General features: G+C 37.6%; 4 protein-coding genes across 7 annotated transcripts in view; 3 read left to right on the top strand and 1 right to left on the bottom strand.

Moving 5' to 3' along the window:
• The window catches only part of ccdc9 (coiled-coil domain containing 9), a 20458-nt gene extending 10832 nt beyond the window's left edge, over nucleotides 1–9626 (top strand). For both annotated transcript variants that reach the window (XM_023351539.1, XM_023351540.1), the window contains exons 13-14: nucleotides 498–659; nucleotides 7518–9626. In XM_023351539.1, the coding sequence (XP_023207307.1) occupies nucleotides 498–659; nucleotides 7518–7522 (167 nt within the window). In that variant the 3' untranslated portion in view covers nucleotides 7523–9626. The remainder of the gene's footprint in view (nucleotides 1–497; nucleotides 660–7517) is intronic.
• Nucleotides 9627–37813: 28187 nt separating this feature from the next.
• Nucleotides 37814–81136, top strand: LOC102225392 (serine/threonine-protein kinase PAK 4). 3 transcript variants are annotated; one of them, XR_002754356.1, is made up of 12 exons: nucleotides 37814–37961; nucleotides 61243–61473; nucleotides 62480–62673; nucleotides 63498–63696; nucleotides 63906–64139; nucleotides 65269–65721; nucleotides 67439–67572; nucleotides 68364–68490; nucleotides 73924–74049; nucleotides 74189–74323; nucleotides 76009–76268; nucleotides 76405–81136. XR_002754356.1 is itself a non-coding variant. In XM_023351494.1 (11 exons), the coding sequence occupies exons 2-11, from the start codon at nucleotides 61273–61275 to the stop codon at nucleotides 76162–76164; spliced, it is 1959 nt and encodes a 652-aa protein (XP_023207262.1). In that variant the 5' UTR covers nucleotides 37814–37961; nucleotides 61243–61272; the 3' UTR covers nucleotides 76165–81136. The 3 variants fall into 3 exon arrangements, 2 of the variants coding, with proteins under 2 accessions (XP_023207262.1, XP_023207263.1); XM_023351494.1 differs by having other exon boundaries at nucleotides 76009–81136; XM_023351495.1 differs by lacking the exon at nucleotides 37814–37961 and adding an exon at nucleotides 49785–50082 and having other exon boundaries at nucleotides 76009–81136.
• A 1986-nt stretch (nucleotides 81137–83122) lies between these two features.
• Nucleotides 83123–96863, top strand: LOC102225131 (sushi domain-containing protein 6-like). The gene is made up of 5 exons (XM_005811983.3): nucleotides 83123–84431; nucleotides 89857–89955; nucleotides 90737–90937; nucleotides 94510–94642; nucleotides 95722–96863. Exons 2-5 carry the CDS (start codon nucleotides 89865–89867, stop codon nucleotides 96047–96049), a joined length of 753 nt encoding a protein of 250 aa, XP_005812040.1. The 5' UTR covers nucleotides 83123–84431; nucleotides 89857–89864; the 3' UTR covers nucleotides 96050–96863.
• Nucleotides 96864–102181: 5318 nt separating this feature from the next.
• LOC102223582 (hypoxia-inducible factor 3-alpha-like) lies at nucleotides 102182–121082 on the bottom strand. Its single transcript, XM_005811977.2, has 15 exons — nucleotides 120971–121082; nucleotides 112218–112408; nucleotides 110851–110999; nucleotides 110687–110771; nucleotides 110342–110457; nucleotides 108600–108778; nucleotides 108419–108525; nucleotides 107517–107661; nucleotides 107173–107414; nucleotides 106318–106475; nucleotides 106148–106243; nucleotides 105298–105461; nucleotides 104516–104627; nucleotides 104118–104223; nucleotides 102182–103482 (listed from the first exon to the last, which is right to left on the bottom strand). Exons 1-15 carry the CDS (start codon nucleotides 121003–121005, stop codon nucleotides 103415–103417), a joined length of 1953 nt encoding a protein of 650 aa, XP_005812034.2. The 5' UTR covers nucleotides 121006–121082; the 3' UTR covers nucleotides 102182–103414.
• Between the last annotated feature and the right edge of the window lie 814 nt (nucleotides 121083–121896).

Raw genomic sequence — 121896 nt, forward strand, 5'->3', positions numbered from 1 at the left:
CCAATCAGAGGCAAGAGGAAGGTCTTAATGCTGTCAATAAACATCACAGCCTCCCCTTGTTCTCTTCTTTCTAATATCAGAGCCTGTCATGAATGCTAATGCTAGTTAGCCGTTAGCACATTTAGCAGGGTACACAAGGATGATTGACAGCCCTAAACAGCTCTGATTGGTTGTTTCTTCAGACAGCAGTAACAGCTCAGGGAGGAGGTAGATTGGATCGATTTTCATAATATTACAACTGTTCTCTCCTATCATTACGACTTTGTTTTGGTAATATTATGACTTTATTCTTGTATTATTACAACTTCTGATGTTGTTCTCATTATTTAGATTTTTTCTTGTAATATTACGACTATCGCCGTATCAATGCAACTTTACTCTCTTAAAATTATGACTTTATTCTTGTAATTAAACACTAATTTCCTATCCTGACACTGTTTTAGATAAGATTGTGTGATATATGCGACTGTTTTTCACTTTCTGTGTCTCTCTGTCAGAGGGTCAGTCGGACCCTCCCCGTCCCGCTGAGTCCATTAACGGCGAACAGATTTCCTCCGACGCGCCGGTAGAGAAAGACGACAACATGGCGCCCGCTGGGAGCGACGACGCCCCGGCAGCCGAAGCCGAAGCCGAACTTTCCTCGGATCAGACGTCATCAGGTTGGGAAGCTTTTCTCTGACTTCTGGTTCATTAGAGTCCAAATCAGCAAATAATGTTACAGAAAGAAAGGCATAAAAACTAAGAGACGTACAATTGAAACCTGAGAAATGAGAGAGAATACAGTCTGCAAAAGCCACATAAACAGCAAGTTCATAGAAGATACGGAGAGTAAAAACTGTCAACAATAACTACTGACATCAGTAACATGGAGTCAGTAAAAACAAAAATCACCCCAACAATCAGGTGCAACTCAATTCAAAAATACTTTATTAATCCTAAAGGGAATTAAATAAACTCCTCAGCTTTTCCTGCATTGAAAACGAATTGTACAAATGTGTACAATTTATTGTACTTATTTGTACAATAAAAAAGTACAAATACTTATTTGTACTTATTTTTTAAATTACGTTTTAAAATGACATTTAAAAATCCCCAGCAATTTTTTACTCAAACGGTAAAACATCCAATAATTAAATACAGTTTGTAGTTTTCGAAGACAGCTCTCATTTTTATTGCTGGAGGAAAAAATAAAATGAAATTGAAAGCAAACTGTGCAAGTTTGAGACATTTTTTAGAACTTTTTAAAAAAAATATTATTAAAATGCAATTATTATTTTACATTTTTAATTTAATACAAATACATTGTGGCCCCTGAGTGATTTCAACATGCTGATTTTGATTTAAAAAGTCTGGACTCCCCTGAACTAAGGAGTTGTTGTATCTGTTATTTTCAGAAACCAAAATAAGGCTGGGCAACTTAAATCTAATTTTCTCTGCTTGTTATTTGATTAATTTATTTATAATCTGTCATGTTTAAATTACTTACATCACTCTTAGATACATACATATTTTATACATTTTATTGCTTATGTTTATATTTGTATTATTAATATTTAACATGTTGAATGGAGAGCTTGTCAACTAATAAGCAATTTTCCCTTGGGGATCAATAAAACATATTATATTCTATTTTATAAGGATACTCAGGTTTAAACGATGGTTTGAATCAATAACACCAACTCTAACTTTTAAGCCTGTATGTTTTGAATCAAATCTATTGGGTGCTTTTTGTATTTTTCTTTTCGCTTAAATGTTTATTTAAGCCACTGCCCTACATTTACTTCTCATTTGGAATCATTCAGAAATGAACGTCTTTATTGATAATTTCCCCGTTATTGTCTCGTGTTTGTGTGAGAGCCACTTGAATCCCGATTCCTCCCATAAATCGTTAGCTTGTCCATTTGCAGAGCGGCTCCAGTGGGAAGGGGAATCACTCATCCTGTTGGAATCAATAATGCGCTCACATTTCCTCAGCAGCTCTCCGTCGTCTCAGTGCTGCGGTTTGAAAGTGGAGCTAAGTGAATAAACCACAGGCTGCAGTCATTATTCCTCTGTTTACAGCCATTTAGCTCCTGTCCTCTGTGTCATCGCTTAAGCTAATGGAAAAGTTCGGTTTTACATATTTACAGCATAAAAAGGAAAACTGTAAAAGGACGTGAATCGGAAACCAAATGAGCCTTTTGTACTGTTTTTTGATAAATATAAGGAAAAATTCAAGTAACTAGAAAGTAAAGTTAAAAATGGATTTTCTCTACATTTACATGTATTTAAAAATGAGTAGAATTATACACATTACATCCTTTCCAAGTTCCACCCTGAGAGCAAATGCTAAAGATGGTAAAATAAGAATTAAAAATCTGAGCCGATATCAATGTCTGATATTAATATAACAAGATGGAAATAAATATTGTTGTTAGTACCGCCCCAGTTTTATTCATCAGGCCAATACCAATACGTTAAAAAATCTATAATATTGTTTGATACCGATGTTGGTGCCGATACACTGAGTCTCGCAATATATCGGTTTTTAGCCAAAAACAAAGACGAAATCCTAAAATATTATGCTACTCCATTTTTATTTACATTTTCTGGCGCAGGAAGTTGCGCTCAGTGTCTTCAGAGGATTTTGTGTTGTTTCCATCAGTGATTCTTGGTGCAGCTCCCCCACAGGCGGGGAGGGGAACAGGTTGCTCTAAGGGTTGGGTTGGTTTGACTCGGTATACAGAGAAATAGAACCACAACAACTGAAAATGGAACAAATGTTGCAACTTTGTTCCCAAATAAAACCGAGTCTACCAGAATATCAGGTGTGAAAACAGCCTGAAAGTAAAGTGGACGTTTCCCTCGTTAATTTGTAATCACTGTTTTAGGTTAGCTTTCATCAACTAAATCAAACATTTCTGTGAATTTACTCAACTGCAAGAATAATTCTGGGGGATTTTTTTGACCATTTACATGTTCAGGAAAAAGTATAATTTCTTTACGCTGAGTTGAAATACAGAATAGATATAGTTATATTTTACAAACAGACAGATTTACTTTATATGAAACAGCTTTAGATTAAGTGTCGTTGTCTTTAGCTGCTGTTTCTGTTTTCTCTGTCGGGTCTAAAATAGCTCCTGTCAGCTCAGGCGGCAGGTTGTCCAAAAAAGGAGTTGATTGCTGTGGAGGAATCTCCAGACCAAAGCAGTCATCTAGACTAGATCAGTGTCAGTCCCACTTTCCGACCCTGAAGTACCGGCTGGTCCCATCATGACGCAACGCAGTGCAAAACTTTATAAATGAGGAAATGAAATGATTAAAGGTGACCCTTTTAACAGACTAAGATAGGTTTATGGTCTATACCAGGGGTGGGCAACCCGTGGCTTTTTAGCGCTGCCCTAGTGGCTCCCTGGAGCTTTTTCAAAAATGTTTGAAAATGGAAAAAGATGGGGGTGGGAAATATATTTTTTGTTTTAATATGGTTTCTGTGGAGGACAAAAATGACATAATCATTGTTAACACTTTCCAATGCTTTAAAAATGTGTAGAATAAATATTAAATTTCAACATTTCTATCAACAAAGATTTGCGTCATAGCCTGTGACACACGCTTCTTTCAGCTGGGCGGCAGGTTGTAAACAAACCGACGGTGTGTGGTGGGCCGTGGATAGCAAAGGAGAAAAGAGGAAAACAGCCGAGGAGAGATTCTACAATTCTTGAACCGAATTATTTGCATTCATTGCCGATGCGGAAGGATTATCTGAATGTTTGCTCTGTAGCGAGAAGTTGTCAAATAACAAAAATAGTACCGTACTTCCCAGACTATAGAGCGCATCTTACTGTAAGCCGCACCTACAAATGTTTTGAAAAAACTGGAAATGTACATATATAAGCCGGTCTATACAAAACATATTTGTTACATTTTCTCCCACAAAATCATTCTTAGATGATCAGATTTTAGTCTGCTCATTGAGATTGAGCTGTTTTAGGGCCTCTGTCACTTTAAATCCAAATCAGCTGCTGCTGGCACCGCCTCCAACTCAACGTTTACACTCACATGAAAATAACTGCAAACAGATTTACATCTTTGAAAAGCAAAGGTGGAGCCCCCTTCACAACAAACTAGAATGGAGCAAGTGCTTTCTACGATGTCTTTTCCAGCAGCCATTGTACAGCGCATACGCTGCAAAAACACAAAATCTTACCAAGTATTTTAATCTACTTTATAGTGCAAGTGTCTTGGTACACTTTAAATAAGACACAACTCACAAGAAACTTTTCAGCAAGAAATAGGAGCTTGTTTTAAGTCAATAATTTCTTAATACTGATATATATATATATGTTATTATTATTATTTCACTTATTAAATAGGAAAAATGTCTTGCTATAAGTGAAAAACTTTTTCATCAATATTAAGTAATTATTGACTCTAAACAAGCTCCTGTTTGCTGAAGTTACTTCTAAGTTAGTTTTGTTTTATTTCAGGTGTCCTAAGATATTTGCATTAAAAACTAGACCAAAAGTTCTTGGTAAGATTTTTTTGTTTTTGCAGTGTACAGCAGTAAAACAAGCTCACCAAACATACTGGAACTTGGGTTGGGTTGCTCGATAACAGGCGGAGTTCCCCAGGGTCGCTAGGTAACGGCACAGTGCCTGCTCATTTGTGACGTTTCGTTCCAGAGGTTTTTGAAATGGCTCCTTTTCCAGACACCAAAGAACATGAACTTATTGCCAAAAAACAGCTGAGTGTTTGTTTTTTTTTAATGCCCAGGCTGTTTTTAGAAGCATAAAAATGTCCAAAATGTGAATTTTGCATAATAAGTCCCTTTTAAAGATATTCTAGAGAATTGAATTGATATTTCTTTTGATTATTTCAAATTTAGAACCAATGACACATTATGTTAGGTATTTAAACATTATGGCAAATTTAAATTTATCAATAAATTACTATGAAATGTGAAAGTTACACATTTAAATTAGTTTTGTTTTATTTTCAACTTGATTTATTTTTTTGAAATAACCAAAACTATATTATTGAATCCTCGGGTCCGAATAATTTTGTAAGATTTAAATAACTTAAACACTTGTTGATTTCAGGAGCCATTTTATTTATTTATTTTTCCAAACGGCAACTGTGAAACTTTAATATGGTTGAAATGGCCATTGTTTTATTTTCTGTGGAAGGAGGAGGAACACTGATTGCATTTACGCTTCTGGTAACTGGTGTGTGATTACCAGCAGAAGTCAGATGAGCTCATGTGTGTGTTATGTTGGCGCGCGGCGGCAGCTGTGTGTGTTGCGATCGGGGCGGGGATCAGGAAACCAGGGAAATCAGAGGCACAATTAAAGCTTTTAAACGGCTCCTTTGGAGGAAATGAGCTGCAGCCTGCAGAAGCGATGATGGTGCAGATATCAGGGAGGCGTTTCAAGCGTGATTGAATTAAATCTCATGTTTCCACGGCTTCTTGCTGAACAATACGGCGACAGGAAAAACAAGGAAACACAAGGAAAAACTTTCAGGAATAAAAATAAAAAGCAAAAGCTTCAATGTATCCCTAAATCCAATGTCAGCAGTGGAGATATTGGTTGCTATGGTGATTCCCACCTTTAGGTGGGAATCACCTTTAGGTGATAAACGATAAACATTTATCAGAAATAATGAAAAGCGGACTAAAAAGTCTTAAAGATATAGTGATTCATAGGTTTTATCAAGGCTGGGCGTAAATCAATTGTTTTATTAACTGGTATTTTTGGTTTCTGAAGATTAAATAAAAAGAATAATAAAATGTTTTCCACCAATTCACTGTTTGGGTTTCCATAATGTTGGAGTGCATGACGGCCATCTTGTTTGAGAAGAGATTTTTAAGCTTCTGTCTATTTGGACTTTAAATTCAGGTCAACTCTACAATAAAGTATTAGGACCAGGATAAGTTTTATTATTGCTTATTACATCATAATATTACGAGAATAAAGTAATAAATTACACCAGCATTAAGGTGTAATACTAGGAGCACAAAGTATTAATTTTATGAGAACTCCAAAATGAAAAGTAAAGCAGAACTTTGAAGTTAAAAGTTATACTTTTATATAAATTTTACAGAAAATATTTAATCCTTAATTGAAATACTTGAGTTTTTAACATATCAGCATCAAATCATTATGAACAGCAGGACTTTAAAACAATCATGCAAACGACCGATCACACAGACTCAGTTTCTCACATCAGATCCTGATAACTGTAAGATTTTTTCTAAAAATTATCAAATAATTCCTGTCCCACTATTTAATTCAATTATTGCAACTAGTTTATTGTTCACTGGGTAAGAGAAAGTCAGTATTTTGTTTCTTGTTTTTTCCTTATTTTTTCGGCTCCTGACTCATTTTGATTTGACATTTTTGGCTCTTGTGACAGAAAGTTTGGACACCCCTGATTTAGCTGAAGATTCAGTAACGTGGTATTTGAAGCAGTAAAGAAAATGATTGAAACTGTATTCCTTTAAGGCCGCCTTGCTGTCGTTCATTCATTCATCTCGGCAGATTGAGTTGGCTTTATTTATGAGACGTTCTCTCTGATTTGCATCTGAAAAGTTGTTTTAAAAAACGTCTGACACTCTGAAGCTAAAATCAGACCGGTGTTTGTGACGACAGGATCAGGATGTGTTGTTGTTTTACAGCTGGATGACGATCTCTGTGTGTGCTCTGGTCTCTTTATATCCAGGACAGTTAAAAAACAATCATTCTAACGACTAATTGATTGACAATTAATCGATTCTTCTGACCATTAATCGATTATTTTGACAAATAAACTCGGCACATTGTGCTGATTTTTCATTAAACCCTTAAGCTTTTTCTATACAATATTAGAAATACATTTAAAGATGAAAGTGAACCAATAATGCAATTAATTTTTAAGTAACACAAATGTTGCTTAAAAACATGATTCCTTTAGTGAACACTTGGTCATTAATAGCAAAAGCTCAGTTCTCTCTGCTTGACGTATCAATACAATGTAAGGCTTATCTGTTTGTTTTGATTATCTGATTATTAATTTGACAGCAGAAGCTGCTTAATACATTTTTTATTCAGAATTTGAACCAAGAGAAGCTAAAACTGCCTCTGAGGAGTTCTGGGTACAACATTATTTTTATCTTAATTGCAAAATGTATGTATTTTTTGTACAGTTTTGGCTTAATTACTGCCCTAAATTTGTTGTTCTTTCAACAAATTACCAATCCAATTAATCATCAATGAATTACCATTTATTAATAGTATTAATCATGATTAACCCAATTGTAACAATTAATCACAATGAATCCATTAACTAATCACAATCTGATTAATCACAATCCAGTTAATCACAATTAATCTGATTTCTTAATCAATGAATTTGATTAACTGATTGTTTAATATGATGATTAATCATGATTAATCGTTTCTGCCTTACTGCTCTGATTAACTGGAGTCTCGCTGCTTTAGTCGACGTCAGTTTGAGTTTTTCTCCCCATCTAATCCTTTTCTTCATGTTTCTACCAACAGGTTGAGACGGACAGGAGAGGGAGCGAAACATTGGCGGCACCGAGGTTTACATCTAAATATGACTTTAATCATCATCATCACGAGGAAGAGGAGTGACGGAGCTTTACAAGCATGGACCAACCGGTCGCTCTCAGCTGGTTTTACGACTTTGGATCATTCTGATCCACCGAAGCATCGTTGGTGACATCTCCATCTGTTTCTTCAGTTTTCTGAATGTTTTAATCTCACTGGAAACGAAGGATTTCTTCCTCCAATGAGAGATAAACCAGATGTCAACCTAAAGTCTGGATGTGGCTTGTTGAAACAGATCTACAAAAAAATCTGTTTTTTCACATTTATTACATGAAATCATGGCTTGAAATCTACAATTTTTAATTACTCTTGTTTTTTTCTCACTTCAAAGTTATTTGATGAACTGAAATCTGTAAAAAGGGGCATTTAGCATCTTTTAGCACCTTTTCTGTTCATATAATATAATCTAGTTGGGGTCAAAACTCATTTTCAGCGAAGTAAGTTAAATTCAGATTTTTAGATTAGAAATTACCAGATTATGCTACATAATTCACAATTTTGCAGAATAGACTGGCTTGGTGACAACATGAAGTCACCTGCAGCCGCTAGCGATGCTAAGCTAGTTGATTCAAAGCTTCGCTCTCAGGTTAAAGCGTAATTGCTGGTTTTAAATCCACCTGGAGGATGTGAGTAAAGGGGATCTGACTCTTTAATCCCATGTTGTAAATAAGATGAGAGCAGATACAGTGATTGGAAGGATTTGAATGTAAACGATGCAGTAAACTGATAGAAACACTTCATGGAGACAACATGGCGTCTGAGGCCCTGTTTACACAACAATGATCCAACGAAAATTGAATTTTTGTTCCGTTTCTGTAAACACATTTACATGAAGACGTTCTAATTACAATCTTTGTTTACACAGCAACGGTACCCATCGTAAAGGTGTAATGCTCTCGCCACGCCACTAGTTGGTGCTAAGTTCTTTGAAACTACTGCATGTGTTTAAAAAAGAAAGTTATACTTCAAAGCACGTCGATTCGCGTTTCCCCATCAGGTACCGCTCCCCCAGATATTGGGGGGAAAACACGCACTGTGTGTGTCTGATCAGGACGCAGTTGGAAACAAGTGGGATAACTTTGCTGAAACATGATGTTTGAGCTTTCACGGTGTCCGTTGTTCTCTAGATTAGAGCGCTGAACAAGTGAGTGCTTGTTATGATCGCTGAACAAGCACACGTGTATTTTGCCCCCTTGGCGGTGCGGAGAGACGCTGGAAGAACCGTATCTGATGGGGAAACACGAATTGTAGTAACACCAGCATTGTCAGTAGTTTCTTCTTCTGTGGATTGTAGGAAGCAGCTATGTTTTGCGTCAGACTATGCATGAGCTAGGGATTCCCTGAAAGAAAAGATCCATTTATTCTGTTTACAAGACAACGGACACCGGAACATTTTAGAACCATTGCACTCTGGAACCCGTTCTCAATCTGTGCCGTTGTCAGAGGAAACATTCGGTGGTTTTGTGTAAATGTGCAGCACAAACACATCAAAACTTCCATTTTCACCAGAAACTGTTGTTGTGTAAACAGGGCCCGAGTCTGAAATGCTGATTTTTATGTTGCTTGGATTTAAATCATAAAGTCTGTTTTTACTACATCATGTAACAAACACAAGTTTGTTTGTTTTTTTAATTAAATGTTGCATCATATCAAATCATGTTTTTAATTTTTGAACAATCGTGTGTTTTGCTTTAAACCAGCTCCTCTTTTCTCTTCATCCATGAATTATGTCTGAGTTTGTTGCCACAGCGACGCAAAGAACAACACTGCCTCTGATGCTAAAAGTTTGTTTTTATACTTTTAAGTTACCTTAAAATGATGTATTGTTCGGATGCAGTATGTGTGTTTTGTCTCTCCCCTCATACCTCAGCAGACCAAGAGGGTTTTTATTTGGTTTGTTTGAGTTTTTCCTTGTCTGTAAATGGCGTTTTATCCAAGCGGCTGTGTGGCGTTTGAGGACAAAACGACAAACTGATTGCTTTAAAGTCTTTGTGTCCGGGATCTGATGAATAAAAATCATGAATTTGGGTTCAAAGACACTGCAGTTTTTCTTTTTTTTTTAATGTCCTGCATCTGTTTCTGTTAAATCCAGCATGTAGAGTCGATTGCTTTAGTTTTATGATAAAACATGTTTTTCTTTGTAGTACGTTCACGACAAACTACGATTCTTCTGGTGGTGGAAGAAAAAATCTGGACGCTCCATCATCCACACAGCGGGTAGGTTGCTACAACTTCTCCATAGGACTGAGATGAGTACCTTGTGACAGCCAGAACATTCTTTTTCTGCCCTGGAGAAATTTTAGAGCCATTCTTCATTTGCTTGTTTTTTGGTGTCTGGAAAACAAGCCTTGTCAAAAACCTCCAGGAAGCTTTAACTTTCTCCTGATCTCTATAGATGTCAGTATTTCCACATAATGTTATTTCCACATAATGCCATCTACTTTCTGAAGTCCACCAATTCCTCCTGCAGCAAAAATGGTCCCACAGCATGATGCTGCTGCCACCATACTTCAAAGTTATGATGGTTCGAACTTCCCTGTTTTTCCTCCAAATGTAAGGATGGTTATTATGACTTAAGGTTGTGAACAGTGAATTAGTAACTGGTTTATTAGATTCAAATTAGTTTTGGATCTTTAATGAACTTATATATTTAATTAAAATTTTGATAGACAGTTTCTGTTTTGTTTTTGTTTTTCATTTTTAAATGAATTTTGTGGCCCATCAGTAGTTTTTGTTTGCCAGCTTCGGCCCTCAGGGTGGAAAGTTTGGATACTGAGGTTTACCTTATCTTAGTGTTGCAGTTTGGCCGCCATCCAGCAGAGGGCGCCGCTCGTCATCTTGAAGCGATCCGTTGATACAAGATTAAAGATGGCGGCTGGCCCACAACAGAACTGGAAAGAAAAACAGTTGAAACAGAATCCGGGTTGGGATGGAAGTTTTACTTTATGCGTCTCGTTTTGAAATATAAAGACTCGACAAGCTGATTAAGTTTCATTTTAACAGCGGCGTCGACTTCTCATTCAGAAATTACCAATGTGCTGCGAAGGTAAAGAGATATGACGGCAGAAAAGCGGAGGGAATAAATCAGAAAATAAACAAGGCTGATATTTTTTAGAGCTTTTTTGAGCTAATGCACTTCTGGAAGCCCAGTTTCTCCCTTCAAGAGAAATTAAAGACTGTAATTCTGTGTGAATATGTCGGTGTTTATGAGGAATTAAAAGTTTAACTTATTTTTATATTCATCAACTTAAAAGTTCCTTATAAATATGTCTAAGTCTAATAATGTCACAAAACCATAATTGTTTGTTTATTCAGCCAGTATTTTAAAATAATGTTAAATGTAATTATTATTTGTTTTAATTCAACATGTTATGAAAAGTTTAGCCCTTTATGTTATGGAGAGAATCTGAAATCTTGATGCAAGAGAACACTCAAATTTCTGAGAAAATTGCTGCTTGTTGATTAATCGTAAGTCGATCGATATGATCAATCAACTTTAGATTAACTCATCAATCGACCATTTGCATCCCTATGACCAAACAGTTTAGTTTCACCAGACTACAGGATGTCTCTAAAAAGTTACAATTCTGTAAAAAAGAAAATTAATTTAAAAAACATCTTATTTGCACATTTTGCTAGCCGATTAATATTGGTTAATATAAAAACTTAATCACCAGATCAGTTTTTTCATATGTTGATGTTAGAAACATTTAAGCTGCGCATTTCAAATTAAATAAGGAATTCTGTTAAAATGTTTGATTTATTTAAAATGAATTAAGTCATCTTATTAGCATTTTTAATGTGTTTCTAATATTGTACTGAAAAGCTGAAGTGGTTAAATTATTAATCTGATTAATCATCCAATTAATCATCAGAATAATCAACTTTGGCGTTGAATTTGCTGGAAAAGCTGTTTTTCTTCTAAATGTTTTCAACTTGTGACTCAATTTTTGTCTTCCGTAGAATTAAAAATTTGTTTAGAAACCGTTTTATGATTAATGAGGTACAACAGTTGCTTCTCTTATTAGGATCATTGCTGCTCCAAAATAGCAAATCTCTGATTTACTGACTTAAATAAATCGGTGCTTATACGTTAAAATCAAAGATTTTTTGTTTGTTTGTTTTTTAACATTTCTGTTTATTTATTTAATAAATTTCGGAGCTCAGGGGGATGATTTGTCTGTTTTATGATTGAAAAACGCAGCTGCAGTTTTCCATACTGCAGAGTTTTTCCTCCCGGACCAGAACCAGAACCAGAACCTCTCTGATTCTGAAGGGGCTCGTCTCTGCTGCGGGACGTTTCTCTCAAACTGGAACCCAATCGCTGGATGTTGCGTCCTTTCAGCTCCTCCTCGACCCAAACGGCGTCAAGTCGAACAGAAACGCAAAAAACGAGGCAGGAAATGATGCCGGCTGCTTTTCAAAATAAAATCTTAATCAAACATTATCAGGAATTCTTATCAAAAACGAGAATTAAAGTGTCAAACAATCTCTGTTTAAAGATACTTAAAGTTCAACTTTTCAATTTCAAAATAAAAGCCATAAAGTCTTTAAATGGCCCAATTTATTCACCAATGAAATATATGTCACTTATTTAGTCTTAGGTGGTTCATACATGGAGATGTACTGTATGTATTTGTATTATTAATGAATTTATTTACTTAATTTTTTTGCATTTTAAATTTAGTTCAATTTATTCTTGTGGCACCAATGTACAGCAAAAACCTAAGTTTCTTTGCTGTTGAATTTTTCACGTTTTGTCATATTTTTATGCTTTTTGTACAGTCATGTTCTATACTTTGTGTCAAATATGGTTGTTTTAAAGTACTTTAGAAAGTTTACACCGAAATTGACTTTTATGAGCTTTATATTATTGTATATTTCTGTTCTAATTAATTTTTTTATCTTAAAAATCTTGTAATTATATTCCCTTATTAAAAATATAAAAGCTTGATAGGAACGTTGTTGACTTCCTGAAGGTTGAATGTCAGAGCAGGAGCTTCTTAAAGAGACAGAGGCCCAATTTCAAGGAATTAAATTACAAAGTCAAATTTTTTCCAAGTCACAGCAGTTTCATAGCAACTGACAGTAACATAGCCAGTTGTTACCATCAGTTGTCACTACATGATGGTGCTATGATATGGTACCTGAAATACATCGTGCTGCCCTTTTAAAAACAATAATAGTAAATAAAATTATTTGCAGCTTATACAAAATAAAAAATAAACACAATATGCAACTAAATGAAAATTCTAGAAAACCACATTTTGCATGTTAAAAAGTCCAATAAGAATACAAAAATAGAGAAAGACCCAGTTTGTTTCTTATGCTTCTTTATGTCACATTTTTCATTTTCTTTCCAAAATTGCACATTAAATTTCTGCAATCCCCATGGTTCTAAATTGGGCCATGAAGTTTATTAAAAAGAAAAAAACCTGAAGCTGAAAAAAAAGATCTGAAATGGAAAAAAACATTTACTTTTTTAAACTACTCTTCAAAAAGTAGCTTTGAACCTTTTTCTGAAAATGAAAAATAATTTTTCAGTATCAAAACTTTTTTTTAGTATAATTTTTTTTCTTTAAACAAACTAATTCGCCCCAATTTAGCTCCATATAATCGTATTTGGTTTAAACGACACGTTTCAGTTGCGCGCATGTATTTTGAAAGCGCGCACCGGAAGCCCTTTGTGCGGCTCTCCGCAGCTTCACAGCGGTCCCATGCAGCTCATGCCTGGAAAGCATCAGTGAGTTCAGTTTGCCCGGTGCGCACAGAGGACTCTGCGGGGTCACGGAGCTGCAGCGTCCCGCGGACGGAACCCGAACCTGCTTGCCCTGCGACCGGCACCAGAGCCTGAGGAAGACCCGTCCCGACTCAAATGAACAGACCACATCCATCTGAGGAGCAGATTCCAGCGCTGGTTCCGAGATGAAAGCGGTCGGCAGGCAGGTCGGGGTGTCCTCCGAGACGCCGAACGGAGACACGAAGCGGAGGCCGAGTTACCCCGGAGAGCTGCGGGCCAAGCACGCCAACATGTCGGCCAAGATCTGGGTGAAAGTGGCCATGGCCATCGCTTACTTCTTCAGCGTGTCCGTGGCCGCCTTCATCCTGGCCATCTACTACGCGTTCTTCTGGAAATCCAACTCTCCGCCCGGGAACAGCACCGAGGCGCCGAACCGCATCGAGTGCGTGCCGAGTTTCGGATGACTGCGCGGGACGCGGTAGACAGGTGAACGCACACACCTGACAGGCGGCTGCGGGGTGATGGAGAGGATTCTGCATGGATGGAGGAGCTTTTCTGTTTTTATCCCCGAACCCTCTGGGTCTCACTCTGCCGGTCAAACAGACACAGAAATGTCGTTTTTGGATTTTTAGGAGTCCAGATGCTGCCCTTCTGTCAACCTTTAAGCCAGGGCCGGATTCAGTTTGTCCGAGCCTCTGGGCACCGAGGTGTCCAAAAGACCCCAGAAGTCCCTCCGGATGCAGGACGTGATTCCCAAAAGAGATCCTTCAGAAAACGCCTGATTCGGTTTGATTAGGGAACAAAAATACGACATTTTCCGCTGCTGAGGTCACTGTGTCAAACAATCCAAACTAATTAAAAACAGTTCCTCTCCTCGCCTGTGGGGGCGTTGGAGGAAATGACATGAAGAAGACATTGAGCCTACCTTCCTTCTTCACAAAAATATAGACAAAAACGGAGTAGCGTCAGATTTTTGAATTTCTCTTTTGTTTTTGGTTTTAAAAAAACACAAGCTCTTTCTCCCACTGGCACGAGATCAATACGTTTGGTTTGATTGTATTTACCCAGAATGCCCTGCGTTGCAGTCCGCTTCCTGCTTTTTGGAGCGGTTTCCATCTCATATGTGTTTTCCCACCTGATAGGTAACCAAAGTTGAAACACTGAGTCAAACCTCCAAACTAATCGAGAGACCTGTTCCCTTCCTCGCCTGTGGGGGCGCTGTACCAAGATCCACTGAAGGAAACGACACAAAAACCTCTGAAGAAGACACTGAGTGCAACTTCCGTTTCCGCAAAAATGTAAACAAAAACAGAGTAGCATGAAATTTTAGACTTGGTTGGATTTACCCAGAATGCCCTGCGTTGTAGTCCGCTTCCTGCTTTTTGGAGCGGTCTGCATCTTAGATGTGTTTTTCCCACCCGATAGGGAACCAAATTTGCAACATTTGTTATATTTTTAGCTGGTGCGGTTCTCTTTCACACTACACTGTTACCCCTCCTCGCCTCTGGGGGCGCTGCACCAATAACCGACACGAAAACATCTGAAGACGACACTGAAACCAACTTCCTTCTCCGCAAAAAATGTAAACAAAACCGTCAGATTTTAGCAGTTGTAGGATTTCTCTTTTGTAAAAACAAAAAAAAAAAACTACAAGCCATTTTTCCTGCTAGCGCTACTTAGCAGGTTTGTTTTGGTTGTATTTACCCAGAATGCCCTGCGCAGAAGTCCACATCCTGCTTTTGGAGCGGTCTACAGTCCGCTTGGCGTTCATATATGCATTCAAACCACAGCAGAGTTCACTTCAGCTTAACCGAGACCGAGGTTTGTACATGGACCAGTGTTCGATTATTTTGGTTCAGTTATGCATTCACAACTGCGTAACTGTTTCTGGAACCGGAGTTTGTAGAAAAGCGGACCGGAGTTGGATCAAAGCGGATTGAACAGGGCTGGTGAGAATTCACCCTTTATCCCAAAAAGATTGGCGCTTAGCTGTCAAGCCAACAATGCAAACCGACGTAGGCTTTAATTAGTCAAGCTAAGTGGGTCCCATTGTGAAGTTAAAACTCAAATCCATATGGGTCCCATAAAACACGTGATGGCTGGGATTAACTAGAGTGAAAAAAAAGACTGGAGCTCCAACTTAAAAAAAAGAGTTAATTTGTTACATGTAATCAAATTAAGTTTGTCAGACTTACTTCATTTACGTTTGTTTAACATGACACCTTGATAAACTTTATATATTTACTTGGATAAACTTAATTTTTTAAGTTGGATCACTTGTTTTCTTTTTTTTTCAATGTTTTAAAAACTTGCTGCTTTTTTAATCTTTGTTGGACAGAAATTGACTCTAATGCCACATCATTTCCACTCCTTATACTTACATATAGGTAGCATCTAAATTGTCTGGAGTGAAAAAACCCTTAAAAAATAAAAACAATCACGTTTTTCAGCTTTTTTTCTTCTGAAATATCTAAATATTCACATTCTCTGCAGCAGAATTGATTCCCTGCATGAACCACAGAGCGTCTTGACTGCTGCTCTTGTAATCCTTACAGAGGTTTTTTAAAAACATGCATTGTTGCTGCTCAGTAATCCACCTATGCTTTAACTCAGGTGTGTCCAAAATGTGGCCCGGGGGCCATTTGTGTCCTTTAGAACAATTCTGTGTGGCCCCTGACTGTTCAAGAATGCTACCCATTTGCCGCTTTAGTGGTAATATAAAACAAAAAAAATCTTTTTTAGGAGAATTTAATTCCGTTATAATGGAAAGTGTTCAATTTAATTTCATAGTTCAATTTTTACTTGGGAGAGGGGGAGACTAGTGCACATTTATTTTATTAATAAACTTGTTTTATTGAAGAAAGTTCTCATTTATGTTGCTGGAAATAGACTAAAAAGATTTTCTAGACCAAAATAAACCAAAATAAAAAATTCATCAAAGTTACACTGCAAAAACAAAATCTAGTAATTTTTGGTCTTGCTTCTAGTGCAAATTACTTAGTACAATTAAAATAAGACAAAACTATTTTTTTTTCTTCCAAAATGTAACTATTCATTACATGTCAATAATTCATTAATCTTGATGGAAAAACTACCAGTTCCAATGGCAAATTATCAATTAATCTGTCAATGGAACTAGAATTCGGTTGCTAGGTTACGGGCTGGGCTTGGTTGGGGTTGCTAGGTAACGGTGCAGCATCCATTGTTAGCAAAATAAGAGGAATAACTTGCCATTGGAACTAGAACTTTTCCATCAATATTAAGGAATTGTTGAATTAAAGCAAGTTAATATTTTTTGCTGAACAGTTACTTGTATGTTAGTTTTGTCGTATTTCAAGTGTCCTAAGATATGTGCATTAGAAACTGCTGGACCAAAATTATTTGGTAAGATTTTGTGTTTTTGCAGTGTAGGAAAATGTCCACATTACATTAAGACAAAAAACGCTGCTACTTTGCTTCATTAAAATGTTTCAAAAGAACAAAATAATCACAAAGTAATTATTTGGCGTTTCAAGTCGGAGAAACAATATGGCCCCCTGGGTATTTTCAACGTCGGGATTCTGGCCCATGTTGCAAAAAGTTTGGACACCCCTGCTTTAAGACCTGTTTAAGAGCGGAAAGCTGAAACTGAGACACTTTAAATCTGCCCAGGAGGAGAATCGCTCTGCATCTGTTGAACTCTACCCAGGAAGACAACAAACTCCTGCAACTTTTTACTAATATAAGAAAGAAACAACCTGATGGACTTCCCCTCCTGCAGCAGAACGGTTGCCTTCTTCCTTTTTCTTTGCACGTCAGGAAGCTGTTTTCATTCAGGTACCAGGAGGAGATGTAGCCTAAACCAAGTGGATGATTAACCTTTTTTTATTATTATTTTTTAGCGCTGCTTTTGTTTAGCATCGCCTCTCAGAAATTAGCATAAATATTACAACGCAGTGTCGCACTGATTCTGAGGGCACCGTTTGTTCGCCTCACTTTATAATTTAGACTGCAGTCCTTAAATGTAACCAGACTGTTTTATTTACTGTTATGATATGATAAACTATGCATTTATTCCAGACTGCGTGTGTGTGTTGTTCTCACTGCGGTGGACAGATGAGGGGAAACAGACGAACTGCTGGCTGAAATATGGCAGAAGGGAAGCGGAGATGCAGACGTCAGTTTGATTCTACTTTCAATCTGAGACGTTTCTAGTTTCAAAAGTATAACTTGATACGCATGTTTGAAGGTTTTACGTAAAGAAAGGATCTTTACTGGGTTCTAAAATTACCCAAATGTAACACTAAGTGTAAGATAAACACAGATTTTAAGGAAAAACACAAAGGAAACATGGAAAATGCACCTTTATTATGCAAATTTCACATTTTGCACACTGCAAAAGCAAAATCTTAACAAGCAATTGTGTCTATTTTGTAGTGCAAATATCTTAGTATACTGGCAATGAGACAAAACTCACTAACAAGTAGCCAACTCCCTGTGGCAAAGCAGCTAGCATAGCATGTTGTGAATGCTAAAGCTAGTTAGCATAGCAGCAGATTAATGGTATAACAGCAAGATATGGGAGCTTGTATAAAGCAAATAACTCTTTAATATTTTTTAAAAGTTGTATTTCCACTGGCAGATGATAACATGATAAAAATGTCTTGTTACACATAAAATAATCTCCCAGTGGAACAAGGATTTTCTATCAATATTAAGGAATGATTAACACAAAACAAGCTCCTATATCTTGCTGAAAAGTTCCTTTTAAGTTTTTTTATTTTTTACTTCAACTGTACTAAGATATTTGCATTAAAAACCAAAATTACTCAGTAAGATTGATTGTGTGTTTTGCAGTGTAAGTGAAGTAATCTGCCAGTGGAACTAGTAATTTGAGAATTTCTAATAATTAACATAAAATGTAGAGTAAATGTTGATTTCCCTGCATGCAGTGCTGCATTAGACCCCATTTGATTCTGTTTTGCCATTTCCTTCAGTTGGAATCACAGAGGGGATAACAGGCCCAATAAAACCAGAGCGATGTGTTTCAGCCAGTCTCCTGTCACCGCTTGTCACGCCCGCTCTAAATCTCGTCATGTTTTGCTCCGGAGATTTTAACTTCATGCATTATTTGCTCCGGCTCAGCCGTAGCTGTGTGCAGCTGCCGGAAGGCGGCTGCGCCTCCTCCGATCAATAATTAAATCAGCAGCAGCTGAAGTTTTCAGCAGCGGTTCTGCAGCTGTGACCTGAAGACTGAGCCCTGGCATGACTCAGCAGATCTCTGAGCTTCAGACTGCAGCAGCAGCAACAAAAAAAAAAAAAAAGAAAACCCTCTGCTGCAGACTGCATCGCCCCAACCGCTCCAAGGGTTCACTGTTTGCTCCTTTTCTCTCCTGCAAACATCTGCAGCGCAAATGGAGCGACTTAGATAAAGTGCAGGCTCTGCATCATTCATTGATGCTGATTTTAATCTGCTGTTTAAATTAAGAGCTGCAAATGTTTGGGGGATTTGGTGCAAGGTTTGCTGGAGAAAGAAGGATTTTCTCTCTTTAAATCCTGCATATTGTTCGGCTGCAGTGCTAATAATTCACCAAAAATAAGCAACAATGAGCCTAAAAAACATATAAAAAGCAAAAGGCTTGTTTTGTTCTCCACAGGAAAGAAATGCACTACTGATAAACACAATTAATGCAGTAAAAACAACAGAAAAATTGATGTTTAAAACAATTTAACTAGAGCTGCAACTAACCAATATTTAAGTTATCAATTATTCTGACAATTAATCGATGAATCATAAATATTGGCACTTTCTGAAGATTTTGATGTAACCATTTAAACGTATTTTAAATATTAGAAAATGATTAAGAAAATGCAAATAAACAATTATTTCAGTATGTAAATACTTGATTATTTGCAGCAAGTAATCAATTTGCGTCTGCAGCTCATAAATACTAACAGCATGTGAAAAGCTTGACTTAACATCAGTACAGTGCAGGGCTGATCTACTGATTACTTACTGGATTAACTGATCAATAATTGGACAGTAAGTAGTGTTTATAGAAGCACGATTTGGACCATGTGACATTAAAACTGGGTAGAATATATCTAAAGACCAAGAAGTTTTTTAATATTAAATGTAAAATGTTTATATTTCTGCACAGCTTTGGGTTAATTGCAACTCTGATTGTGTTGTTCTTTCAGCAAAATAGACTTTTTTGAGTTTGTGTATTCCAGTTAACGACTAATCGATTACTAAATTAGTTGTGTTATTTCAATACTCAATTAATCATTAAGTCAGATAAATAGTTTCAGCCCTAAATTAAACTCAAAAGAAATAAACAACAAGGCTAAAAAAAATAATAAAGTTTTGACCCGATTTAAATGAACAGTTTCTCCACAACTGCAAGAATTATTTTTTTCTGGGATATTTTGTTACTGATCTGATACTAAGTCTGAACCGGAAGTGATCCGCGCCATCTTAGTAGGCAAGCATAGCAGAACTATGGCTTCCAGAGCAACAAAAACAAAATATGCGAGCACTCTTGACCAACGTGCAGGAGAAAGATATATGAAGAAAATGGCTGCTGTCGGGATCGACCCGTGTGACACGGAGAATGAAAACCGATACATTAATATTATACTATTATTATTTGTGTGCAATTTTTTTTCTGCATAAACAAAGTGCCAAAAAAAAAATCATAATTTGAGAGCAAATAAAAACAAAATCTGTTTTGAAGCAGAGTTGAGAAAGTCTTCTTCAAAAAAAGAAATAAACAAGAAAGTTACAGAAAATAATGTTTTTATCTGTTTTCAAAGAACCAATAGTTTCTCTACAACACAAAAACAAAATAAAGTTTAAAGATGCAATCTTAAACTGGTATGCCAACATCCACCTGATACTGATGCCAAATACAAGAGAGACTCTATAGGCACCCTTCTGTCAAAATTTAATCGGAGTTTGATGGATGAGTAATTAAAGACCCTAATTAATTGATTGCTATTAATCCCCCCCCCCCCCCCCCCCCCCCCCCCCCCCCCCCCCTTCCCACCCATCCCCCACTCCATCTGTTACGCCATCTGTTATTCCCGCTATGTGTTTTAAAAATAGTACAAGTATGAAAAAACATTGAGTTTTAAGAATAATACAATTAAAGTATGAAAAAACAATAAGTGTTAGATAATCTAGAATAATATAACATTATAGTATATTTAAATAGATTTGGGGTGTTGTAGTTACCTTTGGTTTTAAACAGAATATCTTCCTGATATGTGAAGCGGGAGATACGGTCCTACCATCTGTGTGAGGTGGGTTAAAAGCCCCTCAAGATGGTTCCCATGACCTCTGGTCACCACACGTGGCAAGCGTGATACTCTGTCTCCGGACAACTAATATCCAGTCAGGATATAGATCCGGTAGGTACAATTTAAAACATCACAGATTCGTTCTCTAGTTACCATGCTTATTGATTATCAGCTATCAGCGCCCAGATTCTACGCCCGAGAGGGGATCTTACCATCTGTGTGAGACGTTGTTGTAGTTACCTCTGGTTTTAAACAGAAGTGTGAGGTGGGTTAAAAGCCCCTCAGGATGATGACCTCTGATCACCATACTGGTTGACTATCAGCTATCAGCTCTCAGGATCTGCAGCACTCCATCTGTGTGCCAGTGGCACATGTGACCACTTGTGAGCAAATTAAAAAACACAGTACAATTAGAGCACAAAAAACAATACGTGATCATCAGTATCAAGATTAATACATAGATTTTCACCTTTCCTAGATAAGTTTAGATTTATCCATGCCATCTATGTATGTGTGTATGCGTGCGAGGTGTGTGTCGGCGTGTGGGGGTGTGTGCGTCCAGGCGCAATAATAAACACATACCTCTAAAGAAAACCTACAGTTTAACTGTTTTACTATATTATTTAGGGTAGCACGACTAGTCGGTGCTGACTATGAGTTTGTGATTTCCTTCATCGCTTAAATTTTAAACTCTTATAGATTTTCTTTTCCTGTAACACTTGCTAGTGTGAAACGTTTCAGTAAATGTTCCTCATTTGTACACGTACTTCTGAAGAATATGTGACAGACAGTAAACAGGCCTACTCAAATTTAACTTATATCTTTCCGCAGTTAAAGAATTTGTCCAGACTTTTCCAGAATTTGGTCCGGCATCATTGTGAATGATTTTGTTCAATCTTTTTCTTACTGTTGAATCAGCGCTGATCTTCCTACTGCTTCATGTTTTCTCCAAAATAGTAAATCTTGGTTTAAATACAACCGAAACTCTTTTTTTTCTGTAACAGTTGCTAGTGTAATACATGTCAGGAAATGTTCCTCATCTGTACTCGTACTTCTGAACAATATCTGACAGGGACTAAACAGGCCACGGTGAGGTTCCCTTGGATTTCGATTGATTTATTGAATGTGTAAATATTTATCATATAGTTTTTTTCTTTTGGGGTTTGTTGCACAAATTCAAATATATGCCGGCTATCAGCCAAAAATTCAATCAGTGAATTTGTGTTTTTTCTTAAATACTCCCTCTCACCGAGACTTACTTACATCTTCTGACAACTAGCCCCACTTATAATAACATTGACTAAGTTTGCTATTGGTACACTTTACCTAAAATTAAAAATTAAACATACTCACTACACAACCACGCTCCAAGAGTTGCTCACAAAATGGTGAATTGTTTTGTTACCTTAAAAATGATCTGCAGCTTTTGTTCCTTGATGCTGTCTGTTCACTAACAGACAGTAAACCTCTTGTGATCGATAAGCTTATAAATGATCAATGTGAAGCATCAGTATGCGCTAAAGAAGATCATATCAGTCAGATTAAGTAAAATATCATTATACTCAAAGCAATCAAAATTATATTTCTCTGAAAGGTCTTTTTTTTCGGGGAGTTTAGACTGTATGAAAGGAATCAGTGAAATATACTATGAAATATTTAATCTGCTGCATCCCGATAATAAAACTTCAATTGTGAATTGAATGATTACGTTGCATCTAGATACAAAAGAATCAACCGTTAATTAGTAATCATACTGACTAACAAGATCTGAACAAACAAGAAACTTGACAACCTCAAGGGATTTCTCACATTGGAGAATAAACCGTCTGACTTTCTTTAGCCACTAAATTTAACCTTACCAAAGTTTTGCCTTGGAGCAAACAGGTACTGAGTTTGAAGCGGATCAGACACCTTCAGCCATCTGCTAAAGCTGGACTCCGGCCTTCCTCACTGTAAAATAAAACATTAGACTTAAAAAAAAGTTCAAGCGAACATCACTTAATTATCGTCGACTTGTTGTTTGTACTCATCTTAAACAAGTGGCAGGAACATTTGGATATAAGAAAAAAAGCTTTATAAGTTAATCTATTTAAGTTTAGTCCATGTAACAACTAAAATCAAATAAAAAGTGAGCTATTTGAAAGTAATGAGGATTTTGGGTGGTAAAAGTTGAACATTTTAACATGTCCAGACGCCATTTCTGCTCAAGCAAACCAAAAGGTTTTGAACAGAACAACCATGTCAAATGATGAGACCGTGAATCTTTAATCTATGTAGCAAATATATTGCTGCTGCTGCTGTAAGCAGAAAATAAAAGAAGTTTTACGGAGAATAATATTCTGGATGAGTTTAAGAATATTGTTTGCCAAAATCACACGGTGTAGCTACACTTGTCTTTTATATGTACCAGTAATTGAATCTTTTTCAGGCAATTGGTTGCATAAATTAAAGTAAATACGGTCTATTTTCCTGCTCCACATACTTAGTTAGCAATGTGCCAGTTAGCTTCCCAGTCTGAACTTCTGGGCAATGTCTTGATTCAGTCAAATTGTCTATCCTGTATCTCCTGAACTCTGATATTTTGCTCGCTGGTCTTCAGCGTGCTTTGAATGCAGTATCTGGTTTCTCTTACTTTAACCCGCCCAACTTGCACCTGATTGGCATGTTAGCCTTTTGATTCCCTCCCAGCGAGGCGGTGCTTCACAAAGCAAACTGTTTGTCAAACTGTTGATCTGCCTCATGGCTGTTTTAGAAGATATGGTGACTGAGTTTTAGACAGTACTAGCCAGCTCATGCAGCTTGTTTTTACTAGATGGCTGTCCTAAAAGTACATATCTTTAAAATATGAATAAATAAGTACAATTCCATAATTATTCGATCCAACGATTATAGAAGTTTTGTAATAATGCAATTCAGGTATTTTATATTTTCTGGACTAAAGGAGGATTTCAGTTCAACACCTGTGGTTTCTTAATGTAAGTGTTTCTGCTACTGGACAAGAAACAGGGTTAAAAGAGGATTTAGAAAGCAAAATACAAAGATGATAGTTGTTTTTACCGAGAGCAAGGCTGTGACTAGTTATCAGGATGGAATGAGACCTGTAATGAGACCTGTAAAATATTTTTGGACACAGCCATCCGCAGGAGCAAGATGAAGCAAGAACATCGCAACATCAGATGTATTTTTTCATCCTTCTATCCGTGATTTAAAACAATTTTTAATTTTGTGTCATCTTAAAGATGGAAAGAGTCAATTATTTTTTCACCCATGGAAAAGTGTAAAGTGTTTATTATGAGTAGGATTAACCAAGCTGAAGGAAAACGAAGAAAAAGGATAAATAAATATTCATCGATACAGAACCGAATCAGCAAATATGAACTTATGAAACTATTGAAACCTTGAAGAATTTTACATTGTGTAAGATATTTAAGAAAATAATATTGAATCTGCGTTCATGAATTTCTTTATTCGGTCGTTATCTGTAAAATACGTTTACCTTTTGTTTTGTTGAACACCAGACATCTCATCTCTTTTCCACAGTTTTTTCCCACTTAGTTCCACTACTGCTGTGGATTTTATAGTCAATGTTTAAAGCCAACAGAGTCTGAAGCGATGGAGGAAATTTACGTCAATATGGAACCTGTTGGAAAAACTGCATCTAATCACACAGGTAAGAACAAAGTTACAGAGAAATCTAGCATGTATTGAATTCAATTTTGCTAAGGTTGAGGTTTTTGTTAAGGTTGGAGCAGCTCCAAAGAGATGCTCTGCCTCCGTGCGGCTGTCTGTTTGGGAATCCTGAATGTTTTACTTTTGGCTGAACTCATCGCCCTCAGTGTACACAGTGAGTCTTGTTTTAGTCATCTTACAGATGTAAAAAGACTAGATTTTGTGTTTCTGTTATATAAAAAAAAAAAAGTCATTGTTCCCCTTCTAAAATCAAACTGACCAAATAGCAAAGGTTTAAAAAGAATAAAGCTTAGTGACTCAAAGTGCTGCAGAGAGGTGAAACATTACACATGAGTTTGATTCATTTCCAGCAATGGTTGCATTTGCAGCCATTTAGGTTAGCGTGTCTTTAATATCTTCTCTTTTTCAAACTATTTACCCAACGATTCATTGTTCAGTGTTACCTCAGTTTAAATTCTACAGGCATAACCAAAATCATGAAACAATTTTGTAAGTCTTAAGTGAAAACACGGTCTTGCCACTTCTTTTTGCAAACATGTTTGTTAATTTTTTTCTGCAGCTCATGACATGACAGCAGATTTTTCTGACATCAGCAACATTCTGACCGAGCAGAACAGCAGCAGCAAGTTTCCCTCCATGATCGCTAACTTCACTGAAACGACTCCACGAGCTGAAGACACTTTAAGGTTGGTCAAAAACTTTAAAAAATTTGGATCTCGTTAAAAATTGAATTCTACTCTGAATTGTAGAGTATAACTAATAACTTTCCTTTTTGGTCTAAATGAATATAATGTAAATGAACAACTTTTATTTTAATTTATTAAGCGCTCTATCATTTGCGTGTGCTGAAAAACAACGATGTAAAACAAACTAAACTTTGATTTTTTTCTCCTTAAAGGGAAATTGTGTCCTACAGAACGAACAAACATCAGTTGTTCCTGTTCATCCAAGGGCTGCGGAAGAAGAGAAGAGCAGATCCACTAGTGATGGACGATTAGGATCTGTGTTCACTGTGATATTATTCACCAACAATAATGTAGCTTACGGTGTTACATAAAACCCTAAAGATAAAATGTACACTTTCAACTGCTGTGACCTGCATCTAATAACACAACAATTTTACCGGTTGTACTCTGTGTTTTTCTTTCTTGTTAAAATTCTGACGTGATAAACAAACGTTTTTTTTGTTTGTTTGTTTTTTTTTTTTGTATTTTTGCGGAGAATCGGTTGTTGTGTTCTGATTGTGTATTAATGTGACTTTTACTACGAAACTTTATGGAGTTCCAGTTGTGTCCGGTAATATCGGATTAAGTTATATCTTGGTAAAATTATATTTCCAATTATTTACTATCATTTGTAATAAAGTGATGCCAACACCATGGATTCAACAGTGAGGAGTTTGTTCTAGTCATCTTAAAGATGGAAAGAGTCAATGTTGTGCTGATTCTGAGAAGCTGAATGAGTAACTGAATGACTTTTTATTCATGTCAGAGTTCAATCAGCGAGATTATTCATTTTGTGGTGATCCTAGTCTAAGAAAGAAAGAAACAAAGAAAGAAAGCAGCAAATGTACATGTTGGTTCCCCTGAAAATATGGATAAATTCAGTCATTGTAGGGTTAAAGTAATTTGAAGAGGGAGAAGCGTATAAACAAGTCAATGACGAGTCAGTGACATGATGCATTCTGCATTTTTTAACTCGGTTAACTTAACGTTTTGTTTTTTTTTTACTGACTTTAATACATTTAAATCGCTACGTTGTTTGATAAGTAGAATGGAAATGACTTTTTTTGTAAACGGTCTTGTAAATTAGCGTTTTATAAATCAACTGAATTGAATTAAGAAATTTGACCATCGGATTGGACTGAAGAGAAATGATGAGCAATGTTTTATGGGTGGATGAAAGCAAAGATTGGTATTTTTGTAACATCAAAAGTTCATTTTTCAGGCAAAACTAAGAAATTTATAAAAATTTCAAATGGCATTTTCCTACATACCGTTGCCTGGTGTTTTAACAGGTAAAGGTAGTCAAAAACCATGATCTTAAATTTTATTTACAAAGCAATTTTCAAAGATATAAGTCTTAATATTCTGTACAACATCATTCACAGGTTACAAATACTAAAAAAGTCAAGCATCAGAATCACTAAAAACTCATGACAAAAAAAAAAACTTGTGACAGCAATCTTGCTCCTGAATTTGGGTCAGGAAAATAAAGCTAGAGAAGCAAACTCTTTCACAATTTAGATTTACAGATTCACAGGAAAAGCTACGTTTTCAACAACTATATAGATTTAGAAAAACAAAAAAACAAATTTTAGGCATAACTATTGTATTTTACCTGCCTCAGGGGCTTTGTTGGATCACTTTATGTAGCATGATTTAGTAGTAGCATCATGTAGTACGATAGTGACAGTGCAACATCAGTGTTTGGAATAAGTTTCGTATCTTTAATGGCAGGAAACATCATTTTTTACATCAGTGGGATGTTAAAAGTCTTGTATCTAAACATCTTATGGGTAGGTTTTTATTGTTTCCTTATTTATTGTTTCCTTAAAACTGTTTAAGGAGTGTTGATTTCAGTTCAAAATGAACTTTTGATGTATTTTTGTAACATCAAAATGTTACAAAAATACAATTGTAACATCAAAATGTTACAAAAATACATCAAAAGTTCATTTTGAACTGAAATCAACACTCCTTAAACAGTTTTAAGGAAACAATAAATAAGGAAACAATAAAAACCTACCCATAAGATGTTTAGATACAAGACTTTTAACATCCCACTGATGTAAAAAATGATGTTTCCTGCCATTAAAGATACGAAACTTATTCCAAACACTGATGTTGCACTGTCACTATCGTACTACATGATGCTACTACTAAATCATGCTACATAAAGTGATCCAACAAAGCCCCTGAGGCAGGTAAAATACAATAGTTATGCCTAAAATTTGTTTTTTTGTTTTTCTAAATCTATATAGTTGTTGAAAACGTAGCTTTTCCTGTGAATCTGTAAATCTAAATTGTGAAAGAGTTTGCTTCTCTAGCTTTATTTTCCTGACCCAAATTCAGGAGCAAGATTGCTGTCACAAGTTTTTTTTTTTGTCATGAGTTTTTAGTGATTCTGATGCTTGACTTTTTTAGTATTTGTAACCTGTGAATGATGTTGTACAGAATATTAAGACTTATATCTTTGAAAATTGCTTTGTAAATAAAATTTAAGATCATGGTTTTTGACTACCTTTACCTGTTAAAACACCAGGCAACGGTATGTAGGAAAATGCCATTTGAAATTTTTATAAATTTCTTAGTTTTGCCTGAAAAATGAACTTTTGATGTTACAAAAATACCAATCTTTGCTTTCATCCACCCATAAAACATTGCTCATCATTTCTCTTCAGTCCAATCCGATGGTCAAATTTCTTAATTCAATTCAGTTGATTTATAAAACGCTAATTTACAAGACCGTTTACAAAAAAAGTCATTTCCATTCTACTTATCAAACAACGTAGCGATTTAAATGTATTAAAGTCAGTAAAAAAAAACCAAAACGTTAAGTTAACCGAGTTAAAAATGCAGAATGCATCATGTCACTGACTCGTCATTGACTTGTTTATACGCTTCTCCCTCTTCAAATTACTTTAACCCTACAATGACTGAATTTATCCATATTTTCAGGGGAACCAACATGTACATTTGCTGCTTTCTTTCTTTGTTTCTTTCTTTCTTAGACTAGGATCACCACAAAATGAATAATCTCGCTGATTGAACTCTGACATGAATAAAAAGTCATTCAGTTACTCATTCAGCTTCTCAGAATCAGCACAACATTGACTCTTTCCATCTTTAAGATGACTAGAACAAACTCCTCACTGTTGAATCCATGGTGTTGGCATCACTTTATTACAAATGATAGTAAATAATTGGAAATATAATTTTACCAAGATATAACTTAATCCGATATTACCGGACACAACTGGAACTCCATAAAGTTTCGTAGTAAAAGTCACATTAATACACAATCAGAACACAACAACCGATTCTCCGCAAAAATACAAAAAAAAAAAACAAACAAACAAAAAAAACGTTTGTTTATCACGTCAGAATTTTAACAAGAAAGAAAAACACAGAGTACAACCGGTAAAATTGTTGTGTTATTAGATGCAGGTCACAGCAGTTGAAAGTGTACATTTTATCTTTAGGGTTTTATGTAACACCGTAAGCTACATTATTGTTGGTGAATAATATCACAGTGAACACAGATCCTAATCGTCCATCACTAGTGGATCTGCTCTTCTCTTCTTCAGCAGCCCCTGGTTGAACAGGAACAACTGATGTTTGTTCGTTCTGTAGGACACAATTTCCCTTTAAGGAGAAAAAAATCAAAGTTTAGTTTGTTTTACATCGTTGTTTTTCAGCACACGCAAATGATAGAGCGCTTAATAAATTAAAATAAAAGTTGTTCATTTACATTATATTCATTTAGACCAAAAAGGAAAGTTATTAGTTATACTCTACAATTCAGAGTAGAATTCAATTTTTAACGAGATCCAAATTTTTTAAAGTTTTTGACCAACCTTAAAGTGTCTTCAGCTCGTGGAGTCGTTTCAGTGAAGTTAGCGATCATGGAGGGAAACTTGCTGCTGCTGTTCTGCTCGGTCAGAATGTTGCTGATGTCAGAAAAATCTGCTGTCATGTCATGAGCTGCAGAAAAAAATTAACAAACATGTTTGCAAAAAGAAGTGGCAAGACCGTGTTTTCACTTAAGACTTACAAAATTGTTTCATGATTTTGGTTATGCCTGTAGAATTTAAACTGAGGTAACACTGAACAATGAATCGTTGGGTAAATAGTTTGAAAAAGAGAAGATATTAAAGACACGCTAACCTAAATGGCTGCAAATGCAACCATTGCTGGAAATGAATCAAACTCATGTGTAATGTTTCACCTCTCTGCAGCACTTTGAGTCACTAAGCTTTATTCTTTTTAAACCTTTGCTATTTGGTCAGTTTGATTTTAGAAGGGGAACAATGACTTTTTTTTTTTATATAACAGAAACACAAAATCTAGTCTTTTTACATCTGTAAGATGACTAAAACAAGACTCACTGTGTACACTGAGGGCGATGAGTTCAGCCAAAAGTAAAACATTCAGGATTCCCAAACAGACAGCCGCACGGAGGCAGAGCATCTCTTTGGAGCTGCTCCAACCTTAACAAAAACCTCAACCTTAGCAAAATTGAATTCAATACATGCTAGATTTCTCTGTAACTTTGTTCTTACCTGTGTGATTAGATGCAGTTTTTCCAACAGGTTCCATATTGACGTAAATTTCCTCCATCGCTTCAGACTCTGTTGGCTTTAAACATTGACTATAAAATCCACAGCAGTAGTGGAACTAAGTGGGAAAAAACTGTGGAAAAGAGATGAGATGTCTGGTGTTCAACAAAACAAAAGGTAAACGTATTTTACAGATAACGACCGAATAAAGAAATTCATGAACGCAGATTCAATATTATTTTCTTAAATATCTTACACAATGTAAAATTCTTCAAGGTTTCAATAGTTTCATAAGTTCATATTTGCTGATTCGGTTCTGTATCGATGAATATTTATTTATCCTTTTTCTTCGTTTTCCTTCAGCTTGGTTAATCCTACTCATAATAAACACTTTACACTTTTCCATGGGTGAAAAAATAATTGACTCTTTCCATCTTTAAGATGACACAAAATTAAAAATTGTTTTAAATCACGGATAGAAGGATGAAAAAATACATCTGATGTTGCGATGTTCTTGCTTCATCTTGCTCCTGCGGATGGCTGTGTCCAAAAATATTTTACAGGTCTCATTACAGGTCTCATTCCATCCTGATAACTAGTCACAGCCTTGCTCTCGGTAAAAACAACTATCATCTTTGTATTTTGCTTTCTAAATCCTCTTTTAACCCTGTTTCTTGTCCAGTAGCAGAAACACTTACATTAAGAAACCACAGGTGTTGAACTGAAATCCTCCTTTAGTCCAGAAAATATAAAATACCTGAATTGCATTATTACAAAACTTCTATAATCGTTGGATCGAATAATTATGGAATTGTACTTATTTATTCATATTTTAAAGATATGTACTTTTAGGACAGCCATCTAGTAAAAACAAGCTGCATGAGCTGGCTAGTACTGTCTAAAACTCAGTCACCATATCTTCTAAAACAGCCATGAGGCAGATCAACAGTTTGACAAACAGTTTGCTTTGTGAAGCACCGCCTCGCTGGGAGGGAATCAAAAGGCTAACATGCCAATCAGGTGCAAGTTGGGCGGGTTAAAGTAAGAGAAACCAGATACTGCATTCAAAGCACGCTGAAGACCAGCGAGCAAAATATCAGAGTTCAGGAGATACAGGATAGACAATTTGACTGAATCAAGACATTGCCCAGAAGTTCAGACTGGGAAGCTAACTGGCACATTGCTAACTAAGTATGTGGAGCAGGAAAATAGACCGTATTTACTTTAATTTATGCAACCAATTGCCTGAAAAAGATTCAATTACTGGTACATATAAAAGACAAGTGTAGCTACACCGTGTGATTTTGGCAAACAATATTCTTAAACTCATCCAGAATATTATTCTCCGTAAAACTTCTTTTATTTTCTGCTTACAGCAGCAGCAGCAATATATTTGCTACATAGATTAAAGATTCACGGTCTCATCATTTGACATGGTTGTTCTGTTCAAAACCTTTTGGTTTGCTTGAGCAGAAATGGCGTCTGGACATGTTAAAATGTTCAACTTTTACCACCCAAAATCCTCATTACTTTCAAATAGCTCACTTTTTATTTGATTTTAGTTGTTACATGGACTAAACTTAAATAGATTAACTTATAAAGCTTTTTTTCTTATATCCAAATGTTCCTGCCACTTGTTTAAGATGAGTACAAACAACAAGTCGACGATAATTAAGTGATGTTCGCTTGAACTTTTTTTTAAGTCTAATGTTTTATTTTACAGTGAGGAAGGCCGGAGTCCAGCTTTAGCAGATGGCTGAAGGTGTCTGATCCGCTTCAAACTCAGTACCTGTTTGCTCCAAGGCAAAACTTTGGTAAGGTTAAATTTAGTGGCTAAAGAAAGTCAGACGGTTTATTCTCCAATGTGAGAAATCCCTTGAGGTTGTCAAGTTTCTTGTTTGTTCAGATCTTGTTAGTCAGTATGATTACTAATTAACGGTTGATTCTTTTGTATCTAGATGCAACGTAATCATTCAATTCACAATTGAAGTTTTATTATCGGGATGCAGCAGATTAAATATTTCATAGTATATTTCACTGATTCCTTTCATACAGTCTAAACTCCCCGAAAAAAAAGACCTTTCAGAGAAATATAATTTTGATTGCTTTGAGTATAATGATATTTTACTTAATCTGACTGATATGATCTTCTTTAGCGCATACTGATGCTTCACATTGATCATTTATAAGCTTATCGATCACAAGAGGTTTACTGTCTGTTAGTGAACAGACAGCATCAAGGAACAAAAGCTGCAGATCATTTTTAAGGTAACAAAACAATTCACCATTTTGTGAGCAACTCTTGGAGCGTGGTTGTGTAGTGAGTATGTTTAATTTTTAATTTTAGGTAAAGTGTACCAATAGCAAACTTAGTCAATGTTATTATAAGTGGGGCTAGTTGTCAGAAGATGTAAGTAAGTCTCGGTGAGAGGGAGTATTTAAGAAAAAACACAAATTCACTGATTGAATTTTTGGCTGATAGCCGGCATATATTTGAATTTGTGCAACAAACCCCAAAAGAAAAAAACTATATGATAAATATTTACACATTCAATAAATCAATCGAAATCCAAGGGAACCTCACCGTGGCCTGTTTAGTCCCTGTCAGATATTGTTCAGAAGTACGAGTACAGATGAGGAACATTTCCTGACATGTATTACACTAGCAACTGTTACAGAAAAAAAAAGAGTTTCGGTTGTATTTAAACCAAGATTTACTATTTTGGAGAAAACATGAAGCAGTAGGAAGATCAGCGCTGATTCAACAGTAAGAAAAAGATTGAACAAAATCATTCACAATGATGCCGGACCAAATTCTGGAAAAGTCTGGACAAATTCTTTAACTGCGGAAAGATATAAGTTAAATTTGAGTAGGCCTGTTTACTGTCTGTCACATATTCTTCAGAAGTACGTGTACAAATGAGGAACATTTACTGAAACGTTTCACACTAGCAAGTGTTACAGGAAAAGAAAATCTATAAGAGTTTAAAATTTAAGCGATGAAGGAAATCACAAACTCATAGTCAGCACCGACTAGTCGTGCTACCCTAAATAATATAGTAAAACAGTTAAACTGTAGGTTTTCTTTAGAGGTATGTGTTTATTATTGCGCCTGGACGCACACACCCCCACACGCCGACACACACCTCGCACGCATACACACATACATAGATGGCATGGATAAATCTAAACTTATCTAGGAAAGGTGAAAATCTATGTATTAATCTTGATACTGATGATCACGTATTGTTTTTTGTGCTCTAATTGTACTGTGTTTTTTAATTTGCTCACAAGTGGTCACATGTGCCACTGGCACACAGATGGAGTGCTGCAGATCCTGAGAGCTGATAGCTGATAGTCAACCAGTATGGTGATCAGAGGTCATCATCCTGAGGGGCTTTTAACCCACCTCACACTTCTGTTTAAAACCAGAGGTAACTACAACAACGTCTCACACAGATGGTAAGATCCCCTCTCGGGCGTAGAATCTGGGCGCTGATAGCTGATAATCAATAAGCATGGTAACTAGAGAACGAATCTGTGATGTTTTAAATTGTACCTACCGGATCTATATCCTGACTGGATATTAGTTGTCCGGAGACAGAGTATCACGCTTGCCACGTGTGGTGACCAGAGGTCATGGGAACCATCTTGAGGGGCTTTTAACCCACCTCACACAGATGGTAGGACCGTATCTCCCGCTTCACATATCAGGAAGATATTCTGTTTAAAACCAAAGGTAACTACAACACCCCAAATCTATTTAAATATACTATAATGTTATATTATTCTAGATTATCTAACACTTATTGTTTTTTCATACTTTAATTGTATTATTCTTAAAACTCAATGTTTTTTCATACTTGTACTATTTTTAAAACACATAGCGGGAATAACAGATGGCGTAACAGATGGAGTGGGGGATGGGTGGGAAGGGGGGGGGGGGGGTGGGGGGGGGGTGGGGGGGGGGATTAATAGCAATCAATTAATTAGGGTCTTTAATTACTCATCCATCAAACTCCGATTAAATTTTGACAGAAGGGTGCCTATAGAGTCTCTCTAATACATATTGATGATATCGATATTTTGGATAGATTCACCTTTTCAGCCTCCAGAACCACCTTATTTTAGTTCTCTGCTGCTGGTACCTTTTCTTATAATAGCACTTTAAAAAATCCTGAACTAATGAGGAATTTTTTTTTTCCCCACAATATTATTTATTCTAGATGCTAAAACTATTATTTATTTTCAATTTTGCAATAGGAAAAATTTATTAAGAATGATTCTTTAATTTATTTCGGTGCAAAAAGTGACAGCTAGCATACCCTGTAGCGAATGCTAAGCTAGCTAGCATAGCCACCCATGTCAGCAGGATAAACGGTTTTTTGTTTCTCCGCCATTAAGGTTCTTCTGGCCGTTTTGTCCTGTTGAAATTCTCTCTCCCTGTTCTGTGACTGTACCTTGTGACCCGTTCGCTAACCGCCGTTTTGTTTTGCTTTTACACTAAACTTCACAGCCCGGCACTGATCGGTTCTCTGACTCAGAGATGAAAAGGTTGAGAGCAGATTCGCCTCACCTGAGGGACGCGACCAGGACGAACCTTTCCGTTTCAGGTGCAGAACATTTGAGCCTCAGCCTGCAGAATAAACAGCCGACGCGTGAATGAACAGCAGCTGGAGTGAAGACAACATGGACATATTAATAGGATTCAAAATAAAAAGCCTTAAAATGTGAGTTTTTTTCTAACTTTTTACACTCTCTTTGGTTTTATATTAAATAAAAACACATCCATTTAATGACTACTCGGAATCACCAATTTATTTTTTTTAATTAATTAGTTTAACTGAAATTTGACCTATAAAGTGACAAAAATCCCTTCCTCCCCCATAAACGTGCCTGTCTTTTAACACCGTAAATGTTCATCATGCTTTTTTTGTTTTGGCAGATGCAATAATTTATGAACACATTCTTACAAAATCTCTAACTGCTTTGTTTATTTCCATTATATGCTTAATCTATTGTTGAACAGGTAAAATTAGATTTTAAATTGATTTAGAAAATATATATTTTTTTGGCTGCAAGTAATTTTGGTTAACCTCTTCACCAAAGTTTCTACCCAAGTGGGTAAAAGGTTTAAATCACGTTAATATCTTTACTTTTTTTCTGTAAATTCTTTAAATTTACATACAGTAAGCAGGATGCAGTCTAAAAACGAGTTTAAATGGCACACGTAAACTTTATGTAAAATCAGGGAGCAAACTCAGCAAAAAAAAACATTTTCCACAAGGCAAATGTTGCAAATGAGCTTTAAAGGTACACAACTAATTAGCACGTTCAGCTCTTTTGTGGTTTATTGATCTCAGTTTGCAAAGCGATGAGGAAAAAGTCAATGTTTCCGTGAGAAACTGGATGAGTTTCTGCTGCAGGACAAAGCGGCTCTTTAACCTGCTGTGTTACAGCAGAGGAGATTTAAAGAAGTTTTAAGAGAAAAATTTACATTAGTGAAGTTATTTCACTTTGTTAAAGGTAAATTAGTGTCTTTAATGTGTTTTTATTGGGATTAAAACAAACACAAACACAAGTGCAGCTTGAATTTGAGGTGATTGTGCAATACTGCCTTCAAAAATAACTAGTAAATTGTAAAGCTTGAAACAGGATTTCCCAGACAGAAAACTTTTCTTGATGATTTTTAATGATTAAGCATTTATCTGACTGTATTATGCTGAGTTTTATTCAAGTAAATTAAATTTAAAAATGCCACTTTCAGTTGAATTTAACATAATTTATGTATACATATAAATTGCTTCTTTATTATGTGTAAAAATGATTATATTTAAGGAAATTGAACTGAACTGAATTGAGAATAAATTGTTATATTTGTTCTCTGAAATATATTATTTTAGAACATTAATCTATATGGAAACTTTCATTAATATAATTTTTAGAAAATATTCTAAGATCATAAAAGGTCAGTTTGCTGACACTCTAAAAGTCAGAACATTTTATTGTTTTTTATTTATTAATTAATGCGGCTGGGTTAAAATAACGGGACAGACAGTTGGTGCAATGCGAGGATTCGACCACTAGAGGTCAGTGTTGGATATCTGACGCTGCCGCTATTTGTTTTCATTTGTTTGCTTCTTTCTTTTCTTTTTTCCTCTCTGTCCCTCCGTTTTTTCATTTTTTCTTTCTTCCTTTCTTATTTTCTTCTTAATTTCTATTTGTTTGTTTCTTTTCTTCTCCCTTTCTTTTATTTCTTTATTTAATGATGTATACAGAAATCGCGGTAGATGAGATCTAAAGTGATTTTTAAAATTTAGATTTTTATTTTAAGAGACAATAACACAAATTAGAAACATTTCTGTTTGATCTCATTAATAAGCACACTGTGTTTCTGGCTGCATTGTTTTGCTTTAGTCAGCGGACAGAGAGACAGACAGACAGACAGACACAGTGTCTCTGCCGTCATCATCATCCTCATCATCATCATCATCTTCCTCCTCCAGCAGATTGAGCCAGAGCAAACTTCCAGCCTAATCTCTGAAATTGAAACATGAACACGTTGTTCTGCTCTGCTCTGTTTTTAAAATGAATCATTCTGAGATTGTTCTTCCCTCGGTTACAAACTTTAAATAAATATTCAGTTTAGTTTTTCTTCTTCATCTCCATGTTTCACCTCGGCTGGTTTCCTATCAGCTCTGGATTCGTTAAAATGTTTTTTTTTGTTTCCAATCGGCTCCTGCAGCAGGAGAGCGGGCCAAAAGGAGGAGGCTGCTACTTTATCAGCAACATCTGTTTCTCTGTTGGTTCTGAATCAGTTTCCACACAATCATGACTCTTATTCAGCTGCTATAATAATAAAAAAAAAAAAACAGCTGTGAAGCCACGCAAAGTGTTGGACCAAATAAAGGAGGGGTAAATTTCCCCCCAAAACAATTCAGAAATTTTAAGATTAATCTGAAAATGTTTCTAGAAACAACTTGGAAATTTCTGCATTTCAAAAGTTTAAATTTGTGAGAAAAATCTCAGATAATCTCAGAAATTTTCTAGAAAAAATGGGAGATTTTTGAGCTACAAAAGTCAAAAAATTTCCAAGAAAAAAAATCAGGAATTTTGGACTTGATCTCAAATACTTTATAGAAAAAACAAGGAAATATATGAGTTTCAGAAATCAAAAATGTGGTTTGAAAAAACAAATTTTATATTTTGAGTTTAGTGTCAGAAATTTTATAGTAAACACAGAAAAATCTGAGCTTGAAAAGAAGAACATTTGTAAGGGAAAAAAAATGAATGAATGAATTCAATAATTAATTCATCTCAGAAATTTTCTCACAAAACGTCGAAATTTCTGAGTTTCAAAAGTCAAAAGTTTTCTAGAATAAACTCAAAAATGTTGAGGTTAATCTTAGACATTTAGAAAACAGGGTAAATTATGGGTTTGAAAAGTCTAAAATTTGAGACAAAAACTCAGAAATTTTTAGATTAATAGATTTGCTGGAAAAAAAATCTGAGTTTCAAAAGTTGAACATTTGTGAGAAAAATCTCTGGAATTTTTAGATTAATCTCAGAAATTTTCTAGAAAAAAAGGAAGTTTTTGAGCTCAAAAAGTAAAAAAAAACAAACAAACACCTTGGGTTTTATTTTTTTAGAAAAAACCTTTTTTTTAGATTAATTTCAGAAATTTATCAGAAAAATATCAAAGTCTAACCGTTTCGAGCCACAGATTCTAAAGTTGGGGACAGTGAAACTGTCATAGGAAAAACTAAATAGACAAACAACAAAAAATATATGGATATTAGCAGCTTAGTTGTGTGTAACAAGTAAGTAAACATTATATTACATTAAGTAAACAGGAAACTCAAGATGTAGCCTGTCTGCTTCGGCTTTGTTTGTTGTAATTATGTCAAACAAATGAACACACACACACACACACACACACACACACACACACACACACACACACACACACACACACACACACACGCACACACACACACACACACACACACATTTGTTGGTGGTTTGACCTTTATGATCAAAACAAATGATGATTTCATATAAATCACAACAATATAACTCATCAAAATAAACCTTCACAAGCTAATAATCAATACGTTAGAGATGAAAAGGTTAAGACGACACCAATTGCATGAATATTCAGGCAGGACTGACCGACGCTCCTCCGTTTCCATGGTGACGCTCGGCCCCAGTTTCCCGGATGTACTCTTTTCCCTGTTCAACATGGCGCTGGGAAAGTAAGAGACTTCAGCTAATGTCAGACAGTTTTCCCAAACTTATCCCGCTCATGCTCCACTAGGCCCGGGAAAGTTTACAGAGTCCCCTCCGAGGCAGCGGAAAGAGTTTCTCCGTGTCTTTCTGGGTGAGTAAGCGGCTTCGGGTTTAATAAAAGTATTTAAAGGTTATTTTGCTGCTCCGCTCCGCGTTCAGGAGCTAACAGGAGCTAACGTTAGCCGCTCTCAGAGCTCTCCAGGCTGCCTCCGAGGAGAGCAGAGCAGCCTCTTCTCTCTGATTTAATGAAAACTCGCTCACAGCTTGATGGAAAGTTTACAGTTTGATATTAATGACCTTCGCTAAACGTCTTAAATTGCTTATGAATGTAACTCCAGCAGATATGACCGCTTATTCTGGTTTTAGGATCCGTTTCTACATTACTGTAACGTCGCTGCGCTGCTCGTCCAGAGTTACGATGGATTTGGTAAAATGTAAATGATTTTTGCCCGTATTAGATTTCTGACAGTCTCATCAGTCATTTAAAAGTTTAACGATTTGCTAAACTTTTGTTTCCTCTTACACGATGTTCACGGTGTATTTTTATGCAAGGATTACGAGATTTAAAGCGATTGCCCAAAGGCGTGTTTTTTTTGTACTAACAAAAATACAATGACGAGAAAAACAGCTGAGTACTGAAGTACTGTTCAACTAAAGGATTAAAAATAATACGATTTTAAAAAACATGTTGAAAAAACACCAAACTACTTCTGCTCTGTCAGTATTTAGGTCAATGACATCACAATAGGTACAACAATTGAGCTGTGATTCCTGGATCTCAATTTGTTTTTGTTTTTGTTTTAGCAAGTTTTAACTTGAATTTTAAAGTTGTTTTAAAGAAAATAATTTACAAACACCAGAGCATTGTTTGTTTTTATGTTACAATTTCATCCATTTTATAGGAAACATAACCTATATTTATAGAGAATAAATTTAATAAATTAGAGATTATAAATCTTTTTTTTTTCTTTTTTACAAAACTAAAGGCATTAGAGGTGCTTCATTATGCAGAAAGAAAGGATTTTTTTTCACACTTGCTGCTGTGATGGCAGTTTTGTTAAATATTGCAGTGATAACAGCAGTTCCAATAAGTCTTTCTTTAGCATTTTAACTTGTGAAACTATTTAACTTCAATAAAAAGTGAATTGATTGTTTTGGTTTTCTTATTTTTACAACAAGGCTGACATTTTCATTCCATTTAAGATGGTTGAGCAATGGTTGAAAATTTAATAATGTTCAATCATTGTTTACATCCAGATTTACTACATTTGGCTTCGTCTTGTTCAGAATTATGATCCATGTCTCATGTCAATGACGTAAAAGTCGGATAAAACGTAACATAACTGTTTCAGGCTGCGGACACTTTGAAAACAATCGGATACTGATTGTAATTGGACCATTCAGGTTGCTGTGAAAAAGCCAGATATTGGTCAGATTTTGGAAAAACTGTCGGGTTTGGGTTGCATTTGTCTGCTGTGTGAACGTAGCCGTTGATTGTTGGGGAAAATCCTTAGCTACTACACGGAATTTACAACTTCAACAATATTGCATGTGTTGCTGTGAAATCAAAGTTACACTGATTTGTGTCAATGCTTCACTAGTCTGCTGCACAGCTGACTAACATTTTCTTGTGTTAATCTGAACCGGAGTAGAATGGAGAGTTGTGGGGGTTAGAACAGAGCATTCCGGGTTTAAAACAGAGAATCGTGTTCTTTCGACATACCAAATCTTGTTACTGGACTGTTGGTGTACGTGAAGCTAATATTTAAATGTAAATTGTTAGCTTATGTCGACTGAGAGGTTAACTCCTTTACTGACCTTTTAAGTTGCTCTCAAACATCAGTAGCTGCATTTCAGTTGACTATATAATTGGAAAATCTTATATTTCGAAAATAAATTTGCTTAATGGAGTAATGGCAATTTTGAAAAAATTTCTTGTCAAAAAAATATTTTGGTGCGCTGATGGAGTGTTTTTTCCTTTTTTTTGTATTGAATCAAAATTGGTTTATTTTGCAAAACTGCAATGGAAACATTTTTTTCGCATCACACGAGTCACATGATCAACAACAGGATGTTACTACTGCCAGAAACCACAAAGAAGACAACAGGAAGTAGTAGGAGGCGCAGCCTGTTTTTAATAACTTATTGCTTATTCACGATTAAAATCACGTGATTTTAATCGAGTTTCTTTTGTGCACACTTGCAATGAAAAAGAGCATTAACTTGTAGCGTTCCTCTGTTGTTTTAGTGTTTTTTTGTTCTGGATCAACTACAGAATCTTTTCTGCTCTGTGTTCATGTTGAGCCTGTGATCGTTTTATGTCTGCGGTGAGTGGAGGGAGTTCAGTAAAGTTGTCCGTTTGGTGCTGGGTTCATACAGCACATTCCTTGGATGCCAGAGGTGCATGCAGGGGTCACTGTTCTCTCACATTATACATCACACCTCAACAGCAGCGCCGTCTTCATGCCCTGCAGAGCACCTGGTGCAGAGTTAAGCTGATAAACATTCAGTCAGCGAAAAGAACGAACATCTTACATTTAAAAAACACTTGATTGACTCTAAATTAATGTAATTATTAGCCATAATCAGCAATAGCTAAAATATGAGTTGGTCATCTGATCTTTATTTATTTATAACAAAACATTGGAGTTGTGATGATAAAATACAAGCTGACACTTTTAAACTAAAAGTGTACTTCACAAAGCTAACCTTTGTGTGGAAGAACAGGAAGTAGCATTAAGCCTGTCACAATAAGCAATAAATCAATTAATCACATGACAAATTAAAACAAGCTCAATTTCCATGGTTTGTTTCTGTCTTTCTACCAAAAACTGGATGATAAAAGTCTTCAGTCTGGTGCTTTAGTCTCAACAAACCCGTATTTTGGCAGTTTTGGTTAAAAAGACTTCATAATTCATTTTATTTGTTGTTTCTGTTGTTTTATTTGTTTTGGATACTTAAAATGTCTTCCAGTTCCAGTGTTGAAGTTTATTTCTTTTTATTTGGTTGTTTGATTTCTATAGCTGTTATTCTCTCTATTATTTGGTTAATTTTTTTGTAGATCAATACCCGTTTTGTGCTTTTTTCTCACTCTGTTTGTTGTATAAACACCTGCTGGTGAATAATAAACATGTTTATAAAAAAAAAAAGATTTTTTTTTTGTATTTTTAGCTGCAAGGATCCAGTTGGACCAGTATGGATTCCGTTCTGACTCGGTTTAATTCTCCGTCTGCAGTCTCTGCTGCTGGTGGACTGACTGTCAGTTTTTTAGAAACGATAAAGTTGATAAGAGCAAAGTGACGGAGTATGTGGTGGGTGTTAATGTAAATTTGATTTCAACCATTAATTCAGCCACAAAGAGGAAACATGATCAGTATTTTCAGATGTGCAGCAGAGAAAAGTCTCTCAGTTCAGCAGCTGATAGACGGACAGGAGATGTTGGTTCTGGTTCTGGTCGTTGTGCTTCAGCTTTATCTCTATCACACAGATAGGGATAATGTTGTTGTAACAGTCTTTCATCATTTCCCTCATGCTCCAGTGTTACTTGGTTTTACCACAGAGATGAAAATACTCAGCAGGGTTGGAACGAAGCAGCTTTTTCAGAGTTCACATCGATCTTCCAGGTTAGATGTGGACAGTAACTGCTCTCTGATCATCAAAGACATTGATCCTGATTATGCTGGATTGTAAACCTGATTCAGGAACCTCCTAAGATGGCCAGGTGTATCTGAATGTTTTGCTCATTGATCTGCCTCAACAACATGTATTTTCAACAAAGGATGATTTGACATTACTCTGCTCTCTGGTGAGATACGGTGGGTTGGTTGGGTCCTTGTCCAGAGAACAGTTTCCGCTGGTTGGATGAGACGGGAACTGAACTGACTGAAGGGAATTAGAAACGAGGAAAAACAAGAGGCTGTCTGTGTTTCCTCTCTAACTGAAGCGTCAGAGCGACACCAACAGAAAATTCACCTGCCAGTTTGTTGAAGGAAACAGAATGAAGGTTGAAGCTCACGACCCACATTGGTTTGATGCAGTTAACAGAAGAAAACCAGTCCATATCTACCACAGAGATGGAGATGTTGCCGTTTTACCCTGTAACTGACCTTCATCATCTGACTCATGCTCGTCTGTTAACTGGATTTATGAGAAAAATGAAAACATGAATAATCAGCAGAAAGTTCAGAGAGGAATCGTTCAGAGTTCACCTCGTGCTGCCAGGCTGGGTTTGGACAGAAACTGTTCTTTGATCATCAACAACACCATGGCTGAGGATGCTGGACGTTAACGCTGCCAGCCTCAAGATGAAAGCAGGTCTGACACAGATGTGTATCTAAATCTGCTGATCATCTCTTCATCGCCACCAGCTGTTGATCCAACAAAGAATGGAGAAATCACATTATTCTGTTCTCTGGTGAAACACAGCTGGTCGGATTCCTGTCCAGGTAAAAGTCTCCTCTGGTTGGATGAGACAGAAACTGAACCGACTGGTGAAGATGATAATATGAGTCTGGAGGACAGACTGGTTGTGTTTCCTATCTGACTGTGAATCTTCAGAGCAGCAGAAGATTCACCTGCCAGTTTGTTGAAGGAAACACAGTGAAGACAGAAGCTCAGTACCAAGCTGAAGTCCCGCCCGCCTCGTCTCCTCTGAGCTTCATCATGTTGACTCTGAAGATCACAGGACTGATCCTGATGGTTGGAATCATTGTTGGTATCATCAGAACCAGAGGAAGAAAAAAGCCCCAGAAAGACATCAATGTTTGTTTTGCTGCTGATGGCGACACAGTGAATTATGAAAATGATGGAGAACGTTCTGCTGCCGTCACACTCCACTGAGATTCATTAAAAAAGATTCATTTTCATTGTAAGCCAGTCCCTAAGGATATTTTGCATTGAGTTAACTTCATATGAGTTAGACATTTTGTAAGAATGGCTCTGTAAATCAATGTATCCCCCAAAATAAAAAATTATTATGCACACACATTTGCTGGACAATAAATTGTCCCAGAAGTTGTTGCGATAACCAATAATATTGTTGTTTTCGGGCCATTTTCTAGTGTTATGATTGAAACAGCATAATAATAATGCAAGAACACATTCTCAAAGATCAATAAACTTTTTTTTGCATTAAAACTTTTATTTGCACTAAAAAGGAAGCAAACAACATATTTACAGACTTAAAGCTTCTTTTCTCAAGCAACTTTTTAACTTTTTATAATTCTAACACATTAAACACACTTAATTCACCTAACCCTAACTACTTTGATTACTTTATTTATTGTATGGGTTAGGGTTTTGTGAAACTAGATTTTTAGTTGTTTAAGATATATTTTTTGGGCAATATATCTTCTGACTTGACAATTTTTAACTTGTGTTACGAAAAGTTTGGACACTGAGTCTACAGGATCGAAGTGGGCCTGTTTGCACAAGTCCTGGTTGGGAAATGGGAAGAAATTGAGAAAATGAAGAAATAATACTATTTTTTTTTTTAACGTTGCTAAAGAACTGGATTTGGAGAACAGAGGAAAATCCTCTGAGGAATGACTGAACCGGCCAACTCCAACATGGGCCTGGAGGCGCTCAGAATCAGAAACAACAGCGACTGAACTAAAAAAAAGATTCCCTGTTACTGGAGCCGCAGATCCATTTCTGACACCATCAGTCAGCTGCATTTGTTTGGTTCAAACCCACAATTATGGCATCTTGTAAATGTTTGCTGCAGGGCTTCATCTATGAAACAAGGCCTGAAGAATCTATTCGATTTAAAATAAAACCATGCAAAGAATGCTGGAGATTCCTGCAGCAGACTTAGACTAAATCTAATGCTTTCAGGTAAAGTGGACACAGAATTGCTGCAGGACGGGTCGCCTGTCGTCTTCTCCTTCCTGACTGACACGAGCATCAGACTGTTTGCTTTTATTATCTCTTCCGCTTCTGCAAGCACAAGCAAACTTAACGAGGAGTTTTAGAGCGAGAGAAAAACGCAACAAGGTTGTTATTGTTGGTATGGAGTGAAACTTCAGGCCTGATAAGGTGAAGGACAAGTTTCCCTTTGTTGCTGCTGCAGCAGATAAGATGTGAAGGAGCTGTTTACTCACTGCTAAATGATGCAGAGCGAAGCAAATAAGAAAATTATGCAACAGTTATTTTAGTAATCAATTATTCTATCAATTATTCGGCCGATTAATCGGATAGAAAATTGGCACGTTAGCAGATTTTTTATTTAACCACTTATGCCTTTTTGATGATACATTAGAAATGCATTAAAAGATTCAAATAATTCAGTTTCTTTTTTCATAAATAATAATAAAAAATACCTGAAGTGCAATAACATATCATTCCTTTTGTGAACACTTGATAATTTGTAGATTGACAAATTTTTTCATAGTTTTTTTTTTATACCTTTAATGCAAAATGAACATATTTTTGTACAGTTTTGGTTTAATTACTGCTCTGACTATGTTTTTTTTCCAACACATTGCCTTTTTTGAGTCTGTACTCCAGTTAACAATGAATTGATTACTAAATAAGTTGAAGACTACTTCAGTAATCGATTCGTCACGATTAATCGTTTCAGCCCAGAAATTATGCTTACATTTCTGCATCTTCGTCGGTGTGAGATGTTGGTTCATGTTGTGACACTGCTGCCTGTATGCAAGAACAGATTTATTCTTTTCAAATAAGATAAATGTTTGAATTAGATCAGACAAAATCAGATTAGTGGCGTATTTCCCTTGTAAATATGGATATCGGCAGTAGAGGAGGAAGCAAAATGTGAGCTTTATTGTAAATGAACAATAACCTGACCTACTTTCCCCCAGTAGTTTGTGTTTTATTTTAAGTCGTTTTTCTCTTTTTGAAAGGCCGATGCTTTCTTTGTCCCTATTTTGGCTTCAGTAAATGTTTGTTCTGCAGTCGTTTCCCGTTCTGGCTGTGAAATCATGCTGAGGCTTGTGTGCTCCCAGTGTTACGGAGGATTAACAGAAACAATACAGAGAGACTTCTGGATGGTGGTGGCGTGTCACCTCTGTTCCGGTCGGGTTTCAGAGGAGGAAACGAAAGCTTTTGCTAGTCTGGATGAGATGGACAGGACTCAACCCGTTCCTAGATTATTTCTCAGGATCCTGCCTTTTGTAGGACTCTTGAAAGAACCTTTTTGTTCATCTTCACATAATATTTTCAAATTGTGAGTAATCTTCACACAGCTTTACTTGATCCCTTCCACCACAGCGGCAGCTTCCCAGCAGGTTCACGGGTCACATGATGTCTGCCGCGTCTGATTAAAGAGCAGCACTTTTCAGGACTGTCTTTAAATCTGAGATCACATGACGTCTGTGTTTTCCTAGTGAGAGAAGTGATGATCGCACCCTCATTGCTTCTGTTTACGACATGACATCATTATGTAATGACAACGCCACCATGACTCACATATTTACTGGACACCACTTGAGATTATGGCTAGTTTGGTCACAAATTCAGCCTGATTTCTCAATAGATTAGTTTCGTAATTGAGTCATTTGGCGAGTAATCAAAAAATTGTCCTGTTCTGTAGTAGCTGCTTAAGATAGTAAAAGAAACGTATGAAGAAGATGCTACTAAATAATAATTCAGTTCATTTTTTAAAAGAGAAAAGATTTTATTTCTTAAAATGTTGCATGATTTAAACAAAAAAAAGAAGTTTAAGCCTGAAATGGGGATGTACGATATGGCATGAAATTCATATCACAATATATATTGTAATGGGTGGTGGTAATAATATATACCACAATATGATTTGTGTAAAACTTACAGTAGAAATGAAAAAAATCAGACACTAATTGATTGTAATGTAAATATTTGTATGTGTTTAACACTTGTCGCTGTCTGACCGTGACATCTGCCGCGCTCCTCCTGAGCGTCGCCGGAGGTTAAACCTGAACCCGGCCCAGATAACTGATGTTTTTTGCACATACTTTTTTAACGAGTTCTTCCTTTGCACTCTCCTCCACGCTGCTCTGTTTTGATGCCTGCCGGTTACGTCATCAACAAGCTTTACCACAGTTATCTTATTTCTCGTATTTACAAACAATAAATCTAATCTATTTTTAAGCATGAGTTAGCAAGTATCGGGCCTTGGCAGATTCTTGTCCGTCTTGTTTCTTCCTTCCCTCTCAGAGTCGGTATTTGTTTCCTGCTGAAACAGAAATCGTTTCTGGATCTGTTATTGCTGCTAAGTGGATATTCCTGTTGTCTGGAAATTCATAAGACATTTTCAGTCGCTCATGACTCACCGAAGTTTGCTTTCACTGAAGGACACGTAGTATTTTCATCTATGATCCGAAGCATTTTTCTGTTAATCTTTTGACTAATTCACATATTCTTCTGTTGACAATGAGAGGTGTGTTTCATGCAACATTTATTACTTATACATTGTATATCCTTCACTTTACGCATATTTCAATTAGTTTCTGCAGTGTAGTTTGGTCTAAATGGGTTTCAACAGGACATCACGAGACATGAAGGTGAAACTTTTATTAAATTGGTAGAATTGTTTTTGTGCTAGATTAAGGATAAAGTGTTTGGTTGCTATTAGTTGGTTCTTTTTTTCCTGTTATTTTAAAATAATTTGGAAGTGGACTGAACTGTAATTGTTAATTTCTCATGCTTGTTTTGTTGCATTTATTGTCATAATGTCCTCCAATTAGGCTTCAGTTAAGTTAAGTTAAGTCTCGAGGCCCAAAATCGGACAAAACTGGGGTTTTTTTTATGATCAATGTCTACATCAGATTAAAGGTTATTTCTATTTATTTGGTTTTGAAAATATAGTCTATTTTTGGTCATTCTCCTTCAAAAATGTTAGGATTTATGAGCAAAACAGGCATAAAAATGTAGAAAATGCTTAATAAATACATGAAAATGTCATATTTCTGGATAGGTCTGAAGTCATGGAAAATATTTAATGCAGTAGATGTAAATTTTTAGCATCATTTTATAAGCTGTCACTATAAAAACTTTTGCTGGACACTGAATAGTCCCAGAAATGATCAATATAAACAATAATATAATCATTTTGAGACTATTTGCAACAAATATGATAAAGACATAATAATGCAAGTACATCAGTAAACGTTACTTTCCAAAGAACATTTAACATGAAAACTTTTAAAAATCCAAAATAAAACAGAAAAAAAAATTATGAAGTCTCAACAAAACAAAATTTCCCTTCAAAACATAACAATCAGCAGTTACTCCTGTCACAGTGACAAATTTTACTGGATGATAAATTTCCCCAGAAGTTATTGCGATAAACATTTTCCGGTAATGCAATGACATAATAATGCAAGAACACATTCTCAAAGAACAATAAACTTTAAGAACATTTGACACTGGAACTGGAAGACATTTTAAATATCCAAAATAAATAAACAAAACAAGAGAAACAAATAAAATGAATTATGAAGTATCTGTTAACAAAATTATCCTTCAAAAAATGGCTAGTTGAGACTAAAACACCAGACTGAAGACTTTTATCATCCAGTTTTTGGTAGAAAGAGAAAACGATAAATCACGCAAATGGAAATTATTGCACTTGTTTCAATTTATCATGCAATTAATTGATTTATTGCTTATTGTGACCGGTTTAAATGTACCATTTTGCAACCTAAGGGTAAGTTTATAACCAATTTAAAGGTGCCTCAGAGTTTATTAAAAGTATTTCTTTGTTGTTGAGCATGTAGAAATCTGGAAATGGTTCCTTCAGGCGCATTCAGAAAGTCTGTGTGGAAATGTGTGGAATCAGCTTGTGTACTCATTTATCCTACTTTCTCTGCTTGTCTTTATCATTGACCTTTCCACATTCCACAACCTGCGCCTGAAAGTCGGCTCTCATTGGCTGCAACACTGCCAGCTTTGTTTGAACTTGGCCTCTGGATTGGCAGCTTTGTGCGTCTCTGCCGTTGATACGTCGGCTGAACCAGTTTCTGCTGTATTTTTACTCAGGAATGTCAACAGGCTTCCTCCTCGCTCAGGTATTGGATACATTCCTGATCGGCACCTCAAAATAAATTCACCAGTTTTCTTTACTAAACAACCAAACCTTTCATTCAGTGAATTTTGTTCTTTGTAAACTATTTTGTTTTTTGCTTATCTGACTGCATCCACACTCAAGCAAATCAAATAATCCTTGGAGGACTGGATTTCTGACATCATGTTCTGTAATTTGGCCTTGGCTGTGTCTGTGTTTGTGCACTGTTGGGTGATGAATGTGCTTATATTAACAGGCAGACTTGGTATTTCACAGCAGCATGCTTTGATTAGATAAACAGGCTAATTTGAGGCAGACTGTCACCACTTGTTGTGTGAGAGGGAGTCATTATCTAATGGCAAAATACACATTTGCGAGGCTGGAAGTTGAATATATTCTTGGTCTTAAGGTGTCCTGGTACGTCTTCTTACTGAAAACATCCAGAACAGCCTCGTTGGTCTGGCATACCGAACGATTACCCCGTTTGTTTTGTACCTGAACATGTGCAGAATGAACGCAACGATAAGAAGTGAAACCAAAACAAAACAAAGAGGGTTCCCAGATATCACTAAGCATTTTTTGAGAAAGCATTTTAAGGTGCAACACCTGATCTACACTTAACTTACTCACCTGAAGCACTAGCTGCGTTTCCATTGACCTTATAATTGACATTTCAAAAATAAATTTGCTTAATGGAAATAAATTTGTAAACACGCCGAGGTGTTTTTTTTGGCCGTATCAAAATTGGTTTATTTCACAAAACTGCAATGGAAACATTTTTTTTTTGCATCACGAGTCACATGACTAACAACCGGATGTTACCACCAGAGGAAACTACAAAGAAGACGACAACAGGAAGTAGTTGTAAGGTGATGGCGCAGTTCCACTATTGATTATTACAAACTTGATCCATGTAAAACTATAGGAATAGGTTGTTTTCTAATTTTCCCACTGTCAGTTTTGGTCCTTGAACACATCACAGTTTGTTTTATTTGTGAATTACTCATGTAAGCTTAAAAGAGTACTCCATAAAATATGCTTAAGTACTGAGATACTGAGCAGATTGTCTGATTTATATTTAAAAGTGACATCAGACGTGCTAATTCTGGTAGTTTAAAGACTAAAATAAAAAAAGCAAATAAATAAAGGACAAACACTTCTCAATCTATTTTTTCAATAAAATTAATACAGTAAGTCATCCGTCTATCTATCCTCAAAACATAATAAATTTTAGTCAAAAGTAGCAAAATGTACAGCGTAGTAAAAGTACTCAAGTAGATGTAACTCGTTACTACCCACTTCTAGTTCCACCACTGTTGACTATTAGAAACTTGATCTATGTAAAACTACATGAACAGGTTGTTTTCTCATTTTCCCACCGTCAGTTTTGGTCCTTGAACGCATCAAGGTTTGTTTTGAATGTGCTTTCTGTAAGAAGTTACTCATGTGAGATTAACTGAGTATTCCATGAAAGCTAATCAAGTACTGAGTTACTGATCAGATTATCTGATTTATAGTTAATGACATCAGACAGACAAAAATAAACTTTTATATGCAAATTCTGGTAGTTTAAAGACTAAAATGAATAAATGCAAATAAAGGAGAGACACTTTGCCTCTAGTTCCACCACTGTTAACTAATTCAACCTTGATCCATGTAAAAAAAAAATTAAAAAGTACAGCAATAGGTTGTTTTCTAATTTTCCCACCGTCAGTTTTGGTCCTTGAACACATCACTGTTTGTTTTACACGTTTTGTAAATGTCCGCTGCCCACCGGTTTATTATTTACTGTGGGGAAAAAACCGAAACAAAACCAAACCTGGAAATGAACCTCCCAACAGGAAGTGTAAAAAGTCAAATGTGCGTCACGTGACCGTGCAGGTAAAACACCTGCAGGTCCGTTTGTGAGGCGAGGGACGCAGAGCAGGAAGGAGGCGTTGCTGTCTGTGATTTCTAACCCGTGTTTGGCTGCTGACAGAGCCGCGCTAATCTCCCTCCCTCCTCCCCCCGTTGACCGGCTGTCTCACCCGGTAACGTCACGACACTGAAACCAAAGGAATGCGACACGCTTCGTGTTTCCGAGCCCACGGCCGCTCCACTCGGTTCCGCCGCTTCCACGGCTAATGTCGCGGCTTCCCAGCTGGATTCCTCCGCGGAAACGGATCCGGTGCTGGTTCGCTGGACTCGGTTCTGGTTCGGGTTCATAGTGAGTATTGCTGACCACAGCTGAGTTTCACCACGACAGAAGGAAAGTTTGATTTCTCCCAAAGTCGTCTTGAAATCTCGCGGTCGGTTTTGGGATATAAAAAGCAGAATAAGTTTTATTTTTTTGTTATTTCTCTCCCAGTGTTCCCATTCAGACCTGTTGCTGACTGTGGAGACAGCTGTTGGACTCCACCGTCACAGTCATCTGTCTTTATTTGCACAAGTGTTAGTGACACATGGAGCTGAGCAGAGAGGGGGAGGATGGCGATGTTTGCACTTTTAACCAGAGTTTTAATGAAAAAAAGGGGTAAAATTTGGATAAATTAAAATTTCAGCCATTTACAGATAAGATAGAGCTGCTGCTGCCTTTTTGTTTTTGTGCTTTCAGTTGTAACCTGGAGGAATAAATCCTATTTTTAATCAGCATTAATAAAGTAATTAACTTTATTAATGCTGATTAAACACAGTACCACTCACTGCTTGTTACCAGCTTAAAAAATAAAAAAGTTTAATCATTTAAAACGTGGCATTTTAAATGATTAAACAGTTATCAGGTTAATTATTATTTACAGTTATTAAAGTTAATTCATAATAAGGGTGGGAATTAATCGTATTGTTTATAATTTATTGTGATAAATTTCTTATCAAGAAAATATTTTGATATGCTGTCATAAATTCCAATTACTGTTTAAAAAAACCTCAAACTGTCAAGATTTTTACTATTGTTCTCCATTTTGTTCAATAAAGGTGCATCGGTACATTTGAAAATATGACTAAATGCACTGAATCTGTGCATTTTAGTGTCATAAATCACACCTTCTTATGTGACTGGAGGCCATACAAATATAAATGTTTTTAAAGAGCAGTATTTGTGTTTGTGAAGCTATAATTGATGTGACACACAGTCACAGCTTTACAGTTTCCTAAAAACATAGTTATAAATAGTTTCTTATTGTCACCTTCATAGTTGTGACAATGGTACTACACAATAATGCAATAAAATTTTAAGTCCATATCGCTCACCTCTAGTTTTTATAACGTCAGCTCACAGCAGATTTCGTCAGGTTAATTGTATGAAGAGTTTTGTGAACTGTAAGTCTTTGCAGCCCTTTATAAATCTGGAAATCCTGCATCTGCTGCAGTGAGGGAACAACCTATGAATTATCAGCAGCAGTGAGCTAATATTAGAGCATCGCAACAATAAGGGCAGCCTGAATGCAGCCTTATGGTGAATAACTGTAAAGCCAAAATGGTCCTGTCCCGTTAAAGAGCTGCTACCTCGAGCTAAAACGTGAGAAATTGTAGATTTTTGGCTGGTGGGTTTATAGATTCTGCCACTTTCTGTGGCAGGTTCCCAGTCATTCAGAGGAAGTTGATTATCTCAATTCTGTGGTCTGCTGTCATTATGGTCAGTATGTAAAAAGCAATTTTATTAAATTTCAAATGTGACATGCAAAACAGTATTTGCATTGGATTAAACTCATTAAAGTTGGGATTCAAGTTGTATTTACTAACTTCAGCACCATTATCTATGATAAATGGATTAATTTGCTTCAACACAGAGATTATGGCATAAATTGGGATAATTTTGTGAGTTGTGTGAGACCTCATGGTTGCACCGTTTACTTCACTTCCTGTTCCAGCTCGTGCCTCATTTTAATTAATTTAGAACCACAATTCCTGTGGTTTTAAGAGTTTTTAACTATATGGTCAGAAGGAGAGACATTTGACTTTAAATAAGCCCTCCTGCTTGTTTATAGCAAGGTGAGCTGACAGTCAGCTGTGCATCAGTTCAGGTATCAGTACCTTATTAGGCTGTTTTCACACATAATAATCTGGTACACTCGGTTCGTTTGGGGATCAAAGTGGCAACATTTTCAGTTTTTTTTTACCAACCAAACCCGTTTGAAACTGTTCTCCTCCTCACCTGTGGGGGCGCTGCACCAAGAACCACTGAACAAAACATGACAACCTCTGAAGAAGACTTTAGCTATGTGTCCATTCACCACATAATTGCGCAGTTTGACATTTTGAAAATAAATTTGCTTTATTTTGTAAAAATCATTTTTTGATAGTTTTGTTGGTAGGATAAGTTTGGTTATTTTTAGTTGTATTAAAATTGGTATGTTTTGCAAAACTGCAACAGAAACACTTTTTTCGCATCACACGAGTCACATGATCAAACACCAGATGTTGCCACTGGAAGAAACCATGAGGAACAAAACAGGAAGTAGTAGGAGGATGATGGCGCAGAGTGTTTTTTTTATGACTTAACGCGTGAACAAACTTATCGACGTGTGATTTTAATTACGTTTTTTATTTAATGGAAACACAGCATATGTGAAATTGTGATTTTTCAACATATTGACAAAGTTTTGCCCACATTTGTAATGGAAACAGTCACTGAGCGCAATAAAACTTTTCACAAAATGGAAACGAAAATGGAGTTGCATCAGATTTTAGGGGTTTCTCTTTTGTCTTTGATTAAAGACATCAAGCCATTTCTGCTGCTAGAGATAGCTTAATTCATTTGTTTTGGTTGTATTTACCCAGAATGCCCTGCTCTGTAGTTCACTTCCTGTTTTGGGAACGGTATCTGGTGTGTTTGGTGTTCATATATGCATTCAAACTGCACCAAAGTTCACTTGTACCGAACCGGCACCAAGGTTTGTAGGCGGACCAGTATTCATTTATTTTGGTCTGTATCATACAAACGGACTGGAGTTTCTAGACAAACGGACCGGAGTTGGATTAAAGCGGATTAACCATGTTTGGTGGGAATAACTCCGTATTTTCCTGTGTGGGCATTTGGTAGAAGATGTGTTTTTATTTTCTGTTTCTGTCTGCGTTGGTGTGGATGCCTGGTGTTTGTGGGTCCACATGTGGTGCCACAGCAATAATCTGTCCCTGTGAAACGAGGCCTGGTGTGGAAACAGTCGTCTTATCTTGGATGTGAATAAAACAAGGGAGATGATTTTAGATTTCAAGAGAAGCAGGGTTCGTCAGGTCAAACACTATTTTATTTGTTGGAGAAGAACTGGTGGTGGAAAATTGTATGAGTTACATTTAGTTTCCCTCTGCGATTAATAAAGTATTTTTGAATTAAGGCCGCAACTAATGTTTATTCTGGTGATTAATTAAATAATTGGCACATTCTGCAGATTTTTCATTTAACCATGTGAGCATTTTGTCAATACCAGAAATGCATAAAACCATACAAGTAAAGAATTCAGTTCCTTTTCTAAATAAGAAATTCAAGATTTTATTGCCTTAAATGCAATAAAAGCATTTCTTTAGTGAATGCAAAGGATGTATCCACAGCTAAAAATATACTTAATGTGAAAAGCTCTGCCTTTTCTGCTGGACTTGGCATCACTGCAGTCTAGGACTGATCTGTTATTATTTTTGGATTAACCAGTTAATAATTGAATAACAAAAGGTGCTTAACAGATTTCTTTATTTTTAACAGATTTTGAATCAGGTGGAGCTAAAACTGCCACTTGAGCTGTGGGTGAAATATATTTACAGTCTTGTATGCAAAATGCATATATTTTATGTACAGTTTTGGCTTAATTACTGCTCTGATTGTGAAGTTCTTTCAGTGATTGGACTTTTTTCCCAAGTCTCTATACTCAGTTAATCGATTATTAAATTAGTTCACTATAAATTTAATCATCAATTCATTGCAGTTAATCCGATTAATTCTTTCAGCCTTATCCTGAATCGAACTGGATTGTGACCAAAATGTTTTGTTATACAAGATAAACAATGCATTGAATCAGTTATTTTTGAGTCTAGTAATTTAATGCGTTTTTGGGTGACGGACCTTTAGTGAAGCTTGAAAATGTCAATATAAACAGATCAAATCTGAGCCGAATGACTCTACATTCAACACAGGCTTAACGCAGAGTTTGATCTGTGAAACCTGATTTTGTTGATGAAAATACACAAACCTATTTTTCCTAAGAATTGCTCTATGGCTACAACTATCCATTATTTTAGCAATTGATTATTCCATCAGTTTTTCTGACGATTACTCAATTGTTCAAAGACAAATCACACATCCTACATATTTTTCATTTAACCGCGTAAGCCACTTTTATACAATATTAGCAATATTTTTGAATGAATATAAACAAAATTCAATTCCTTTTTAAACATTTTATGGCTTAAAAGGCAATAACAGCATTCCTTGAACCAGGTGAAGCCAAAACTGCAACTTGAGGAGTTTTAGCTTAAAATATATTCACAGAGGTGTTTTATCTTAAATGCAAAATGTGTGGCTTGATAATTCCTCCAAATATGTTGTTATAGAAAATAGACGTGTGTTTTTTTACTCTGTATATTTCAGTTAATGATTAATCAATTACTAAATTAGTTGATGATTATTTCATCAATCAATTAATCATGATTAACAGTTTCAACTAGGGGTTGAACGACTACATATTTTTTAAGGTCGACTACATCATGATAATAGTCGAGTCGATGTCGACTAGTCGCGGTGACGTCATAGTGACGTAAGCGCAAAAACCCTTCACAACTACTTGGAGGCTATATTAGCTAGTTTCACGGCAAATATTGACACCCCACACACACACACACACACACACTCTCCCCTTCTCCTGCTTTTACTAAGTCTATTATGGAGATTCTTCGTGAGCAGCGGGGAAAAGTGTGTTGCACAAAGTCGGGTCTGACTTTTTTTTTCTAAACACTGGCTGATGCTGATGATCTCTGGATAGTTACTATAGGAGTCAAATTATCACACTGACTACATGGTGCTTTTGGAACATCACAAGCCGAACTTGTTATGAACGGATCCCGTTTGGTTACAGCTGAATTCAACGAAACCACCTGCTTCTCCTCCGCCCGATGCGCGGCAGGAAGCTCTGCTGACTCAGCAGATTGAACGATTTAAGATATTTTCTAGTCAACGTCAACATGATAAAAGTCGAGTCGATGTCGAGTTGACTAGTCGTTGTGACGTCATAGCAACGCAAGACGCAAAGCTTTGGAGTAACGTAGAGGCTTTATTACCCGTTTTCACGGAAAAATACGGCATTTATACAGAACAGCAACAAGTGAAACAACAAAACATCGGGATAGTTTATGATAAATAATAAGTTGCTGGGAAACCAACATTCAAAAGGAAACGCACATCTTTTAGATGGCATGTAAAAACAATAAAAAGAGGTGGCGCGAGGGGGGGTAAATAAAGTTCACTCGCTGTCAATATTCTCTTCGCTAAGAGTTCGCTAAGAGCACATTGTCATACAAGGACCCAGTAATTTCTACCTGTTTGACAAGATGCGGGTTTTGTCCTCGATCTGTTTTGAAGACGCCATTTTGTAGCCAGTGTTCTGTCAGATCAGCTGTCAGAGTGTCATACACTTCTGACAGCTGATCTGATGACACTTCTAAGCACGAAGTGTCATTCTTAGCCCGAACTCACGGCTATATATATGTCAGACAAGTATACACTGTCATTACCAACTACAGGCTTTTATTTAATCAGCAGCTATCATTACCACAGATCTTTATTTAATCAGCAACATAACATTATAATGTATTAGTTAGATCGTCGTGACAAAGACACTCGCGAGCCGGCTAAGTGACATCCTTAGCGGGAAGGGGGCGAGTTTTAGACGCCTCGTGTTTTGTAGTGGACTGCAGCTGCAACTCCATCTCCTTTTAAAAACACTGTAAAACCACAAATATGCATCCATCTACATATCATTTAAACTAATGTATTAACTTATTTTTCTTCTGTCTTGTGACGTATACTGTGCTGTCAGATCAGCACAGGCTGTCACCACCGGCAATCACATGACTGCGACTAGTCGACATGAAATGTAAAAACTCGCGAGACGTCCTAGAGTCGACTAGTCGACTAGTCGACTAATTGGTTCAACCCCTAGTTTCAACCCTAAATTATTCTCTGTTCCTCTGAATCCAATAATATGCATCATCTCGTCTGTTTAAACTGAATATATTATTACTCTCTTGCCAACTTTATGAAGAAAAAGAAATCCGGAGCATATTTTGTCCATATGCTTACAGTCTAAATCTCTTCATATAGTCGCAGCTGGCTTCAGTTCAACTTGTATCATTATTCACTCAAACTGGCATGTTTTACAGTGCAGACCACCCACTCACAATACTAGAATCAGGCCAGAAGACAGCGGCTCTGTCCAGAACTCATCAGTCCGGTTCGGTCCACAGAGCAGACAGGCTTTCTCACTGTTCAGCCAGGCATGGATGGACAGACTGCAAGGGACCGGTTCGCTCTGGGAGGAGGGCGGGAAACCAACACAGGAATGGGAAAACTCAGAAAATGACAGAGGAATGCAACGGGTGGATATGTACAAGGTTTTATATTTTTACTATTATTGGTGTTTAGAGAAAAGTATGACGCCATATTAAGGCCATTCTAGATACAAAAACAAAAGTTTCCCAAAAAATAGCACTAAAAATTTTGAGATTAATCCCAGAAAAATTCTAGGAAAAACTTGGAGTTTTAAGTCAAAAATGCAACTCAGAAAATTTACAAAAGTGAAAAACTTCTAAGATTTTATTTAATAAATTTTTTTTTCTTGAAAACTTTCAACTGAAAAGAAGCCGGTATGTGAGCTTTAAACTGTACCTGCTGTCCATGTTTTACTGTGAAAGGGGCTTCAACCCTCCATTAGCTGCACGCCCTCCTTCATAATGCCGCCCTGAGCAACTGCCCATATGGGACATATCAAAAACTAACTCTGAATGCTGCCTTAAATACGTTTGAGTCACTTCAGAAAAAAATAAACACAACTCGCCTCACAATTCTCTCACTCACTGCTAAGCTAGCTGCTACATTAGGGACACTGCCTGCTGGAAATGTCAAAATAAAAGCACTTCCTGTTCCGTTGCCTCATAAATTCAGCACTTCTTACTTGCTACGCTGTGACTAACTCATTGTGTTGTAATTTATACCTTATTCTGAACACATGATGAGAAATTTTCAGTATTATATAAACCAGAATTTAGTAGCTTGTACACGTTTATGAAAATTAAAAGATAATACTTTTGTATTGTTTTTGTAATGACATAGACCCAAGATGTTTGGATTCCTAATCCAAAGCGATGCTGGGTTAAGGTGGAGCTAGATTATCAGAAAATGTTTGTTTACTTAACTTGGACTTGGAAGAAATGACTTGTGAACACAGATGAAGTGATTTTTCAATAGTAGATCTCCACCACAGTTTTCAGTTAAAAGAAAAAATTCCTGAAACATTTTCAGGTGTATTCATTGTTAGAATTTCAATCTAAATATTTTATTTTCTTGTTTTGGATTCTAAATATTCATCAACAGCCTGCTTGGTTTCCATTAATCAGAATCAGCCCATAAAAAGCTGCTTCATTGAACCGCTGCGCTGTGATCTGCTTCCTGTCTGTCATTTTTCTCGCCTTGCATCACATCTTATGATTTCTTGGCTCCTCAGGGCTGCAGTAAAATCTTGTTTTTCGCCCACAGTGATTTGGAACCAGATGAAGGATAAAACTCGAGAGTTTCAGAGCCAAATGTTCTTTTACTCCCAGCCTGTAAATATGAAAATGTCAGAATGATTCATGAGCGTCAGAAACTTTCCCTGATGTTATGGATGAAGCAGGGCTTTACTTTAAGAAGTATTTCATAATTATCTGGTGTTTTTATTCTAGATATTTCAGTTAATGATTAATTATTACCATTAGTTGACTATTATTTCAATCCGATTAATCGTTTGAGCCCTAAATGTCAACAATGGAGACGCTTTTACATAGTCAATAGTAGGTAAATATAAATATTGAAATGACTGGCACAATGACAATTATTATAGATGATAAATTGTCCCAGTAATTTTTGCGATAAACAATAATATTGTTTTGAAACCATTTGTTTCAAAACAGTAGACATGACAGATAACATGACAACCCAAACAATAAGTAAAATAAATAAAAAAAACACTTATAATCAAAACAACAAGTATAAGGAATTAAATATCTGTAAACATGTTTTAACCAAAAGTTCAGTAGTTTCTGTTAGTTTTATAAGTTTTTTATTGAAAGAAGAAGAAGAATTACTTTATTCATCCCTGCAGGGAAATTTTTTCACAGTTACAGCAAGGATTTTTTATACACAGATTAACACACACACACGACGGGAGCTGCGTCTGCAGGCAGCCAGCTGAGCCGGCGCCATTTTTGAAGGAGGACATGCGGCAAAGGTCGTCGGGATCGGGAGTCGAACCCGCGACGTCCGCGGGTCTAAGGCCTCCAAATGTGGGGCGTGCTAACCCCCTGCGCCACCACAGCACGCCCCTGAAACTGATTTTAGAAAAATTATTTTTGCCTGATTTTATTTATTGTATGAATTATTGTCATTTTGGTTGTTAAAATACCAAAAAATCCTCTTAACTTTCTATTTTCGTCCATTTCATGATGTAATTTTTAAACATTACATGATTGATAATTTGATCACTTACTCAAAACTTGAGATACATTTTTTTAATTTATTTTTTTACCAAATACTTTTTCACTCTTCAGTAAAGATGTGCTACTTGAGACAAATATTTGGGTAATCTACCAACCGCTGATCATGACAGGCCTGGCTGTAAACACATTTTTATTTCTTAAATGCCACAAAATATTAAGTTTACATTGACTAACTCTAATTTAGACTCCATACATAGACGTCTCTCTGGTAAGTATTTCCAGTATCTTGTCTCGCTCTGCTATTTGAAATGCTGGGATGTTGCTGCTGCTCCAGTGCTACATTGGTAGCGACTGAGTCGTGTTTTTTTTTTTTTTTCATTTCTGTTTCTGTTTCTGGGTGGGTCTCTCTTCACATCAAACATCCCTGCTGTGAAGGTCTGTCGTAACTCTGCAGACTGCCTGGGCCAGCAGCATGACTCACAGCCTCTGGCTTATGATCCACCCTAATCGCCCGAGTCGGCGCTCCCACCCAGCTCTCCCTCATTCTGTCCCACAATCCCTGCATCTTTTTTTCTTTTAGTCTGTTTTTATTATTTAAGCGGCGCTTGAAGGTGCGGCGCCGTTTATTTGTAGGAAATACAGAAAAATTTGCTGGATGAAAATGAAAAATCCCCCTTAGCGGTTTAGCATGCTGCTAACCAGCAGGACTCTGTGTTTTATTACTGGGAGTGTTTTCTCTTCAACCTGCAGGTTTTTATGTAGTCAAACCACAACAGCCTTTGGTTTTCAGGGGACGTCCGATGTCCCACACTGCAAAAACACAAAATCTTACCGAGTATTTTTGTCCAGTTAGAACAAATATCTTAGACAAAGACAAGTAACTTTTCAGCAAGAAATAGGAGTTTGTTCTAAGTCAATAATACCTTAAAACTCCTGAAAAAGTTCCTCTTCCATTTGCAGAATTTCACTTACAACATATAACAATGTCTTGTTTTAATTAAAATAATCTGCCAGTAGAATAAATACTTTTTAAAATCAATTTTAAGGCTTTATTGGCTAAATCAAGCTCTTATAGCTTTCTAAAAAGTTACTTGTAAGTTAAGATATTTGCACTAGAAACTAGACCAACACTACTTGGTAAGAGTTTGCGTTTTTGCAGTGCACTTGTCCTTGTAGATGTTTCTCAGTAGTAGGAGATTACTGCTGCTCAGCAGGCAAAAAAAAGAAAAAAAATATTAGGTCAGCAACGATTAATCAGCTGGTGACCCAATTTCACCAGCTAGCAAACACACATTTAAAAACCTAATTATTCTTCTGGCCTTTCTATCAACAACTTGCGCTTGATTTTCATGCTAGAACTGAGTTTGAGCTTTTTTTGTTGTCTGTCATTTAATGCTGAAAAATGTGTCAAAATATGAGCTTTTGATTTCACTCTATCCATAATTATTGTATTATATTTAAGTAATTAAAATGCTGCTAAACTGTTGACATGATCTTTCCTCTTTTATCCACAATTTCCTCTTCAGTTGCACTGATATTCTCCTTCCACTCCACCCAGATCTATTTTTATTTTTGGACAGTTATGAGGCTCGTAGGTGAAAACATGAAGCTGCTCCCACATACTCAGGTGTACGTTATGATTCTGTGTGTGGTTTCATAGAGGAACGTACTGATTTCCAACATTTATCATGTCAAATTCCTTCATTTCCCAAAATCCAAATGGATAGTAACCAATTTAATGAGCTAGCTGGTAGCCTAGCATCTGTTTCTTCTCTACCAATAACACTATTTTGTAATACATTTAAAACAAAAACCATTCCATTCTGGAAATTGACTGATATGAAATGCTCACAATGTGATACATTTTTCAGCCATATATAAAGCCTTAATTCTTTCTTTCATTATTCTGGCATTTAGCAAAATTACCGTAAGTTATTTTGGTGTTTCTAATGGACCTAAAATAAGAGAACTTTGATCTTATTTAACTGTAGATGGTGAGGAAAATATTATGTAAACTTCTGGTTCTGACTGTATCATTATCGCAACATTAATCAAATGATAATATTGTTGTTTTGAGACCATTTTCAAGTAATATCATGTAATAATAATAATGCAAGAACACATTCTCAAAGATAAACTGTAGATTTAAAACAGAAACAGCAAACAAAATGAATTATAAAGTCTCTGGAAGCAAAACTGTCCTTCAATGCCTGCATAATAGCTGCTTTTCCCCTCATTTTCACTCAGCTTGCAGTTCATTGTTTTCATTTTCTGTTTTGTTCTTTGTTGCTTTCGTTTCTCTGTCTCTTGTATGGCTTGACTTGTGATGCTGGTACAGCTCTGAGCTGAAACGTGTTAACTTTCTCCTCTGGGTTATAAAAGCTGCTGTTAATGTTCAGGAAGTGACCTTTTAAAGATGAGTCTCCGTCTCCTCAAACTGTTCTCCCCTTCAGGAAATGCTTGGAGCTTATGTCTTGTCATCAATATTGGGTTCAAGTTTTGTTTGTGCCTGATGATGACCTTTAGCTAAAGGTCAGAACTAGATAAATGCCACCATCCGGCCTATTAGTCCTTGGGTTGAAATGTGCAAGCATATGAGATATTAATGCAATAAAATGTGTGGATTGCAGTTTTATTGTGCTGGTGCACTAAGGTTTTTCTTTTGTATTTATTTGCTAATCACATTGCCGCCTTCTCTTCTTCCTCGCTGCAGATCTGATGCTAGCTTGCAGCCGTTGCCACCATGTTTGCCAAAAAGAAGAAGTCTCGAATCCAGATCTCTGCTCCGTCCAACTTTGAGCATCGTGTCCACACGGACTTTGACGAGCAGGAGCAGAAGTTCGTCGGGTTGCCGCGCCAATGGCAGTCCCTCATCGAAGACACGGCCAAGAGGCCAAAGCCTTTCATCGATGTGACGGTTATCACTACCGTAGAACCGCGAAAGGTAAGAGGAAACCTGTTTTCTGTCGTGTCTCGAAGATGTTTCACTCAAAAGGCTTCTTCCCTTCCAGTGTGGAGGAATATTTTTGGTCGAGATCTTCAACGAAATGAAGAACTTGAGTAACTTTCAACCGCTGAAAGGTTTCTTAAAGCTCCTAAAGTAGCATCAGTCAAATAAAGAACTATGTCGTCTGCATAAAGGTTCACTTTTAACTGTAATTTTACTCATTTCAGTGTTTAAATGTGAATCTTGGTGGAGTTTTGATCACTTTTGAAGACGGAGTTCATACAGGTGCTTGAAATGTTTGAAAATTCTCGAATTTCATTAGGTGATTTCAAGGTTTGAAAAGTGCTTGATATTCAAACTGGACAGTTTTGTAATAAAGTGCAAACTAACATTTGAGTGAAATCCTAGAATTGAAAACGTTACTTACAATTGAAACTAGATATTTACACATAATTAAAAGACATAAAAAAATTCCGTCTGAAGTTAAATAAAACCAATGTTTTTAGATTTTATTTTAGTTGGAATAACCCAAATTATTTATATTTGCTAAAGGCCAGAACGCTCAGCAAGAACATTTTAGAGAATTTTTTTTAACTTTTTCAGACCAGTCTGGTCAACATTTACTTAACTTTTGTTATATTATTGTTTACGTTGTCCCTGCTATAGAATGCAGAATACTATCACAATATATTGTGATAATATAATAAAAGACATCATATAATGGGGACTTGAAACTGTCTTTTTTTTTTTTAGTGTTATTGATTTAACTCCAAAGTGTGATGTTTTTAAAAGTTACCTTGAAAACGCTTGAAATGTTCTTGAATTTTACCATGGGAAAACTCAGCGAAGAATATATTGCCCAAGCATTTATTTAAATGTAAAGAGTGCCTAACTATGCAGGATAGCAGCGCTCTGATTTTGTGGAGAGAAGACTTTGAAAATGACTGGATCCTTTCCATGCTTTAGATTTAAAAAATGCACTTTTCTGTCCTGTAAACGCCAGACGATCGTACGAGGCACGAAGGTGGGAGCAGACGGCTCTTTAACGTGGCTGCTGGACGAGTTCGACACCATGTCCGTAACTCGATCGAACTCCCTGCGGCGAGGCAGCCCCCCCACTCAGCCCCGCAGGGATTCCAGCTCCGCCGGTGGAGAGCAGGAGAACGGCGACCCCCGACACAGGCACCACCCAGACAGGTAGGAAAAATAACTTTCTTTTCTAAAAAACAAAATACAAACAGAAAATAAAAACATTTTCAAAACGTGGGTTTTATCCCAATCAGCCCTTCTAACAACCAGGATGAGAGTTTTTGTAAGTCTGTCTATGACATTTACTCAATTAGATTTGAGTAACTTTTTTGAAAAAAGTTTACTTTTAGGAGTATTTTTACCATGCTGTACTTTGAGTAAATTTATTATGAAGTGTCTTTACTCTTAATTGAGTAAAATTTCTGGATTTTCTACCAAAACATGTTTTAACCAGACTCAGACACACACCTGCAGTTTCTGTTCAAGTTTCATAAGTTTTTTACTGAAAGGAACTGATTTGGGAAAAATTATTTTGCCTGATTTTGTTATTTTTTGCTATTTATATAAATTACTATCATTTTGGTTCTTAAAATACCAAAATTCCCACTTAACTTTATATTTTGGTCCATCTGATGATGTAATTTTTAAATATTAAATGATTGATAATTTGATCAGTCACTCAGTACTGGAGTAGACTTTTTACCAAATACTTTTTTACTCTTGCGTAATTTCTTGCTATTTTTTACTCGAGTAAAAACATGTTGAAGTAGTTTTGCTTGTGCTGCAGTACAATTTTTGGATATTAGAGTTGACTTGAATTCAAAGTTCAAATAAATAGAAGCTGTCAAACAAAATGGCCGCCCTGAACGAGGTGACATCACTCTGCACTATGGAAACTCACAGTGCATTGGTGGGAAAACCAAAAATTAGATGAATTGATTAGAAAATAACTGATTAATTGGTGTTGCTAACTGCACGTTTGCGGCTCTCAGGGACAGACTGAGGCAGGACTACCCGGGCGGAGGGGACCCGCAGCACGGGCAGCGTGGCGTCCAGCCCAGGGACGAGGGCGGGCAGGGCCGGCAGGGCCGGCCCCAGCAGCAGCCGAGGGGCCAGGAGCCCAGCAGGGCCTACAGGGAGCGGTCCGACTCGGGACAGCAGCCTCGCAGAGACCCCCGGGACCGGGACCAGGTACCAACCAAGACCCAAATGATTCACTCAGTTTTAAAGTAAAACTTACAGTACAGTTTTTGGATTCTCTGCCAATCTCTGCAGCCGGTTAAATTCTGATCAGTGCATCTCAGCTTTTGAATCTGCAGATTTTTCTTCCTTTTTATACAATTAAATGTAGCTAAGAACCAGCCTGTTGTTGTATTTTTATCAACATCTCCGTTTTTCAGGAGCAGGTGATCCGCCGGGACCAAGCCAGCGACCACCGGCCCAAGTCCAGCTATGCGGCGCGTGACGGCAGCCCCACGTCTCCGAGGGACAAGAGGCCGCTGTCGGGACCCAACATCCGAACGCCCAACCTGCCGGTGACCGAAGGCGTGATGAAGACGGCCCAGCAGAACATGCGGCCGTTCAACACGTACCCGAGAACGGACAGCGACGGAGGACGCAGTCCGACGGGACAGGTAGGAGTCGACCGAGATTATCGAAGCTGCTGCTGGATAGTTCAGTGAAGTATTTCCTCCTCTAGGTCCGGTATTTATCAGAATCCGGTATTTACCGCAGTTTTTTGTGTGGCTGCTTGACATCCTGGAAAATGCTTGAATTTCAATTAGATGTTTTCAAGGTCTGGAAAGTTTTTGATTTCTGTATAAAGTCCTTTAAAGTTCTTCATATTCAAACTGCACAGTTTGGTATTAAAGTTCAAGCTAATGTTTGATTAAAGGCATAAATTTTTAAAACGTTATTTACAACTGAAACCAGATATTTTCATACACCTCGTAAAAAGTCAGACATTTTTTTCTGGCTGTCTAAAGTTAAATCAGACTAAACTTTTCTTGTTACATCTTGTTTTGAATCAGTTTGGTTAGAATCACCAACATTATTTCTATTTACTAAATGCAAAAAAACTGATAATTTTTCGAGATTTTTATTGTAACATTCTTTGTATTTTGTGTTTAATCTGAACAGAAAGGTAATTTACCTCAGCATGTTTGAATTGTTTCAATATACACAATATTTATTATTCCTAATGGCTCAAGGACCTATTGATCTGTGTATTTGAAATAAAGTTTGGATTATAATTTATACTTTATACAATGTTATTGAAATTATGGAAGTTTTCGTTAAATTAGTGTTTTGTTTTTGCGGTAGAATCGCTAAAACAAAACATGGAGATGAAGATATTATTAATTCAGTGCAATGGGAAAAATAACGCAGAAAGATCTTTGAGGAACAACTGAAACCAGTTTTTTTTTCTCGCTGTTTGTGTCATCTACACTACACACAGATTAGTTGCCATAGCAACTGACAAAAACTTTCAGGATTCAACACCAGAAAACACTCAAACATTTCCCACTACATTCAGTCTTTTACAGTTTTATGTTTTTAGGATTGATGTTTATTTTGCGATTATTAATAAGTGATCACTGTGGTAGATTAGCTACTGCTGCTATTAGCTAAGCTAACTCAGCAGTGGCTCATTAGCTAATTTAAACACCTGCCCTACCGATGATCTGTCAGAGTTGGTGTTTATGTCGCCTTTTCATTTTGTAAATTTGGGATTTTCTGCTGTTTTTCGTCTCTACTGTCCAGGTGGTGCGTCACCATGAGTCTTCCCCCCAGAACGGGCCCACCAGCAGCTCTGCCCGGGGTTCCTCCAAGCCCCCAGTCAGCCTCCCTCATTCCCACCACGCATCCCACCCCATCCTGACCCCGGACTCCTCCCAGTTGCCGCACACCCCCCACCCCAACGTGCCGGCCCCGCGGCCCCCCGTGCCCGCGGCGGCCCCGGGGTCGGGCGCAGCGCCGCAGGGCCGCTCCCCGCAGCGGGAGCCACAGAGGGTTTCCCATGAGCAGTTCAGAGCGGCGCTGCAGCTGGTGGTGGATCCCGGCGACCCGCGGACCTACCTGGACCACTACATCAAGATCGGCGAGGGATCCACGGGAATCGTGTGCATCGCAACGGTGAAGACGACGGGGAAGCTGGTGGCCGTGAAGAAGATGGACCTGAGGAAGCAGCAGCGCAGGGAACTTCTCTTCAATGAGGTACTGCTTTAACAGCCGGCCGCTTTGACCTCTGACCCCTCCTGGACGTGGACTGTGGCTGAAACAGAGCGTTTTCAGAAAAGCTGTAAACATTCCAACAAAGTCTGCTGCAAAACCAAAACAAGTCAACAGTTTCACAGTTTAGGAAAATTAATCCACACTGCAAAAACACAAAATCTGACAAAGTATTTTTGTCTAGTTTCTAGTTTAAATATCTTAGTACACTTGAAATAAGACAAAATTAACTAAAAAGTAACTTTTTTGCAAGATATAGGAGCTTGTTTTAAATTAATTTCTCAATATTGATGAAAAAGTTCTAGTTCTGCTGGGAGATTATTTCACTCTTGGGATTTTTTCCATGCTATAGTGAAACTAGTACTGTTTTAAATGTCAGTACTTTTTACACTTGGCAAAATGTAAGGTTTCAATTGTTGATGACTTTGTAATTTTTTGTTTTTATGATGCAAAGCACTTTGAACTGCCTTGTTGGTGAAATGTGTTATACAAATAAACTTCATTGATTGAATCAATATTAAGGAATTATTAACTATTGACAAGCTTCTGCATCTTGCTGAAAAAGTTACTTGTAAGTAAGTTTTGTCTTATTTCAAGTGTACTAAGGTGTTTGCACTAGAAACTAGATCAAAAGTACTTGGTAAGATTTTGTGTTTTTGCAGAGTGGATTCATTTTCCTAAACTGTGAAACTGTTTACTTGTTTTGGTTTTGCAGCAGACTTTGCTGGAATGTTTACAGCTTTTCTGAAATGAAAGCATTTCTTTGCTGCTCACTCCAGATGCCAAAAATATTTAATTTAGATATAAAATAAATCATGTTTTCATCCCATTGTTGTCTAAATTTTGAGTGAAATTTTAAAATGTTGCAAACATGGAAATAAATGGAAAATGCGAATTAGGCGAGAATTTACAGGTTTAGAGAAAATCAACCAGGCAGATGTTGTCAAATGTTGCCGTCACGCATGGCTGTAATAAACAAGATCTAGAGGTTGTAAACTATCATGAACCACACATCTGAGAGAACCAGATTATCCAATCTCAGCCGAAGGTTTGAATTTGCCTCTGGTAAGGCACAGACCCACTAATGAAGGGGGAAGTTCGCTACGTCAGAACTTATTTAGCTGCGTCAGAACCTATGTGTTTCCATTAACGTTTTAAAAAATTTTTTATGGAAAAGCCAAAAACCATCCCAAACAAGCATAGAAATCTTTTTGCAAATTTGAGAAAGTTATTTTGAATTTTGCTGTTTTCATCAACTTTCTGTAATGCAATGCATCAAAATGCAGATAAAAAAATAGTTGATGGAAACTTGGTTGTTGATTAGATAAAAAAGAAGCATGCAAAAATACAGGCAACAAGGTCTGTAAAGAATTAGAAACTATGCAGAACATCATCCATATATCTATATAAACTATAACACAAAATTCTGTTTTAGAAAATTATAATATTGTGAAAAAGTTTAAGCTTATTCCTAGAAAGTTGAATGGAAGGAAAAGGTGCACCAGATGCAGACAGTAGCTAGAGTGAATTGTAGTCCATGTTGAGAAAAAAATATTTACCTTTTTTTTTTAAATTACTTCTATGGACAACAGAGCAAAAAACTCTATTTTATACTACCATCAAGTAGGAATGTACTCTCATGAGTCTCAGCTGTGTGATAATAATTCCTGGTCGTCGGTTTTGTTTTTCCCGGTGACGGCAGGTGGTGATCATGCGGGACTATCACCATGACAACGTGGTGGAGATGTACAACAGCTACCTGGTGGGCGACGAACTCTGGGTGGTCATGGAGTTCCTGGAGGGAGGAGCGCTCACCGACATCGTGACGCACACCAGGTGACGGCTGAACCCGTCGTCGTGGCGACGCAGCTGTTTGTTTTTGGGGTTTTTTTCCTTAACAGAAACTGCAGGTCTTTGCCAGATTTCCTGGAATTTCTTGGATTATAAATTGGAAGTTGAGTTTAATTTTTGAGGTTTAACCTTTGCACATTTCTGGTACACCCCTGAATCTGATGCATAAGCAACTATAAGTTATAAAATTTTTGTTGTTGAGTTCATATGTCTATTTACTCAATACTTTAGCGGCAATTTAATTATCCACCCTGTAATTAATTTGATTAAATATTTTAATCGAGTCCCATCAGTAATTTTATTCTGAAATTTGGTGAAATGTTACAAAATGTTGAAAAATGTGGAACTAGAAATGTGTGAAAACTCACTACAGCTTATTTATCAGAAACTTTCCACCTTCTGATGAAGACATCTCTTTGAAACAACTAAAAAATAGAATGGAATAGAAACAGTTTTTTATTTTCCCACAAAGGAGAAAATAAGTACTTAAAGTGTTAAAAACAATGTATAAAATACTAAAAATAAATGTTTTCATTAAACTGATCTGAAATCAGCAGAAATATTTCTGTCCAGTAGGGGGCAGCATTGCACAAAGTGATGGAGAATCTGTGCTGTAATCTGGTATTTTTCCACAGTAGCAGCTTTTTAATGTCTCCAGTGTCTCTGCTGCTTTTCTTGGTGCCAAATTCAAATCAGTCGCCCATGAAATTCAGTGAAACTCTACAATCCAGAAAAACTAAATCCTAGATGACTTTGGTTTCTGTTTGACTCTGCAGGATGAACGAGGAGCAGATCGCCACCGTGTGTCTGTCTGTGCTGAAGGCGCTGTCAGTCCTGCACACTCAAGGCGTGATCCACAGAGACATCAAGAGCGACTCCATCCTGCTGACTCATGATGGCCGGGTACGTAGCCGCCGTACGGCAAAAACACACAACGCCCTCCAAGTTCGAGAAGCTTCAAAATAAACTGAGCTGTTCAGAAATATTGGCATCTTTACCGTCTACATCCACACAGAAAGAGGGATATTTGTCCATTTTCTGTTTGCAGAGGCTCCACAGTCCTGGTTCTATCACTTATTTTTCTTTTCTTCATCTCCGTCTTCAGATTTTCTCTTGAATTTTGGTTATTAATTGAGTTAATTTGGTGGGTTTTTTTTTAAATCATCCCTTATGTTTACGTTTCAGGTATTTTAAAGAGCTCTGACACGTTTTACTGGGCCCACAGCATCACACATTTACCACCTTACTCAACAGTGAGGTTCATTTGAAGTTTTTCATGCAGAAATTTTAATCTAAGGGTGTTTTCCCACCTGGTGGAAACTAAAGTTGCAACATTGGTTGAAAGAAAGAGAACCAGCTGCTGTGGTTCTCTTTCTCTCTGCTCTGAGTCAAACCTACCAAACCCTTTGAGCAACCTGTTCCCCTCCTCACCTGTGGGGGCGCTGCACCAAGAACCACTGAAGAAAACGACACAAAAACTTCTGAAGACACTGAGCGTAACTCTAGTCTTCATGAAATGTAAACAAAAATGGAGTAGTGTCAGATTTTAGCGGTTGGAGGATTTCTCTTTAGTCTTTGATAAAGAGCCACAAGCCATTTCTCCAGCTAGCGCTAAGCTAGTGAGTTTGTTTTGGTTGTATTTACCCAGAATGCCCTGCCCTGCAGTCCACTTCCTGCTTTTAGAGCGGTCTTCGGTCTGCTTGGCGTTTATGTATTCAAACCGCACTATAGTAGCGCCGCACGGAGGGTGATTGATGGTGCAAAGACCCGCCTCCTGGCTCTGATTGGTTGTTTCTAGTTAGCGCTGGGAGAGAAGCTCAGTTTTGGTGGGGTTTTTTTTACAAACCCCAAAAACATTACATATTTTACATATTTTAGAAATATGTATTATAAAAGTTACATACTGCAGCTGTAAGGCCTTTTACACATATTTAGTTATTTATTCATTTTAGAACCAATCCTCAGCTCTTTCTTTACTTTTTTTTCTTATTCTAGTTTCTATTGCAGTTAAAAGCAATAAGTTTTCCACTTCTTTAAAGAAAAGGAACTTGGATTGAGATGTAAATAAAAACAGTCTGGTGTTAAGAGTGGCCTAATTTCTAGTTTCTAGTTGTTTGGTATTGTTGCTGAGCTGCAGCAGATACCAGATCACTTCCTGCGTGGTGACAAGCAGGTTTCTGCTTTCTGCAGAAAATGAAACCAGCCTGGTTGCATAGCAACTCCGAAGTGAGAAGCGCCTCAGTTTGCTTGGTGTCACAATCAGCAGAACAGTTTATTACACTAATGTTGGCGATGCAGTGTTAGCTCAGGTGAGTAATAAACAGAAAAAGAACATTACAGTCACTCTGTGTGTTACATTACTTGCAGATTATTATGGCCGTCTGTCTTTCATTGGGTAAAACACAAGCTTTGCCATCTGTATGCATCATAACAATTAAATTAAAGCTTATACGTAACTGTAATATACTAGTTTTTGTACTTTTTATAAAACCAAATTAACTATTTAATTGTTTCTGTCAGGTTTTTGATCATATCTCTAACATTGCATTGGTAACAGCAATGCATTAGAAACATCTCTTATTACTGATATCAGCGATTTACTTATCGTAATTTCCAGACTATATGTTGTTACTTTTTTCAAATGAGTTGATCACTGTGGCAACAATTATGTGGCTAATATAGACACATTGCAGCGTGATGTCATGCATGCAAGATCCCACCTCCCATTTACCCACTGGAGGGCAAAAAACTGCTAGCATTATTTTAGCTGTTAAGTTATCAACATAAGTCTAAGCTAAGTCTTAAATGTACCTATCATATATAAAAGAAGAAGGGACGCAATGCTTTGATGCTAATTGTCTACAACAACTAGATAAAAAGGCCAGGAAAAAGTTTTAAGAAAAAAATAGTGTAGAAGAGCTAGCTATGCTAGCTTGACTTTGACATCCTTAACGTGTAGATGTGCTGCAGAATTGTTGTTTCGGTTGAGTTTAAAAAAAAAAAGCAACAAACACACCAACTGTGGCAGATCATCAGTAGAGCACTCTACCACTGCTGCGTTAGCTTAGCTGATAGCAGCAGTAGCTAATTTACCACAGTGATTACTTATTAATAATCGCAAAATAAACACGAAGCCTGAAAACATAAAACTGTAACAGTCTGAATGTTCATGCGCAAAATTTCCAGATGGAAACATTAACATGCAACGCGTCAACACGGATGTTTACCTTGAGATGAAAGAGACAAAAAGAGTGACTGAAGAAGTGCCATGTTTTCCTGACTATACATCGCATTAGTCAAAGCATTTGACAGGAAGAGGAAAAACGTATAGAAAGTTGCACTATTGTATAAGTCACATTTATTTAGAAAGTGTTAAACCTGAGCATCAATTAATTTTTTATGGAGAAATAATCACCTGATCACTGGATTGATGTTCAGTCTAGAAAGAGCTGATCTTTTCACATCTTAAGATGTGGTGTTTGCTACAAATGATCAGGCGTTTACTAAAGTAAAAAGAAAAATCTGCAGAATTTTACCATTTTAATGCAATTAATCCTCAGAATAATCAATTAATAAAATAGGCATTAGCTGCAGTCTTAACATGGATAAACGTGGTTTATTTATCCACAAAGCGCTGCCTCTCTCTCTTCCTTTTCAGTTGCACCAAAACAAAACAAAGTTTATTAACTTGCTAGTTTCGAGTTGAACCTGACCCTCTTTTGCTTATGACAATCAACAATGTACAAAGTCACACATTTTGAGTTTAGATGAGCTAACGTGTAAACCACAGTGGAAGCTGACTTTTGTCTGTGGTTTGGCGTCTTCGCTTGTTTCACCCAGAGTTCTGGACTCCAGCTGCTGCAGCAGGCGTCGCTTTGTCTCATTGGTTTCAAGCCAGAAGATAAAACCAACACAGTTACCCACAAACTGTTTCATCGTCTGCTGCTAATAATTCAGAGCTCATACTGATTACCCAGGGTTTGACTCTCTGCTTTAACCTCTGGAGGATAAGAGGTTTGTTTGTGTCGTAGAAAATGTTTTGCACACCCGAGACGTTGAAATGTGTGTCATCTTCTAATAGTTAACAGACTGAGGTCAGTAAAAATGTGACAACTTTCAAAAATGAAAGAGCATTCCAGTTGTAGTGGGATGTTTTACCAGAAAATGGCTTTACAGATTTATGAAGGTAAACCAACCAGGACGTGTTTAGGCCTGAAACGATTAATCACGATTTCCATTTGCATGATTTATTGGTTCTCACTTTTCTTTCTTTTCTAACTGGATGATAAAAGTTTCAGTCTGGTGTTTTGGTCTCAACTTGCTCTTTTTTTGAAGGACAGTTTTGCTATCACTTTTATTTATTTGTTTTGGATAATTTAAACGTCTTCCAGTTCCAGTGTTAAATGTTCATCAGAGTTTAAAGCTTATTGATCTTTGAGAATGTGTTGATTCTAACATTCAGTTACATGAAAATGGTCTCAAACCAACAATATTATTGTTTATCGCAATAACTTCTGGAACAATTTATCGTCCAACAAAATTGATCACGACAGGCTTAATTTCACTCGTTATTTTAAAAGTGAAAAATGTCCTGTATCGTTTCTCTTGACTTGACGAACTCTGCAGCTGTGCGGCTCCAGCTCGGTTCTCTGTATTCTCACACTTTCAGCCTTTATTTTTGGACATGTGCAAAATGTTTGGATGCAAATGTCCCTTTTTTTTTTACCAAATAGAGATAATTTGCTTGCAGGCATCCATGGTTTTGGTTTGCAATTCTCAGAGCAGGCTGCAGAGTTTTGGTGTTTGGGTGTGAGGGACTTTGTGGTTTGACCTTGCAGGGGAAGCAGACCCAATCAACCCTGAAGCGTTTCTCGGCAGAAGGATGGGCGTGTGTTTGACCTTCCTCATGAACCTGCTTGCTGTGTTTTTTTCTTTTTATTCTCATCATTATCTGGTCCTAAATTACTGTACTGTTCAGTTAAATATAATTATATCAGGTGTTGTGTGGCATCCACTGAGGTCATGTAGCACATTTGTTGAATGAATGTGTTTGCGTAAATGAGAGTCACTTCTCTGAACCAGCCTGTTTCATTTCCCTCTCGGGGTTTGAGCGCTGCAGCCGGCCTTGTGGTCGGCGTCACAATCTGCTTCTCAACATTACTCAGCCAGGCGCAAACTTTCTGAGAAAGAGAAAGGTGGGTTCTCAGCTGTCCACTGCAGGAGGCTGCAAAGTTATGTTCCAGATATTCAAACAGCTCTAACAAAAGTACCACTTTGTTTTGGATTAAAACGCCTAATAAAGCAGAAAATTAGTTTTCTAACCTGTAGGTTGCTTTCACACCCGAAAGCCAACAGTAGGCTCAGTTTGATTTGGGACCAAAGTTGCAACACACCGCAAAAAACACAAAACCTTACAAGGTATTTTAAGTCTAGTTTATAGTCTTGGCATAAGATACAACTAATTTACAGTTCTAGCTCCACTGACAGATTGTTTTACTTATGGGAAAATGTAAGTGTATTTTTTCATCATTATTAAGCAATTATTGACCTAAAACAAACTCTTGCATCTTGCTGAAATGTTAGTTATAAGTTAGTTTTGTCTTATTTCAAGTATGCTAAGATATTTGCACTAAAAACTGGACCAAAATTATTTAGTAAGGTTTTGTTGTATTTGTTACACTTTCAGCTGCTGTGGTTTTGTCACACTGCACTATGTCAAACATACCAAACATTTTGGAAAACCTGTTCCCCTCCTGAACTGTGGGGGCGTTGCACCAAGAACGAGTGAAGAAAACAACACAAAAACCTCTAAAGAAGAGACAGTGTGACTTCCTTCTTCACCAAATGTAAACAAAAGTGGAGTAGCGTCAGATTTTAGCAGTTGATGGAGTCCTTTTTTTGTCTTTGGTTAAAGATGACAAACCATTTCTCCCGCTAATGCTAAACCAGGGGTCAGGGGTCCCTGACCTCAAGTTAAGAATGATGAAGAATTTGGACAACAAAGCAGAAAACAACTGATGATCCAAACGATTTGGAAACCGTTTTTCTTTTATTTTTACGTTTTTTGTTTAATGACTTTTTGTGGCCTACCAGAAATGGACATTTTTATCTTTTGGCCTCTGCGTTTGTTTTGGTTGTATTTACCCAGAATGCCCTGTGTTGTAGTCCACTTCCTGCTTTTAGAGCGGTCTCTGGTCCGCTTGGCGTTCACATATGGATTCAGAGCCTGGCGCAATAAGCAATTAATTAACAGGGCTGGTGTGAATGCTGCCTATATTTCTTGTCATAAACCATCTTAACGTCACTGCGTTTGTATTTCCGTCTGTGTGTCTCCAGGTGAAGCTGTCAGACTTCGGTTTCTGCGCTCAGGTTTCTAAGGAAGTCCAGCGGAGGAAGTCTCTGGTTGGAACGCCGTACTGGATGGCACCAGAGCTCATATCCAGGCTGCCGTACGGACCAGAGGTGAAAATTACTGATAAATTATTATGTTTTCATGTACATTTAATGTACATGAAACATGCAGGTGAAAACAAACTAACTTCTTCTCTTTCGGTGACCTTTTATTCATCTTTTTTGATGTTTTTCTGCTGGGCGTTTGCAGGTAGACATCTGGTCTCTGGGCATCATGGTAATAGAGATGGTGGACGGCGAGCCGCCATACTTCAACGAGCCGCCGCTCAAAGCCATGAAGATGATTCGAGATAACCAGCCGCCCAAACTGAAGAACCTGCACAAGGTGAAACTGCTGAAGCAGGCCAATCAAAACCAGGATGTGAAATCTTTGTTTCTTTGTGAGGAATGTGAAACGTGGTTGTTTCCCCACGTCGTCTTCAAGGCCAAAATGTTCCTTTACAATGTTGAAAGAGTTGAGACACAAGATGGGAATAGAATTGAGTAATCTGAACTTTTATGCACTCTCACTGCTGCTTTCATAATTACAGAATAAATCAGAATGAAGCAGAACTCTTTGAAACAGAACATAAAATCTGTTTCGTTACAGCGATCAGTCCAAATGTTTCTTTAAGTTTAGCTTTGGGTCATCAGGATCAAGATGTCTATAATTGTATTTTTACTGTGAAATGTATCAGATATATTTAGTGAAAACGAAACTGACACCTTCTGTCCAGCTGACGGGTTTATCATCTACAGTATGTGGTCCAGGTTCTAATCAGCTTCGTCATTTCCCCATTTCCATTCATTTCCACCGAGCTGTGAAACGGCACGAAAACAGCTGGTTGGGAAATATAGCAGAGCAGGACATTTCAAATAGAGCTGCAGGTAGCAATTAATCTTACATTTATTCTGACAATTAAACAGTTATTCTGACGATTAATCGGTTATTCAGACAATAACATGATTATTCTAACAATTGTTCTGATGATTAATCGATTTTTCTAGTTATTACACAAACGATTAATTATTCTGACAATTGAATATTCTGTTAATTGGGCTGCCGATTACTTGATTATTCTGACGATTAATCGGATAAGAAAATTGGCACGTTCTGCATATTTTTTATTAAACCATTTAAGCCTATTTATGCAATATCAAAAAGCCATTAACATCGATATTTTTAAACAAAATAAACATTTTACAAACACACTCAGAATCCAGAACTGTACAAAAAAAATATTCATTTTGCATTTAAGATGAAAAAAACATTTGTCTTTAAAAAAAAAAAAAAAAATCCTGTTAAGCACATTTTCCTATCCAGTTATTAATCGATTAATCCCAAAAATAATCCCCAGATCCGCCCGACACTGTAACAGAAAGGTTTCAGCTTCTCACATGTTGATGGTAAAGTATTTTATTAGATTCCAGAAACGATCACGCATCCATCAAAGGAATAATATTTTATTTTAGGCAATAAAATGTTTATTTTCTTGTTTAAAAGTGGAATTAAATTATTTATTTGCATCTTTAATGTATTCTTAATAATGTATAAAAAAGGCTTTAGTGGTTGAATGAATTTTTTTTAATCCGGTTAATCAATAAAATAATTGATTAGTGAACTAATTAATTACAGCCCTAGTTTAAGCTCTGTCCAAGTGGAGAAGAGGATGGATCCTAATACCGAGCCTTGAGGTTCTGAAATGACACCGGTGTGATCTGTTTAACTGGAACGATGAAATGTTCAGGATTTTGTTTTACCTTTAAGTGTCTATTTATTGCATAAAATAGACTTAGACTTATTTTATTGTCGTTAAGACACGACAGTGAAATTGGGAATGAAATGTCATCGCTTGTAAATAATGTTAAAAATTTTTAAAAACCACAGAAAAATCACAATTGTACATAAATATACAAATAATACTGTATTGCTGAATATTGTATATAACTTAGCATTTTCAGACAGTCTGAAACTAAATACATAATTATCGTCCTAAGAAGTAAATAAATGCCGTGCATGTTTCCCTACAGGTGTCCCCTCTCCTCAAAAGCTTCCTGGACCGGATGTTGGTGCGTGAGCCGGCTCAGAGGGCGACGGCCAGCGAGCTCCTGAAGCACCAGTTCCTGTCCAAGGCCGGCCCGCCGTCCTGCATCGTCCCCCTGATGCGGCAGAACAGGATGAGATGAAGCGCGGCGCTCGACACCTCCGGTGCTGTGAAGGCGACTCAGGTGGATCAGAATACTCCCGCACCGGGAGCCCAGGCTGTGCGGGAGTATTCTCCTTATCCGGTGTGAGTCACTGAACTGTGGGGAGCGCGCTCCCCGAATCAGAGGCAATAACGACGAATGCGTGGGTGAATGAGTGTGATATCGTGTGTTTCTGGACGCAGTAAAAGGCTCTTTTTCTTTTTTTTTTTTGGTGTACAGCCGGGTTCGAAGGAGTCGGGGACGGTTGGAGTAACTTTTTAAATCTCACTTACCGACAATCTGCAAACGTTTCCACTACAGACACTGATCCCGACCTCTGGACCCCTGAATTTACTACTGACAGCGGCGACCTTTGGACTCGGACTGTATTTTGTAGCCATAATTATCCTAGCTTCCTGTTGTAAACGAGCAAAAACACACTAAGTGAACATGTAAACACTGGAGTCATGGTAGCAGAGGACTTTTTTTTTCTTCCACTTATTTCCTAATATTCCTGTGTAAAAACGGTGAACTTAGAGAAAGCGTTGATAATTTACCGTCTCTGTTTTTGTGATTGTTGTATTTTGTTTGTTACGATGCAAAAGCACAAAATCTTACCAAATATTTTTGCATAGTTTGAAGTGCAGATATTTCAATACATTTGAAATAAGACAAACTAACTCAAAAATAACTTTTCAGCTAAATAAAGGAGCTTGTCTTATGTAAATAAAATTGATTAAAAGCAGGACTAGTTAAACTGTCAGATTACTTGATTTATAACAAGACATTTTTGTAAATGAAATAATTTCCCAGTAGAATTGGTACTTTTTTAAATCAATATTAAGGAATTATTTACTTAAATAAAACTCCTATGCCACTTTACAATATGACTTCCCTTACAGATGGCCAGTAATTCATAGCTATGTCATTAATTCATCTTTAAACACTTTATAAATCACTAATAACTGTTAATTATGCATTAATTATTGTCTAGAGTTGTTGTACTGAATATTTCAGACTACCTTGTAAGAACAACAAGCATTTGCAAATGTATTTTTGGCATAACATCTCCTTCTCATTCTTAATACAACAGTTATTGATGATTTATTAAGCGTTTATAGATAAATGAATAACATATCTATGAACTATTTATTAGCCATCTATAAAGGGAGCCTTATGGTGAAGTGATGCACAAGCTCCTGTATTTTGCTGTAAAGTTGCTTATAAGTTATTTTCTCTTATTTCCAGTGTAATAACATATTTGCACTAGAAACTACCCAGAAAGACTTGGTGAGATTTTGAGTTTTTGCAGTGAACAGAGTGAAACGTATCGAGCACTGGTGATGAGATGCACAGGAGCTGCACTCGCAGTTCGTTCCTGCAACACTAAACCCTTTAGAAGAGACGCTACGGGAGCATTAACCAATCAGCACACAGTCCCATAACACCAGGTCAAATTTAACTCATTCCTTCTTTATTTGTTAATAACTGTAGCATTTTTTTAGAACGATAGGCTTTACTTTATGTTTTTTTTTTTTTAAATATATATTTAATTTTTTCACTGTAGAACAGGAACTAAAAAACTCAAACTTTTTGATCTCTTGTGATGTATTTTTTTTACGTCTCCTGCTACTAACTGTTTTTACAGTAAACAACGGATGAAATTGACCCGTTCTGTTTCTGAATGACACTTTTTCTCCATTAAATGCCACACTGGGGTATTCCAGAACCAGCAGCCGGGGTGTCAGACGTCCTCAGAGGACGTCTGCAGGTTTATCTGTTTGATCTGGCGCCTGAACTGTAAATAAAATAAACTGTTTGGTTTTCCACATCCGGAGGACCAGCTTACCACCACGTAAAATCAATCTGTTGTATTGATTAAGTGATTCCTGTGTTTGTTGTAAACACAAACAGCTGTTCTATGGATCCGTTGCAGAGTGATGCCACAAGCACAGGAGGGCAGAAAGCTGCTACATGACTAGCATTGGTTTTAACTTATAATAGTTAAAACACTAAGCAATATAACTCGCAGAACCTTAAATGTACGCCTGATGTATAAAAGAAAAACTGTCAAGATTAGCACAACTAAATAACAAGGTCAGGAAAAGTTTTAATTTAAGAAATGGCGAGGAAGTAGGTCAGTTATGTTAGCTTGACTTTGACAACCATAACATGTAGATGCGATGTGGAATTTGGTGTTTCTATTCAGTTAAAACAAAAAAGGCAACCTAAACTCCAACTCTGACATGTGATCAGTAGAGCAGGTGTTTAGCTAATTTAATCAGCTAACCGCTGCTGTTAGCTTAGCTAATAGCAGCTGTAGCTAATCTGTCACAACTTAATAATTGCAAAATAAACATCAAACCTACAAACGTACAACTGTAACCAGCTGGATGTTCTCTTTTTTTGAGTGGGAAATGTTTGAGTGTTTTTTGCTGTTGAATCCTGAAACATTAAGTGGCGTTGTTGTCAGTCGCCATGGCAACGAGTCTGCGCGTAGCCAACACAGGGAGCGAGAAAAAAGTGATTTTGAGTTGTTATTTTTCCTTTGCTGTGGCGCACTGCGATAAATAAATCCCTCATCTCCAGGTCTCATTTAGTTAAAGGTTCTGCCGCGGCCGTTACAGATGGCGAGTGAAAGAATCGTCTTTTTGCCCTCCAGCGAGAAATTTCCGGATGTAAACAATAACAGCGAGGGGTCCATAATCAAATATAACAGCAGTTGGTGTTTTTGGCTACTTTCACACAGCAGGCGATTGCAATCTGTATCCAACTGCCATGACGTTTACAAAGTCATGACTCATTTCTATCGCGGAGCAACCGCCTGGCAGAGGGTTTTACACCTGGGACCAAATGTTTCTAGTATTAAGACACATTTTCTCACTGCCTGATATTCAGTAAGACTGTTTCCTGTGTTTCAGGGTTAATACATTTTTTAAAAAAGAATTGTTCAATCTTGCAAGTCTGTGACGGTTTCATTAGTTTTAGTTAAACTTCGTTAAATCTGGCTCATTCCTCCTGACGGAACTGGTGTAATTGGGTCAGGGTTCTAGATCGTCTTGATCACACACAACTTTTTAACTCTGTTTACAACTTTTTAATAAAACTAACAAGGTTTTGTGATGAACACTTAAAAACCTTGACTTCGTCCACACTTTAACTTCCTGGTTGTCTCTTCGATATTTCCACAGAATATTTTCTTAAACGATGCAATCACTTTTGTGAAGTGCACCAGTTCCACCAGTTCCAGCTTAAATATGTTTCACAAAAGAATCTAAATAAATTGAAAATAATCTAGGATATATTTATTGGTCTGGAGTTTGGTGGTAATATCTGCAAAAGTTAAATAAAGAAGTGAAACTATAAAAGTTTGAAGTGGTAAAAGTGTGAAATAACCGTCAGCCATCATACAGAGACTCAACAGTGTTTATAAACTTAACAGAAAAACGATGCAAAAATTAAAAGAAATTCAAGCATTTTTTTATTTACATTTTTTATAACAATCTGTTTTTCAATAGTTGCTGTAATATAAAACTTAAGATGACATTAAAATATTTTTTGTGGTGCTCATCTTTCTGATTTATGAAGCTGCCTAGCTCCTAAAACTAGCATAGCGTAGCTAGCTTAGTATAGCATAGCAGCGCGAAATGGAAAAGTTTGACAAAAAAAACCCTGGCCTACTAAAATCAGAAGGTCTGAAGCAGCATTTATGCTAAACGGATGTAATAATTATTGAATGGTGAATAAAAATGAGGAAGAAACATTCTGAAAGTCGGCGTTTCTTTGCATATTTTGTAGCATTGTCTGTGAGACTACAAACACGAGTCCCCGCTCAGAAGCTAATGCAGATTTTTGATTGATCTGCCTCATGTGAACCTGTAAAAAAGCAGAACTGGCTTTACGTTTAGAGTCTTCATTGTCTCCTCTGCCAGAAACGGAAATAAATTATGCTAAATAACCACTGGAACAATAAAACGGAACCATTTTAGACACAAAACAAATGCTTACAAGGCACGAGACGCTCTTATCAGCTGGTAGCATTTGTGTTTTAAATTGTCCCTTCAAAACGTGAATGAGGGTTTTGCCATTAAATTCAAGTTTTCCTTAGTAAATATTCACATTTCCATTAAGTCAGTTAATTTATCTACAGTAAATGTGCTAAAACACACAAAGAAAACTTTAAAATGTGCATAAATATTCATATATTTTCCTTCAGGCTGGAAGTGAAGAGTCTGCAGAAGTTAAAGTTGAGATTCCTTTGAGATGATTCTTTGTTTACGACATGCAGATGGATTCCTCTCACTCGGATGTGGCCGTCGTTTCGATTCCTAATTCAGTTTCCTTGTTCCTTCAAACAAACCAAGTTTTTCTGCATTTATCTGCAGACAGAAATGCATCACAAAACGCATTTCGCAGCTTTATGTTGAGTCTTAAATCTAGTAAAGTACTTTTTTTAATAGTTGATGTTGGAAACAACCAGTCTTTGTGGTTTATTTTAAATTATTTATAAAAGCTGCAGAAACTTTGAAGAAGTCTTTTGTGTAAGCTGGTGGTTTCTCTAACGTCATTAATCAGTTTTTAGGAAGCAGAGCAGCTTTGTTTAGGAAAAATCTTTTTTCTCTGGGGAGAAATTTTCTGAAAATGTGGTTTTCCACCTGTGGTTGCAGTGACGTTGCCGTCAATTAGCTGCTTCCTTTACGGCGTCTCTTCAGTTGTGCAAATGTCTCAGATGAAATCTTCAACGTAAGACGCTGCCTGTTGATCAGTTCAATTTGTTTTTCAACAACTGACCAATCAGCGGCCACAGTTTGTTCAAAATAAACACGTCTCACCTGGAGGAGCCAAACTTCAGAGTGCTGAGGTTTAGTTTACCACGAAGAATTCACTGCAAAATGTGAAAAATAATCAGAAAAAATAAATACATTCATTATGATTTCACACCAATAAAACCATTTCTGAGATAAAAGTTGAATTTTTGTCTTTCAAGTTTATTTGTGTAGCAACCAGGTGGTTTATATAAATATATAAATATAAAAAGCAGAAATAAAATCATCATATACTCACCAATGGAGAAACCAGTCACAAACATTACGATTTGCTGAATGCCATCATCCAAATCAACACACCTCAAATATTTTGGTCAATATTCCATTTATTGTGAATCAAATTAACTTTGAAACGTTTTGTTTTAAGTCTTGATTTAAAGGAACTCAGTGTTTCGGTTGTTTTGCAGTTTTCCGGAAGTTTGTTCCAGATTTGTGGTGCGTGGAAGCTGATTTTTTGACAGTTTTATTGTTGTAAAAACATAAATTCACATTAAGACTTTTGGCAAATGCTATGTTTTGTTGACATCAAGAAATAAATTAGGTTGTTTAAATATTTTTCCCTCTCTGTTGCAGAATGTTATCAAATTATTGAGGGTTCAGGTGTCAAAACTTTTGACCAAATCTGCCAAGTTTAAAGTACTTACCGGAGTAATTTAATGATTTTTTTATTTTTACCTCTTCAGCATTAAATTCAAGCCTGAATGTTTTCGTAGAACAACCAACAGTCGGGTATTTTATCAACCTGAGTGGGTCAGGAAATCATCTTTTCTTCAGATTTGCAAACTTTAATGAATGGATCCGTCTTTACTTCTCTTTACGTTGCTGAATGTTTGTAGTCCAACTTTGCCACAGAAGGGGAACAAAAATTAGATTTGCGCTGATTATAGGAGAAAACTTTGTGCTGCACCAACATTTTCCATTTGAAGACGATTTTGAAATATTTCTCTGGAAGACAAATAGTGTCCAGAATGCTTGTGTTGGAGGCCTACACTTGAATCGAGGTCGCACAATCCCTTCTAAGGGTCACAAATGGGCCCCGGGCCGCACTTTGGACATCCCTGGTTTAGGGAATCTGGTGCCTGAAGAGGAAGTGATGACACAGAACCAGGAAGTCTGGAGGAAAACGTTCAGTTTCATTGGCATTAAACCATGAGACCAGTGGATCCAGTTCATGGCTTTAAAGACACGGCTGCTGTTGAAAACTTAAATTCGTTAATTTTGGGAAATAATGTGTCAATGTTGAGTTTTAAATGTTTTATTAGAGCAGATTATGTCTGTGCTACTCTGCAACCTGCTGACTGTTTGAATGACTTCAGTCACTTTAAACAGGGGAACAAGTCGCTTATTTTATGTCACATGTTTTCATTTATTTGTCATTGTTTTGTAGAAATCAGTCTTCACTTTATTTAGTCAGAAAAGCAAAATTTTTATCAAACACGATTAAGGCTGAAACGATTAATCGTTTATTGAAATAATCGTCAGCTAATTTAGTGCTCAGTCATTTTATAAAACAGGTCATTTGCATAAAGAACATTCAGTTCAGTAATTAAGCCAGAACTGTAAAAAACATTATTTTATTTTATATTGAAGAAAGAAAAACTTTTATGTCTGTAAATATGCTTTACCCAGAACTCCTGTAGCGTCACCTGGTTCACATTCTGCAAAAAATACAAAATTACAACTTTAGAATTTTTTTATTGCATTTTCAACAATAAAATGTTTTTCTTATTTAAAACAGAATTCAGTTTTCATTTGCATCTTTTAGTGCATTTTTACTATTGTATAAAATAAGCTTAACTGCATGGTTAAATGGAAATTTTGCAGAATGTGACAATTTTTAATCGATTAATCGTCAGAATATTTGATTACTAGAATAATCGTTAGCTGCAGCCCTGATCAGAATTGATTTGTAAAAGTAATAAGATAAATGGAGTGAAGACTTTTTACAGGCTGTGTTTGTATTTGAGTCCTTTCCAAAAGCAGGATTTTCCAAAGTTTGACCTTCAAAACTTTAATCAAAAGTTTATTTTAAAACGTTTAGCGTGTTTGAAAAGGATTTTCTGAAATGTTTTTTTTTTCTCTTTCATGCTAAAAGCTTCATTAAAACATTAATTAAAAGTCGGGGTTGCTTTATTGCTTTATTTCTCCTGAGGATTGGAGACGTTCTCTCCTGCTCCGGGGTCGCCGCCGTACCTGTCGGTTTCTCACCTGCTTTCTGACGCAACCTTCAGTGGAAACCCAGAAAAAAAATCTGTTTCCACGCCGCCTTACGGGCAACAGGCAGAGTCAGCACAGGCTTGTATTTTTAGCACTTCCGCCTTCTGGGTGGAAGCTGCTGCTGCTGCTGCTGCTGCTGCTGCTGCTGCTGCTGCTGCTGCCGCTGCTGCCGCTGCCGCTGGCGCTGGCGCTGGCGCTGGTGGTGCTGCTGCAGGCGGACAGAACGGAGCGTCCCCTTTAATGAGAAGATGTGCCGTTATTTACCGCAGAACAGCTGGGCGTTTGTGGTTCTTCTGGATACCAGAAGATCCAAATCAAACATCAAGCTTTTTTGCTGCAGCTACAAAGCAGAATGTAAAATGTTCTGGTTCCGGTCCGTTTCTGGGTTAACCCACCTGATTTTAATGAGTTTATTTTGGTTTAATGTGAGAATTTGACACAGAGCAAAATGTTGAAACTAAAGGATGAACCAGGCTTACGGCCAGTACACTGCAAAAACTCTAAATCAAACCAAGTAGTTTTGGATTAGTTTGTAGTGCAAATTTATGAACCTGTTCAGTTAGGAATCAGTTCATTCATGGATCTGTTTAGTAAAGAATAAGTCCTTTCGTGAATCTGTTCATTCATGAATCAATTCATGAATGTGAAGGCTAATTTTTCAGCTTTAGCTCACTGAATCTCAAGATTTTGTTTTGTTTTTTGCAGTTTTGAACAAATACCCTTCGGGTTGTATGCACCAGTTCTTTGAACATCCTCTCAGTTCAGCCTCTGGGAGTTTGTTTTTAATCCTTCCGGGTAAAAGTCAGCAGCAGAAACTCTGGCTTTTATAACTAAGCAGCCCTGAGATGACTGTACTACCTTCCGGGTAGTCTCAACTTATATATGTATTTTTAAATGCGCTATCTGGCCACAGTTCCTCTTTTCTTTCATATGTGGGTCTGCTTGTGGTGTAAAGAAGGGACGGCGCTTCCAGAATGTAACGGCGCTGCGCCGGCGGGCGGGGCTTAGCCGCCAGCAGCCAATGAGAGGCCGGGATGTCGCTGCGAAGCCCAGCTGATAAATGAGTCAAAGCGAGGGGGAGCAGCCGAAAAGGTCTCACTTGTTGCTGAGCAGGAGCAGAGATCGTCAGCTGACCGCGGAGCTCCGAACCGCCTCGTCCCCATTCAGAGCCTGGAACCGAACCGGGAGTCCGCCTGCCAGCCCCGCCGCGCTGCCGCCCCACAGGTGAGGCGTTTTCACCGTCTACTTGGTCTTTACAGGACATGTTCAGACACGAAACACCTTTTTTTATTAAATGAGCGACCGAGGGATTTGTGTTTATTCTACATGTATTTCTAGAAAACCAGCGGAGCTGAACGCTTCTGCTCTCCTGATGTAACCATTTCATTTTATCCGATCATTTATTTACAGTAACCAAACGAGCCTTAAAAAAAGGATCCAGTTCCACTTTTCCATGTTTCCAGTTATCCTCGGTGAAACTGGTTAAAGGGTCAATTCAAAGCGAGTCTGGTCTGGTTTTACTGTGCCTGGGTGTTGATTAGGAATCCTGTTTTATTGATTATTGAGTAAATATAGTTGGACTTGGAAGAGGAACAAAAACTAACGGATTAATGTACTGGAGCGTGAAGCCAGCTGATGAGATGATGGGTCTGTGCAGGGCCGTTCAGTAGGATGCGGTTTGGTGCCCAACCCACACGGTTTTTTTTTTTTTACCCCAGATTGGCACCGATGTGAAACTTTGGCCCGATAACCTATATTTATAGTCCTTTAAAGGCTGAAAACCAGTATTTTATGACATTATATACATTTTTCTACCCTTTTGACACCGAAACAACAAAAAAACACGACTATCAAAATGATAGAAAAACCATTATACAACGACTGAAATCGACCGATATATGTTCACTCCGATATTTCGCACGTCCATATTTTATAAATGCTAATTATAATTTATTTTTAAGCTAGGCAGACATTTGAATGGGTTAGCCCTTTAGCATGCTAAAGGATGTTTTAAAGTTTACCACCATAATATTGGCAACTTATGATGGGATTTACATTTTTTGTTGTTGTTTTGGAGAAATACACTTCTAGAAATTTTAAAGGATAAATTCAGAAAAACTGGTAAAAACTGGTTTCATGTACATGTGACGTTTCTGCTGTGTGGAAATTTTAATGAATTGATGCAAAAAAGTAAACTTTAAATTAATTGAGGGTGTTTTTCAAATTTTCCCATTCTCTAATGCTTCAAAATGTGCTTTAAAAACAACAAAAGATGATTAATTTAAAATTATTTTCTGACAAAATATAACCTTGTATATTTTGGGCACCAAACTGGCTTCAGCCCAGGGACCCAGATCCTCCTGAATCCGGCCCTGCTGGCATTATTTAAATAGAGAATGTGTTTATACACCAAAAACATGCGCTATTGCAAGCTGAAAGCAAAATTCATAATGGTTAAAACGAAACTTTAGGAGCAGAAGTGAAACTCTGATGTTGCAGAAGCGTTTTTTTGGATAAAAGTGCCGAGTTTTCATGTTTTCTGGTGACTCCCTCCATGACCGAGGGGTGCATAGTTCAGGAAAAAATCGGTTTGGATTCGGCTTCCACCCAAAACAAAGCAGTTTTAAGCTTCACCTGCTTGTGTTTTGAAGTTATTTTGGTGTAATTGCTCTGATCCGATCTGTGTCAGAGAGCAGAGATGTGGTGAAAGCCCATCCCGTTATGCACTGTCAGCATTGTCTCTGTGCAGAAGCATGCTGAATGGCTTCTCTCACAGCTGACTGCACATGTGAGCGCAAAAACAAAGCATCCTGCATCCCAGAGAGCTGAATGTAGAGCCGTGGGGCTCCATCACGCATCGCTGTGGGGTTTTTTCATCTCGGCGGGGCGAGCCGATGTAAACACATCCAGCGTCCCGCTGCAGCTACTGATCAACCAGATTGTAGCGTTTTCATTACAAATACATGCAAATCTGTGTCTTATTTTCTGCAGACTTCTAAAAACCAACAACTAAACAACTGCCGTGTTTCTATTTAATCAGAAATGAAGTTAAAATCACACGTGAATGAGCTATAAGTCATTAAAAATCATGGCGCCGACGGATCTAAACAGTTTATTAGTTATTCAGCTGATCAAGGTAATCTGTGAACCAACCAATCAGAGCTACGAGGCGGGTTATAGTGCTGTCAATCACAATCTAGTATGGTGCTGCTCAACCTCCAGATTCCCCTTGCTCTCTGCTACGCTGCAGCTAGCATAGCATGTCGTCAGTGCTTGGCATAGCCACTGTTGACGGCGGAATAAATCGTTTTCTTTAAAATACAAGTTGTTTCTCCACCATTAGGACATTTTTCAAAGAGTACATCAGGTTGATTGACAGCGCTAAGCCCCTCCTCCTGGCTCTGATTGGTGGTTTTTGGTACATTTCTTCAGGCAACAGCAGCTCAGGGAGGAGGTGTAGGAGATCTGTCTTTTCACAGATTATCTGACTCATATAGTACTGTCACAACATGGTGACAGATTTAACAAATATGCAATGAAAAAAATATATATATATTTATAGATGTTACAAACTGCAGGTTTAATATAAACGCAGTTTGTTAGATGTGAATCGGCTTGGCTCTGCCGTCCGTCCTGCAGCTTCTTCCTGCTCAGGGTTTTCCCCTCCCAACTCCTCTTCTTGTCTGCAGCAGCATCGCTCGCGCTGCGTCTCGTCTTCCTGTGTTTGTTCCAAACGAGTCGAATGTTGTGGCTGGAAACAAAGCGCATCACTTCCTGTGTCCCGGAAGTTGTTGTTTTTTTTCCCTAGAAAAGGCCATCAAAGCTGCAAATGATGCTCCTCATCCAGCCTGATGACGTGTGTCGCATGTTTCCTTAACCAGAGCGGCCGGAGCGAAAACCCTGCAGGAGGAAGTATCAGTGTGCTGAAAACTTTTAATGCGAGAGAAATCAGTAAAACGTTATGCAGATCCTGTTTTAACCTTTGTATTTTTCACTTATTCTCTAGATAAAACCTTACAGATGAAAGAAAATTAGGGTTGAAATGATTAATTGGTTATTCAAATAATAGTCAACTAATTTAGTAATTGGTTATCTGGAGTACGGACTCTAAAAAAAGGGCATTTTCTTAAAGAACACAGTCAGTCAATAAAGCCAAACTTTACAAAAAATTAAAACAATTTGCATTTAAGATGAGAAAAATCTTCTTTGTCTGTTAATATGTTCTACGCAGAACTCCTCTGGTTGCAGTTTTACCTTCATCTGGTTCAAACTCGGTAAAAAAACCCAACTCATATTAATCACCTTTTACAATCCAATTATTATTATCTTTGAAAATCAACAGATTAGTCAACATTATTATTATTTTAGTGGCAGATGCATCCTTTGCTCCAAATGATCATCGTTCACTAAACAAATGCTGCTGTTACATTTTAGGCAATAAAATGTTTTTAAAATTAGCTTATTTGGATATTTTAATATAATTTTGTAAAAAAAAAACAGCTTTAGTTGTTAAATGAACAGAATGAACCTTTTTTCTTCCAATTAATTGATAGAATAATCGATTAATCGTCAGAGTAATTGATTACTAAGCCAGCTGAGTTGCAGCTCTACTGGAAACGTGAATCGTCACAGCAGAGGCTGATGCAGCACAACTTGCATGAACAGCAGCAGCGTCTCGTTCGTGGCTGAGTGTCGCTGATGTCTGCAGGAAATCTGACATTTATGACTCGACGCAGATTATGTTGTTCTTTATTCTGAATTTCAGACGAAGGAAATCATTTTCTACAGCCGAAACAAATTTGATGCTAATTTTCTCATTTTTGATGTTTGATCAGTGGCTTAAATTCTGCAGCCTGCCTGGTTCTGACAGCAGGAGGCCTAATATCAGCGCTGAGTAAGACGCGGCGCGCCCACGCAGGTCGCGGTCGCATCAGACGGAGGTGTTAGCGTATTCGTGCTGCGGTGGCGCCGGGCCCTCCCCGCCGCTGCTCTTGGGATGACTGGCATCCCTGTTGACATGAAAGCTCCCAACACACACACCGAAGGCGGCGAAAACACTCCCACACACCCACATTTTCACACACTGTGGCATTTGGTTTGACGCTGGCAGAGGTCTGGCGCTTCACAGGCTGCGTTTGTCTGGGAATGAAGGAGAGAGGGGCAGAAACCCATCACCTCAGAAGCCCTGCATGTTTTCCAGATGAGTGTCGGTCAATATGGGCTCTGTCGAAACTGTAAACACTCTCAGGTGAGGGGTTTCACTTTGAGTCGGCTGAAAGGTTGCAGCGAGGCTGGGTTTCATGTTGAAGTGGAGTAGATGTCAAAGTTTTACTGCAGAAGCTTAAAGTAGCTCTTTGGAATCATTTTGCATCAATTTAATTGAAATAAAAAGGGAAATTTATCAGGGTTGATTTTCTCTGTGCTGCAGAAACATTTCAGGGGCTGAAATCTGTTTCATTTTTTTATTTGTTGATTTTGAACGTAACTCGGATCCAGCGAGCGGCCTGATGAGGTGCAAAGGTCAGCAGTAAATGCACAAATACAAAAAAAAGGAGAAAATGTTGATCTGGAAACAGTAGTGTTGAAATAATAAATCTTTTTCCCATTGCAGATTCGATTTCCAATTTGAATAATTTTTTCTCTTTTTTCTTTTGTAGAGAAATTACAAATGACGAAATTAGGGCTGAAACAATTAATTCAAATAATTGTCAATTAATCAGTTAATTGTTAATTGGAGTATGCAGACTCAAAAAGAGGCACTTTGCTTAAATAACACATTCAGAGCACTAATTAAGTCAAAACTGTACAAGAAAAATATATTGTGCATTTTTAATAAAACTTCTTGCATATGTTTTACTTGGAGAAACACAAGAGAATAAACATTTTATTTTATATATATATATATTATTTTTTGGTATTCTCACACTCGTGTTCCCAAATGTTATTATTTTGATATTTTTCCATGAAATGCTCTGTTTAGTGCGTTTCTGCTAAATCATGCAGCCAGAATAAAGACGGTTAGCTTTACTTTGAAATCAATAACCTGCCGCAGGCCTCAGATAAAACACTATAAACATCACAGACCTTCAGATGTGGGACCAGCAGAACCGCCTGCCTCTCGTGGGTAAAATATGTCATGATGAGGTTTGCGGTTGGAGCTCAGTGACCGTTAAAGCTTAGACTCTCGTTTGCTTGCATGCTAGGAAGGCTTTAGCTCCTCCCCCTTTTTTATGTGACTCCCAGGATGCTTGTGGAAAAGTGTAAACTACTTTGTTGATCCCAAAGGGAAATTAAAATTTGTTGTAACTCATTAATTCAAGTTCTTTAAAGATTTAATGTCGATGAAGACTGTAGACGTTAGCTTCTGCGGTAGCTAGCGCCGTGTTTTTGCCTGTGCGTTTCTGTTAGTCTGTTCAGAGTTCTTGTGAAATAACCTCAGAACCTCCTGCTCTGGTTTTATGTGTTTTCTGCTGCTCTAGTGTTTCAGTTGCCCAGAAACAAGAGTCTCTATTGAGACACCAGAAACCAACATGTCCTCTTTGGTCTTAGATTTTTAGATTTAAAAATATCCTAAGAGGCGCGTTGATTCTCTGAATAACTTGGTGTGAAAATATTAAGTATGTCGGGGATTTTTCTCTTAACTCTTCAGGAAGTTTCATGTCGGCGCCAGTCCAGTATTCATGGCCGGTCGGACGCATCTGTCTCGTCTGTGGACTCTTCCTGGTCTCCTCCCCGCTCCTCTCTGCAGGTACTTTCTTCACAGCTGGTGTGCAACCTTTGACCTTCTTATTGCTTGATTCTGACTCATTCTGAAGACTCTTTCTGATCGTGACTGAATGTGAAACTTTGTCTTTTTTTCTACTCTCTTCTTGCTAAGCGTGTTTGTGTTTTGGAGGTTTGAAACCTGCCGTCTGGTTTATCTTATCGTAAATGTTTTTTTCCCTCTGAATCTGGTTTATTTCATAATTACCTTCATTTCTGGGGCTCAAAAGCCTGCAGACATGATGGAAACTGTTATTTTAAAATGTTTTTCTGACTCGCCTTGGGGCCATAACGTACGTTTTCATGTAACGGCCCAAAGTCCCAACTCTTTAAAGAACTTCTCACTTACATGTGTCAGCTTTTGACCAATCGATCAGTTCTGATTTTCTTTATTTTGATTTTGATTTATCAGTTGAAACGTAGGAATTTCTTGACCAAATACTGAAGATAATCATTAGCTATGCACAGATAAATCAATAAATTTTGGAATATATCAAACTGATCTTACTTTTTTCCCTCTGCGAAGGTTTAAAAAAATCTTCCTCGTTTGCTTTGCCATGTTTGTTTGAGAGGCATTCAATGATTTTGATTTAAAAAATGGAAAATTGAAGGTTTATAATGACTTTATAGTGACAGTGTTTGTTATAAAAATAAAGAAAATTGGGCAAAAGTGGAATCGGCAGGTCAGGCGTTTTAAAGATCGGAGATCGGCCAGAAAACTCCAGAACTCGCTCACCTGTCTGTCGACTTGTTTCTGACCTCTGCAGGCCGGCTGAACTGCTCTCACCCTCTGGTACCAGAACATGGAGGTTTCCGCTGCGACCCGTCTCCATGCCGCGGGTTTCCTTATAAAACCGTCCTCCGGATCTTCTGTGAGAACGGATACCACCTGGGCAACAAGAAGCCCAGCTCCAGGTGCCACCGGGGGAAGTGGGCGCCGCCCATCCCCTCCTGCATCCCCATGAAAGGTACGAATTTATTCAGAAATACAAAAGATAATCATGATGAATCTGAGGCTGTTTTCCAGTAGATTCAGTTCAATTGAGTCCAAAATTGTTACATTTTTAGCTGCTGTTATTCTCTTTTATGCTGCCCTGAGTCAAACAAACCAAACTATTTGAAAATCCTGTTCCCCTCCTCGCCTGTGGGGGTGCTGCAACAAGAACCGTGGTGCAGCGTCGGTTTCTCGGTTTCTTGCTGATCTCCCTTCTGTTATTCGTTAGAAACTCTTCTTGAAGGACGACATGCAGTTTGCTGAACATGGAGATATTTCCAGTGAAAACTTCCAATTCAAATGTTACGAAAGAATCTTTTGGATATTGTTTTCTTAATTCCTGTTTACGATCATTTCAGTGAATGAATAAAAGGGCTTCTTCTTAGTGACCTTTAGAAGCGGAACAAAACAGGTTTTGCTGATGAATGCTTTTACTGCAGCTCTGGATAAAATGGGGAAGAACCGTGTCAGGTTCCGCTGCGTTTTGCACAAAACGAACCTTCATTCAGCTCTGTCTGACTTGATGCATATTTTACAGAAAAAATTTGCAGGACTCTGTTTTGCAGCCTGAGTTCTGGTGCAGAGGTTATTGGGCAACTCTAAACATTTCCCTTAGCGCTGACCGAGTGCGGCGTTTCTCAGTTTATGATCTACTGACTCACGGGCGCTTCTGACCCAGATACTCTAAACAGCGATTAGTCATTTTATGAGGGTTTGCTGTTTTTTCCAACATTTAAAATTTGGATTGCACAACTTTACTCCCCTTACTTACTCACAATCTCTATTCTTCCTAAAATAAACAATAAAAACTTTAATTTCTTTGTGTGTAAAAATCAAGAGAATAATTTCTGTATTTTAATAGTTTTGCTGTGCATCTGGTCCGGATTTAGCCCTAAAAGTCATTAAACCCTCCACGGTTTGCTCCTTTTGGCAACACGCAGCAACTTTGCCACCGTTATCGTTTGACCTATTTACCAGATCCGCTCAGAGACTTTCTGACTCACTGCAGAGGAAGTAGATGCTCCACCGTCCTCAAACTGTTCCAACTTCCTCTGTCGCCATTCAGTCGAACACGAAGCAACAGGAAGTCAGAGCGCACAAAGAGGAAGCGGGCAAAGCCACTATAAATGAACCGAGATAGATTTCCTTCAAGCTGTCAAAATGACAGAAAAAATGCAGAGGAAAATAACATCTTGTAGCTGATGAATGGGTTACGTTCAATTTTTTACAGAAATATGATGAAATGCATGAACAATTAAACAGAAGCTGCAAATTCCTGTCTCTGCAGTGGATGATAATGACTGGAGGTCCCTGAATGACACATGACTGCACTGTGTTGTAATAATCTGAGAAATTAGTGGATTATTTGAACCAAATGGGCTCCAGTTTTATTATGAGGTAAAGGGATCCAAGCACTCAGCCTTGTGGAACCCCCATTTCCTTGCTTTCTTCGAAAGCAGGCATTACTGGCAACAAAAACAGCCGGAGTGGCACTCAACGAGAAGTACATTCCTCCTTTAAAAACCCAATCTCTGTGTTTTTATATAATTTCCTTTAGCTTAGAATGTTTTGCTGGTTTTTAATTTTAAAGTTTTGTTCAGAAGAATTAAATTCAGAAATACTTTATTTATCCCAAATGTAACGCTACTTAAGGCTAGGCGCCTGACTACGGCCAAATATAACAAATGGCGCTCAACTAGATTCGGCTATGGAGCCCGTGGGTGTGAATAAAATACCATTAGACAAAAGTATGTTTAAGTTATTGTATTCAACTTGTTTTTTTTCTTTCATATATATATGGAGATATGCAATAATAATAATATTTATAATAACAGTGATTTTCTATAATATAACCAAAAACACAACAAAGGAAGAGAAAAAAAAAAAACAACAAGCACTCAGCAACAAAACAATAAACCCTGATGTCACCCAAGAGTTTCTATTTTGGTCCATTCATGAATCCAAGGTGATCAATAGTCCATCAATCAATATCTGATTGTTTTCTTTTTTTTTTCCAAGATCCAGAGCAAATAGGTCCAGAATGAAAAAAATAGCTTGGTTCATTTAAATCCTACCGCGAAGCTGCGGTGATCCGGTAGCTCGCCATCCTGACGTGACACCGGGGGTGGGAAAAAACCTGACCTAAACAAGGTCATGAATAAAAATAAAACAAATTAGCTGTCATGTTTAAACATTGTTAAACTGTTATCCAAAATAAAAAAACATTTAACAATTACAAAAAAATAAACAAATAACTATATTCCATAAAGTGTTTTCTCATGATTTTTTTCAAATGAATTTCCAATTAAAGATCGCGATCAAATTCAAAGTTACATTCAGATTCAAATCAAGGGTATAGACCTTATTAAAGTTACCGGTAAAAGGTACAAATCAAATTAAAGTTACCGGTACAGATCAAATTAAAGTGCACTTTCACATTATATCTAAGTTTAATTGACGCAGTCAATTAAACTTAATTGACTTCCATATCGTTTCAATAAACAATTGTTTTTTTTTCCTTTTTTTTTTCCCGTTGCGCAACTCCCCAATAAAAACAAATGACCAAGCCCAGAGTTCTATAGGCCGTTAGCAAAAATCAATCAAAAAAATAACTAAAACTGTCCTAAAAGGACAAATCTACAAAAATCAAAAGGCCTATTTAATATTTTAACAATATATAATCTATTCGGCCACAAAATTAACAAAAAGAAAATGACCTTTTAAATCAATAAATAAACTTTTCAGTCATTAATGCACAGATTAAGTGGGCGTGTCGCCACCGCATTTCTATTTCCAAAGAAAACAAAGTACGTAAATTAAACGACTCACCGTCGAGCGGTCGACAGGAAACACCCAATTTAATCCTTCGGTCCTTTTTGTAAGCCTCGATCCAGCCGTATTCTTCTATAAGTTTAGAAGACGCCGAGACGAGCAGCTGGCCACAGGGACAGCAGCAACAGCGATTGACATCCGAGTCACCTGTGACCCGTAACTTAAAGGGTGCTGTCAGATTGACCCGCCAAAATAAAATACGGGTTCCTTATTTTGTGCAGGTTACACAAATGTTTTTGTTACTCGTAGCTTCACTGGAAGTTGTGAACGTTTAGCAGCAGAGACGATATTCCACAGTAACATGTCCTTGATGACACAAATCGCTTGTTAGCAAACTCTGCTATTCCCCCTCCTTTGCTTTTGCTGCTCCTCTTTTGGAAAAGATGGTTTGAACTTGCTTTCTCTCTGCATCCGTGATTCGTCCTTTTCAACTCCTCGGGGCTTTGGGGTCGTAGTTCAGATATTACTTGAGCTTCTGAGATGCTAATCAAGTGCTTCTGGTTGTAAAAGCAATACCTTGTTGCCATGGTTACACATCATAACTGTCCAAAAAACCCCATCAGAACCAGAGGGAATAATTGATTTACTCCTTTTTTCTTTCTTAGCTGAACTATTCAACCGTTCAGTTTGTGTTTTGCAGAGTTTCTTCCACCTGTGATTGTTGTAATTTATTTATTTTTGGTAACGTTTTTGCGTCTCTGCCCTCCTCCACAGACGGGCCCAGCATGAAGCCCGACGGCGACATGCCCAGCATGGCCACCACCGCGGTGGGCGTGTCCATCTTCCTGCTCACCACCACCGCCTGCCTGATCGTCAAGTCCCGCCTCTACCCCTGCCGATCGCACAGGTAAGGAGAAGAAAACCAATCAGTTAAATCCATTATCTGATCGACAGAAACTGTTTTGAAATCCAAACTGGGTTGAATTGAATGAGGATTGGATCTGAATCTGGCTTTGTGGTCCAGTAATCGGTTCTGTATAAATGAAATCAGTTGAGCTACGTTCACACATCAGGCAAAATGACCCAAATCCGACATTTTCATGTCGGTTTAACCGCCCACTTCCAATCATTTCACCAAAAAAAAACCTCATTTGTGCCACTTCCACATGGCCCAAGTCATCGTAGGAAAGTGACGATACGTGGAGCTGAACCGGATCTACATGTGATTGTTTTCAAAGCTGAACAGTCATGTCCGACTTGCGTCATTGACGTGAAACATGCGTCATAATTCTGCGCCAGAAGAAGCCAGATGGCATAAATCTGGATGTAAACAACGGTTGTTGACATAATATCATGAGTATAATTTTCAGTCACTAGCTGTGTTTCCATTCTGCTAATGATGAAAAAACGCCATTTCGCAATTGGGGTGTTTCCAGTAAATAAGAAATACTATTAAAATCACACATGAATATATTAATATATTATAAAAAACACAAATGCCGTCGTCCTCCAACCACTTCCTGTCGTCTTCTTTGTCGTTTCCGCCAGGAGTAATAAACGGTTGTTGATCATGTGACTCGTGTGATACGAGAAAAGTTTCCGTTGCAGTTTTGCAAAGTCCACTAATTTTGATACAGCTGAAAAATCACTACATCCTATTACTCAATAACTTAAAAATCGACCCATAAACGGCGGCGGCCATTATTACTTCTGTAACCAGAGCGCTGCTGTGACATCAACACTGTTCTTCTGCGCATTCGGGTCACTTTGGGGTCGCAAACCGTTCAGCCAGAAGTCTGATTGCGGACGCGTTTTATTTATTTATTTTTTTTTGTCATCGTCTGCAGCTTCTGTAGAGAAGTCCGTTTGGAGCCAGCATTGGCATGAATCATAGATCAGAACCTACTACGTTACCTTAGATTCTGATTAGAAACTAATTTCCTGAACGTTAAGTAATGTGAGGTTCCTCTTCCTGTGTCCCGGCAGCCGTCGCTCCTCGGACCAGCTGGACCTGATGGTGGACGGCCTTTCCGTCTCTCTCCCGTCCTACGAAGAGGCGGTGTACGGCAGCTGGGGGCAGCGCATCCCTCCCTGCTCCGCCCCGGGACCGACCCAGCTCCTGCTGGCCCAGGAGGAACCCGGCTTCTGCCCGTCGCCTCCAACTGACCAGCCGGACGGCAGCCACCAGCCCCTGCTGTCCATCCAAAGCCCGGAGAACCCCCCTCCGCCCTACGAAGAGGTCCAGTCGTCCCGTTCCAGAGAGCTGCAGAACGACGGGAACATCTGCCATCTATCGGACGATAAGGACACTTGATCGCTGAGGAGCTCCTATGGAGACGCGATTGTGACAGCTGGTAATCTTCAGTGTCTCATCTGACGAAGATGAAGGAGGAGCCGCTGATTCCTCCACCACCTGCACTTTTCCTGATTGGCCGCAGCTGCGCGGCATCAGGACAGAAATGATTTTTATACAAAGCTGACGAAATCTGATCGGCCAGCCGTCGGCGCACAGAACGCCAGACTCGTGTATTTTGAGGTGCATGAGTCAACAACATACTTCTGTTATTGATCATATCACTTACACATGTTCAAAAAATGCTGACTTGAAGAAAAAAAATCCCCGCTGTTGTGTGGCGCCCAGTGCGTCGACGGAGCTGGCTGAGGACTGAAGAGTTTTTCTAAATTAAATGTTGGTTGTATTGAGTGTGTGTGTTATGAATGTAAGCCTCCTGGCCGGTTTCTAAGCTGTTAAACATTAATTTATGTAAATGATTTTTGAGGTTTTGCCGTGTTTTCAGTTCTGGAGACGTCGTTTTTTCCCTCCCCTCAGTGATGGGGCTGTGTTACAGGAACGTTTCCCGTTTCCATGGCGATCGACTCTACGCCATTTCTGTCTGAGATTTTTGCACGTTTTCAGGCGCAATCTGACGCACAGAGGTGCACAGAGTTATTAAAGTAATTTAAGCGTTTTATTAATTGTACATAAAATAAATATATTTGATGGGATGAGAACAATCAAATTGGTTTCTGTTGTAATCAGTGGAGAGCGGAATGTAAATATCTATATTTTTAATATAACATTTAAATCTACTACCTAAGATTAATTTTCTTTAAATCAAACAGACTAATGGACGTTTTTTGTTTTGCTCTTTATTTCTTAACCTGCAAAAAAAAAAAAATTTTTTTTAAATCTTAAATGACCTAAAAGCTTCGGACACTTTCCTGTTTTTATTTCTGCAGGGACGCCTTCACAGACCTTGAATGTATTTAATGTTTGATTTTGTGTACTTGTTAAAAGGATTGTAATACTTGCAGATGACTATTTGTACATTGTGTTATTGCACAGAATTCTAATGTAATAAATAAATGGTTCAGGTGTTTATGTTGGTCTGATTTGTGACGTAATTAGTTTCAGCTGTGATGGACGGAGACGCAGCGAGGCTCGTTTCTCTTTAATATCTGCAAATACAAGTGAAGAATTTTGCTTTCTCCTGCTGAAGGTTAGTCGAAACTCCCACATGGTTTGTGTCGCTGGTTTCTTATAGCAGTTGCACCATTTCAGTTCTCTTTCAAGACTTTTAAAAAAGATTTATTGCAGGAAATGTGACTGTTTCAGAGGCTGACCACATCCAACAGTCAGAGGGAACCGGAGTTCAGAGAATCAGATGTTTGATGCAGGAGTCAAGCTAACAGTTACTCAAATCCGGACTTTTTTCTCTTGGAAAGAGAAAACTTTGGTTCCACATGTCCAGAAACGTAAAAGTTGGGCGGGTTTCTGCTTTATTTTTAAGTTGGTGAGATGTTGAAATTTCAAGTTACCAAACCAATTGTTTCAGCAGAACAGCACTTAGTGGGCTAATTGTTTTGTTTTTTTAAATTTGTTTTAGTTACTTGATTTGTAAATGGTTCAGATCGATCTAATCTTAATATTTAAAGATAATCTGAGTAAATCCAAAGATAAATGTTAAAATGATTTTTAAAAGCGAAAATACATCCATAAAGCACAGGGCTGTAAAATGTAAAATTACGACAGAAGTGTAATCGGTCAATATTTTTCGCAATACGCAGCACATGATGTCCCAATCAGAGGAGGGGCTAGTAACTAAAATATACTCGAAAGTAGCATTACTTCAATATATTTTTATTGTAGTAAAACTAAAAAAATATTGATGAACAGGACGAGTAACTGATCATAACATGCTTTAATCATTAAAACGCCAATAAGTTATGCGTACCTCTGGGCTGGGACTTTAACAGTCAATGTCGATTAATATTTGACATAAGATTTTAATGCCTTAAAAATTTTAACACCTACCGGAACCTTTGAATTCGCGCATTTCTGGTAGCCCCGTAAATCTGACGCACAAATGGCATCCGCTAAAGACAAAACGCGACGCTGGACAAGACAATTATTGTGTTTAGGTTTTGCTAAAAGGAGTTAGCATGTCAGCAAAGCTATTAATGCCTGAAATAGCATCTCATTGCTAAAAGTTGCTAACATCAACATCCACAGCCCACATTTCTAAAGAAAGATTTGTTTAAATTTACTAAAACACTTGAAAGTTGAATGGATAGAGCAGGAATTAGTTTCAATCTGATGGTTGAATAAACTAAATAACAGACCAAAAAATATAAATAGCTTTGATGAAAATGTTATACACACTGAAATTAACTTTTAAGCTAATTTAAGTCTCACCATATGGATAAAGTGCTTCCAGTGATTGTATGTATAGTTTCCATATATGTTCACCTGACCTCCAAATGGCCAACAGACTCACCAGATAGTAAACAACAGAATGAAAAGCTGGTATATAAACAAGAGGTCTCACTTCAACATAAACTGTCCATTTGTTTTTGGTTGAAACATGTTTACGCTTCATTCCCAGAAGTTACTGTGTCTGTTAATGTTACTGAAGTAAGCGTAGCAATTCTTCATAATATTACCCAAACATAAAACTACTCCTTAAAGTACCCCCCCACAAAAAAAAAAAAAAAATTGTAAGTAAATGTAACTATTTCTGTGGTTTTCCAGACAAAGAAATAATGGAACCTCTAGGATTAAGATTGTTAGACATTTTTGGTCTGATTATGCTCCTATGTGTTGGAGGCTGTTTGGTTGTATAATCCGAAAGTAAACGAAATATAACAATTCGCCATTGGTGGCGCTCTTGCTGTGCACAAGAGAGGTGAGCTGGAACCTGTGAAGAAGAAGAAGAAGAGCAGTTACCTGTTGAAAATAAACGTTGCCATGTGCTACTTCCGGTTATCTGCTTGGACATTATTTTATTTGACCTGGTGTATCAAACACAACGTATTTACTTTCCAACTCTTGGCCCAAATCTACAGACGAAGATGGGTCAGAGGTCATGATTCAGCAATCAGGAGAACCAGTCTCAGATTTACCAAAAACATCTTAACGATCCTGGAGATTTCAGGAAAGTGAAGTTTTTGGTGGAATAGAGCAGAAATGCCCATTATTGTGATATAAACTGAATAATAAGAGACTGGACAGCTAACGCTAACTTGGCATGTGACGGTAGTAGCCAGGGTTAGAGTCCCACTTCCTGCTTCGGTTTGAATCCTCGGAGTTCCGACCACAAAAAGCGGAAGTGGATCGATGACTCGGGAAGGGAGGCGGTCCGGTCCGGCTTACTGTAGGCTCGGTTCGATGAGCGATCCTGACCAACACTTCCTTCCTTCTCCCACGTGGGACCGTGGGGCAATTTTTGTTTTTATGTAAGAGAGGAGTTTAAAAATTACGCCAGCGTTTGTTTTGCAACGGCTGCGGGCGCGTCTGCCCGCGATGACGTCACGTCCTGGCAGCTCAGAGAAGTGGATGAAGAAACGGAGCTGAAAAGGCGAAATCTCCCTCTTTTAGTCACAAAATGTTTCTGGATGAGCGAACAGGAGGTGAATCAGAGGCCGGAGCAGCAAAAGGGGGGGGGGGGAAATACCAGAACCCCCCAGGAGCAATTCTGACGTCACCACGGTCCGTTTGGGCCCTTGGCACTGAAGTTAAACCAGAACCAAACTTATCTTATTTCAGGTCTGTTAGATTCACCAAATTTAAGACTCAATAATGTACGGCGGCGTATTAGGACCAAAACTTGAACATTTCTGTTTCAAAAGTTGAAAATTTGCAAGGAAAAAACTGAAATTTTTTACAGTTATCTCAGAAATGTCCAAGATTTTCTGGAAATTTTTTTGAGTTTCAAAAGTCGAGTATTTTGACTTTTTAAACTCAGTCCAAAGTAGAAAATTTGCCAGAAAAAAAAAACCACATTGAGATCTCAGAAATTTTCTAGAAAAAAACTTGGAAGTTTGATTTCTAAAAGTCAAAAATTAGCAAGAAAAAAATTATAAATTTTGACATTAATCTCAGAAATTTCCATTTTTTTCTGAACAATTCGAATTTGAAAAGTCAAATATTTGCTACAAAGGTCTCTAAAATTTTCAGAATTATTTTAGAAATAATGTGGAAATTTCTGAGCTTCAAATATCAAATATTTTTTTACTTTTGAAACTGCGAGTAAAGTTGACAATTTACAAGAAGAAAAAATCAGAAATTGAGATTAGTCCCAGAAATTTTCTAGAAAAAACTTGAGACATTTCTGTTTGAAAAGTTGAAAATGTTCCAAAGTGGAACATTTTTGACTTTTGAAATTTTTAGATTCATTTCAGATTTGAGAAAGAACTTAGAAATTTCAGAGATTTATTATAGCACATTTTTAACTTTTCAAACACTGAAATTACCAAGTTTTTTCTAGAAAATTTGTGAGATTAGTCTCAAAATTTTGTTTTGGTGTAAATTTCCTCCTTTAGTTCTATCTACAATGGCCATAATACTCTGGTAATAATGAGATAATCTGTCAGATTAATTTATTAGCATCTTCAGTGTCAGAAGTTTACATACAGTAAATAATGGAGGGTAAGAGAAGCACTTCAACATATTTTTATTTATGTAAAAGTAAAAAGTATCCATCCAAGAAATTGTTCAAAAGCAAAAAAGTATTTGGTAGAAAGTCAATTCAAGTACTGAGTAACTGATCAAATTATCAATCATGGGAGGATTATGGGTAAAAATCCCAGAAGGTTTGACTCAAGTCATTCAGTTTAAAAGGTAATTATCTCTGAATTAGAAGCCAGTTAAAAAGAAATCTTAATGTTGCTACATGTTCTGGTTTTAGCAAATATAAATAATTGTAATATTTCTGACTGAAAATAAAATATGAGAAGTTTGATTTGATTTAACTTCAGCCAACAAAAAAATAAAGTGTGTATTTAAACTCCTGGTTTCAACTGTATCTCTGAATATGACTGAATAATTAAGTATTTTAATCTTTTCTCCTTTTTAAAGTCTGAAGTTCTGCCGTTTCCATGAATCCACCACAACAAAGCAAGAACTCCAGAATCAGGTAAGAATTGACAATAAATCATCAACCTGCTGACTTATTGTCATGAGTTGATCAGATTAGCTGCAGCTCATGTGAGGCTGCATGTGGCTAGCAGCAGAAAACCCCACAGAAAAAACGCTAAAATGTGATTCTGGTTAATTTATGACCAGCTAACTGAGTGTGGAGGAAGTACGACCAAACCGACAACAGGTTCAGGTTTACTGTAATCAGAATCTACAACCGCCGACGAAACCTCAGTAACGTCTCAATGACAACGGCGTGCTGGGGTCGTTGTAAGCGGAGGGAAAGAGGAGGAAATTTCCATCAACACAATAAATACCAGATTATTCTGAGAACATTTCTAGAGGAAACATGGAAGTTTCTGAGTTTCAAAAGTTAAAAGTATTTGACTTTTCACATTCAGAAATGTACAATTTTTTTTCTGGATAATTTGACATTAATCTCATAATTTGAGTTTCTTCTAGCAAATTTTTTAATTTAGTTCTTTTTGTGGAATATTTCTGAAAATGTCCCTCAAAAAAGTCATATAGAATTTTTACTCTTAAAACTCAAATTTCCACATTTTTTCTAAAACTCATAAATCTTTTTTTTCCCCCAGAAAATTTCTGAAAATAGTTTTAAAATTCTATAAATTTTTGAAATATATTTTCACTTTTCAAACTCAAATTCCCTACTTTTTTCTAGAATATTTCTGAAATTAACCTTTTACATTTTAACTAAAATTGACTGATTTCTACCTACAAAGACTAATACGCTGCATTAGCTGCTCACTGTAAAATTAGTTTTAGTATTTTTAGTCGACTTGAAATGAGACAAAACTTAGAAGTAACTTTTCAGCAACACATGAACTTGTTTCAAGATAATAATTCCTTAATATTGATTTCAAAAAGTACTAGTCTCACTGGCAGATTATTTGACATTTTTTCCAAGTGATATTCTGGAACTTTTTCATAAATTTTAATGAATTATTAACTTAAAACCAGACAATTCCTGACCAAACATCTCTGATAGATCAGACAAACTCACAGCAGTTTTAGTTTTAAACAGTTTTATTTACTTCAAGAGTACGTACAGGATAAACAGTAAAAGGTTCCAGAAAACAGTATTTATTTATCTATTGGCCCCTCGGCAGAGAAGCAGCTTTAGAGCAGAATCAGAGTGAAGGTAACAGTCTGGCTGAAGGTTTTACTGCATGGTGAGAAGGCACAGAGCTCTGTGTGAGAAACAACCTGGCAGTTTTTATTCAAAGTTTGTTTGTTTGTCTCCTGAAAGCGACACGTTGAATGTTTCACATCGATTTAATTCATCAAAACTGTTTCAGTTCAGCGATTTGAGGTATAATTTGTTACAAGATTCAAACTTAAAGGAAGAAAATAAAACACTAGTGTTTAATCACAAGCATAGACATGCTAACTCTACTTTTACTCAGCTAGTAATGGCTTTATTAAAGCGGTTAGTAAAATACATGATTTCCATTTAAAAACTGGAGAAAATCTGTTCCAGTTTTCCAGCCGGGTCAGTCACTGGGAAGTCTGGGAGTCAATTCCTAAAACGTTTCTTTTGATTGATCGCTTCGCATTGGTTTACAGGGAGTGTCGGATGAACCCCGCCCGCCTGGGACGCCGGGAAGATCAGAACGAGCGCCGCCAGAGTGGTTCGGCAGGCAGGCAGGTATTTCACACGGTAAATAAACTCAAACTACAGTTAATGCATCGTTAAAAACAAAAAGTAGAAAAAGTTGTAAAAATTGCCACTGAGATTCGCTTTATTTTGTTGCTGTTTTTAAAATGTTTTTGGTGTAATTATGAAAATAAAAATGGCAGATTATTGTAGAAGTGCTTCACAAGCGAAAGATTTTCTCTTTTTCTCTTTATTCTGCAAGCTGTTCATCTTTAAAACAACAGAAACGATTAAAAATGTGATACATCTGATTTTTAGCTGCACTAAGAAATCTGTTTTTCCGAACGCTCCAGATGGAGAAAGCCGGCACCGCCTGCCGTTTCCTAGGAAACCGGCGCCGCCTCGGTTCACAGCGGAGGAAAGCGTCCCGGTCGGTTGTGTCGCTCAGCCCTCAGCGGGCGGCGAGGCGCGTGCGAGGCGACCATCTTGTGCGTAAAGGTTTGTGGTTTTGTTTAGATGTGTGCGCTTAAGTTGCTGTGTTGCTGCTGCAGGCGGACTCGGCGCCAACCTCTCTCTCTCTCTCTCTCTAAGTCGCTCGCCCTGATGGCGGAGGCGGCGGAGGTCGCGCCGACCCCGGAGCTGCCTCAGGTCATAGGCGAGAGCGGCGGCGACAGGTCAGCTGGGCGAGGGATGAAGATGTCCCTCATCAGAACTGCAGAGACACAGAGACGATTCTGCTTTAAATATGAGGAGGAAAAAACTTTAAAATGTTTTATTGCAGAAACAAAGTGATTAAAAATCCCCAATTTTAATTTAATTTGCTTAGAGCGTCTTTGAACTTTTAATCTCTGAAGAAACAAAACAACATGGTCTTCAAACTAGGGTTCGTGGGCCGAATTTGGCCTCCCAGTACACAGCACATGCACCACCAAGACTACAAGTCCCAGAATGCTTAGCTGGTGAAATTTATTTAAAATTTTAAATGTGTCTATAATATTGAGCTTGTTTCAGAGTCAGTTTGTTTTCAAATGAATTTTTTTATTACCTGAAGAGAAGAAAAAACTTTTTCTGTTAATGTGAAGAACTACTAGGAGAAAAAATAACTATTAACATGAAACTATTGGAAAGGAGAAAACAAATTATCAGTTATTTGTTGTTTTAGTTATTGTTCTATTAGTTCTTTACTATAGTAGTTCTTCTAGTTGTTGTAGTTCTTCTTCTGGTTCCCTCTCCATAGTAGAAAAAGAACTACTTCTACTTCCCGTAGTTTGAGATTCATTTCCTTAATAATAAATCAGAGTCTGCGCCTGTACTGTGTGGGGTTGCTGTGGGTGCGCTTGTTTTTACCTGCGGTGTCGCACAGTTCTGACAGAACCGGGTCTCTGTCTGTGAGTAGCTGACTGCGTCTGGAGTCCAGAATCAGATCCGGCTGGTCGCCGTCTTCCAGCGAACCCTGGGGAAAAAAAAAAACACCACAGAAAAAGATCAGAGAGGCTTTCAAGCATTAAATTAACGCACCTATGAGGCTCAGATTAGCCTTCATTAGTTACCATGCAATATGTTAGCATTAGCATTAGCTTTAAATGGCACCTAGAACTTTCTACCAACTAAACTATCAGGACATTTCATTCAAAAACAACTAGAAAGGAATCTGAAAGTTTTTAGTTTGAACCTGAAGTGGATCCGATTGAAAGCGAATGTTCAGAGTTAAACGCTAACGCCAGTTAGCATCCTGCAGGCCTCACCAGCAGCCTGTTGCTGAGCAGCAGCTCCTCCTCTATGGAGGACGGGTCCGGCTTGTGTCTCTTGTCCTGGATCATCAGCAGAGGCGGCGGCTCTTTGTCCAAGTCGTGAGTCCTGAACGAGAAACAGACGAACCGGTGAAACCAGGCAGCAAAAATCTGATTAAAACAATAAAAAAACATGTTCAAAAGCTAAAACCTCAGTTTGTTTTTTATTTATTTATCAAGACCAAATTAATTCTTAATTTAAATATTTATCAGAAGAAAAAGGTGATTCTTTTTTAGAACAAATTAACATTTAATCAAACATTGTAGTTGTAAACATGTAGTTTCTGCTGTTGTAGACATTCAAACAATAATTAAATGCTCTGTCATTTTAAATGTAATAATAATTTTAAAAAGGAAGACTACATGGGAAAGTGTTCATCCATTAAATGTAGTGGAGACACTGGTTTCAGTGTTTAAGAGGAGAAAAATGTTTCCTCTGGCGCCCTCTTCAGGACAAACTATGTTTTCTCTAAAACGTACAAATAAAATCACGTTTTTGAAAGAGAAAATCTCAAATTATGTCACTTAAAAACAGAGTTGATTGACACCAAATTTGTTAGATTTTTTTAATGTTGTGGGGGATGGGGCAAGCTGACCTTTCATGACCTCAGGAAACTATTACTGACATCTTTAAAGTGATAGCACAAATGTTTGACACCAATTTGGATCAACTTGATTAATAAACCTCTCTCAGGACTTGAACCAGGATCATTCCGACAGGAAGTGATGTCACTCACCTCTTCCTGCTGACGGTGACGGCAGGAATCCCATCGGTGCCCTGGAACAGCAGCGACGCGGGTTTGTTGGCTTCCTGCGGCAGATTGCTGAGGAAGGTGAGCTGGAAGTCGTCGTCCATGGAGATGTACGGCGCGTACATCTCCAGCTCCTTCCCCTCCACGTCCTGAAACAAGATGGACGACAGCTGGGATTAAAATCCGACTCAATCCATCAACAGGATTCTGATCCGTTACAACAACGGCTTATTACGGCCAATCTACGTAGAAAAGAAGGAGCAAATTTCTGCTGAAAAACTCAGAAATTTTCTAGAAAAAACGAAGTTTAAAATATTTTACTTTTGAAACTCAGAAATCAAGAGTTTTTTTCTTGCGAATGTTTGACTTTTGGAGCTCAGAAACTTCTTTTCTAGAAATTTCTGTTTCAAAAGTGAAAATTTACCAGATTTTGATTTGCAGAATTTTTTTTTTTTTTTTTTACCTTTTTAAAAGAACTTTTCTAAGATTAATTTCTAATTTTCTGAAGTTCTTATAGAAACTTTTCGACTATTCAAACTCAGAAATGTCCCCATTTTTTTCTAGAAATTTCTGAATTTCAAAAGTGGAAAATTATCAACTTTTGAAACGTAAGAATCTTCCAAGTTTGTTTTTTTTAGAGAAAATTTCTGAAATTAATCTCAAAATATCAGTTTTTCTTGCAATTTTAGATTTTTGGAGGTCAGACATTTCCAAGTTTTTAAAATAAAATTTCTAGCATCACTGTCTAAATTTCTGAGTGTTTTGGCTGAAATTCTCTCCCTTTCTTCCCGTCTAAACCGGCTCCAATGCGGCGCCGTAGTTTCCTGCCTCCCACCTCGATGGCTTGTTCCTTGAGCTGCGTTTCCTCCGGGCAGATGGTGAAGAAGCGCTCCACCTCGCTGGTGTCCATCACCTCCTCTTCACAGGGGCTCTGGGACCGAACGGAGACCAGCAGTTAGACCAGAACCAGAACCATTCGCTGGTTAAAAGAGGAGGTTTGTTTACCAGGTCCGGCTCAGAGGAGGCGGCCGGGGACGAGGACGGATTCAGGCCGTCGAAGATGGGCGACAGCAGCTGCCGCAGCTGAGGGCTGCACAGGTCCTTAGGATGGTCCGGAACCACGTCTGGACTGGGAGGACTGGCGAACGACAGCTCCACCCGACCTGAAGGGAAAAACCAGGTGCTGGTTGGAAATAGGACTGGAACGACTAATTGAATTAATTGTTATTAATTATTAACCCAATTTTTTAAAGAATCTTCAACAAGTTCAATAATCGATTAATCTCAGTACCGACTCAAAAACAGGTCATTTGGTGGGAAAACAACAAACAAGAGCAGAAATTAAACCAAAACTGTACAAGAAATAAAAACATTTAAGTATTTATTTAGTATTTGTTTAGCTGCAGGTGGATTCTTTGCTACAAATGATTAAACTATCACTAAAGGTTTTTTGTAATTGCATTTCAGGCAATAAAAGATTTATTTTCTAATTTAAAAAAATAATTGAATTATTTGTTCATTTGCATTTTATGTATTTATAATATTGTATAAAACAATCTTTAGTGGTCAAATGAAAAATCTGCAGAATGTGCCTATTTTTAATTTTTTTGGTCAATTAACTGTCATAATAATCCATAACTAAACTCATCATTAGCTGCAGCCCTAAATAATTACTATTAAATTTGCAGGATATGACATTTTTGTACGATTAATCATCAGAATAAGTGATTAATCATACAAATAATTGGACTATTAATAATAATAAATTATTTCAATAATTGAGTATTAAAATAATTGTTAGCTGCAGCCGTAGTTTGAAACCGATCATAACTGGCTAACGGGTCAGAACGGCCGGCTCACCTGCCGTCAGCGCCGGCGCCACGCCGTCCCCGCCGTCCGGCAGCTGCAGCAGCTCCTCCGGTTTCTCCGTCAGCTTCAGGAGGAGCTTCGCCGAGCTGCCGGCGTCCTCGCCGTCAGAGTCGCAGGTGTCGGAGATGCCGCTGTCCTCGGCGGCGCGCTCCGGGGAGGAGGGCTCGGTTTTAGGCAGGAGGCTGCAGCGGGTCTGCTCGACGGAGAACACCACGTCCGGCTGCTCCACCGCGCTGCAGGAGGACACAACCAGGAGGAAGGTTAGAGCTGCTGCTTCATCGCTCCTCCTCCTCCTCTTCTGGAAGGAAAGGCTCGCTCTCTGCCGGTCGGAGCACCTGAGGATGAAGTTGAGGCAGACGATGGCTTCGGGCTGCGACGTCTTGCTGTAGAGGACGGTGGCTTGAGTCTCGGCCCACACGAAGCCGCCGCAGTTGGCCAGGAAGCGGTAGGGGGAAGAGTTCACCTGGCCTTTGGAGAGAACTGCAGCCACAGGAAGAGGAACTTTGATTCACTTACACTTATTCAAACGTTCAACGCCGCCGAGCGTAACCCTGTCATATTCAGCAATAAATCAATTAATAGCACGATGTTCATGTTCATTATAATTTAAAGTTTATTGATAATTGAAAATGTGTTCTTGCTTTATTATTGCATTACTATTAATGGCCTCAAAACAACATTATTATTACAAATTTTAAATTTGTAAAGAACATTTAACTCTAGAACTGGAAAACATTTTAAATATCCAAAATGAAAACAATCACCAAAAACAACTAAATAAAAATATCGCACAACTGAAACCATAAATAAAATTATAAAATTTTTAATATTTTAATTTATTACACTTATTAATAACACTGCATTTTTTTCTATTTAAAACTTGACATTTTAAAAAAATATTTTGAGTCATTTTTTATAACTTTGTATGCATTCACAACATCCAGATTTGTATATGTTGGGTATATATTTCTACCTATTAATGGTATTACAAGTTAAGCTAAGCTCTTTTCTGGAAGTAGAAATATATTTAATATAATTAACGTATAATATGATTAATAATGTTTGACTTGAAGGAGTGGATTAAATACGTTTGAACTTCTTTCCATCCTTCTTTCAGGTATTTGATTTTATGTTATTCTTTGCTTCTCATGTTTACATATTTTGTGTTAATATTTATATTGCTATACAATAGTAAAACATGGATCTGAATATTGAGAATAATAATGATTAAACTCACGTGTTAGCAGGCTCTTCTTGATGCGATCCGAGTCGAGCGCGTGATAAAACTCGTAGGCCGAGCGTCCAATCAGGTCCTCCGGTTTGTAGCCCACCAGCTCCGTTACCCTGACGACAGAAACCCGCAGAGTAAAACCCGAGTCCGGTGTTTCTGTGGGCGGAGGACGAGGCGAGCGACCCACCTGCCCTCGCAGTGGGTGAAGCGCAGGTCCATGGTGTGGCGGGTGAGGAAGGTGCAGCTGTCCAGAGGGAACTCCACGCTGGACGGGTGGGGGATCGGCTCGCACAGCAGCGTCATCACTCTGGCAGCAGGGGGCGACGCTGAGCCAAAGGGGCGGATGTGGCCCGTGCAGTGGAGAACCTGAGGGAAGGGCGAGAGGAAAACTGTCGCTACCATCCTGACAGTAGGGATGAAAACAAATAAAAGCTACCATTTCTTCATAAAAGATTAATAAAAAAGAAATTACAAATGACAGAAAAGTGGATTTTGTTTAAATCCTCCTTGATGTGAGCTGTACCAGAGCCAGGCTATGAGGAGTGTTTAAAAATAAGAATCAAGTCATAATACTAGAATAAAGACGCAATTCTACCTGAAGGACGTCTTAAAAAAAGTTTTTTAACGAGAAAAAAGCTTTGATATTTTCTTTTGTTATTTTTTGTGTTGCTGTAATCCACTAATGTTAACACTTTATTATCGTACGATTTCGACCTTAGTATCAATTATAAAAAGAAGAAAAAAGAACCAGCCTGGCCTTATTGTTCCATTGTAGAGTTGACCTGAATTCAAAAATAAACAGTAAAGCACGGCTGTCAAACAAGATGGCCGCCCTTACATCACGCTGAACCACAGAAACCAGAGGAGTGATTGGGTAAAAGAAAAAAATCCTGATTTTCCAAAAGTTTTATCTTCAGTAGAGATGCAGCGATCAAATATTAATAACTGTATCCGTCCCAATAATTAAAACAAAAGTGTTCTGGGGTTTTGCATGACATTTTGTTTTCATATAAAACAATATGAAATGTCAAAGGTCCCCTGCAGCCCGTTGGGTCTGAGCGGTACCATCTGTTGGAGCGCGTCTGGACTATAAATGACAGGTCCGGTGCTCTGCAGAACCGAGCCGGGCGCGCTCCGAGTTCCTGGGATCGCTGGCAGAGGCGTTGACGCGACCTTGGCTTGTCTCCACGGAAACACTCAGCGCCTCGTATCGCTTTCATCCTGGACTCACATGAGGGACAAATTTAACCTCAACGCCACGCAGTAACTTCACCCTCTGCTGCACGCTGGGAACGCATCACGACCGCATCAGAAGAACTGCCTTACTGTAATCCGATTACCCCCCCCCCCCCCCCCCCCCCCCCAAGTATCGGGTAAAGTAACCGCAAATAAAAGTAACAATACGTGAAATCGTGACTTTGTTTCTGAGCGTCTCACGACAATCCCAGATAAGCGTGCGTTGCCATGGTAACAGGCATCCTGCTACACAGATGAAAACTGATTTAAAAAAAAAAAATTATTATTACTCCTCCCTGCACTTTAACTTTTAAAAGATGTAAATTTTATTAATTTGTTGCACAGGAAAGATTTATTTAAATTATTTTTTTTATCATCTATTTGAACAAAGGCGTGTAAAAACCAAAATAACTTTATGGTGGAATAGTCAGAAACACCTGATTTACAGAGAATAGGTTTAAATATTCAACAAAGTCCTTTAAGTCAGAAACTGTTGGAGTTCATGACTTTAAAAGAGCAAAACAAAAGTTTTAAAAAGAGCCGTTTTTATTTGACTAAATGTTATAAGATGGAATATGCAAAAAGAATAGAATTAGGCTGAAAAGTTAGGTTGTTTTTTAATGTAACTAAGTATTAAACTAATTACTTTAGAAAAGAAGTAAACAGTAAATAACCAGATTTCTCTCTCTTTACCTTCCAGGTGGCAGATTTGATGTTGACGGTGCGCCCCCTGCTGGTCAGGGTGCTCTTCATTCGCAGGAAGAAGTTTCTCTCGCTCGGTTGCTCCGCCATCAGCTTCTTACTCAGACCTGAAGACACAGAAGCAAAAGTCACTCAAAATCTAACAAAAATAAAAACATGTCTCATGTTTTGTTGCGCTCTTTTTTTTAGTATTTGAAAAATTTCTTCTCATGGCAGATATAAGATTTTACGTCTTTCTGCTCCTTTTCATTCATGAATTATTTTAGTTGTTACATAAACTATTCATATTTACTGAGTTCGTTCTGATCCATAAAAACGCCGTTCTGCGGTTCTGACCTGGACGCGGAGTCAGGAGGTCTCGCAGCTCCTCCTGATCGCAGGGATGAATGAAGTCGTAGACGCTCTGGCCGAGCAGCTCCAGCTGTGAGACAGAAAACAAGCCGGTCAGACGGAGGGGGAATCCGGCCGGGATCGGAACCGGAGGAGGAACCGGGCAGAACCTGCGTGATGCCGATGTGCTTGTTGACGTTCTCCGTCAGGAACACCATGTCCCCCTCCTCGGTCATCACCATGACGAAGCCCGCCAAGGCCTGGGGGAAGAAAGCGTCCATCGGATCTTCATCCTCCTCCTCTTTCTTCACACTCTCTTCTGTTAGAATAAAAAACCAACATCAGAGTTTCTGCAGGTTTCAGAAAGTAAAGCTTTTTAATGCCAACCACAGCTGGGTAGGTTATACTCAGCTAAAAGTAGCTTTACTGCAACATATTAAACTCAAGTAAAAGTAAAACGTATTAAACCAAGAAATTACTCAAGAGTGAAAAAGCATTTGGTAAAAAGTTTACTCAAGTAATGGATAACCGATCAAATTATCATCCATTTTATATTTAAAAAATAAAATTTAGACAGACCAAAATATAAAGTTAAGTGGACATTTTGGTATTTTAAGGACCAAACTGACAATGATTCACAGACGTAACAAAAAATAACAATAAAAAAATTATAAAACTTTAACAGAAACTGCAGGTGTGTGTCTGTGTCTATTTTTAGTTAAAACATTTTTGTTTTTTATTTAGTGGGTTAAAAAAAATCCAGATATTTTACTCAAGTAAAAGAAGTAATACTTTATAATAAAATTACTCCAAGTACAGTGTAGTAAAAATACTCATAAAAGAGATTTTTTTCAAAAAAGTTACTGAAATAAATGTAACTAGTTTGTACTACTAAATTAAATTACTTCTGTGTTAAATTACAGAATGTAAGACAGTAATTTAAAACATTATGGACACAGAAAAAAGTTAGCTAGCTAGAAAGAGCACATTAGCAGCTAGTTAGCTTTAGCCTTGAGTCACAAAACCTAATGAAAACGTCTAAATGCAACTCAAACTTTTGCCTGACAAAAAGTCCAGCACAAAAAAAGACTATATATACAATCGAACGACAAAATTTTAGACCTATAATTAGCAATTTACTTTTAAAAACTGAATTTAAGACATTTTAAGGACGTGCAGACACCCTGAATATTAGAGTTTTATTTTTTTTAGTGGATCCAAACACGGAGAATTAAATCTAAATTATGTGACGTTTGTGGCATTAAATGTTGCAAAGATAAACAATGATGTTAGCCAAGTTAGGGGTGTCCAAAGAGTGGCTCAGGGGCCATTTGAGGTTCTTGGATTGAGTTTGTGCGGCCCCCATCTGCAACTCAAGAATGATGCAAATTTTACCCGGAGATGCAGATGGAGGTGTTTCATTGTTAATCTGGATAAAATTATTACCGACATAATTAGAAAATGTAAGTATAACACAAAGTTTTTTTTTTATAAACAAGATTTTATCTACATCGAAACCAGAGGATTTCCGTCTCACCGGGTTGCAGGAGCTGCTGCATCCGCAGGAAGCTGAGCGTCACCCTCATGATGCCGGCTTTGTCTAGGTGGGTGCAGACTCGGCGCGGCAGCGGCAGGGTCCGGGCCAGTTCATAGAACACCTCGGTCTCCTGGCTGCGCCGGCAGCGGGCCGCATCGCGAGAGCGGAGCTTCCTCTGCTCCGAGCTGCTCCTGCAGGAGGAAGAGGAGGAGCATGAAGCAGACTGTCATTGGTACAGAGCCCCCGTTCTGGTTCTGCTGCAGGTTTCTTCCTGTTAAACAGGAGGTTTTACTCTCCACTGTCGCCACATGCATGCTTAATTTGAGAGATTGCGGTGAAGTCGACGACACAATGCAAGTATGGGAGCACCGATTTATCGACCAGCCTATTTATCTGGGCCAATTTCCTTAATTTTGGGAGATCGGTGATCAGCTGATACTTCAAAGTGAAGCTGATCTCATCAGCAAATATCTAAAAATCAGCCGCTGTCCTTTTCTGCCCTGCAGTTAGAGGTTTCACTGACAGACCGGACATCAGGTCATGCAGTTATCAATAAACACCCCCCCGCTGCCAACTCAGCGCCTTCCTTGCTATATTTAGAAGCACCAAACAGTTGCTGAAATACAGTTTAGATTGAATTAAAACAAAAATGTGTTTGTATTTATCTATAGGTTTTAGAAAGAAAATATCAGAAAGAGTCCAACTCAGCAGATGACCTCAAAGAAAACCAGAAATCTGCGCTGGCAGGTAGAAACCAGATTTGTGCTTCTCTAATCTGAATGGTTTCTGTTTCTCAGGTTGTAAAATCCGTCCAGATCCACCGATTCCTGTCACCTGCTGTAAAATACATCAAAAAGCTGCAGCTGTTTGGATCCTGACAGAAGTGAAAATGTTAAACTTGCTGCAGCTTGAGCTAATCAGAGTAAAATCAGAGACACAGCCAGTCCACCCAAACATGGATGTCCCACACCCACTTCACAAGGCTAGCAAAACAATCTCAAGTGGAAAAATACCAGCAGGATCTGTAACTTGTGACATGGAGCGCAGCCTGGAGCCGGCCCCTTCCTCCTCCTCCTCCTTCTGCAGGAAACCTAGTGAACTCTGCAGCTTTTGAGCCTCGGTTTGGACCGGACCGGACCAGAGAACACACACAGACACTCCCACCATGTGTGGGGAGAAAATAAAATGTTTATCCTGCTTCACGTCGCCTCCGTGGAGCAAACCAGACCCAAACATGGCGCCTCAGTGCTGGAGGAGACGGCGACGTCCATCTGAGAAGGAAACAAAATGTTTCTCCTGTTTTCGTTCCTCTGAGACGTTTATCCATCCTTCCTGACTCCTGTTGGAATCTAAATCACTTCCTTTTTACTTATTCTGGGGGATTCCAACTCTGGGTGCAACTAACAATTATTTTACTAATCAATTAATTGATTATTCTGACGATTAATAAATTAATCATATAAAAAAAATCTTGGCAAATTCAGCAGATTTTTGTTTAACGACAGTCTTTTTTAGTTTAACATAAAAATTATTATATTAAAGGATGCAAATAAACAAATTTTTCAAGAAATTTTTTAAATGCGAAAAAACATTTTATTGCCTAAAATGTAATAACAGCATTCCTTTAGTGAACACTTGATCATTTGTGTCCAACGTCAACATGTGATCTGATTATTTATAGATTCATAATTGCGCAGCAATTCTCTGGTTAACAATTAATCACTAACTAAATTAGTTGATTAATTGAATAATCGATTAATCACAATAAATGATTCCAGACTTGGTTTTCTGCCAGAACACCCCAGTTCCCACCAGAACAGAGCAGCTCCCGGCGACACCTCAGCGGCCATGCAGCGGACGCGTGGCGCGCCGCCTCTGCTCACGTGAACCACGCTGTGGGTTGTTGTGAAAGTTTCTGCAGGGGGAGGAGGGAGCCGCAGAGGGCCTCCTTACCCCCTCTGGTAGGCACGCTGACCTCAGAAACCCCACAGACCCTCATGTGTACTGCGCGTTTCAACCGTGTAGATGAGATTCAGCAAGGGGTCAAATGTCAAATACCTGCAGCAGATTACAGTGAGATAAAACCTGGGCGGAGGCCGGAGGAACGCTGCAGACACCGATTCACCTGAAACCAGCAGGACCAGAGCAGAGAGGCGCTGAGTCCAAAATAACTGCAGCTTAAGCACAGAACAAAACACCCAAACTCGTCACGCTGACTCATCGGTTTTAAATCTGTTTACGGTCATTTCTTCTTCTTCTGATGTTGAGATCAGATAGTAAACAGTTCTATTCAGTCCGCTTTAATCCAACTCCAGTCCATTTCACTAGAAAGTCCGGTTCGTTTGGGGAGGTGTGAATGCTAATCGAACCAAAAAGTGAACTCTGGTCCTCCTACAAACCTCGGTCTGTGTTCGTTCGAAGTGAACTCTGATTTGGTTTGAATGCATATTTAAACACTAAGCAGACCGGAGACCGCTCCAAAACCAGGACATGGACGACAGCGCAGGGGATTCTGGGTAAATACAACCAAAACAAACGCATTAGCCAAGCGCTAGTAGGGGAAGTAGTTAGTGGTCTCTAGCCAAAGACAAAATAGAAATCCTACAACCACTAAAATCTGACGCCACTCTATTTTTGTTTACATTTGGTGAAGAAGGAAGTTGTGCTCAGTGTCTTCAAAGGTGTTTGTGTCGTTTCCTTCAGTGGTTCCTGGTGCAGCGCCCCTACAGGCGAGGAGGGTAACAGTTTGCTCAAAGGGCAAAAGGTAAATGTACAACAACATCCAGGGCTTTGAAAATACGGTCAAAAAATACATTACTATGGAAGAATTTCATATCAGTTGATATTAAGGCTGTAACCAGTGATTATTTTAGTTATTGATTAATCGATTACTAAGACAATTAACCAATTAATTGGACTAAAATTATATACATATTTTGCATTCATGATGAACTTTGTAAATCTATCCTGCCCAAGACTCCAGTGGCATAGTTTTAGCTTTATATATATATATATATATATATATATATATATATATATATATATATATCTTTTGCTATCCAATTATTCATTTTTTAATAAAATAAAATCACCAGGTCAGTCCTACACTATATTGATACCAAGTCGAGCAGAAACTGCTGAGCTTCTTGTGTTGATGTTAAAAGGGTTTTGTAGCAAAAGATGAATCCTTTGCTACAAATGATCAAAAGTTCACTAAAAGAATGCTGTTCGTGCGATTTAGGCCACAAATTGTTTATTTTCTTATTTTAAAAAGGAATTGAATGATTTGTTTATTTGCATTGTTTAATGCATTTCTAATATCTTATAAAATAAGCTTCAGTGGTCAATAAAAAACCCCGGCAGAATGTCAGTTTTTTTATCCAATTAATCGTCAAAATAAATCGATTAATCGTCAGAATGATAAATTCTTTCATTCTTTTCATTCAAAATAAATGTTAGCTGCAGCCCTAAAGAGTTGCTCAGGTCAAATGCAAAAAACAAAAGAGGTTACTTATTGGTATGGAGCAAAACAACGTGTCCAGAAAAATGAGATTGCATATCACCATAGTGAAGCATGGTGGTGGGAGCATAATGCTGAGGGAATGCTTTTCTTCGGCAGGTGAGAAAAGCTTTATAGATGTAAATCCTGGAGGTGTAAATCCTGTTAAAGGCTGCAGAATTTATTACAGAAGCTCTCAATGTGATGCAGTTGGAACGATTTAAAACAGTAAATCTTCAGTTTGTTGCCAAGTAAAGCTGGTAGCAACTTGCAATGAAATGCATTTCTTCAATACTTCAGGTTGCTTCCCCATTTAAAACTGTTAAAACTGTGCAGCTGCTGCATAACTCCAAGTTGCTGCAAGCATCGTGATGCAAACAGAGGCTGGAATTTCACTCAGGATCGACTCTGATATAAACGTCCAGCTTCTGTTTATCAGAGTTAAACTTGAGCGAGTGAAAGGGAAAAAAACAAAACCTCAGACTGATGATTGCAACACGTTTTAGATCATTTGGGTTGTTCTCGTTTACTGTTCAACTAGCTTACAGCTAATAAAACACGGCGACCTCTTCCTGGCTGGCTGGTTTGTCTGAGCCAACTGTGACGTCCTCAAACTGAAGAACTCCGTGTACTAAGAACAGGAAGTACAGTGTACAGAACAAAAACACGCCGAGTAAACAGACATGACACATTTCAGTTTGATCACGCTGCATCAGCAACCAGATCCAGATTAAGGTTAAAAGCCGCCGCCGTGTGTAGGCGGCTGAGCATGCCAAGTCATGCCCACTTCCACAGCTGTCCTGAAACTTCACCGCGACTCCAGAGGAATGAGAAACTCCACACACCAGCTCTGCAGAGGACTGTAGGGGAGGAAGAACCAGGAGGAATACGTTTCTGCTTTCAGGGGTCAAGAATGGCAGAGAAAATATTCTAAAATATTCCACAGGACGCCTTTAAGGCTAATTTACACAAAATAATTTGAATCAGTGGAGGCAGTAGAGTGAAGCTGACAGAATAGATGTAAAGCTGCTGTTTAGGGCTGAAACAGTTAATCATGATTAATTGATTATTCAAATAATGTTTAACCAATTCAGCAACTGCTTAATCAAAAAATAACTGTGCAAAAACTATGTACGTTTTCCAGTTAAGATAAAAAAACATTTTTTGTTTGTAAATACTTTCTATGCAGAATTACTCAAGTGGCAATTTTAGCTTCATTTGGTTCAAATTTTGTAAAAAAAAAAACAGATCAGCGTTCATACTATGTGCAGAAACTTTTCATGTTAGAAGTATTTTTAGATGCAGATGAATCCTTTGCTGCAAAAGACCAAATGCTATTATTGCATTTTAGGCAAGAAAATGTTTATCGTCTTATTTTAAAAAGGAACTGAATTATTTATTTATTTGTATCTTTAAATGTATTTCTAATACTGTATAAAAAGGCTTGAGTGGTCTGATGAAAAGTCCACAAAATGTGCCAATTTTTTTACCTGATTATTTGATTAATCATCAAAATAAATCGATAGATGAATCGACTGCTAAAATAATCGTTAATTGCAGCCAAACTGCAGTTAAATCCCTGTGAAGCGGAGCTTTAAGCGGTTTACTCTCTGACAGAGGAGTTCCTGAAAGGCCTGATCTGCTGCGGGGAAGTTTCACAAGTCAGCTCAGTCTGAAACAAACATCTGTATTTCTGAGGAGTTGAGGAGTTGAGGCCTTTCAGCGATAACATTCCTCAGCAAACATTTACTGAATGTCCTGTTTCAACGAGGCGGAGACTGACGTAAAGAAACATGAGAAAACAACAACAGGGCTGAGATAATAAAACTCTGGGAGAGGAGTTAAACTGGAGGGAGCCTTGAACCATTTTCATCATTTTGTTTGTTTATTTATTGATTATATACAAAAATACAGCAAAAAGCATGATGTCAAAACCATTGTTTTACATGTTCAAAGGAGTGGGTGGGAGAATAAATTTATCAAAATTCTCACCTCTTAACTACCTACAAAAACTTACAATTATTACATGTATAGTCCACATATATAACAACTAGCACCAAAAACAAAAATTGACTAATATTATATAATGTATCCATCACTAATCATATGTTTATATGATCATTTGAACGATTAATAATTGCATAAATACACTGAACCAAAGTGTTTTGATTTTTGTATAAAAGATGTTGGATTTAGTCTAGGACTGCAACTAACGATTATTTCAGTAATCGATTAATCAATTATTCTGATGATTAATTGGCTAATAAAAATTTAGATTTTAATTTAACCCCTTAAACTTATTTTATACACTATAATAAATATATTTAAAAATGACAAATAAAACAAATCAATTCCTTTTTTTAAATAAGAAAACATTTTATAGCCTGAATGGGTTCTTCTTTCAGCAAATTGCCTTTTCTTAGAGTCTGTATACTCCAGTTAATGATTCGTTGGTTACTAAATTAGTTGATGATAATCAATTAATCCAAATTAAGCATTTCAGCCCTCATTTAGTCCCTTTAAAAAAGTAAAATTTCTATCCAATGAATCCATTATTCATTTTCTCTGCCTTGTCATTTTGCTACAGTTCAGTCGTTTTAACAAGATGCAGCTGAAGGGAAAACCGTAGGCTTTCACTATATAGGATTGTGGCAGTGAAAGACAACAGCTCTGCTGGTTATGAAGGAACTTTTCCTCCCACTTCACATCTACCTGCCAACTCGGCTCTCTGACTGCCTCACCTAAGCCCCCATTAAGTCATCTCTGTAATTTTAGGACAGAATCGGGGTGTAAATCATCTGATGAGGACATACGGCTTTTCCTGTCACAATAAATCAATTAATCACAAGACAAACTAAAACAAACTCAATAATTTCCATTTGCATGATTTATCGTTTTTCTCTTTTTCTACTGGATGGCTAAACTCCTTTTTGTGTAGGACAGTTTTGTTTAGAGAGACTTCATATTTAATTTATCGTCCAATAAAATCTGATATTGTGACAGACCTGCGTGACAATCAACTTTCATCCGAATAATTCCCAAGGAACTTGGCGACGTATGCCAGGATTTTCACCATTCAGGAAACAACAACTGCTACCCTGAGGGCATCCACCATTATGGTTTTGAAAGAGACAATCAAGCTGTGGAACAGCATTCACATCGAACTCTGTTGCATGCAACACCAGGCTGATGATGATGTTGAGTTGATGGATCAGTTGCAATAAGGACTGCCGCTCTGTGCCGCACTGACTGTGGGGAATAAACGGAGCTAGGCGCCCAACTAGCTCATCGAACTCGCTAGAATCCATTTGGATGGTGGGAAATGACCAAATTTATCATGAGAGATCAGTAGACTTGACTATAAAATCTCAGCTGACAGAGTTTCTGGAGTCTGCACAGTGCGCCCGAGTATGTAGGACCCTTAAGCAAACATTTGTTTCATTTAAACGTAAAATTAAAAACTTCCAAACTCCCAATCAACCAAATATAAATAGGACACCCCACTAAGGTCAGAATGCTTAGAATAAAGTCTAAACCCAAAATGGACGTCCTGCATGCAAAAGATTTGGTTGTCAGTGCAGTAAGCTGGAGTTTGTCATCTCTCGTTTTGTACCCAAGCGGTATTTTATGGTCCAGGTTATTCAGGAAAGTGTTTTCACTGCTAGTTGGACTCTCACTGGACAGGCAGCATTAGGCCCAAACTCCTAACATGACGTCAAGCTAACGCAAGAACAAACTATTATGTCTTGTATTTGTTTCAACCAGTGCCGTTTTTCTATCCTGAAATCAATGGACGCCAGTAACGCCACCCTAATCAAACCAAACCGTTGTACCATGGGCCCAGAACTGAAGCGGGCCCAGGAATGGTGCGGCACGAGTTGGTTGTAGCGTACCATACCAACCCGTACCACTGAGTAGAAACAAGGCAATATGGAGTCAGATTTTTGTAGTTCAAAGTAGGAAAAATCAACTTGAATTCTGATACATGAATAATCTTTTCCTTTATATCTACAATGGCAGCTACATCACCCAAAGCTATTGATAGATGCAGAATTAAACTATTTACACTTTCGTAAACAGACTATCCACTGTTATAATGTTATAATTATAGGCTTGGATTACTTGGAGTAGTTAGCATAGAGACTGATCACAGCCATTAGCAGTATTCACCTGAGGCCAGGTGAGTTCAATATTCCACAATAAAACAGGCCATTGGTTCAGCAACAGGCATTAAATGAACAACTTGGCTGGCTTCTGAATTCAAAACAAACAAAACAGAAGAAACACAGCTCTGCCCCACACCTGTCAAACTGAAAGTGGCTAAAAGTGTTTAAAAATGTGCAAAAAACAACAGGAAGAAAGCTAGACTTCAGGAACTAAGACCTCTGCAGTCAAGATCCGACAAAAATTCACAAGAAGAGAAAAACATTTGGCAAGAGGGCGGAGTTTAAGAGAACACACTGTCCTAGATCAGAGGACAAACTGTGGTCATTATCTGTTTAAATGGCAGTGTGTGTTTATGTCCTCTGGAGTCCGAAACTGACTGAGAACATAATCTGGATTGTGGCCATGTGTGTGAACTATATTTACTAAGTAATGGAGGATTACAGCAGGAGCTTTATTACTGTCCTGTAGCAGGGAGAGGGACACAAATACAAACACTGGAGTTATTTATCAAATAATGGAATAAGAACAGATCGTTTCAAATGTTTTTTTTTAAATCCCCTTAATTCAAATTAGATTTATATAAATAACTTAGACTTTTGCATAAACAAAAATTAAACACTTTTACCCTGAATGTCACCAGAACAGAGGAACCATCTGACCTACTCCTGCAGATCATTTTTACAGAAAACACTGTAAAAACAAGCAGCAAATAAACACAAACTCTCAGTAGACATTTCTGATCAATGCAACAACGTGAAATTAAAAGTAAGGCTGAATCCACGCAGAACGCCTCCATCTGTGACCGTGGCGTAAACAATGGCGCAGAAACAAGAAGCAGGGGGCCTCCAGAGCCCATCCACACGACACATTTTCACCAAAAGCGACACATTTTGCCAAGCAAAACGGGGAAATTAGCTTAGCATGTAGCAGCGGATTTAGCTCATTTAATCACAACACTAGAAAGATGCAGCTGTTTGTTCTCGCAGCCGAACTCAATTCGGGAAATTTCGAGCAAATTCTCTCACATCAGAATCATGTAAACCCAATTTTCGTTTGAAAAAAATAGTAATAAATAAATGGATCTCACCGTTTAACCGCCACGACCCCGTCTTCCTTCTCCATGTTTCATCAGAACACTAAAGCAAAGTCTCTCTGTTTCCTTACGACGTTCACTGTAGCTCAGAAAAGCGACGAATAAACAGATATTACTGCGCGGGGATAAAGATACTAACGGCTAGCACAGTCCACTTCCGCTCACCCTTTCAGAATAAAAGTCTCATACAAACTCAGCGCCGAAAAGCAGTGAAGGTTAATATAAATCAGTGAAGTCAATAAATTACAACTTCCTCAGTTCTTGTTTTACTTTAAAAAATCTCCTAAGTTCACCAGAATTTAGGGTAATATTTTTTATCATGTTTCTATAATCAGTCTAAAATATTTCAACAGTAAGTATTAATTTTTAATACACACATCAACCTTTGTTTGTTGAAAATGAGAATATTATTAAGTTTCACTCAAAGGTTTTGACACAAATAAATTAAAATATTTTTTAAATAGCTTTAAATCGATATATTGGTTTGTGCCTCCCAAAAATTTCCTGCCACCCCTATAAAATGTTTCTGAGAATAATTGTCCAAATATGAAACAATTCGACCAAACAACACAACAGTGTATAAAACAACACATAATAATTAACAGAACAACTCCATATGCTGCCATGACGCAACTCTGGAATGAATAAAATAATAATAGATTATTTTAAATAACGGAATAAGTCCCTATATGTACTGTGCCCATATATTGCACGGGTTACACTTTTTAAATTTAAATTACTAAAATAAGGCAGCTTTTCAACGTCAATGGCGAACGTTCTATCTTGTGGTGCGTTTACTTTAGCTGGGAATTTAGACTATCAAAATGACGTCACACTCAGTGTTACTGTTCTGGGCAGCGTCCAGGCTAACAATTGTTAGCAAAACATTGTATTCATTTGCGTTTTGTTAATTCAAAACC

Source organism: Xiphophorus maculatus, chromosome 18 (genome assembly GCF_002775205.1).
Source record: "Xiphophorus maculatus strain JP 163 A chromosome 18, X_maculatus-5.0-male, whole genome shotgun sequence".
Taxonomy (NCBI): Eukaryota; Metazoa; Chordata; class Actinopteri; order Cyprinodontiformes; family Poeciliidae; genus Xiphophorus; species Xiphophorus maculatus.

Excerpts from the sequence above, each read along its gene's own strand:
- LOC102225392 (XM_023351494.1), top strand. The coding sequence starts at position 61,273 with ATGTTTGCCAAAAAGAAGAAGTCTCGAATCCAGATCTCTGCTCCGTCC. Across the intron at positions 61,474-62,479 it reads CTACCGTAGAACCGCGAAAG|ACGATCGTACGAGGCACGAA; the intron begins GTAAGAGGAAAC and ends TGTAAACGCCAG. Across the intron at positions 62,674-63,497 it reads CACAGGCACCACCCAGACAG|GGACAGACTGAGGCAGGACT; the intron begins GTAGGAAAAATA and ends TGCGGCTCTCAG.
- LOC102225131 (XM_005811983.3), top strand. The coding sequence starts at position 89,865 with ATGTCGGCGCCAGTCCAGTATTCATGGCCGGTCGGACGCATCTGTCTC. Across the intron at positions 89,956-90,736 it reads CTCCCCGCTCCTCTCTGCAG|GCCGGCTGAACTGCTCTCAC; the intron begins GTACTTTCTTCA and ends TGACCTCTGCAG. Across the intron at positions 94,643-95,721 it reads TACCCCTGCCGATCGCACAG|CCGTCGCTCCTCGGACCAGC; the intron begins GTAAGGAGAAGA and ends GTGTCCCGGCAG.
- LOC102223582 (XM_005811977.2), bottom strand. The coding sequence starts at position 121,005 with ATGGAGAAGGAAGACGGGGTCGTGGCGGTTAAACG. Across the intron at positions 111,000-112,217 it reads GCAGCAGCTCCTGCAACCCG|AAGAGAGTGTGAAGAAAGAG; the intron begins GTGAGACGGAAA and ends TTATTCTAACAG. Across the intron at positions 108,779-110,341 it reads TCAAATCTGCCACCTGGAAG|GTTCTCCACTGCACGGGCCA; the intron begins GTAAAGAGAGAG and ends CCCTTCCCTCAG.